Source organism: Columba livia, chromosome 5, assembly GCF_036013475.1.
Source record: "Columba livia isolate bColLiv1 breed racing homer chromosome 5, bColLiv1.pat.W.v2, whole genome shotgun sequence".
Lineage (NCBI taxonomy): Eukaryota > Metazoa > Chordata > Aves > Columbiformes > Columbidae > Columba > Columba livia.
This window is the reverse complement of record NC_088606.1, coordinates 67,423,531-67,538,689: the sequence shown is the minus strand read 5'-3', so window position 1 is coordinate 67,538,689 and position 115,159 is coordinate 67,423,531. Positions and strand designations below refer to the sequence as shown.

Here is a 115,159-nt window from a genome sequence, read left to right as displayed (position 1 = left end):
TCTCTCCCCCCAGCCAGACATGCAGGGCAGTTTTTGGTTTTATGGTGCACCAACACCCTTCTCCTTGCCCATGGTATTGCATCCAGGTGGCCTCTAGAAGCTTCGCTCCTCACCCATAACCCATTTTTGATGGAACAAAAGCAGCATAAACCCAGGCTGGTCCTTCCTAGTGCATCTTTGGGTCAAACCACAGCAGAGGACAAAGCAGGAAGAGATAAACTTAAGCAGCAAGGATGAAGCAGCAGATTTGCTGCATCCCCAGGGGTGCTGGGTTCCTCTGCAGACTCGTTCCAGGGAGCAAAGGCAACACAAGGGAGGGTGAGTCTGAACAGACAACACTAAATGCTGTGTTGGCCGTGCCCAGAACAAAGCAGAGATGCTGAGTGTGTATATTTTGGGAGACGGGGCGCTGGGACCACCCTGAGCCCCAGCTGCGCACATTCCCCTCGGCTGTTGCAGTGTAAGCTATTTCATTCTGCAAGTCCCTTGCTCAGTACCCACACCATCAGCCAGCACATGAACACGTGCCACAGCTCCAAAACTCCAAAGTCCCTTCCCCAAGAATTACTATTTAATCTTCACCCTGCAGGTCGGAGTCCAGATGTGCTGGGGACATAAATAACGTTAATTCCCACCCCCTGTGCAGCCTCAAAAATCACGACACAGGCTGAGGACGCAGCACATGGATCGGGATGAGGGGGAAGGAGAAGGAGCTGGGAAAGATCAGGCTCCAAAGAAATAGCCAGCAGGCAGGCGCAGAAACCAGAGCCCGCCCAGAACGTGAGCAAACATGGAGCCTGTCACAACACAAACGTGTCCCCTGCGTGGGAGGGCAGCATGTTCCCAGGTGAGGAGCCTGTGTGACAGTGACAAGCAAGAGGGATGATCCGGAGAGCCAAATAAAAGGAACATAAGAGAAGGTCTGGCGGTCAGGAGCTGCTTCAGATACTTAATGAAGGAGAAAAGGACGAGCGGTTGCTAAGGGAAGTGGGACAGATGGGCTGGCACACAGAACTTGCTGACTCTTGGAGTCTTAAAACTCTTTTTGGGGGGTGGTGCAGGGGAGAGCGGGCAAATAACGCAGCAGCACAAGTGCTAAGATGACCGCTTGTCCCTTCCCTCCGCCTCCCCATGTCAGGGCAGATCAGCTCAGAATGAAGAAAGGTCACACGAGCGGCAGGAGACAAACGCGCTTGCACATCAGCTCACCCAGAGCAATCCCCGCCATCGGCCCGCTCCTCATCACCAGAGGCCACCAGCGCTGGCCCCACGGGCAAGTGACAGCAGCCCCCGGGGCAGCGAGTGGGCAAAGTCACAGCTCCGAGAGAGGAGAAAGCCAAGGGGATGCTGGCTCTGGAGATCAAGCTGTCTGTGAAATACCATCGCTCCTGGACATGCTGTCTCCGAGATACATTTACACCTCTCCCTGACATTTAAAACCATCTGAGCCTTTTGGCTTCTGCTGCTGTCATCCCTGTGCCAGGTCTTTTTTTCTGGCTCTAAAAAAGAAATAAAGTCTCCAAGTTGATTTCCCTGCACAGACAAACCCTCCCCAGCGGGTCTGGAGGCGCAGGGCACGGGGATGCGGGGAGAGGACGGGAGTTTCTGCCACCACGTCGCTTTGCTGGGGATGGGGGGGGATGCCAAGAGTCTGTCAAATCCTGACGGCCATAAACAAGTCTCTAAAGGAAAAACCTGGGAAAAAAAAGCCTTGGCAGCAAAGGCAGCAGAGCTCACCCACTGAGACATGCCGCTGCGTGATGCCAAAATGCTGGGATTTAGGGGTGCAAGGGCTCACAGGCAGAAATAAGGGTCTGGGGAACCTTGAGCTGGACCAGGTGCTTTCTGTCACTGTGTCCCCAGCAGCTCTCACACACATGGGGAATAAAAATCCTGGGGTCAGTTTTGGGCCCCTCACACCAAGAAAGGCCTTGAGGTGCTGAGCTGAGAGAAGGGAACGGAGCTGGTGAGGGGCTGGAGCACAAGTGTGATGGAGCGGCTGAGGGACCTGGGGGTTCAGCTGGAGAACAGGAGCTGAGGGGAGACCTTCTGATCTCTGAACTGCCTGAAAGGAGCTTGGAGCCAGGGGGGGTCGGGCTCTGCTCCCCAGGAACAAGCGCCAGGAGCAGAGGAAACGGCCTCAAGTTGCGCCGGGGAGGTTGAGGTTGGATCTGGGGAACAATTTCTTGCCCAAAGGGCTGTGGGGCATTGGAACAGGCTGCCCAGGGCAGTGCTGGAGTCACCATCCCTGGAGGGCTGGACAGACGGAGATGAGGTTCTCAGGACATGGGGCAGTGCAACAGTTGGACTCAATCTCAAGAGCCTTTTCCACCCAAAATGCTTCTGCAATTCTACTTCAAGGCAGGCAATGCTCAGCAGGAGGACGATGCCTCAATGACAGGACAGGACATGGAACATTCCACGACATGGGACATGCCACCATCACACTCTGGCTTTGCCGCGAGATAGATTTGGGCCACCACAGATTACCAGGGCCAGCAGCAGGGAGAGGAGAGGATGAGGAGGGGTGTAGGTGCCAGCTCGGAGCCGCTCGCCCATCCCGCTCGGCTGGGCCGTGTAGGCAGCTCCATCTTGGAGCGACGCTCAAAGGCGCCGCGCGCCGCAGCAGCCACCATATTGCGTGCCAAACTGCCGCGGCTGCTGTTCAGATAAACCCACACAAACAAACAGATGCTTAGACAAGCCAAGGAGATATATTATATCAGCATCACTCACATGCCACAGGCTGTACCCAGGCTGGCTGCTCTCCAGCTTGTCCCCTCCTCGGGGAGGACAAGCCACTAGCACATCTTGTCCCTGTACATCAGGGGATTACAGGGGGTTTGCCAGGGGCGCGCACAGCCCCACCAGTCCTTGTCAGCTCCTTTTGTGCTGTGACAGCAGCTCAAATTCATGTTCAGGCATGCAGCAGTGAGCAGGGATGCCTGGGTCTTGAGTGGTAGAACTTGGGGAGGAGCATCTGCAGCCAGACCACAGGGATTGCAGCTCTTCTCCAGCCCTGGACCAGGGGAACGAGCCCCACAAGCACAGCCTCACCCCACCACCCCCTAATCAGTGTGATGTGTGTGAGACCAGACTGATTTACACCACCCGAGCAAGACACGAAGTCCACAGGGACCTAAGGAGCCTGGCAGCTCCTGGGACACGCTGTCACTGAGGGCCACTGACCCTCACCCTGCAACACCAACACAGCACCTCTCACCAGCAAAAATCTGCTCTTAGAGCAAGTAAGTACGTCAGAAGACCCTGGGAGAGCCCATGCGTAGGTGGCTGAGCTTTTAAACACACCTGGAGCTCACTCAAGCACAGGAAGACTCAAGCATATTTTTCCCCAAGTCCTCTCTCCTCACCCAACAACCACTGAAATACCAAAAACATGAACAAAATTAAATAAAGAGGCTAAAAATAAAGGATTCTATCCCAAGCCTTCTGCTTTCCTCTGCCCATGCACCACAGACCCACCCCCCATTGCATCCACAACAACTCCAGTGTCCTCTACCCCTTCTGCTTGTGCCTCAGCCCTCCCAGCTGCTGATGGGGACCCCCCTTCCCCTCCTGCACAGGGCACTGAACCCCGGCTTTGGGGGCAGAGGGGTGGCCAGTTGTGCTCTGTCCACCTCTGTAGGGCACAGAGCCAGGGACACACAGGCTTCGCGGCTGCCTGGGCACCGGCACCGCGGCTCCGGCTGCGACAGGGCTGTCCTGCAATGAGCTTGGCAACACATGAAGAGCTTGATTTCTTGGTTGCTGTTTTTTTTTTTTTTTTCCAAAATTAGGCTGATGTAATTACTCATCCTTAAAAGCACCAGCCTCAGCTGCTGGCGGTGACACCAATTACACACCCGGTGCCACGCAGCTGCTGCCAGCTGTTGCTGACCCGTCACCTGAAGATTCTGGTACTACAACCAGTCACAAGAATCACTGAATCATTTTGGGTGGAAAAGCCCCTCAAGGTCATCGAGTCCAACCGTTCCCCCACCCCTGGCACTGCCCCATGTCCCTGAGAACCTCATCTCCATCTGTCCAACCCTCCAGGGATGGTGACTTGCTCTTGCTGCTGGTTGCACCCCAGATCACCCAGCATCTTCTCACCTCCTCCCAGCTCATGGGGAGCAGCCCTGGCCCTGCCAACCACCTGCTTCTCCTCACCAGAGTCTGGCTGGGTCACCAGTGGTTTGTCCTCACAGGCACAGGCACCCACAGGCAGGGAGGGACACAACTTGTGCGTTACAGTGACGATACAGCAGGACTCAGTCAGCCCATGGCCACAGTTTGGGGTTCAGCCACAAAAAGCGGCATTTGCAACTACCTACAAGGAGGTTGGAGCATGGAGGGGGTTGGTCTCTTCTCCCAGATAACAAGTGACAGGACAAGAGGAAACAGCCTCAAGTTGCGCCAGGGGAGGTTGAGGTTGGATGTGGGGAACAATTTCTCCCCAAAAGGGCTGTGGGGCATTGGAACAGGCTGCCCAGGGCAGTGCTGGAGTCACCAGCCCTGGAGGGCTGGACAGGTGGACATGAGGTTCTCAGGACACGAGGCAGTGCCGGGGTGGGGAACAGTTGGACTTTGATCTTGAAGGGCTTTTCCAAGCAAAATGACTCAGTGACTCTAAGGTTTGATGGCCACACTACTGGGTTTAACACCAAACAACCAGGTTAGGAGCAGCTCAGTGAGAAACAGCACAGGGCTGTGCCATCCCCAAGGCTGGTGTTCCCAGGCAGAGCAAGTCCCAGCCAGGCAGCGCTAAGGGGGTAAAATTATTTGGGAAAAAAAGTGGAGGAAAACCCCTGGTTCATCCCCAGGCTGTAACTCACCCTCCTTGGACACAGCACCAGCAGCTCCAGAGCCCCAGGTCACAGCCATCCCTGCAGACACAGCAGAGCCAGAGACTCATCCTAAAGAAGTTCTCCCTGCTTTGACTGCCCTTTTATCAGGGTACTTTTATCCTTAATCTGCTGCAGCTGGGAGCCTCATGCACAGCACATGGGCTGTGAAGGCAGCTGGGCTCAGCCCTGCCTCCCGTCCAGAAAACATTCCCATCAAGGGCAGGGAAGCTCCGAGCCAAGGCAGATTTGAGGATGCTGGAGCTTGTGCTCAGCCTGTGTGTTCCCGCTGTCCCCCATCTGTCCCCCTGCCAGCCCACCATTAGCTCCCCACCTTCAGTCTTGCATCAGTCACATCGGGGTACGGACCCATCTGTTTTTCCCTCCCACTCAGGGGTTTCCAAATCCCCTTTTCCCCAGGGCAGAGGCCGATTCACACGCCCCATCCCCACGTAGGTGTGATGTGGAGGCAGCTAATGAGGGAGCTCATTTAGTCGCTCATCGGTGACCTAGATACACTGGCATACTCTGCTCTTCTGCCTCAGCACCTCTGTAATCTGGGGGATGCCAGTGGGATTTCTGCAGGCTGGGGGAAGGATCAGCCCCTCTCCATCCTGGAGCTGCATCCCAGGGTCTCCCACCCCTCTCCCCACTTCCCAGGGGCTGCTCCTACTCTCTGGGTGCTCCCTGTTCTGCATCCCTCCCTGAACCCTGAAAAAGGGTGAGCCAGACTCTGCTCCTGCCACACACCCTTATATCCTCTGGAAAATGATCCCAGGGGAAAGAGGGACCAGCGATGCTGGCGGCCACCCCATCCCGCTGCCCAGTCCTGCCCCGGAAGGGGGGCAAAGCCACTGGGGACCAGGGTGACATCCCTGCGAGGGACACAGGCTTGGGGCAGCAAGGAGCAAAGGAAAGAGGTGACTGTGGTGGAATATTCCAGCACATCCCGCCTCACCTCCTCGTCTTTGGCTGCTGCTTTTTAAAGCCCGCTTCCCTCGGGACGACGCAGCTAATTTAGCCAGAGGTCGGTCTCCCTGGGTCAGGGCTGAGGAAGGATGCAAATGGGACAGCTTGCTATAAAAAGCAACTCACAGCTGCTGCCTCTTTTTTTCAGCCAGGTATTGATTTTTCCTTGTGTATCTATAACTGCAGGGTACAGCATGGCGGGGGGGAGCCGGCCACCCCTTCCCGTGCGAGCCGAGCAGCAGAGCCAGGTACAATCTTTTCGGCAGCAAATCCCGGTTGTTATAATCTGGAAAGGGTGATGAGCAGAGGTGTAGCCCCACCACGGGGTCCCAACACCCCAAACCCCACTCTAACCCTCTCTTTTTGCTCCCAGCCGTGGCTGTGACACAGCGAGGGCAGCAGCAGAGAGGGATTCCTGCAGCTGCAGCTGGGAAGATGCACTTTAGGGACATTTCCCATGGAGAAGCAACAGCTTGTGGGGACGGGGACACAATGCATTTGGCACAGCCCGTTTGATGTGGGGACGGGGACACAACGCGCTGGAAATATAACCACACGCTGCCCCGAGGGTCCTGGTTGTTCCTGTTCTTCCTCTCCCCCTTTTATTTTAAATACCTTCGCCAGCAAGTGGGGGGGGCGGAAATAAAACCAGAAATTGCTGCTGGCAGCAGAAATGATTTTCCACTTGCAGCCTCCTGCCCCGCTCCCCGCTCTCCCACCAGCCAGGGACCGCGGCCTGAAATCAGATTTGGTGCATTAACCTAATGCGTTCCTGGAAGTGCGTGGAAACGCAACCCCGGTGTCGCAGCGGGTGCTGGCGGGGTCCCCGTGGGGATCATAGACGCATCCCGGGGGCTGCAGCTCTGTCCCATCGCGGGTCACCCCGCGTGTCCCGCCCGGGGGCTGTGACCTGGGGACAGGAGGGTCGCGCCGTGTGCCGTGGCCCCGTGTCCCGCCGCTGCGGGCCCGTGGCCCCAGGGCGCTGCCGGCGGCCGCTGCCCGGTGGGTGGTTCGGTAGTTCTCCCCGGGTGCCACGAGGAGGAGCTTTCAGACCGCACCGCCGGCTCTGCTCCCGGGCAGCCCGGATCCCGGGGCATCCCGGTACATCCCAGTGCATCCCGGTACATCTCACTGCATCCCAGTGCATCCCGGGTCCCAGTGCATCCCGGATCCTGGTACATCCCGGATCCCAGTGCATCCCGCTGCATCCCGCTGCATCCCGCTTCATCCCAGTACATCCTGGTGCATCCCGGATCCCAGCGCATCCCGGTGCATCCCAGATTCTGGTACATCTCAGTGCATCCTGGATCCCAGTGCATCCCAGTACATCCCGGATCCCAGTGCAACCCGTATTCCAGTACATCCCAGTGCATCCCGGATCCCAGTGGATTCCAGATCCCAGTACATCCTGGTGCATCCTGGATCCCAGTGCATCCCAGTGCAACCCAGATCCCGGTGAATCCCAGTGCATCCTACTGCTCCTGGTGCTTCCCGGTCCTTCCTGGAACCCACTGATTCCCCGATCCCAGTGCTTCCCGGTGCTCCCACTGCATCCCGGCTCCCAGTGCTCCCCGTGCTCCTGGAGCATCTCTGTGCTCTGAGGGATCCTGATGCTCCCAATGCATCCCAGTGCTCCTGTGGCTCCCAGTGCATCCTGGGGTTCCTTGTGTTCCCATGCCAGTGCTCCCAGTTCACCCCAGCCCCTCACGCCCCGCCAGGGCTGCTGGAAGAGCTCCAGGCTGCAGCACCCTGGGGCTGACAGGACCTGAGCTCTGTCCCAGCCCCACATCTCCTTCCGCGCCATCCGCTGGTGCAACTTGAGGCCATTTCCTCTCATCACTTGTTCCTGGGGAGCAGAGCCCGACCCCCCTGGCTCCAAGCTCCTTTCAGGCAGTTCAGAGATCAGAAGGTCTCCCCTTAGCTCTTGTTCTCCAGCTGAACCCCCAGGTCCCTCAGCCGCTCCCATCACACTTGTGCTCCAGCCCCTCACCAGCTCTGTTCCCTTCTCTCAACTCAGCAACTCAAGGCCTTTCTTGGTGTGAGGGGCACAAACCTGACCCCAGGATTTGAGGTGCAGCCTCCCCACAGCACCCCCACCCCACTGGGACCATATCACAACATCAGCCCCTACACCGGCAGCTGAGGGTGTCTGATTCCTCCGTGACATTGCCAATAAAGCCTTTCTAAATGCAGCACCCGGGTTTTGGGGGTGGGAGGATTTGCGTCAGCGGGTGACACTCAGCCATGGAGGGGGACACCGCTGGGGGAAGTGGCAGCAGTTGAGTCACATGCAGAGAAGTTCCCCAGGGTGGGATGGGACCCACAGCAGATCCTGAGGGGTGGGAAATGTGCTGAGAGGATGAGGATGGAAGGAAGGGGTTTATTTCCACCAGGAATAACCTGCCCTGGGGTTTGTTTCTGTTGGCCAGGAGGGAGCAGGGACTCACCCACATTTGGAAGCCCAAAATATTGGTCATGAATGGAGACACCCTGCTTGGGTGCTCCTCAGAGGGGCACTTTAACCATCCCATCCCACCCCATCCCACCCCATCCCATCCCATCCCATCCCATCCCATCCCATCCCATCCCATCCCATCCCATCCCATCCCATCCCATCCCCCTCCCCTCTCTCTTGACAACAAGCTGCCACTAATGAGGGCAAGACCCACCAGACCCCAATTAATGGCTGGTGCCCCCCCAGCTCATGCACAACCCAGCCTGAAGTGCCCCCATCCACAGGGTCAGGAGCCCAGAAATTGGGAAATGGCAAATCCTCGTGCTGCTCTAATCCATCCCCAACCATTCCCCCAGCTCCTGCCTCTGCTTCATCACACAGCCCTAATTGCAATGGTCACAGCCCCTCCTGCTGCTGTGCCCCCATGGGGACATACCCAGAGCCCGAGGGACAGCAGGAACCCCCAAATCCTTCCCCAGGGGGACCCAGGGAAAGCAGCAGGTACTGCTCAAGTGCTACAAATCCACGCTGGGGCAATTTAAATGGCCTGTTTCCCAAACGTGCTCCAGGCTCGCTCATCCAGCTGCAGGCAGCAGGTGCTGGGCAGCGCGGGCATGCGGCTGCTGCCTTTTCAAAGCCTCTTTGGGAATTTGGGCAGGCGGCTGCGCCGTGGAACGGGTCCCACACCGTCCACACCGGGACAAGGGGCTGTGGCGGCCGGAGATGCCGTGAGCATCGCCGCGGTGCTCCCCGCCGTGCCGGGAATTGTTTCCTTGCACTGCGCTGGAGCAGCGGGGCCGCTCGCTGACGGCCCATCTGGCGCTGAGCTGCGGGGACCCATGCGTGACATCTGCTGCCAGCCCTGGGGACCTCAGGGACAGGCGGGGACCAGTGTCAGGCGGCGATGCTGAAACCCGCAGGCTGCTGCGAGTGTGTGGGGTGTTCACAGCCCCAGCATCTGCCGGCAAGCGGCTGGGATGCTGGTGCGGCGCAGGAGCTGCTGTGAGCTCTCCCTGCCCCACACATTGTATTTGGGGAGGGCTGGTGTGTTTTGCAGGTTGCTGAGTGCTGGGGAGCTGGTGCTGAGCAGAACAATCCTATTTTGGGGAGCTTCCTCCAGCATCCCCCTCTCCAGCTACAGGACAAAAATCCTTCCCTGCACAAAATCAGGTGCCAGAGACTCTAGTCATGGTGTTGGGGAGAAATCAGATGGGACGGGGGCCTGTCCCCACCTCTGGTGCTGTCCCCTGAGCAGAGAGGATAAGTATGGGCAGCTGGGGACCTTGGAGGCTGATGGACACGGTGGCACAATTCCATCTGGGGTCTGTCACAGGCAGGACAGCATGTCCATCCCAGGCCAGGTCTGCAGGACTGACGGACACCGGGATGACTGGGGCTGCCAGGAGGTGCGGGGGCTCCCGGTCCCACCAGCCGCCTGGACACCGTCCCCATGGCCCAGCCAGCAGCACAGCTGCGGACAAGAGGTTGTTATTCAGCTCTGAGTGTGGTTAGTACAATTTAATAACTGCTAATCCCCTCATTACCAGTTATCTCCGCTCAGGGACTGCTCAGCTGCCATGCAAAGCCACCATCCCCTCCTCCTTGTCCCCAGGGCCGCTGGCAGGGACTGGTCCCATGCCTGGCACAGAGCTGGTTGCCTCTGCCAGTACCTTCAACCATGGAGGGACGAGGCCACCAGCTCCTCTCTGTGACCACATCCATCCCCTCCAGGTTGTCTCCTCTCCCTGCAGCCACTTCGGATGCCACTGGCAAATTTTGGTGCTGCCAAATCCCCCCAGGGCTGCTGGCATCGCCCTGGCCCTGGGGCACTCTGGTCTGCCGTGCCCTGCGCTCCCCTCTCTCCCCCTTGGCCGAGGATGTTTAATGAGGCTATTAGAGGGGTTTGGCACAACCTGTTCTTAATAAACCCTTTTGCTCACCGGCTATTAGAAACCTTTCTCCTAAGCGCTCGCATTAGCGAGTCTGCCCCTCCACAAATGGGTATTTTTTGCCAGGGCAGGATGGCAAAGCTGATTTCCCGCTTTTTCTCCCTTTGAGCTCCTTGTTCCCCTTTCCCCTGCCCCAGGGGGTCTGGATTTCTGGATCCATCACAGGCAGGGGCTGGAGGATTCTCCTGAGCCGGGACACGCGCCTGGCCTGGCCTTTGCTCCCACACCAGCAGCAGAACAGAGGTGTTTGGTTTAAAGCTCCATCCCCCCTGCCCCGCGCTCCTCTGGCTCTGCCTTGCCAGGAATTTCCCGCACATTTTCCCCACCATGTCCCCACCTCATGGCTTTTCCATGAGTCCTTTTTGCAGCTTTGGGGACAGGCTGGTCCCCGCTCCTGGGTGACTGTTCCCTGGCTCTGCTGAGCCAGACCCTTTGGGGACACCCAACAGCCCCTAATCCAGCATGGGGACTGCAAAGCCAAGACTATCCCACCCTTGCGACTCTGGTCTTGCCAGACAGGGTCTTCTCCAGAGCCTGGTCTTCTTGGTTAGTGGATCCTCGATGATTTTGAGGGTCTCTTCTAAGCAGAATGATTCTAGGATTCTCCAGAGCTCCCTCTTCCCTGCAGCTTTTTCTTCTCCAGGCTGCTTCTGCCCACCCTGCTGCTGCCTTAAGAGGAGTTTTGTTTAATACCGGGGCAAAGCAAGGGCTCGGTGGCACTGCTGGAACATCCCTGAGGCTTTGGAGGGAGGATTCACCCCAAAACATGTCCCAGGGAGGCAGCAAGACCGATGTGGCCACACAGGGACACCCTGCCGTGGGGGGGAGCTGCTGCTAGTCGGGGCAATGAGTGTAACAGCAATTCCTTTCTCCGGCTCTTTGATATCTCCCTCGGGTTTTCAGGCAGATTTTACCTCTCTATCGGATTTTTCCCGGTCCCCCGCGCCCTCGCTCCGGCCCTTGCAGCCGTGCCATGGAAATTGCGCATCGTCACCCCCGGCCGTCCCCAGCGGCTCCGCTCCATCAGCGCCTGCAGTCGCGGGGATGATTGATTCCTAATTGTACGGTTACTCGGCAGAACCCGCCTGCCTTTCTACCCACCGAAAAAAATGAAATAAAAACCCCAGCAATGTACTTTAGGAACTCCTGATGAGACTAATAGCATGCCTAATAGAGGTCAGTGTTCATTACGGAGCCGTGTACCGCATTTTATACGAACACGGGGACGCAGAGAGCTTTTGTTTTGGATGCAGCACGAGCTCTCAGGCCCACGTTGGCATTGCAGGAGCACTTTGGGGCAGGCAGAAAGGGCAGTGGTTGTGGAGCATCTTCTTCCCTGGCCATCGACTGTCAGCGCTTTCCAGTGCTCATGAAAAAAAGATGCCCTGAGACCAGCCCCAAAGGGTTTTGAGGAAGGAAAATGGGGGTTCAGCAGGCTTTGGGGGGGAAAAAGGGAAAAGTGGGCTTGATGATGCTGCAAACCACTCCCAGGCTGTGTTCTGAGCCCGGCACGGCCACCGCAGACACCCCCGCTGTCACCGTTCCCAGCTCCCCTGGGGACAGCATCGGGGTGGCGGGAGCAGATGTCACCCCAAACCCCTCGCAGGGGACCCAGCCGGTGCCAGCCCTGCCGGTGAGCACCTGGAGGCGCCGTGGCCACCCCCAGGGACTCGGGGACACGGCGGTGCTGGCCCAGCCCCGATGGCCACCGGACAGAGGGGACCTGCTGAGTCAGGGCAGTGGGGCCAGAGCGAGCGCTTCTTCATCGATCGAAACCTGATCCCAAACCCAGGGCTGGAAAAACAAACTCCCTCCTCGGGGATGGCTGCTGGCAGCTGCCACATCACTCCCCCGGTTCCCTGCTCCTTGTCCCCTGTCCCCAGGTGGGTGCTGGCGTTGGGCAGGGCTTTCAGCAGCTCCCGGTGCAGAGCTGAGAGGCGATGGGTGACCACACGTCCTTCGTTTCAAGCTGAGTCCTCCAGCAATTGTTTATCCCTTTATTTAATAGCACCTCAACCGAGAGGAGACACTGCCTGACATGAGTGGGGTGCAGCAAAAACAGGGGAAAACCCCAGTTTTCAGTTCTGTGCTGCCAAAAAGGACAAGTGCGGACTCGTGGCAGCTGCCCCAAGCCACCCACCTCATCGCCACCCACCTCATCTGTGGGGCTTTGGGGGGCAGTGCTCATGCATCCCTGGCCGAAACCCACCGCAGAGGTTCCCGGGGTCCTGCTGCATCTTGAGGGTGTCCCTGCACCTCAGGGGTGCTGCGGGCTCATGGAGGAACCCAACCCAGCCCCGTGGTGCAGCCCCGGCACCTGTCTCACTTGTCGAGCAGCTGCTCCTGTGGGCAAAGTCCGAGCTGTGACCTTCAGCCTCCACCTGCCGCCTTTCCCCATCTTCCTCGGGCTTTACACCTCTACACCCCCTCCCGCAGCAGCAGCAGCCGGGCTGCCCATCCCCGAGGCGTCAAACACCATCCCGGCTCCCGCATCACCACACCAGAGCTCCCACCCGCGCTTTTCTCTCTTGCAGATCTTCCCTTATTTACCAAAGGGAATTTGGGGCAGGAATACGGGGTACAGGCTGGGGTAGCGGGGCTCGCCATGGGCTGAGCCAGGGCTCAGCATCTCCAGTGCTGCACGTTAAGTATAACTCATGTTTCTGGTTGTGTTTCTTTTGTTCTTTTAATAATCTTTGCTGAATTCCTCCAGCAGAGAGCTGGATGGGCAATATCCCACCGGAGCCTTCCAGGTCACCATCCGGAGCCTTGACGGCTTCAACCTAAAGCTTGAGGACCATGAAATCACTGACGCATCTTCTGGAAGAGCCACCACACCTTGGGCACCAGTGTCACCACCCGCAGGCAGGGACGCGCTGTGTCTTTGCGCTGGCGTGGCACGGCGTGGCGATGGCTGTGCCCACGGCAAACATGGCACCAAGCAGCTGTGCCACGGGAGGGGCACATGACGGATGCCCCTCCATAATTAAAATGTACACCAGGCCACTCAGTCGCCACCGGGCCAATTATTCACATAGCAAAGGGAATGGTGACCCGTGCCACCTGATGGTCTCAGCTCGGGTGGGTTCCAGCTGTCCTGAGCAGCCACAACCCATGTTTGGGTGCTTTGCTCATATACGACCTGCCGAGCTTGTCTATTTACACATCGGAATAACTCATGGCAGGGATGAGCATCCTCCCGGAGCCACACTGGGGCTCGCGTGAGCTCGGCAGCCGCCGGCCCCGCTCAGCCGCCCGACCGGTTCTGTGTTTGCACAGAAAGACAAACACCGCACCGCATCGCTGGGCTGCGCCTCCGAGGACGAGGAGGACCGGCCGGGGAGGAAGACGGAGCGGTGGGAGAGCCCTGTTGCTGCTGCCGCGTCATTAACATGTTTATTAGCTGGAACAAGTGCCGGGTCACAGCCTGCTCTTGTCAAAGTTGCGAAAGAGTTCGCTTTCTAACCCCCTGTAATTACTCCCGTTAGGCTCTGAAAATTTCATCGTTTTCAGATGAAATTTCCCCAGGCTTGGCCTCAGCCCAGAGATTAATTTGTATAAAAGGCTTGAGCGAGGGGAAAAGAAAAAGAAAAGGTTCTCCCCGTTCAGTGGGAAGGGAGAATAAGAAATACCCATTTTCTCCCCATTGACAAAATAAAAGCGAAAGAGAGAAGAAAGGAGCATAATGACTCTTTTCTGAACAGTGTGAAAGCCAAAGAGGCTGGGAACTGAAAACTACAATTTGGCAGTGGAACCTGCCTTTGCCAGCGCCTCCCGGAGAAATTTGGGTTGAGTTGGTGGAGTTCTGGCCATGTGGGAGCTGTGGTTTGGAGTACGCAGAGGGCTGGGATTCCAGGGGCTCAAATTGTCCAGGAATTTGGGATATCCAGGGATTTGGGATACCCAAGGGGTTCAAGTTGACCAGAGATCTGGAGTACTCAGGGGTCTGGGATGCCAGGGGTCCAGTTGCCCAGGGCTTTGGGTACCCAGGACTTTGGGATGATTGCCCAGGGTATTGTGGTATCCAGGGGTTTGGGATGACAGGGATCCAGTTGCCCAGGGATTTGGGGTATCCAGGAATTTGGGATGCCAGTGGCTCAAGTTGCCAATGGATTTTGGGTATCCAGGACTTCAGGATGGCAAGATCTCAGGTTGCCCAGGGATTTGGGGTACCTAGGGGTTTGGGATGCCAGGGGTCCAGTTGCCCAGGGACTTGGGGTACTCAGGGGCAGGTTGCCCAGGGATTTGGGGTACCCAGTGATGTGGGATGCCAGGAGTCCAGTTGCCAAAAGATTTGCGTACTCAGAACTTCGGGATAACAGGAGCTCAGGTTGCCCAGGGATTTGGGGTTCATGTCCTGGCACGCCCACCTCCTCGACTTTGTGCAAGCTGTGGTTTTGGCCAAGTTTCTCCCTCCGTGGCGGCCCGATGGGCAGGGAAATGCATCCCCAGGTGCCGGCCCCACGGCACGAGCGTGGCCAGCAGTGGAGGCTCAGGGTGGTGCTGAGTGCGGCGCTGAGCCCGGCTCTGCCGTGAGTCAGCAGCGTGTTTTACACCCACTTGGCCCCGGTGGAAGTGACGGCGGGCGGCAGCGGAGTGTGGGTGCAGGAGGTTACGGTGCTGCCGGGATGTCTGTGCGTGCGGGGGGACGGGGATTTTAAAGCTTGCTTGAAGAGTGTGTGGGAAGCGAGCGGAGAAAAGCAAGAGTGAAAGCAAGGGTTTGTGCCAAGGGTTTAATGAGAAGGTTCCCACAAAGGGGAAAAAGAAAAACCAAAACCAAAATAAAGATGCATGTCCCTGTAAAGAGGCTTTGCCACCCCCTGAGCGGAGAGGGGCAGGGGGCTGCTCCCCCTCCCCAGCCCACCTGTGGTCCTGGGGGCCTGGCAGCAGCCTGGCACCTCGCTGGAAGAGCTTCGCCTGGGTGTACGTGCAGAAGTTTGCCTGGCACGTGGCTCCCCAGCGAGCCGCACCGGCTGCCGCCTGCGCACGGGCAACCAGCTTCCCTGGCACCCACCCCGGGCTGGCCCCACGCCGAGAGGCTGCCAGAAGCCCCCGGCCCCATGGCAAGTGCCACGGTGGGCAGTGAGCCAGGATGGGCAACGAGGAGCCTGCAGTGTGAGTCAGGCACACGAGACTGGGTGGTTTATCACCCCCAGTTTTGCCGGAGCAGGCAGTGCCGGGTGCCGGCACCTCGCTGCCGGGAAATCCCCGGTGCTATGGTTGTGCTTGCCCCTCAGACCAGCCCCATCCCTAAATCCAGTCCTTGCTGGTTCAGGGGCTCCTCCACAGGCTTTTCTGTATTATAGTTATTATAAGGAGATATTTTCTGCTTCATTCTCTGCTTGAAACCCAGCCTGGGGGCAAGGAAAGTCGAGGTTTAGTCCATGGAGGTGGTTTTTCTGCCTCTTCCCAGCCCAGTATGACTCCAGGGATCCTCCACCTGATCCCCTCCATCCTGCGAGGAGCCCCTCGAGGTTCCCACAAGCCCTGGACCGTCCAGGTGAGTGTTCCAGGCCCATCACCTGGTGCTGGGGTGGGTCTCTGAGACCCCCCCCCCCAGTAGAAGGAGGAAGCATCCACAGCTCCCAGTCTTCCCAGCAAAGCCCCCCAGCCGCCATCATCCTCCCCTGCCCGATCCCTCCGTCTACGGGCACCTCCTGTACCAGGTGCTGGCATCTCCTCAGCACCGCTCCGTCCCACCCCGGGGACCCCCAGGCCAGCACCCCGGGGACAAGCTGGGGGTGCTGGTGCCTGGCAGGCCCTGCTGTTTGCACACCCCGGCGGAGCAGCTCTCTCGTTTGTTTGCTCTTCGCCTGCGTCTCTGTAACAAATGACAAAGACGCAATAAAAACCGGGGCAGAAATTGCCTTTGCGTGCTGCGGGGAGCGGGAGGGGGAGATAGCGGGAGCGAGTCGCACGCTTCGCACCCGCTCCAGTAATCCGCGCCGGGTTTTCCACCGCCCGCAGCGGTCGCCGCGCCCGCAGTGCCCCGGCAGCGGCCGCCGCGCCCCGGCACCGGCAAAACCCGGCCTGGATTCCGCAGGAGCGGGGCAACCGGGAACCTGCTGGGGTGAATCGGGGCGTGTGTGGTGGCACCGGAGGGGGTGACCCGGGGGTGCGGCACCCCCCACGACTGTGCGGTGCCTCCTGGGGTGCGCGTGGGCCTCCCGGGGATTGTCACCGTGTGCGCGCGTGGTCCCCATTTGGGTCAGCGGGACTGCGGGTGTGTCACCGCGCGTGTCCCCCTCCGGGGCCGTGCGTGTCCCCGCGTGGGGCCGAGCCAGCACCGACCCCCCCCGGCCGCTTCTCTCTCTCCTCCCTCCCCCGTGGCTGCAGTTTCCTTTCCCGCCAGCAGCGAGCAGCAAGTGGATGCGCGATCGGGCGCACAGACACACACACACGCACACACACACACACACCCGGCAGGCAGCAGGCAGGGAGCAGGCAGCAGGCAGGCAGCGGGCGGGCAGCACGGGCTCCGCGGGGCTGCCGGCCCCCGCCGCCGCCGCATGCGGGTCCCCGCCGCCGCCCCGCAGCCCGCGGCCCCCGCGCCCGCCCCGCCGCCGCCGCCCGCCGCCTCCGCCGCCGCCGTCTGATGAGCCACAGCCCCGCCGAACCGGGCAGCCGCCGCCCCGCCGCCAGCCACCATGTACCTGCACCCGGAGGCTGCCAGCGCAGGTGAGCCCGTCGTGCGGCGCCGAGCACCGGGGGGGACACACGGACACCGGGGGACACACGCACACAGCGGGGCGAGCCGCCGCACGGTGTCCCCTGAGCGGCCCCAACGGCGGGACCGGTCCGCGCCGCCGCCCCCCCGGCCCGGGGCCGCTGCCCGGTTCTCCCCGTCGCCTCCCCGGCTGCGGCTGTGGCCGGTCGGGAGTTACGGTAGTTTGGGGAGAAAAAGTCACCGCCGCCGCTTTCAAATGAGTCACCGCCCTGCAGAGCTGCTGGAGCCCCGGTGGCCCCGGCCCGCTGTTCGGGGACAGTTCCTACCCGGGGGCACCCCAGCCCGCGGGCCCAGCACCCCCTCCCGGGGCTGCACCCGGACCCGGACAACCCCCAGCCTCCAGACGAGCCCCCCGCCCCCGAGGTGACCCCCCAGCCCCGCTCGGTGCCAGCACCCAGTCAAGCATCCAGTGGGCAGCGCATCACCCCCCTCCTCATTGCTCCCCCCCTTCATCCTTCCGGGGGTCCCCAAGCCTCGGTCCCCAGCACTGTCCCGCTGCGCCTGCCGGGGTGGGCGACCAGGGAAGGGGCTTTGGCCAGCTCGGATTTGCTGAGCTCATGCTCCGAAGGCATCGCTCGGCCCCGTATCGAGGAATCTGGGACGCTGCCGGCAAGATTTTTGGGTGTAAAGCCTCCCGGTGAGGGCTGGCGGCAGCCGGTGCGGAGGGGAAGGGATGCTGCCGGTGCAACGCGGCTCACCGGGGCCTGGCAACCGTCACCCGCTGTGTCCCGCGGCTCAGGGGACGGTCACCGGCGGGCAGAAGGACAATGTGTCCTGCGGTGGTGTGGGGACGTGCCGGCGGGGACACAGGGAGCACCGCCGCGGTGCATGTCGCTGGGGCAGCGCCAGGCCTGCGGGAGCCGGCAGGTCGGGGCAGCGCTGGGGACCACACACTGTCACCCGCCGCAGGTGACAGCATCAGTGCCACCCCGGGAGTTGGCAGCTCCAGACAAGCTGCCCTCGAGGTGAAGTTTCCGCCTGCCCGGAGACTGCGTGCTCCCGCTGCAGTCCAGGAGCAGCTCGGTCCCATGTCACCCTGTCCCAAGACCCCGCAGGGATGTCCTGCGGGCAGAGGAGCACAGCACGGCACCGCCGACCGCTTGGCCCAAGGTCACCCGGCGGGTTGGCGGCAGAGCGGGGACGCCAGACTGTCCCCACCGGCAGGGCTGCCCTTCCCTCCTCGTGCCTGAGATTTGCCCCTGCATTATTTCCCCTCCAAATTTCGTGTTTGGCCCCTGGTTTTCCCCCTTGTCTCCACCAGCCATCACCATTGGCACTTGGTGGACCACCAACCACATGGCATTGCTCGGTAGGCTGCAAGGTTAAAAGGCAAAGTCTGCTGGGGTTTGGGGGTCAGACACCCTTTCTCCCCCTCCCCAAACCCCTCAGTCCCCAGCTGCTGGGTCTCCGTTACGTGGGAGTTTTCCCATGTCACTGTGCCATGGCACCTGGGCCTGTGGGGTGACACGGCAAGGCCAGGGACACATACGGCCGTGGCGGCAGCTGGTACTGGGACACCATCTGCTGAACTCACCCCTTGCCCCTGCCCCTGCTTCTCCTCCTGTGTCACTGCTGTGCCATGCGGTTGGCAGGTCTGTCACCACCGGTGGTGGCTGGGAGGGTGCTGGTGGCTCACACCCCCACGAGGTTTGGCAAGAGCCGGGTGTTCGCCATGCCACATCCTTGGGGAAGCAGTTCCTGTTCTCCTCTGAACCCCCATTTGTCTCCTTCAGCATCAGCCTCATCCCCTGCTCTGTGTCACCACGCAGGGGACAGTGGCTGTGGCCCCCAGCACCAGCTGCGTTTCATGGGGGGAGACGATACCTTATGGGGAAATTTGGGAAACTTTGGTTCACAGGAAAAGGGGGGGCAAGGTGGAGCTCAGAGGTGATGCTGGGGGTGGGAGGTTTGGTTCTGGGGCTGGGGACGCCCGAGGGAGCCTGTTGGAAATGGGGACCGAGCGCAGGCGCTTCCCAAAGCAGCTCCCTCCCGCTGGGCGGCTTGGCTGGGGGGCCACAGGGGGCTGTGCTGCTGGTGGGGCCACCACCTGTGCGACCCGTGTCCCCGTGACATGTGGGGAGAGCTGTGGCCAAATGCGAAGCAGAGATTGGGTCTGAAGACAAAGGTGCCCTCTGTGCCACAGGGACAATGTCCCCCATGCCACCCATGCTGGTTCCAGGGGGGGACACCAGCATCTCCCTCCTCCCTGCTGCAGCATGAGACCCCCCCATTCATCCCCAGCTGCCCCCACTCCAAAGAGACAGTTGCACCCCAACTGCTTCATCTCCTCAGTGCATCATGCAGCTGTTGGGGATCTCTGGACCCCCTGCCCCACATCCCCATCCTCCCAGACCCTCCTGCCCCACATCCCCATCATCCCAGGCTCCGTCCCTGCCACCTGGCCGGAGGATGCCGAGCGGCCCCGTGCCGCGGCAGCCCCGGTGGATGGAGGGTGGTGAATCAATAACCAGGCGGCTGCTTGTTTTCCCCCAGCGCTGTCTCGGGGCGGGCGATGGAGAGGTCTGCGCGCTGACGCGGTGTTGGGAGCAGATCCTCAAGGGCTGGGACAAAAGCCAAAGAGCTGGGTTCAAAATGAGACAAAATACCCTTGGGGGGCGAGCGGGGGTCCGGGGGTCGGCGGGGAGGATGCGGGGGAAGCGCAACAGCCAGGGATGGCAGACAAAGAGCGGAGGGTTGGCAGCATGCGGGGCTGGCCGGTGTCGCCGGGAGCCAGGCACCTGCTGCAGCCACGCGTCCCGCACGGCACGGGAACCGTGCTGGCAGCTCCCACCCCCCCGGGCACCCCCGCCGTGCTAAGGGTTGGGGTTCACCAGACTCAAGCCCCGGGGATGCTGCCGCTGCATCTCAGAGCATCCCTCATGGCCTCAGCCCGTCCCTTCATCCCCCAGCGCTCCTGTCCCCCCGTGGCAGCTCCGTTCTGTCCCCCGTGGCAGGGCGGTGTCCGTGCAGGTACTGAGCCCTCCCGGGGTCTCTCCTGCTCCCCGACTGGGGTCCAGCCTGCTCTTGCTCTCCCCCCACCACCTCCCAAATTTTCAGCATCCCCGTGCCCAGGGGGACCCCACTTTCAGACGTGTGACACACATGTCCCGCTGGCCCAGGGACAGCTAAGACAGGGCTGGGGGGGACACAGCCAGGCGGGGGGATCTGCCTGATCCCCCTCCCCAAACGCCAAGGAGCAGGAGAGGAGCCGGAGGCGGCTTTTCCCTGCCTGATCTCGCGGCTTTTCAGGCTGTCGGGGAAGGGCGGGGGGGGAGCTGAGAAACGAAGACAGATGCAGATAATATCGCTGCCAGCCCCCCCCGGCCCCTGGGGGCTCGGCTGCAATATCTATTATGGATGGATTCAGCAGGGGAAGGGCTTTCGAAGAGCCGCCGGCGGGGCCGAGGCGCAGGGACGGTGCACAAAGGCAGAACAGCAGCCAAAGCGTCAAGCAGGGGGACGGGCTGTGAATGGGGGGCTGGGGCTGTGTGTGGGGCTGGGGTGGGCTCAGGGGGTGACAGACTGGGTTGTGCCAAGGGACATGTCCTGTGTCGCCGTGGATGCCAGCCCGGTGGTGGTCCAGGGGTGCTGGGTGCCAGCTGGTGAGGTTGGGGGCCCCCCCGAGCACCCTGTCCCCTCCTGATGTCCCCAGGCAGCTCCTGCTGCAGGAGGGAGAGGGTCACCTTGGGGGGAGTTAATGAGGTTTGAAAGGGAAGTGGCCGATGGCGCTGCCGGAGCCGGAGGGATGGCACAGCGCGACAGCCCTTCTCCGGAGCCGGGGGACGTTGTGGGGACAACCCTGCAGCTGCAGTTTGGGGGGCTCCAAGCAGCCTGTGCCCTCCGGATGGGGCTGTGGGACACTGGTGGCTGCAGGGGGGCAGTGGGGGACTGTCCCTGCTCCCCCGTGGGTGACTGTCCCTGCTCCCCTGGGTTCTCAGCGGGTGTCACTGGAGGATGCAGCCTAGGGACCAGGGTCTGCAGGAGGATTCCCACCAGCTCCATGTCCCACCTGTCCCCTGTCCTCCATCTGGGGCCTTACTTAGCCCTTTATTCCCCTCCTCTGCCTCCTCTCTCCTCCCCTCCCAGCTGCCTTTCTCCATCTTCCTCCTCCAGCCCTCCTCTTCCTCCCCCCGCTTTGGGTGCTGATGCTGAGCATCCCCCCAGCACTGAGCTCTCTGTGGGGTTCCTGTCCCCATGGTGGCTTTCCTGGCCACAAAGCTCAATGTCGGCATGGGTCCTGGGTGGCTGTGGCCAGGGGACACTACCCAGGGCAGTGAGGGAGCTGGGGAAGCAATTTGGGGCTCATGGGGCTGAGTACAGCGCAGGGAGCCTGCTGGCTCCTGTCCCCCCGCCCGGAGCATCTGGCTTTCTGCCACCCTCTCTCCCGCTGTCACCCGAAGTGGCCGGGAATGATGGAGGGCCCTGGGGCGAGAGGCTAAGTGGTGGTGGCGGCGCGAGAGCTGGCAATGCCGCTCGGCGTGAGAGCCCGGCCAGCTCCTGCCGCTGCCACCGGGAGAGGCTCCTGCGCCGGGTGACATGGGGCTGGGGCTGCCACCGGCGTGGGGGGCGATACCCGGGGGCTTGAGGGGGCCAGGCGTGACCAGGAGTTGTGTTTTGGGGCAGCAATGACCGGGATCAGAAGCCAGCCTCGCCGGGGGACGAGGGGCGTTACAGCGGCGTCGGGAGCGTGGTTTGGAATGGGGAGCGAAAATGGAAAACCAACAGGATTTGGGTACAGGGGTGTGGGGGCAGAAAGCCCTCGGGGGGTCCGGGTGCTTCTCGGGAGGAGCGATGTGGGGGACGATTAGGCAGAGAAACCACACGCGTCTCTCCGGAAATCCTCAGCCAAAAATAGCCCAGCACCAGGGGAAGGAGCCAAATTCTCCCTCCGCTGCCGGTTCCTGCGTGCGGCCACCCCGGCGCGGGGACGGGCGACGGCCCCGAGGGGTCTGCTCTGCTGCCGGGAGGGTGACAGCCGCGGGTGTGTGTGTCACCCGGGGCCTTGCGGCTTGGCTGAGCGGCACGTGAACGTGTCGTGCATCCCACACGCCGGTTGCATACGGGAGCAGGGCAGCGGCTGCGGCGTGCGGGCAGCTGGGGAGCGCGGGCAGGGGGATGCCGTGGGCTGGGGACTCGGCGAGGCGCCGGGTGCCCTGAGCATTCTCTCGCTGGGATTCAGGGCTGAGAGCTCTGAGGAATCGTGGGCTGAGCCATTCCCGGTGGCTACGGCTCGTGGCAGGAGGGTGAACCAGCCACCGCGGTGCCCACCGGCTGTGGGGAGGGCGGTGTGGTGATGCACAACCCCAGTGCCGTTCCCAAACCGCAAGCAGCAAAGCGAAATGAAACTTGGGTGCACAAGGGACCTGGTGGTTTTAACAGCAAAACGCCCATCGCATCCTCCATCCCGCAGGTTTCTCGCTCTGCCCCTCAGAGGATGTGTCCGTGGATGGTGGTGGTTTGGGACAGGGGATGTCTGGCTGCACCCGCTGCCCCGGTTTTAGGAGGGTGCTGCTGTCCTCGACGTGGTGTTTTTGCTGGGTCTGGGTGTCTTGGCATCACCGTAGCACTGGGCACATGGGTGCTGGGGGACAGGAGCCCGCACAGGGTGCTCCTTGCCCGGTGCCTGCTGACAGTCCGGAGGCAAAGCCCCCGGGGCAGGCGGCTCGGCGTGGGGGAGGCAGAGACAGACAGATTGACAGCTCCGGGGGATGGACAGATGGCTGGATGGAGAAAGCAGATGTGTACGAGGGATGGATGGATGGAAAGATTGATGGATGTGTTGGAGAGGGGGATGCACGGAGAGACAGACAGATGCACAGATGGAGAACAGACGCCCGTTCCCTTCCCTCTCGCCCTGGGCATGCCTGGGGTGCTGAGCTGTGGCTCCTGTCCCCTGAGACGCATCCAGTGGTGGGACGGTGGCCGTGGGGCTCCCCATGTCCCCTGCCAAGACACCCCTGGACAGGTGGCACCAGCAGAACCAGCCGTCTCAGCTCTGCAGCCGCCCCGTTGCACCTCACAGCACACCAAACCCAGCTCAGCGCAGCCCCGAAACGCCCGACAGGTTGTTTGCAGGGATAGCGGCGAGGCCTCAACCCTCTCTCTGAGCTTTTGCATCCTGGTATCCCCCCCATGCCCGGCTCCTGTCCCCCTGCCAGCGCTGGGGACACGGGGACATCGCCGTGCTGCTGCCCCGCTCCCACCCGCGCTGCGCCCCGGGATCCTGCACAGGAGCGCGAGAAGCTGCAAATTCACAGCTTTTCAGCTGCAACCTAAAAATAAGAGGGTTTGGGAAATATCTAGCAAATGAGTGGGAGGACGAGAAGAGGAGGAATTAACGGCCCTGGCGCCAGGCAAACGGCATCTGGGAAGCCCCTGGGGTGGTGACGCGGCCATGTCACAGCACCCCCCTAGGTGAGGGGACGTACCGGTGTCACACGGGGCAGGATCGGGCCCCCACCCACCCTCCAACCCCCTCCCCAGCACCATCATCCCCAATCGGGCTCAGCGTCACCTCCCTCGGCGGCTCGCGGTGACAAAATCTGGTGGTTATGGAGGGGGGAAGCGCCGCTCACTTGGCACCTTCTCCCGCTCCCCCCTCACCGGGCGCAGACGCGTTTCCGCCGGTTTGGCGCGGGTTGGCACGCCGGGCGCTCGGCTCGGCGCCGGCAGGCGGCTTGGCACGGGGAGCAGTTTCCATCGGCGCTTCCAGAGAGCGCGGTGGGCGGCCGGGGCTGGGGGGGCTCTGCAAAGCTTTGATTTCATTCCCCCCCGCCAGGGCATTTTGCATTGATGGGTCTCGCTGCTGCGTAAGGATGCTCAGGGAGGTGAGGCTGGAGGAGCGAGAAGCTTAGGGGAGGTGCTGTACCCACCCCCAGCTGGGCATTTTGGGGCTTTGCACCCAAAAATATGGCCCTGGGACCCCAGTTGAGGCAACTGGGTGGGAAGGGGGTGTAGCTGCCCCCGAGCAGGAGGATCTTGCTGTACCGGGCTCAAGCGATGTCTTAGCTGGAGCGCTGGGTGTGCACAGAGCCACCGAGGAGCACAAAGCCACCCAGATGTGCCCAAAACCACCGAGATGCACAAAGTCACCCAGATGCACAAAGCCACAAAGATGTGCAAAGCCACCAACGTGTGCTCAAAGCCACCAAGATGTGCCCAAAGCCACTGAGATGTGTGAAGCCTCTGAGATGCACAAAGCCACTGAGATGCACAAAGCCACCAAGATGTGCCCAGAGCCACTGAGATGCACAAAGCCACCAAGATGTGCCCAGAGCCACTGAGATGAGCAAAGCCACTAAGAGGCACAAAGCCACCAAGATGAGCAAAGCTACTGAGATGCAGAAAGCCATCAGGATGTGCCCAAAACCACCGAGATGCACAAAGTTGCCAAGACGAACAAGGCCACCAAGATGTGCAAAGCCACCAAGATGTGCCCAGAGCCACTGAGATGAGCGAAGCCACCAGGATGCACAAAGCCACCAAGATACACAAAACCACCGAGGTGAACAAAGCCACTGGGATGCACAGGGCCACCAAGGTGCCCAGAGCCACCAGCATGATGCCAAAGGCCAGGAAGAGGTGGCAACTGGCTGGGGCACCGTGGGGTGTCCCCAGGCTGGGCTGCCCACACAGGGACACCTGGCTCTGCCACGACCCCAGCACCCAGCCCGGCACGGTGCCAGCGCTCCGCCACGTGCCGAATCTGTCAGCATCAGCAGTTCTGGCCGCCAGCTCCTCGCCGTGAGCTCCTCGCTCCGATCCTGCAGGATCTGCGGCTTTTCCTGCTGCTGACAGCAGAATAATCCTCCCGCCCGGATTCCTGTGCCTCACGCTTGTGCTCGGATCAGGTTTTGAAGTGTTTCCCCCACAGCTAATCCCACGGTGGCTTAGGGGTGTCGGGCACACGGTGGCACGCTGCTGTCACCGCCGCTGGCCGCTTTCCCGAAGACTTGGGGGGCTGTTTACACAGGGGGGGCTTGGAAGGATGCAAGGGGTGACTTGGTCCCCCGTGCAAAGGTGCACACTCCAAGGAGGGCGTCTTGCACCAGGACCCTCTCTCCCAGCATGGGGACGCTCTCCCCACCGTCAAACAGCATGGTATACTGGGGACAAGCCAGGAGCTCCGTTCCACTCAGCTTCTCTAATTAACCAGCGCTAATTGCCCGGAAAAAAAGTCATTTAAATCACGCTGAGGGCAGAAGCAACCCCGGGGGTCAGCAGCGTGTCCCTAGCGCTGGGGACACGGCCAGCACGGGCGGAAGGACATGTCCCCGTGCACAGGGACCCTGTGTCACCATCGGGGTCACGGGGTGACATGTCACCGCTGGCATGAGCGTCTCTCGTGCAGGGTACCCTGCTTTTGGTGTGACACTGTGTCCCCAAGTAGGCATCAGGGCTGCGGGGAGCACGGGGGGTGAGGCAGCGTTTGTGGGGGGGCTCACCCTGATTCCCAGCCACACCAGTTTGCCCAGTTAATCTACATGCCGAACTTGAACTGGTTGGGGTCCTACACCAGCCCCCCCTCACGCGGCTGCTTTACACCCCCAGCAGCTTCTCGAGCTGGGCTTTATAAATGTTTGAAATTAAGGGCTGGTCCCAAATTCCCTCCTAGGCAACAGTTGCTACGGGAGGTTTATACACAGTCACGAGGAGCGATGGCTGGAGGGGCCCCCCCTCGCTGGTTTTTGGCTGGAGGGAACACGTGTGCCGCTGCCGGGGGCTGCCGTGGCCCAGGAGCTGCGACCCCCCTGCCCTGTCCCCAAAAAAGCCCTGGGGTGACTTCACCCATCAGCACACCAGGGTGACGGTGACACGAGGGACCCCGCCATGTGCTGGAGGGGACACCTGAGCCCCCAGTTTGGCTGCCTCGGGGCCACTCTGACTCATCCCAGCCTCGGAGCCGCTGGCAAATTTCATTACAATAACAAGGTCTGCGGGTGAATTAATTATTAACGATTATTGTTTAATATTGATACTGCAGTACATTTCCAAGGCAGGCTGGTCTGGCCATGGCACGGATGGTGGCCTGTCCCCAGGGCACGGCTACAGGGTCCCTGCAGGGATGTCACAGCAGGGCACCTGCCAGGGGACAGGGCTGGGTCCCCCACAAGCCACTTCGGGTCCATATTCATCCTCCCAGGGCCACCCCCCTCACTGGCCCCGTCACCATCCCCAGCGCCCGTGGGGATGATGCTGGAGGAGCACAGGGTTGTCCCCCCACTTCTGGGGTCCCCAAGGTTGTCCCTATGACCAGGCTGGGGAGGAGCAGAGGAGGTGACAGCCTGACCCCGTCCCTGGCAACCCTTGTCCCCACCAAGCACCCGCGCTGCCCTTTGGGGTGAATTTGTGGGGTTTTGGCTGAGCCAAAGAGGGAGAAACCCTGTGGTGGGGATGAGGAAAAGGGGAAGAAGGTGGAGAAGGTGAAGGGATGGGAAAGGCAAAGGGGAAGGGAAGAGGAAGAGGTGAGGAAGAAGAAGGAAAAGGAGAAGAGGATGGAGAAGGAGAAGAGGATGAAGGAAGTGAAAGGGTGGGGATTGGGAAGGGAAGGGCATTAGGAAGGCAAAGGGGAAGAGGATGGGATGGGGAAGGAAAAGGGGAAGGGGAGGAGGAAAGAAAGAGGAAGAGGATGAAGCAGGTGAAAGGAGGGGGATGGGATGGGCATTGGGAAGGGAAAGGGGAAGGAAAGAGGAAAGGGAATGGGATGGCAAAGGAAAAGGGGAAGAGGAAGAGGTGGGGAAGAGAAAGGAAAATGGAAGAGGATGGAGAAGGGGAGGAGCATGGAGAAGGTGAAAGGATAGGAAAGGGATGGGGAAGGCATAGACATTAGGAAATGATGGTGAAGGGGAAGGGTAGAGCATTAGGAAGGCAAAGAGGAAAGGGAGAGAGGAAGGGATGAGCAAGGGGAAGCAGCACAAAACGCGCCATGATGGCCAGCGGGAGCAGGGGGAGGCACGTGCCCATGCTGTCCCCGTCCTGTCCCCTCGCCGAGCGGTGGCTCTGCTCTGTGCCCCACCAGGAGCTCCCTCCCGCGACGTCCTCCTCGTCTCAGCCATCATCACCGTCAGCCTTAGCGTCACCATCGTCCTCTGCGGGATCTGCCAGTGGTGCCAGCGCAAACTGGTGAGTGTCCCCATCCCAACCGGGCGCTGGGGTGGGGAATAAGTGTGACACACCGTGTCCTGGCCACCTTGGTGATGGGTGGGGGTCCCACTGGGTGGGGACAGTGCCCCCGTGGAGCGTGTGGCTCCGGCGGAGGCGGTTTGCGGCGGGTGCCGGCTGCCGCATGTATTTTGCTCTTTAGGAGATGCGATAATTAAATGTTTGGGCCAAACTGTTTGTGCAGCATAAAGGAAAGTTTCCAAATACATATATAAGGGTATATATATATATATATTTGCGACAAGCAGTAACGATCTGGCCCCTGGCCTGCTGGGCACACTCCTGCCTGGCAAAGCCCTGCGGGAAGGTGGCCAGGATGTCCCCAGCGGTGCCAGGAGCCACCCGCTGTGTCCCCCAGCACCCCCAGGACATCCAGCATCCCTCTCCAAGCCTCAGAGCCTTCCTCCTCTTCCTGGAATATCCCAGCGCCAGCATCTTTTCCTTCTCCATCAGATTTAAATCTGGGTCAAGTGCTGTGATGGCGACGGCTCTTCCCGCACGGGAGATGCTCACCCCAGTGATGCCGACGGTGGCACCGGTTTAAGCGCTGGGGAGGAGAAGGGCTGGTTGTGCCCAAGGACAGAGCTGGCAGAGGAACAAATCAGTATAAATCGCCTGGGAAAGCGTTCAGGCTGGGAATGGAAAGACACATCCCAGCTGGCCCTCGATGGGGCTGGAACAGCTGCGGGGAACCGCGGCCAAAGGTGGCAGCGCCAGGTCGGCGAGTGCTGCGGGAACGTGGGCCAGCAGCCACTTGCCACCGTGTCCCCATCATTCCTGTGCTGGGGACAGTGCTGGGCTCAGGGCTGAGTCCCTCCAGGCTGGCCAAAGGACATCCAGGGAGGTTGAGCATCCCTGTGCCTGGGGCAGGATCACCCCAGGGGCATCCAGGGAGGTTGAACATCCCTGCAGCTCCCTCCAGGATTAGCCTATAGGCCCCCAAGGAGGTTGAGCATCCCTGTGCATCCCAGCAGGATCAGCCCATGGGCATCCAAATAGATCCAGCATCCCTGCAGCTCCCGGTAGGATCATCCCATGGGCATCCAAGGAGGTTGAGCATCCCTGTGCCTCCTGGCAGGATCATCCCATGGGCATCAGGGAGATCCAACATCCCTGCAGCTCCCTCCGGGATCATCCCATGGGCATCCAAGGAGATCCAGCATCCCTGCAGTTCTTGGCAGGATCATCCCAGGAGCATCCAAGGAGGCTGAGCATCGCTGTGCCTCCTGGCAGGATTAGCCCGTGGGCAGAAATCCCCCGTTCCATGGGGAGGAGGATGCTGCCCAGTGCCGTGGTGCTGGGAGGGCTGGTCCACAACCCCCGCCTGCTCCGGCAGCTGTTCCCATCCCACCTCAGCCTCCCAACACCTGCACGGAGCAGCCTTCGCTCCTGATTGTTCGCTAATTGGCTTTAATTACGCTCTTGTCCGCCCTGGATGGGAGCAGCAGGCTGAACCTGTGTCGGAAATGGCAGCGAAGTGCCCTGATTACAAGCCCCAATTAGGAGCCAGCGCTGGCTTCATTATCATATGGCAGCTCTTCCCGTTCAGTGGGGAAGGTGAACTCAATTAATTCAGGTTCAATTATTCCTAAAATTACCTGCTCCTTCCCCGGTGAGGCGGTGGAAGGGTACACAGGCAGTGGCTGCTGCTCTGTCCTTGGGGTGACACAAGGGCACAAGACCCTCTGGCCCTCCAGCCTCCTGGGGACAGTGCCTGGGAGCCAGGGTGGCCAGGCCAGTGTCTCCCCAGTGCCTTTACTGGTTTTAAGTGCCCAGAGATGAAGCATTGAGAATTTTGCTGCCTGGGTCGGTGGGATGGAGCCCAGTGATCAGGAGGCTGTAAGAGAAAAGGGCAAAATCCAGGTCAAACCCTCCAGCTGATGGAGGGGCAGTGGGGTGTCCCTGCTGTCCCCTGACCCTGACCCTCTCCTCTCCACAGGGTAAGCGGTACAAGACTTCCCTGGAGACAGTGGGAACCCCCGATTCCAGCCGAGGCCGCAGCGAAAAGAAAACCATCAAGTAGGTGCCAGGGTCGGGGGGGAGAGGGGCAGGGGGCTGTGGTGTCCCAGGTCCCTCCTTGGGGACACAGGTGGCCGTCCCTCTGCTCCCAGCGAGGAGGGGCCGTGCCCAGCCCTGGCAGAGGGAGTTTGGGGGACAGCGAGAGGACACTGAGTGATGGATGGTCCCCACCATCGTACCAAAGCATCGCCGAGCCCCCTGCTCAGTGCAGGGGTGTCCCCAGGTCCCCCAGCCCCAGTGGGAGACTGGGAGAGCTGGTGGGTCTCTCCTGGCTCACCTGTCAAGCGGTGACCATGGTGGGATGGAGCTCTGGGGACCTCAATGTGGGTGTCCCCAGGGATGCTGAAGTGATGGAGCCATGGGGACCTCAGCGCCGTGTCCCCAGGGATGCAAAGGTGATGGAGCCATGGGGAGCTCAGCATGGTGTCCCCAAGGATGCTGAGGTGATGGAGCCATGGGGACCTCAATGTGGGTGTCCCTAGGGGTGGAGAGGTGATGGAGCCATGGGGACCTCAGCACAGTGTCCCCAGGGATGCAGGGCTGATGGAGCCGTGGGGACCTCAGCATGGTGTCCCCAAGGATGCTGAGGTGATGGAGCCATGGGAACCTTAGCACAGTGTCCCCAGGGATGCAGAGATGATGGAGTCATGGGGACCTCAATGCAGTGTCCCCAGGGATGCAGAGATGATGGAGCCCCCTCCCAGGTTGCTCCACGGGCACTGGGGATGCAGTGGGGAAAGAAGCACGAACGCCCCATCTCAGGGTGCTGAGCAGGGAGCAAGGTGGGGGTTGGCAGTGGGGGGGCTCTCTTGGCCACCCCCAGCGCCAGGTCTGCCCCCTGCACCCCCTGGCACCCACAGGGCTCTTGGGAGGAGCCAGGACAGCCAGGAGAGAAATAGCCCCTGCCTGGAGTAAGGCTGTTGTAAATCTACCCCTTGAGTGCCACCTTTTTGCCAGGTTGTCATTGGGGTGCAGGCATCTGGGGTGACCTCGGGCACCCTCTGCCTGGGCACAGCTGCTCCTGGCCACACCAGGGGCCGGAGGGGGACACGTCCCCTCCTGACAGCTGACAGGGGACTTCCTGGAGCCGGGGGGCTCAGGCTCGGTGGCAGCACCGGGGCTGGTTCAGTGTGGGGTCTGCAGTGAACGGCAGCATCGTGGTTAACCGAGCAGCCTGCGCTTCCAGGACCCGGCTGCCGAGGAGGCCAGGACACACGGACACATGTGCCGGGGACACACGGACACACATGCCGGGGACGCATGGACACGCGTGCTCGGGACACGGCGCTCGCCGGCACCTTTCTAACCCCCCATCCTTCTCTCCTCCCCAGCCAGCTCCTGTCTCTCCGCAGCTCTGCCCTGCTCCGTCCGTCTGTCCATCTGTCTGTGTGTCGGTGTCACGGGGTGGGCGGCCGCGCTCCCCGTCTTTCTCCGCAGGATCCCGGCGCTCCGGGGGCGGAGGGGCTGGTGTTCTTTTCCCTCCCCTTCTCGCAGGAATTCAGCTTTTCTCTCTTGTATTTTCCCTTTTGTTTTCTTTCTCCCCGGTCTGCGGCCGCTGTAGCGATCTAGACAGAGACTTTTGGAATAACAATGACAACACAGTGCAGCAGAAATGGAGCTCCTACCCTCCCAAGGAGTTTATTCTAAACATTTCACCTTACGCCCCGTACGGTGACCCCCGGCTTTCCCTCAAGTGAGTCTCTCCTTACCTGGTTTGCTCCGTGTAGTGAGTATTTGGGCAGCACCCACTCGCCTTCGTCCTCCTCCTCCTCTTCCTCCTCCCGGGCTCCCCACACCCCCCCCATGGGCAGCCCCATGGAGACGAGCAACCCCTCCTTCCCCATCCCCCCAGGGGCGACAGGTCCCCCCCAAACCCGCGGTGGCACAGGACGGGGTTGCGCGTTGGGGACACCCCCTCGGCGCAGGGACAGGTCCCCCCCTGGGGCCGGGCTGCCGGCGAGCGGGACCCCGACCCCCCATCCTCCTCCCCACTTTTATTTTGGATGGTTCCCCCCCGTCCCCAGCCAGGATCCCCCTTTTTTTTTTTTCTTTTGCAGTGCTGATATCTCTCTTTCTCTCTCTGTCTGTCTGTCCATCTCTTGTCTGTCTGCCCACCCCCACCCCCCCCCAAAACCACCACATCCGTCTGTCCGTCCGGCTGGTTCGTGTCTGTCTGGGGGGGTCCGGCCGCCCACCCGTCCCAGTGGCTCTCTGTTATCAGGGGCCAAGCTGACGGCGTCGGCCGCCGCGGGGTTGGCGGGGGACCACGACGCCGCCCGCCCCGGGGAGAAGCAGCGGCTCGGCGAGGACGGCCTGAGGAGCAGCGTCTCTGCCCACAGCGAGCCCGGCGCGGGGAAGGCGGCGCGAGGCCGCTGGCACACGGTGCAGAGTCACTTGGCCGCAGGGAAACTCAGCCTGTCCAAGTGAGTGAGCACGCACGGCCCGGCAGCGCCATCCCGGCATCGGCGTCCCGGCACGGGCCACCGAGAGATCCCCCCGGGGCCACCGTGCCGAGGGGACGCCCAGGGCTCCGGCGGCGTTTTGGCTTGGGGGGAGCAGAGCTCAAGCCCCCTCTGGGCGGGAGGAGCACCCTTGGGTGCTGTCCCTGGCACTTTGGGTGGCTTTGCTGGGTGCTGCAGGGGACACCATGGTGGTGATGCCCCAAAGGCAGGAGCTGCTGTCCTGTGTCCCCATGTCCCTGGGATGTCCCTCCGTGCTGTCCCCCGACACCTGGCACCGCACTTGCAGCTCCGCCACCTGATGCCAGGGACAGTGGGGAAAATTGTCGGTTTAACAAATTTAGGGGAAAACCAGGGTTTTGGCACATTCTGCAGGGCTTGCGGCTGGGTGGGGGTCTCGGTGAGACCCTCCGCTGCTGGCAGAGACCATAGCTCAGTTGGGGAAGATGGCGATGATTTATTTATCTGGCTGTGGCCTCCATCCTATGGTCCTGGTCTCTGCGCCAGTTTCTCCACCACCATGGTACTGGCTGAGCAGCCAGCGGGTCCCGGCAGTGGCTCCAGTGCCTTTGGAAAGGTCGGTAACAATGGCAAAGCTGCTGGCGCGCCCCATCCCTGCCACTTCTTCCAGCCTTGTCGGTGGGGAGAAAAACCTTCCCAAAGGAGAAAGGCCAGTCCTGCCGCCTCAGTTGAATCCTGGAGCCCCAAAAATGGGCGTTCACCCTCATTTGGAGCCACAGCCACCCGTTTGGCGTGACGCTGGTGTGTGGGGAGGCAAGAGGGAGAGGCGAGGAAGAGGGGGGATCCATGCAGCCTTCATCCCTCCCTAAACCCACCGGGATCCCGCGCTGCTCCGCGGGATGTGCCACGGTTGGGGATGAAAAGGTGTTGCGCAGACGCCCAGAGCCACGGACACGCGCCGTTCGGTGCCTCTGCTGCCACCGGCTCACAGCGGTGCCGGCGTGGGGACAGGCTCTGCCATCCCAGCAGGTGGCTCCAGAGCCTGGCAGGGCTGGGAGAGGGACAGACGGATGCACAGACGTCTGTTGCTGTGCTGATGCAGGCAGTCAGGGCAGGGTTAAGGGGACGAGGATGCTGCTGGTGGAGCATCCTGCCGTGCAGCAGCGATGTGGCGCAGAGCCTTTGGGTTTGGGGGGGGTTCGGCTGCAGGCAGGGCACACGGGCAGGGAACGCAGGCAGGGCACACGGGCAGGGCGCGCTGCCGCCTGGCACGGTGCTGGCAGGAGCCGGCGTCTCCAGCTGGCGCCGGGCCGAGAGGAGCCAGATTTAGTTTCCTGTGACTGAGAGGTTGTAAATGAAACTAATTTCGGATGTGACGGGGAAGTGAAAGGAGGTCGGCGGCAGGCGCGGGGGGGCCGTGCCCCCAGGTGCCTCCAGCCCCGGCTGTGGGGCCAGACCCGTCCCCACTCCTCTCAACCTCCCTCCCTCCTCTCTCTCTTTCTCTCACCTTCTGCTCTTTCTTCACCTCTTTATTTTTTTTTCAAGCTATTTAACCTTCCCCCCCCTCCCTCTCTGTCCCCCCACTGCTGGCAATGCACGACGGCACAGCTTGGCCGCGCGTTTTCAGCCAAGGGTGACATCGGTGGCCGCTGCTGGAGGTGACTCCCCAGCCCGTGGGGACCTTGTCCTTGTCCATTGGGGACCCCCAAGGCTGGCTGGACCCCTGGGCTTGTGGCCAGGAGCTTTGCAGGCAGCATGGGCTGCGCCGCGCATGTCCTGCCGCCCTGGCGCGGGGCTGGTGCATGGGCCACCACCGCGTCCCCTGCCGGCATCTCGCCTGCTCTTCGCTCTCTGCCAGAAATGAAGGAATTTTGGCTTTTCTGTGTCCCCATCCCATGACTGCAGGGGAGACTGGGAGCATGACCAGACCCCCACAGCATTGGGGTCCCTCTCTGCTGGCTTGGCCCTGGGGACACCCAGCTTGGTGGCATGACACAACTGCGGGGTGCTCGGCACCCCCGTGGCTGCGGGACCCCCCGACGGCACCGTCCCGCACGCCGGGGGATGCTGAGACCCAGCGGTGCTGGGCTGGGAGGGACGGGGACGGGCTGGCTGGCAGCACGTGAGCGGGCGCCGGGGGATTCACCGTCACGCAGCAGCCTAATTAGCTGGCAAACGAGGGCGGCCGGCGTGCTGGGAAGGCACCGGCTGCACGGCAGGAGCGGGAGGGCACCCAGCCGGTGCCGAACCCCCCGGCAGCCCCGGCAGCCCCCCAACGAGATGGCGGCGACACGAGACCCCCGTGTTGGCGGCGAGAGCAAAGCGGGCCCGAGAGGCAGAGGAACCGGTCGCTGCACCCGCTGGCCCTTGCCGGAGCGTTCCCTGCGCTGGGGCATCTTCTCTCTAACTCTTTTCTTTTCCTTCCTCCAATTTTCCCCCTTCACCTTCTTCTCCTTTCTCTCCTCTCCTCTGCCCTTCCTCTCCCTAAGTTTCGAGGACTCCACCTTGTCCACAGCCACTACCCTTGAGTATATCCCCACCTCAGCAGGCGACCCCAAATGCCAGAGGCCCCGCACGCTCATGCGCCAGCAAAGTCTCCAGCAACCCCTCAACCAGCGCGCCAACCACAGCCAACCCACCACCAGCCAAAGCTTGGGGCATCTCCAAGCCCACAGCGGCTCCTCCACCGGCACCAGCAACCCGCGGGGCTCCCGCGGTGCTCCGGGGCGGCAGGGCATCGCCGCCGGCTCCAAACAGCGGATGGCTGGCGGCCGGAGCCGTTCCAATCCCGGCAGCTGGGACCACGTGGTGGGGCAGATCCGCAACCGCGGCTTGGACATGAAGTCCTTCTTGTAAGTCTGCGCTCGCTCCTTCTCCATCGCTTGCTCCATCGCTCTCTGCTCTCTCCATCACTCTCTCCATCTCTCTCTCCTTTACTTGCTCCTTCTCTCGTTCCTCTGCTCTCTCCGTCATTCTCTGTTCTCTCCATCGCTCTCTGCTCTCTCCATCTCTCTCTCCTTCACTTGTTCCTTCTCTTGCTCCTTCTCTTGCTCCTCTGCTCTCTCCATCCCTCTCTCCATCACTCTCTGCTCTCTCTGTCTCTCTCTCCATTGCTCTCTGCTCTCTCCATCTTTCTCTCCTTCACTTGCTCCTTTGCTCACTCCTCTGCTCTCTCCATGGCTCTCTGTTCTCTCGATCACTCTCTCCATCTCTCTTTCCTTCACTTGCTCTTTTGCTTACTCCTTTGTTCTCTCCATCACTCTCTCCATCCCTCTCTCTACCTCTCTTTCCTTCACTTGCTCTCTCCATGGCTCCTTTGCTCTCTCCATCGCTCTCTCCATTGTTCACCCCAACACAGCTGCTCAGCTGGCACCACCTCGGGGCAATGTCACCAGGGGAAGAGCCATGTCCCCTCCAGGCCCATCATGGGGCACAGGGGTGGCTCCCAAGCCCCAGAAGGGTCTCCCGTGCTCCCCCCAACTTGCTTTGCCCCACAGCTTTGCTGCAGATCACCAGCTGGTGTGGGTGCTCCCTTTGGTCCCCAAGGAGTGCAGGGATGTCCCAGCCCATGGGATGGCCACTGGCATGGTCCCCAAGGAGTGACATTGTCCCAAGGAGGAGGAGGGGGGGGCAGCTTTGCCAACAGGGTGACTGTCCCCATATCGCTGCCTGTCAGGCTGCTTTCCGCCCGTGTGATCTTTAATCTGGCTTAACCCCATCTCCATATCAGCGCTGCCTTGCAAACCTCAAACGCCGAGGACTGATCCGAGTCCCCTGTCCCCCGGCACATGACATTGTCACTCCTCCGCAGAGCTGCTCCCGTCCTCCCTGGGGTCGTCCTGCTCCCTCCAGCCTCTGTTTGCCACCAGGCACCCAAAGGAAGGGGATGTTCAGTCCCGGCTCTGCAGCTGATGCTCAGGGTGGGGAGGACAGGCCTGATCCTGCCCTTGCTGGGTCAGCACAGCACCTTCTGCATCGGGGTGAGGCAGAAAAAAACCTTGGGGACACAAATTCAGCTGCCCCCCCAGCTCCTGCTGCTGAATTCCCACCGAGTAGCTCCTCACCAGCTCCATTTGCCGCGTCCTCATGTCGCGACGCGGCTCATTACCCGTCCCCAGGGCCACGTTCCTCCGTGTTTACCCAGCGCCAATGCTGGTTCCAGCTTTAATTGTGGGGGGAGCAGCCGCAGAGCCGGGACGTGCCGAGCCGGCGGTGGTTTCCCCACCAAGGAGCCACCGCTGTTCACCACCACCGCTTGCCAAAGCCATTAACTTCGCTTCTGGCTCTTTCCTCTCTTTGCCCTCCCCGGCACCGCGGTGTAAATGTGGTTACGGGCTCCAGTGGAGGCTGCGCCAGCGGCAAAGACCCTTGTCCATGGCACCTTCCTCCAGGGAAGGATGCTGGAACCTTGTTCCCTTCATGCTGTCCCTTGTCCCCAGCCCCTCCAGGCACATTTTCCCCCCTCGGCAGGACCTCAGCATCCTGGACCGGTGGAGAATGGGGTGGTGGTACCCACGGGTCTCCGGCGCTGGCACCTTTGTCCCCACAGCCCTTTGTACCCATCCTGGACATGGTTTCCTGCGCAGGGGTCGGTGGCCAGAGCCGGGGTTCCCTCGCTGTCACAGGGACCGCGGGATGCCACCGCTCCAGCGGGTTCCCTGCCTGATGCTGTGTTCTCCTCTTTCTCTTTTTGTTTTCCTTTCTTTCTTTCTCTCTCCCGCTGCCGGCGGGGCCACCCCGGGCAGGGAAGGCCGGATGGTGGTGTTATCCCTGGTTTTGGGACTCTCAGAACAAGATGACTTTGCCAATATCCCTGACCTGCAACCCGCTGGGACGCAGCCGCCCAACCAGCCGAACGCTCAGGGGGACAAGAGGTATGAGCGAGGGACAAGGACAGTCCCGCAGGAGGAGGAGGAGGATACGAGGGCTTCACCCAGGGTGGAGGAGGAGGAGGAGGAAGAGGAGGTGGAGTGCGAAGGTTGGAGCGGCACAGGGTGGCCCAGCGGGGCACGGTGACATCTGCAGCGCCCCACCGTTCTGCCACCGGAGCGGTGACACCGAGAGGACACCCCCCATCCCTTCCTCCTCCCTCCCCGCCCTCCCTCTCCTGCTATCCCCCCAACCCTGGCTGCATGTTGGGGGGGGACACACGCTCGGGAGCGGGGCACGGGGCAGGGGGACAAGGGGGTGACAGGCTCAGGTACACCCCGCAATGACGCTACCTGAGCCGTGTCCCGTCCCGACGCATGTCACCACTACCCCCAGCCCGGCGGGGCTGTTTGCAGCCCAGGGTGGGGTGAGCAGCTCCTTTGGGGACACAGGGACATCCCTGCGGTGGTATGTCCTCGAGCCCCGACGCTGGTGGGGGTCAGAGCAAGCGTGACAAGCTTGGGAGGACACATCATCCCCCTTCTCCTCCAAGCAAGCCTCCGGCTGCCCCCCACCTTCCTGGGGTGCTGGAGCCTCTGCAGCGCATCCCGCACCGGGGCTGGGGGGCAGAGGGTCCCCCCGCTGCCGGGACGGGGGTGTCAGTCCCCTCCAGAGCAAGGAGGAGGCGTGAAACTCAGCGTGTTAATGAACTGGCGCCGTTCTCAGCTATTTTTACCCCGCTCGGCTTTGGTTTCGCTCCATCTTTTAGCACTTTTCCCGGCGTCGTGCTGCGTGGCTGGTCCCTGCTGGGGACACTGGCCGCTGTGCCGTGGCATGGGGACGCGGGGCATGAGGACATGGGGCATGGGGGTGGGTGGCTATGCCACAGCAAGACCCTGCTCCCCGCTTCCCCCCAGCTCGCTGCCCGAAAAACCCATCCCGGTGCACGCATGGCCCCCCCGCCTCCATGTCCCCCCCTGCTCCCCGTCTCCATGGGGGACACAGGACATTGGGGGTTCAGCCAGCTCTGCCCCCCCCCCACTCCCACCTGCCCACCCTCCCGCTCTTCTTCCTCCACACGTCTCCTCCATCCCCGTTTCTCAGCTTCTTCCTTGCAGCCCGTCCCCGGTGGCTCCAGCCCGGCGCTTCGGTGTGTCTCCCGTCCCGGCGACTTTCTGTCTGTCTGTCCATCCCATTCCTCTCTCGCAGTTCCCTCCCCGCAGGCCGGCGCTGGACGATGCTGCTCCTCTTCCTCTCTCTTCGCTCTCTCCCGCTCTCTCTTTTTCTCGCTGTCTGTGACCTCCGCCAGCACCCACGGCTCCACGGCACCTCCTCACCCAGCGGGTCCCACCGCCACCTGCCTTTGCGCTGGTTTTAACCTGATTTTGCCTCCCCAGCTACCTCGGGCTCTCCGGTCCTCCCCGGTGCCGTCCCACCGGGATGTGTGTGCGTGGGTGTGCTTCTGTCCCCGTCGTCCCCAGGTCCCCCCGACATGTCCCCGTTGGCGTGTGCTTGGCGTGTCAGTGGGTGTCTCGTGGCATGCGTTGTGGCTTTGCTGGGGCTGTGCCACCAACGTGCCACCTGCCGTGGTGTGTGTGTGTCCCCTTGGTCTGCTGGTTTGTCACCGTGTCTCGGCGCGGGGGGTGCATCGTGGGGTGCCTGTCTGTGTGCGCATCCCCTCTGCTCTCGGGTCTCTCTAGAGCCACCCAGGGCTGCCCCCATCGCTGCCACCACCTGTCCCCTGTTGTCCCCTGTGCATGGTGGCAGTGTAGCCCCAGCACGTGCCCATCCGTCTCTGTCTGACTGCCCCCTCCCTGGCACTGTGGCCACCAGTGTGGCTGTTCCCAATCCCTGGCTGTGACAACTGGGGTGTGTGGGGACAGCCAGGGCACTGGGGTCTCGATGGCAGACGAAAAGGGGGGTTTAGCACCAGGGCACCAAAGCCACGCCACGGCACGAAGCACTGGTGGGTCAGCTCTGCGTTGGGGCAGGAAGGAGCTGTGCTGGTGGGGACCAGGTCATCACAGGGCTGGGTGGCTGCCAGTGACATCGCCATGGTCTCTGTGGCCATGGGGAGTGGGACGTGGCCGGGGCATGGGACCCGCTGCCGTGCTCTGGAGTGACATCCCGCGGGGCACCGGCTGGCACTGAACCGGAACCAGCTGTGCCAGGAGGCTGGTGGCTGCAGCCAGTGCCACACATCCCTGGGTGCCCCCGCAGCCCGGCTCTGCCCGTGCCCCAGCCGGGAGAGGATGCTGCCCCTCGCTGTCCCCTCGGCTCTGTCCCCTCTCCCCTAAGGCTCTGCCTCTCTTTCCGCAGGTTGCCGGCCGGCGGCAAGGCGGTGACCACAGCGCCGGTGCCGGGGCAGCCACCGCAAGATGAGTCCGACCGCAAGACAGAGCCACATTCCTCCGTCTCCGACCTGGTCAACTCCCTGACCAGCGAGATGCTGATGGTGGGTGATGGGACGGGGTCCCCAGGGGTGACATCCCACCCTGGGCATCTCCTCGCATCCCCCCGGCTCTTCCCTGTGCCACAAGCGCTCCGGCACGTCCCAGCCTGCTCTGCCGTGTCCCCGTCACAGCCGGGCACCGCGGTGGCACAGCCGGCGTGACGCAGCCGTCCCCCCGCGAGCAAGTGGTGCCAGAGACGTGAGGGACGGGCTGTCAGGAGGAATTTGGCTAATTGGCGCTTCCCCATCCCCGGGACACGTGGCACGGAGCCAGAAGTCATCCGAGGCGATGGCACTGACGGGAAGAGGCTGATGCCTTCTGACAGATGGGGGTTGGGTGCTTTTGTGAACCGAGTTTGGGTTCCAAAACAGGGCGGGGGGAGAGGGGTGTGCAGACCCCACTGGTGGTCCCCTGCACCATGCTCACCCCCTTTGTCCCTTGTCCCCCCGCCACAGCTCTCCCCGGGCTCCGAGGATGACGAGGCCCATGAAGGCATCAGCCGGGAGAACCTGGGCCGCATCCAGTTCAGCGTCGGCTACAACTTCCAGGAGTCCACCTTGACCGTCAAGATCATGAAGGCGCAGGAGCTGCCAGCCAAGGACTTCAGCGGCACCAGCGACCCCTTCGTCAAGATCTACCTGCTCCCTGACAAGAAGCACAAGCTGGAGACCAAGGTGAAGCGGAAGAACCTCAACCCGCACTGGAACGAGACCTTCCTCTTTGAAGGTAGGGGCTGGGATGGACTGGAGTGGACTGGGGTGGGAGTGGAGCTGTTGTGGGATCCTCTGTCCTTCCTCCTGGGCTGGATCAGCTCAGCTTGAGCTGCCAACGTGGTGGCCATTGGCAATGAGACAGCTTAGCTAACGTGATGGCCATTGGAGATGAGAAGGGTTGGCCAGCGTGGTGGCTATCAGTGATTGGACAGGTTGGCAAATGTGGTGGCCATCAGTGATGAGATGGGTTGGCCAACCCATCGGGAATGAGATGGGTTGGCCAACAGTGTGGCCATTGGTGATGAGATGGATTGGCCAATGTGGTGGCCGTTGGTGATGAGATGGGTTGGCCAAGCCATCAAGGCCAGGTTGAAGGATTTTGCTCTGTGTCCCATAAAAGGGACATGAGAGGAGGCTCCTTCTCCCCTCAGCAGGCACCCATGGGCGAGTGCACACAGGGAATTAATCTGCTACCAGCCACCGTGGTGGCCCAAGGCCACAAGAAGCATCCCCTGCTGTCTTCTGCCCATCCGCTGCCTGTCATCAACATACCCCCATCAGCACGGGCACTGGGTGCTGCTCACCATGGCCATGGTGGTGATGATGATGGATCCTCATCACCTTCATCTCCGGCACAGGGTTCCCTTACGAGAAGGTGGTGCAACGGGTGCTGTACCTCCAGGTCCTGGACTACGACCGCTTCAGCCGTAACGACCCCATCGGGGAGGTGTCCATCCCCCTCAACAAGGTGGACCTCACCCAGATGCAAACCTTCTGGAAGGATCTGAAGCCCTGCAGTGATGGCAGTGTAAGGGTCCCCCTGCCACCCCCTTAGGACAGCCCTTGAGATGAGGTCACCCCCTGTCCCTGTGGTGTCCCATCCTCTTGCTGCCCCAACAGGGATGTTTTCTGCTTTGCAAGAAGGTTCGCCACCCAATGGAGAGGCTTCTCTTCCCAAATCTTTATATGAAGGCACTAAGTAGCCCAAAGCAAATGTTTTATTTGGGGTCAAAAAGAACTGGTTCAGGTAGATCTAAAATGAAAAGTTTTCTTTTTCTCCTGCCTCCAGCAAGACCAGAAAATGTCCCACTGGGGATGGCCCCGTGTCCTCCTGCCCTGATTTTCTGTACAGCCCCAAAGTCCCTGCTTGGGACAGCTTGGGAGGGTCTCAGCCCAGCACCCCACTCCTGTGGTGGGACATCAGGGCTTGGGCTGGGTGCTGCAGCACAAGGGGGGTTGGCTTTTTGGGGTCCCCACCTGAGGTCCTCCATGGGTCCCACAGGGAAGCCGTGGGGAGCTGCTGCTGTCGCTGTGCTACAACCCCTCGGCCAACTCCATCGTGGTGAACATCATCAAAGCACGGAACCTCAAAGCCATGGACATCGGGGGCACATCAGGTAGGAGCTGTGACTCCCCCCACACCGGACTTGGCTGTCGGAGGCCCAGCCGGGGCTGAGAGCAGCTCCTCTCCCCACAGACCCCTATGTGAAGGTGTGGCTGATGTACAAGGACAAGCGGGTGGAGAAGAAGAAGACGGTGGTAATGAAGCGGTGCCTGAACCCCGTCTTCAACGAGTCATTTGCCTTCGACATCCCCACGGAGCGGCTGCGCGAGACCACCATTGTCATCACCGTCATGGACAAGGACAGGCTGAGTCGCAACGATGTCATCGGCAAGGTGGGTTCTGTGTGGTGGTGGGACCCAGAGATGTGTCCTGCTGAGGGGTGGCAGCTGGGGGACAGCTGGGTCCCTGGTTGATGGAGACCGGGGCCATCTCAAGCTGGAGATGAAGGTGGAGGATGGTGGGGACCTGGACTGCACTGGAGGGAGCTCCAACGTGCCAAAAATCAAAGTCCCTGATGGCTCCTGTGTGCTGGGGGTCCAGGTGGAGCTGGAGACCCTCCCCGTGGTGGCACCATCCTGGGCGGGACAGCAGGGACAGGCTATGGGGATCAGCTGGGGGTCCCCAGGGTCCACATCCACCACCAGCCTTGTCCCCATGCCGGTGTTACCCACCATCTCCCCATAACAGGAGCGGAGGGATCCATCCCCTCTGGATTTGATTTCCATTAAGTCCATCCCACTCTCTGCTCGTTAGGGTAACGATGACAAACGAGCGCGGTAATCTCCGTTATTAGCGCTCACCGCAGCCAATGAGCCCCAAATGCTGCGCCATAATCACGCAAAACATGTAAATTGGGATAAAACGGGGAGGGGGACAAGGTGTCGGCATCCCAGATGGAACATCGCCAGTGGCACAAGCCCAACGCCAGCCAGGGGTCTGGACAGACGGACAGACTGACGGTGCCCACAATGTCTCCGCTTTGCGTTAGAGCTGCCGGGAGCATCATGGTGCAAAAGCAAAACGGTGTGAGAGCCAAGCGATGCTGCCAGTGGTGGAGCTGGAGGAGAGGAACGTGCCTTTCACACCATGGCCAGCAGCCTCCTAATCACTCTTAATTGCATAATTAGCAGCGATCCGCTAAGCCAGAGCAGTGGCACTGGCTCCCTGAGCCATAGGGAGGGCTGGCACATGTGGTTTTCCCCATCACCATATGGAAAATAGATGGATAAAAGGGCATGGGGATGATGCCACACAGCGGGGGAGTGGGGAGGGAGGAGGTTGGGGACAAAGGTGACAGCTCCAGGGAGCAGGATGGGGCCGGGGGGGCAGGTCCGAGGTGCTGCCGTGTCCCCACAGATTTACCTGTCGTGGAAGAGCGGCCCCGGGGAGGTGAAGCACTGGAAGGACATGATCGCCCGGCCCCGGCAGGCCGTGGCACAGTGGCACCAGCTGAAGGCCTGAGCACCCCAAGACTGTGCGGGGGTCCCCCAATTCCCACCCGGTCCCCGTCACCCCTCTGAGGAGCCAATGGACCGGTGGGACAGTGGCTCATGGGGACCCGGCGGTAGGAGGGGGACGGAGGCCCCCCAGCTCCCTGCTTTCTCCTTTCGCCATCACGGGGATTTGGGGGATGCCCAGCCAGGACCCCCAGCCAAGGAGGGTGACAGAAGCGATGACCCCCCTGTCCCCATCCCCGCCACTGGGCAGGACTTCTGCGAGTGCTTCCAGCCCTGGGAGCCCCTCTGCCCCCCCATTTCAAGGGGACCAGGCTGTGGGTGCAAGAGGGACCCCCGCAACATCCCCCTCTTTTTTCAGCTCAATAAAACCTCTCCGAGCCGTCAGTGTCACCCGAGCGGGGCCACAGACCGCCCCCCCCATGCCCTGTCTTGTCCCCCCCGCCCTCCCCGAGGTGGGGGTCACCTTGAGGGGGGGCAGAGGGTGACACCCCCCTTTCCCTGGGCCCTCTGGGATCGGAAGCCATGACACAGTTCGTTAGCCAAAGCGGGCTCGTTAGTGCACTGCCTTCAGCTGGGTTCGATGCTTTACCTCCATTTTCGGGCTCACTCCCTCCATGGGGACCCTGCCAGCCTGCCACCACTCCAGCTCTTGCCCCGTAACCCCCACCCTGGGCATGTCCCTGCAGGGGACGGTCCCTGAGCCCCTGGGGGGACATTGAGCATCCCCAGGTGACCCAGGCACTGGAGGCTAGTCCGGGACACCCCCATGAGCCCTGTGCCCAGCACTGGGGTCCCTGGGGGATAGGCCCATTTTCCCCATCCTGGGAAGGTGATGTCCCCCTCCTGGGGAGGTGACATCCCCTGGGCCACCCCCTGTATCCCCATCAGCCTCTCCCAGATCTTCCTGCCTGCTCCATAGGGCAGGGGGTCCCTAAAGTGGGGACAGACCCACCTGGGAGCCCCATGGGACACAGGGACTTGGCGGGGTGACAGATGGGGTTGGTTGTCCCCACCGCCCTGCGCTGTGGGGGGGTCAGCGGTGGCTCTGACAGGACCACAGCAGCACTTGGGTGGGATGTGACACATCCCTGCCCATCCCCAGCAGGTGACACTGGTGCCACTTGGTGTCCAGCTACTCCACCAGGACTGGCACAAGGTGAGGACATGGTGGCCAATGTCTGTGTGTCCCCATGGTGGCTCCCGGGGTGTCCCCGTGCCCCTCTGGATGGAGGGACATTGGCCGAGCCCTCCAGGAGGAGGGGACAGGTGGGTGCTGCTACCTCCGCAGCCATCTCAGGTAGGACGCGGCCACCCATGGGGACACCCAGAGTGATTCCAAAGGCAACTGGGTGCCCACCAGCATGGAGCCACCTCCCCTGGCCAAGGGTCCCCCATCCTCAGTCTTCCTGCTGTCCCTGTGGCACTCGCCACCTGTCACCCCTCCCACACCCGTGGGGACGACACCGAGGTCACCAACACCCCACTGCTGGGTGCCACCGAGCCACAGCCCCTGGGTGTCACCGAGACCAGGGGCTGTCCCCTGGGGGGACTGCGTACAGCCCAGTTTTAGCGTGTCACCCTGCAACCATCATCCCTGTGCCACAGCGTGTCCCAGCCGGTGGCACAAGCCCCACGAGCGTTAATGCCACCCCATGGGACTGCATGGGGACATGGGGTGCTGGGGGGGGCACCCACTTGAACCTCCATGGGGTTTTCTCCAAGTCACAGTGGGGGGATCCCGCACCAGAACACCCCAAAAGTCCCCAGGGTGCTAGTCCCTTCTCCCACTGATGGGGACGTCCCCAGTGCCCTGGGGGACGAGCTGCCTGGGGACATTGTGGCAGCGGGACCGTCCCATGGGGGTTTGCCAGCCCTCCCAGTCCCTCTTTAGCCGATTTTGGACAATCTGGAGAGAAGTCATACTACTGCTACTACAGTAATAACTGACGCTTTTAGGGACATTTGTATTTTTATCATTTTCTCTCTTCATTTTTTAACATAAAAGAGATTGACACGTCCTGGGGGGGGGCACACCCCAAAGCCGGGCACTACAGCAGGTTGTGCCAGGGTCCCCCCCGACCTGGGGGGGCTGTGCCAAGGTGGGTGACCCCAAATGGCCCCTCGGTCACCCCCTGTCCCCCGGGAAGGATTTCTTGTCTACAGTTGGCTCCCCCGGGGCCTCGTGTGTTCATTTTTTAACTCTAGAGCTCTTAGCCGTTCTCTTGTTCAGGTATCTTTCTTCTTCATGTGACAGTAACATCCAACTGGTGTGTAAAATACAGCGAAAAAAGACAAAAAAAAATTAAAAATGTAAAAAAATAATAATAAAAACAAAAGACAAAAGCCCAGCCCAGCCGGCGAGGGGGTGCCCGGCCGGCGATGTCACCCCCTGCCGGTGGCTTTGCTGCGTGGGGTGGCTGTGACCAGATCCCCCCTTTTCCATTAACAGCAGCAGAGGCCGGGGGGGCTGTGGGGGCGGCAAGGGTTGGGGCGCCTTCTTTGCAGAATCCTATTTTTGGGGAGCGGGGCCCCTCGTTTTCTGGAGGCAGCCCCTGTTCTCGGTAATAAAGGACAGTCAGTAACTGCCACTGCGCTTCATCTCTGGGCCTGGGGGGGCGCGGGGGACAGATCCTGCAGTCCCCTGACAGCTGTGACTGCAGGGGGTGTGGGCCAGGAGGGTCACAATGTCACCTGCATCTGGCTGAGCATCCCCCAGCACTGAGCATCCCTCAGCACTGAGCATCCCCCCAGCACTGAGCATCCCCCAACACTGAGCATCCCTCAGCACTGAGCATCCCCCCAGCACTGAGCATCCCCCAGCACTGAGCATCCCTCAGCACTGACCATCCCCCAACACTGAGCATCCCCCCAGCACTGAGCATCCCCCAACACTGAGCATCCCCCAACACTGAGCATCCCCCCAGCACTGAGCATCCCCCAGCACTGAGCATCCCCCTCAGCACTGAGCATCCCCCAACACTGAGCATCCCTCAGCACTGAGCATCCCCCCAGCACTGAGCATCCCCCAACACTGAGCATCCCCCAACACTGAGCATCCCTCAGCACTGAGCATCCCCCCAGCACTGAGCATCCCCCCAACACTGAGCATCCCCCAACACTGAGCATCCCCCTCAGCACTGAGCACCCCTCAGCACTGAGCATCCCCCCAGCACTGAGCATCCCCCAACACTGAGCATCCCCCAGCACTGAGCATCCCCCAGCACTGAGCATCCCCCAGCACTGAGCATCCCCCTCAGCACTGAGCATCCCCCAACACTGAGCATCCCCCTCAGCACTGAGCATCCCCCAACACTGAGCATCCCCCAGCACTGAGCATCCCCCCAACACTGAGCATCCCCCCAGCACTGAGCATCCCCCAGCACTGAGCATCCCCCAACACTGAGCATCCCCCAACACTGAGCATCCCCCCAGCACTGAGCATCCCCCCAGCACTGAGCATCCCCCAGCACTGAGCATCCCCCAACACTGAGCATCCCCCAACACTGAGCATCCCCCCAACACTGAGCATCCCCCCAGCACTGAGCATCCCCCCAACACTGAGCATCCCCCCAGCACTGAGCATCCCCCCCACAACATGCACAAGGAGGCGAGACAATGGGACAGATGATGCTCGAGGAGCCCCTGGTGAAGGGGACACATGCTGGGGAGGACAGGGAAGGGAACACTCCCTGCAAAGGGAGGGGACAAGGAAAGACACCTGGGCCTGCTAATTAGGGCAGGTAACAAGGGTAATTAATGAGGGTTCATTAAGAGCAGCCCTAGCAGGTAGTTGGCTCTTGACGTGGCTCCTAGGAGGGGTGTGGGACCTTCCCTTGGGGTCCCTGCAGGGGCTTTGGGGACCCCCAGCCCTGGGGGACAACACTGCCCCAGGTGACACAGCCAGAGAGGGTGACAGAGCGGGGACAGAGGGGTGAGTGTCCATTCCAGCAAGGCTGGGGGTCTGGGCTGGGTCCCTGGGGGTGACATGGGGACAGGGACTGGGATATGGCTCTGTGGGGGGGACAGAGAGGGGGGACAGTGTCCTGGGCAGGCAGGGGACACGTGGCTGGCACCGCAGCGGCTCGAGTGGCTCTTAAATAATTAAACCAATGCTGGTATTGAATAAATAAAAGAAACTCCAAACTTGGGGATGGCAGGAGAGCCGTGTCCTCTGTGCCTGGGATTGTGTCCCTCCGGATCCCCAGCAGCTGGTGGCAGTGGGGGCAGGAGGGGACAAGGTTGTCCCCTGCCTGGCTCCTGTGTCCCAGCAGAGGTCAGGTCGCTGCTTCTCCAACCTGTTCAGGCTCTGGTTTGTGTGCAGCTGAGCCAAATCTGGAGATTTTGGCAGCAACAAGCCACCAACGGCACCGGTGTCACCGCTCCTGGCTGCTGTCCGGGCTGTCACACCAGAGCCGCGTTTCTTTTATCGCGCTGCATGTTGAAAACAGTGAACATAAGAATCCTCTTGGCCCCATGCAGTGACCTGGGGGAACCGGCTGGAGCCACAGTGACCCCCAAGCCTGTCCCTTTGTCCCCACGGCCGGTGGGAGCAGATGGGAATCGCAGCGTGATCCCGGCGAGGCCACAAACGCTGCGACGCGGGGCTGCGCGAGTGGGCAGGGATATATATAGAGACAGACGTATGGATGATGCACGCTGCGCGCACGCCTTGCCAGCTGCCGGGGCTCCGGCAATGCCCCAAAAATACTCGTGCGGAGCAGAAATGTGTGAGGTTTCTGCTGACTGTGGCAGCTCCTGGTCCCCGTGTCACCGTGCCGGTTGTCACCAGTGCCACAGACCCCAACCCAGCTCCTTCCCCCTGCCGGGGCGGGAAACCCAGGGGTGGGAAAAGGCTGCAGGGAGCTGCTTCCCAGGGTGTCGGAGCTTCTGGATCCGGCCCTGGCAGTGGGGACATTGTGGTGACACCCAGGGCCAACTGCACGCCTTGTCCTGGGGGTCTGGCAGGGGTCTGCACTTACTTATCAGCAGGGCTCTCTGCCAGGGCCAGCACCCCACTGGGTGATGGCTAATTACCTGCTAATTGGCAGCAGTGAGTCCCCAGGCAAAGCAGTAGAACCCCAGATCGATGGGGTGCACCCCAAGGTGCCCCATGCCAGGATGCTCTGCTCATTACAAACCACCACAGTGAAGGCTGCCCAGGTGTCAGGAGGGACCAAGAGCCTGTCCCTGTCCCCAAACCCGAGCAGGGACGGCAAGCTGAGCTCCTGCTGAGCTTGGGTGGGTTTGGGACCCACCCTCCGCAAGCGGGAATGGAAACGGCGCCTTGTTACCGCTGGAAAGGCAAAAGCTTCATCAGCCGCTCCGCGCATCCCGCGGACGAGGATGCTCCGGCACGTCTAAAATAGCTGCGGTTCCCGCTGCAGAGCGAGAAGGGGGGGAAAAAGCCTCGTGAGCGTGGGAGAGGATGTGGCGGGAGCGCTGGCTGCCTCCCAGCCCCCAAACCCAAAGCCCTCGCGATGCAAAGCGGATGCGCGGTCTGAAACCTCCGACAAAACCCCAGCGCTGGCAGGGAGCGTTTGGCACCGGGGTGCCTCGGCGGAGGGAGGGAGCTGGCTGGGGGGAAACGGGGCTCCCTGGGGTCTTAAAAATAAGAGGAGCTGGTGTTTTTGCACCAGGACATGTCACCGTGTTGCCAGCAGTTCCCAAACAGCCCCCCTTCCCAGCCGCAGCCCCCCCGGAGAACAGAGCCCATCACCTTTCTCTCACACCAGGTTTTCTTGGGTTTGTGCTTTTTTATTGCTTGAGTTTGGTGCAAACAGAGCTCAGGGAGGGGGAAGAGGAAGGATAAGTGCCCATTTTAGAGCAGGGAGAGCTGCTCCTCTTCCTGTACAGAGGCAAAATCCTTTCCAGGTTTGAGACGGGTTTGTGCCCCGGTGGAGTTTCCTTGGGCTCCTTCCCCAGCCTGGCAGAGCCCTCTCTCTTCCCCAGCCCAATTCCAGCGGCAGGACAGAGATCTCTGGGGTGAGAAGGGATCTGCGTCTTCAATCTCAAGCCTTGCTGCTCTTCAGGGTGACGGGGTCCGTGTGGAACAGATGCAAAAGTTGCTGCTTTTTCCTGTCCTGCCCCACGGAGCCAGGAGCAAAGGATGCGTGTGGAGGCAGTGGTAGGCAGGTCCCTGTGCTCATGGGCTGGCATCTGGGGGACACCGGGCTCTCAGTAGCACCGTGCGGCCTGTCCAGCAGGCAAGGGGGGGTCTGTGGGGTCACTCATCAGGGCAGGGGGCTGTTTCCCCCCATGCAAGGCACCCTGCGGTTACATGGGATGCTCTGAGGTGGGCTTGTGGATCCCAGTGGTGCAGATCCAGGTGGCAGCTCTTTGCTGTCTCAGCTGGGAGATGCTGGTCCTCGTTTTCCTTTGCGTGGAGGCTGTGAGCTCCCTTCTTCCCCAGCTCTAGCTGGGAGTCCTTGGGAGGGCAGTGGGGGATCCTCATCCCTCTGCTGTGCATGCCTGAGGGCGTCTGGCTGCAGCTTGGTGGCTCATGTTTCCTCTGGGGAGCCTGGTAGGGCCGCAAAGCTGCCATCCCCGTTTTCCAGTAGCGGGGAGCTGTCCCCGGGGGCAACCGGTAGGGCTTCGGTGCCTTCCTCCTCCTCCTCCTGTCGCTGCAGACTCTGCAGACGCTCCTGCCGCGCCTCCATGAACTCCTGCGCCCCGTCGCCCACCAGCCGGACGGCGTCCCCCACGCAGGGCGGCTGCCGCGCGGGGTTGTGGTCGTAGGAGAGGAGGCGCAGGGCGGTGAGGCCGCTCAGGTCGGGGAAGCGGGCGATGCGGTTGCGGTCCAGGTCGAGGACGCGGAGGTGACCCATGCGCAGCAGAGCAGGGGGAAACTCCTCGAAGCGGTTCCCGTAGAGCCAGAGCCCTCGCAGGCCGGCCATGCGGGGCAGCGCGGCGGGCAGGCGGGCCAGGCGGTTGTCACCCAGCTGGAGGCTGCGCAGCTCGGGCAGGCCCAGGAGGGCTCGGGGAAAGCGGGCGAGGAAGTTTCCCTCCAGCCAGAGGCAGCGCAAGCTCTGCAGGCGGGCGAAGGCGGGCGGCAGCCCCTGCAGCCCGTTCCGGCCCAGGTAGAGATGCACCAGGCGGGGCAGGCGGCACACGGCCTCGGGCACCTCCAGCAGCTCGTTCCCATCCAGAGCCAAGGTGCAGAGGTGCCGCAGGGCCCCCAGCTCGGCCGGCAGCTCCCGCAGCCCCGCACCGCTCAGGTAAAGCTTCCGTAAACCCCGTTGCGCCCACAGGGCCGGCGGGACCCGGCCTCCCCGCACCTCCAGCCGCTGCTCGGTGCCCTCCGGGCCCTCGGCCACCGCCAGCCCCGCCGAGCCGCCGCTCCCCATCCCCGCCGCGGGGCCCACGCCGTTGCCGCGGCAACCGCCCGCAGCCAATGGGAACGCGGGGGCGGGGCCTGGCAGCGGGAGACATGCCCCCCTCTCGACACCTGAGCGGTTGCCACGCCCCCGTCCCGCCTAGCCACGCCCCCATGCCCCACCCTGGTCCGTTATCGCCCCGCCCTGCCCCATCCACCCACCATCAGCATCTCCCCCAGCGCTGGGTGGGCCCGGAGGTCCCTCCGTAATCTCCCGTGGGACTCTCCACGAGATGCTGCAGGGTGTGTCCCCCCCAACACAGCCACCCCCCCAGTGCCATATCACACCCCATGGCCAAGGAGGGACCTTGTCACCCTGTCACCCCACGTGATCCCACCCTACAGGCAGCCTGGGGGGCTCCTTCCTCCTCTCCCCTCCTTGTTGTCCCCCCCGCCCCGGTTTGTCCCCTGCCACAAACCAGCTGTGTCATCCCACGGCTGGTGACACAAAGCCAGGCTCGTACAGCCCCCCAGTGGCTGCCGGCCAGGTGGCACCACCCCCCAAAATCCTCCTGCCAGCTTCGGGGTGCAGGTATCGCCCAAAATGAGGGACCTGGGTGACAGAGGTGACAATGACTTTGTGCCCAGGAAAATCATTCTCAGTCTTTATTTCTCTGTGTGCTTCCAGGGATTGGGGAGGTCCCCAAAGAACAGGGGTTCCCCAAAGAACGGGGGGCTACTAGTGAGAGTGTGGCCCCTGGGGTGCCACTGGTGTCACCCGGGGGGCTGGCCACCAGCGTCCCCAACCCCAGTGGGGTGGTTGTTGGTGCTGAAGCCGCTGGGGCGCAGGGGCTGGATCCCCCCCATGGGTCTGGCCATCAGGTTTGGGTCCCGCCAGCACCGGGCTGGAAAATCCGGGAGAAACGGGGTGAGGGCGCTGGACCCGCCCCGCCCAGGGCAATGACAACCCCAGTCCCAGAGTCACCCCAAACTCACCTGGCGCTGTGGGGGACATGGTGGCGCGGGGGGGCACATACTGGCCATTGTTGGTGGTGAAACCCGATGGCTCCTGGGGGATGGAGAGGGGTTGTGGGGACGGGGATGGAGACAAGGACAGGGATGGGGATGGCCCTGCTGGGTAAGGGGACAGGGTTGGGGACAGAGCCACATTTGCACCCACCATCCTGCCAGCCTTCTGCCGTCCCAGCAGCCTGTCCTGTGTCCCTCGTGGTACCCGCAGCCCTCGGGACACGAATCGGACGGCGTGACCCACCACGGGCAAATCCTGCATTGGGGACAGCGAGTGAGGATGGGGAGAGGACACAGGGACAACGCAGCGGGACAGGGGGGGTCCTGCTCACCACCGTGCCCAGCACGCTCGGCACCTCCCGGGTGAAGCCGCTGCCTCGCTCGGAGCCCCCTGACAGCTCTGGGAGCGTCTCATCACCCTGCAAGGGGACACAGATGTGATGGGGTGTCCCCTGCCTGTCCCCCAGCCCTGCCTGGTGTCCCCACCCCTGTCCTGCTTACGCGGCTGCGCACAGATGGCAGATAATCCGTTTTGGTGACACTGACACCGAGCTATGGGAGGAAAAAAGTGTCCCCTGGGGTGTAGAAAGGATTTGGGGGGCTGGCGGGGGGTGACAAGGGACATGGCGGGGTGGGGACTCACGGGCTGGGTTGACAGGGCTGGCAGGACATTGTCACCCCGCAGAAGGGCCTTGGTGAAGCCTGATGGCTCCGTGGCACCGATGCTTGTTTTCTGCAGGATGTCTGTGGGGAAAAAATGGGGAGGGAGACCCCCTGTCCCCCAGCCTTGCCCCCAACCCCACAGCCAGCCATGGCCTTTCCTGGTGTCACTGCACTGGGGACAGCCTGTACCCCTGTGTTTGGGGGTTCACAAGGATGAGTGACACAGAGGAGGACACCCCCGCTGGAGCTGTCCCTGGGGCCACCGACACCCCTAACCCTCCTGGGGACAGAGCTGTCCCCAGGGCCACCAACCCTGTCCAAACCTTCCTGGGGACAGAGCTGGCCCTGGGGCCACCAATCTCCCTCTAAAGCCTCCTGGGGCTGGAGTTGGCATTGAGACCCCCCAAAACCCTCCTGGGGACACAGCTGTCCCCAGGGCCACCAACCCCCCCAAACCCTTACCTGGCTTGGTGCAGCCACCGCCACACTCCCCAAGTGACTTGGGGACGTCCTGGTGATGCCACCTGTGCTGGGGACTCACCCCCCCGGCGCAGAGGCAGCAGGGGAGAGACTCCTGGTGGTACCCGCTCGGCGGCTGGTGCAGGTGTCGCGGCAGGAGGCCGCGGCCGTCGGGGTGCCAGTGGGGCTGGAAGTGCTCGGTGGCGGCCGAGATGCTGTCCTGGCTGTGACAAGGCCAACGCAGCTGTGACAAAGGGGCTCTAAAAGTTGTCCCCCAGCCCGGCGTGGGGGTACGTACCACTCTGCGGTGCCGCACGAGCGGAGGAGGGAGGGGACATCCGAGCGGTAGTTGGACACGAAGCCAGCGCCCGTGTGGTGGCCGAGGCGGGGACGGAAACACGGCTGGCCTGGGGGACAGTGGGAACAAGGCGGGTTCAGCCCTGAAAGTGAGCCCCCCCCTGTTTTTGGGGAGTCATTCGGGATCCCCATACCGTAAGCCAGCCCGTAGGTCGTGGCGTAGAAGTTCATGATGTCGGTGCTGCCCCCGGCTTGTCCCCTCGCTGAGGACCGCAGCTTAACACGGGGACGGGGACTGACAAAGGGACAGACGGACGCCATGGTGGGGCTGTCCCCAAGCAGCTCCCTGAGACTGCGGAACGTCCCCGCAGGCACCGTCTCCTGGTAACCAGCACGGTGACGTGTCACCGGAGAGCAGGAAATGCGGTGACGTGTCATGGGGGAGCAGGGTGTCCCACTCTAACCTCCTGTGGGGGGATCACAGCCCCCCCCAAGTGTGGGGCCACCTCCTGTGGGTCCCCAGAAAAAGGATTTCAAAGGGATAGGTAGGAGCTGGGGACAGGGGCGAGCTGGCATGTGCCAGTGTCCCCTGAGCGCCTCAATCCCGATGTGACAAAGAGCAAAATACTGAAAACGCAGCAGGAGCAGCAGCCACGGCTTTATTCGCCGTGTCCTGAGTCCGAGGGAGGAGAGTCACTGGGAGGGTGGCAGCGTCTGTGTTTCTGTCCCTCCTCTGTACCAGGGGACGGGGGGAGCAGGAGACCCCCAGAATCAGCGGGGCGGCTCAAAGAGATACTCTAGGTCCGGCTGCCGCAGCCGCTGCTCCCTCTTCTCGTTCCTGGCGAAGTCCCTCAGCATGGCCATCACGTCCGTCTCGAACTCGGCCGGTGTGGGCTTGGCTTCTGCAGGGAAAAACGGCAGAAAAAGGGCAAAAAATACAGCTCTGTCGCGTCCTGACGCGCCGGTGCCCTGCGCAGGACAAGGAGCGGCTGCTCTGTACCTGTGGCCCAGTAATAAATGTCCCAGTCGTTACTGGGCTCGTTGATGAGCCGGTCGTAGCGGTTGAGCTGCTGCTCGCTCATGCGGTTCAGGTTCTCCTTGGCGAAGAGGCTGGACAGAGGACGGAGGAGGGGGAGGGTGGGTGAGCAGAGGAAGAACCGGGCTGGCGTCCCGCTCTCCATTAACCCTCCCGGTCCTAAAACCTGACGGGCTTTGCCTCCTCCAGACACCCCAGAAATTACAGGTAATTCCCAAAAGATCTCGGCTCAGCCACCAGCAGCTCCCAGAGCTCCCCGCACCTCTGGCTCTGCCCGGCGGCAGCGCTGGTCTCTGCAAAGCTTTTTTGGGGATTTATTCAATAATTCAGCCTTCCATACTCTAACCAACACCGAATCGCCTCCCATTTTGGATTACGGCTGCGCACAACCCCACCAAACTCTCTCCTGTGACGCTCGAGGGCTTTTCCTTGTTAATTAAAAACCTGTAGCGTCATTAGGGAGCGAAACCACCCTCACATCGATCGGCCTTTCTCCCTTAGCTGATGTTATCGCTCCTGGAGAGTACAGCCCTGTGTGCAGGGGATGAGCTGGCAGGGGCAGAGTGGCCCTGACAGTGAGGAAGAGAAGGAAGGCTGGGCCCCTCACCTGAGCAGGATGCAGTTCTCCAGCATCCCTCTCTTGCGGCTCTCGTACAGCAGCCGCGCGCGCTTGGTCTCCAGCGGCTCGTGGGGCCGTTCCTGCCAGGGGGGCAGCGGGATCTCCAGTACGTCCTTCCCCGAGTCCCCGGGGGATGTCCCGCGGTAGCCGCGCTGCGGGGACACCCCCCCGAAAAGACGCCAGCACAGCGCCCGCCCAGGCAGGGAGCGCAGCTGGGAAAGGGACAGCGCAGGTGACATCAGGCCTGGCTGTGGCGGCACAGCAGGGACATCCCCAGCACCTGCAGCGCCCCCAAAATTGCTGGCCATGATCCCCCATCCCACAGCCCCCCCAGACCCTGCTGCCTTTTATTCTCCCCTTACGATCCCCCCAGACACTGCTGCCCCCAAACCCCATCCCATAACCCCCCCAGATCCTGCCGCACCCCATCCCATAGCCCCCCTGGGCCCTGCTCCACGTGCTCCCCCCATCCCACATCCCCAAAAAGCCCTATAGCCCCCCCAAACCCCATCCTACACCCTCCAGACCCTCAAACCCCCATTCTACAGCCCCGCAGACCCTGACCCCCCCCAATTCCCCATCCCACACCCTGCTGTACCCCATCCCTAAGCCCCCCGGGCCTTATTCCCCTCGATCCCCCCATTCCACACCCCCCAAACCCTGCAAGCCCCCAACCTCCCTTCTACAACCCCCCAGATCCTGAAACCCCCCAATTCTCCATCCCACCCCCCCCAGACCCTGCAGCCCCCCGGGCCTCCCTCACCTCCGCCCTCCTCGCCTCTCCCAGGCCTCTGGCTCCTCCCCACATCCCCCCACCGCCCCAAATAACCCCCATTCACCCCCCGTAACCCACATTCACTCCCAATAATCTCCATTCACCCCCAGTAACTCCCATTCACTCCCAATAACCTCCATTCACCCCCGGCAACCCCCTCACCGCGACCGCCGCCATGTTTCCCCCGCGGCCGCTCTACCCTTCACTCGGGCCGCTCTGTGACGGGAGAACGGGCCAACTCTATGGTGCCGCACGGGCGGAGACCGGAAGGGGCGTGGCGTGTGACGGAAGGGGCGTGGCGCGGCGCTGGCGGTGAGCGCGGTTGGCGGGCGCACTCGGGGCCTGCAGGCGGTAACGGGCCGGGCCGGGGGGACCGCGACCCCGCGTCCTGTCCCGGGGCCCGCGGGGCCCCACCGGGCACACACGGCGGGCACGGCCCCGGCGGAGGGCGCTGGGTCGGGGGGCGGCGCGGTTCGGGGTGTGGGGAGCGCTGGGCCCCCCCCCGGGGATCTCTGTGCTGGGGAGGGTCTGTCTGAGGGGGGGCACCGGGTTTGGGGCAGGGGGGTCGGGGGGCAGGTTGTGGTTGCCACTTGAGGAGTGTTTGTTTACCCTTGAGGGGTTTTTTGCTATTTGAGGGGGTTTGTTGCCCCCTGAGGGGGTTTATTGTCCTCCAAGGGAGTTTGTTGCCCCCTGAGGGATTTTGTTGTCCTCTGAATGGTTTGTTGTCCCCTGGCTGTATTTGTTGCCCTCTGAGGGGTTTATTGTCCCCCAAGTGTGTTCGTTGTCCCCCAAGGGTGTTTGTCACCCCGTGAAGTGCTTTGTTGCTTCCCAAGCATGTTCATTGTCTCCCTGAGGGATTTTGGTGCCCTGTGAAGGGTTTGTTGTCCCCCGGCTGTATTTGTTGCCCCCTGAGGGGTTTGTTGCCCCTTGAAGGATTTTGTTGCCCTGTGAATGGTTTCTTACCCCCAAGAGGGGTTTGTTGTCCCCCGGGTGTATTTGTTACTCCCTGAAGGACTTTGTTATACCCTGAGGGGGTTTGTTGCCCCGCAAGGGAGTTTGTCTCCCCCTGAAGTGGTTTGTTGCCCCCCAAGGGGGTTTGTTGGCCCCCCTGGATCAGTCAGGTCTGGGGAAACGGGGCCATGTTGTCCCCCAGGTGTCCCTCAGCAAGGGGGCGATTGTTCCTGTGCTGTGTCCCAGGGTGAGGGGCTGCTGGGGGTGGCGCCCGCAGGGAAACTGGGGACTGGGGGGACATAGGAGACTTGGGGGGACATGCAGCAGGTCCCCAGTGCTTCACTGACCCCCGCTTCCCCCCTCAGTGCACCCCGTCTCGCCGCTTCGCCCTGGTCCCGTCTCTGGAACTATGTCCGAGGGGGTGGATCTGATCGACATCTACGCCGAGGAGGAGTTCAACCAGGTGAGGGGCTGTGTCCCGCCAGGGGGAGCAGATCCCCCTTTCTGGGGGGCAAAGCAGCGTCACCGGCGTCAGCCAACCCATTAGCGAGGTGCCAGAGTGATCAGCAGGGTTGGACATGACCAGTGTGCCCGGGCAGGGGGAACCCAGGACTGGGGCTGTCCCTAAATTCATCATGAGTCAGGAGTCAAGGGTCTTGCTGCAGATGTGTGAAGGTGGATGTTTGAAGATCAAAAAGGGCTGTGGAAAAGAAAAGTTGGTCTGTGCTGGAGGGCAAGAGGCCCATGGCAACAAAACCCATGGAGTAGACACCTGGGAGACCTTCTGGGAAAAGCAAAATGCTGGAAATGGTGTGAAGCGCCTCAGGGGACCGAGGAGCTGGAATTTCCCTGCTGAGAGGAGTTGCCCCGGAGCAGGGCAGGGTCTGATCTGGCTGTATCGTGTCCAAAAATAACGGGAATCTCGCTAGAAAGGTGATTTGCAAAGCAAATGGTGTTGCCTGTAGCAGCGGATGCCCTCTGGCTCTGCCATGCCTGTGACCTTCCTGAAAAACACCCAGAATAAACCCAGTTCCTGGTGTGTTAAACAGTCCTGGGACCAAACAGGACCGCTCAGTCTTCGGGGTGGCCTAACAGGGATGTTTTTATGTAATTTGCTTTTAATAGAAGCGGGGAAATGGGCGTGAGTGGAAGGGAGAGCTGCGAGGATGAGGACGGATTGAGAAAACGCCTGGAGGTCGCTGGGCTGGAGCTTAGAAACGTGCAGAATAACGAGCAAACTTACAGCAATTTCCCTGAACGCTAAAGGGAAGTAGTGGAAGTGGACGTAGTGTCTGCTCTCTGGAGAAGAACTGTGCCGTTGGAAAGTCGGGAACATCTCGGAGGAAAACGAGCAGCAAAGTTAGCGGGGGGGTTCTGCGGGGTCGGTGCTGTGCCCACGGGAAGGTTTTGCTGCAAAGGTTCGGTCACCAGGAGGCCTGGAGCGGGACGGGTGACAAAAGCGGCGGCTTGGATTGATGTAGAAATGTCCTTTGGGGAGCTGAGAGGCTCTGGGAGGGGTCAGGTCTGCCCTCGGGGCTCTTTGGGAGTAAAGAAGTGAAGCAGCGTTGAGAAGATGAGAGGACGTTGAGAGGACGGAGCTGCAGAGCATGGAACGATTTCACCGGAGGCTTTGGAGACCAGGCACAGAAGATCTTTGACACGGCTGAGCAGACGGAGGCTTTATAAAGCACAGAAGATCCCCCAAAACTTCAAGGCGAAGCCTCCCCGAAGTCTCTTTCCTCCTGCAGCCCCTTATTTATTTTCATTCTCGACTTCCTGAGACTTTTCAGGCCAAAATTCCCGCAGCCTCAGGCTGTGGTGGGGGCGGGTTAAACAAACGCTGGTGCTGCTTGGAGAACAGCACAAAAACATCGCTGAAACCCCTGTAACCTTTTCATCGGCTCTGCGGCTGAAACAGGAGTTACAACTTGCCTTAGAAACAGACGGTGCTGTCAGGAAGGGTGTTTTGCGGGAACATGGGTGGATTTTTTGTATTTCCCGGAGCTCACCAGGGGCTGTGTTGTGTCTGTGCGGTTGCCTGGGCGTCGCAGCGCAGGGGATTTAATCACCTCGTGCTGTCTCTAACAGAAAACGTGGTCCCAAGTGCATTCACAGTCCTAAAATTAAAAATTAGTAGAATTTTTGTGCTGCACGGGGCCTCCGGAGTCATTTGTAGGATGAAACGCTGCTCAGCACGCACTGAACCCGGGTGAGCAACGAGTCTGGACAGTCTGTAGTGAACACAGCGCCAGCTGCGCGCTCCAAATTAAATACAGCTGGGGAGAGGGGGGATCGCCAGGCGGATCTGGGGGACACGAATTCGCGGCTCAGGGGCTTCCTCGGCGGCTGGTTCGTGCCGGGAACGGCTGCGCTGCCAAGGGGGTTTGCTTTGCTTTGCTTTGCTTTGCTTTGCTTTTCCACCACTTGTAGGTGAAGTTGGGAGGAGGAAGATCAAACCGGCATGGGGTAAAAGCTTGTGGTTCTATTTTCCTGGAGTTTTGCTCCCTTCTGGAGCACAAGTGTGATGGGAGCGGCTGAGGGACCTGGGGGTTCAGATGGAGAACAGGAGCTGAGGGGAGACCTTCTGATCTCTGAACTGCCTGAAAGGAGCTTGGAGCCGGGGGGGTCGGGCTCTGCTCCCCAGGAACAAGCGCCAGGAGCAGAGGAAACGGCCTCAAGTTGCGCCAGGGGAGGTTGAGGTTGGATGTGGGGAACAATTTCTTCCCCAAAGGGCTGTGGGTCATTGGAACAGGCTGCCCAGGGCAGTGCTGGAGTCACCATCCCTGGAGGGCTGGACAGACGGACATGAGGTTCTCAGGACATGGGGCAGGGACAGGGGTGGGGGAACGTTTGGACTTGATGATCTCAAGGGGTTTTTCCACCAAAATGATTCTGTGACTGGGTGGGATTTCCACGTTGCACAGCAGGAAAAGCTGTTGTGGTGGATCCCACAGGCAGGGGGTGGTTGTAGGGCCCCTGCCGTGGTTCTCACCCTCTCTCCCCTCGCAGGATTCAGAGTTCAGTAATGCCGATCAGATGGATCTGTACGACGATGTGTTAGCCGCCAGCTCGCAGCCCCCCGAAAACCGCACCAGCAGCTCGGAGCCCCCCCCAGAGATCCGCCAAGAAACCTCTCCCAAAGCCAACAACAAAGCTCCCGCCATCCTGTACACATACAGCGGGCTGCGCAACAAGAGAGCTGCCGTCTATGTGGGCAGCTTCTCCTGGGTGAGTGGGGGGCTCCAGCACACCTGCCTGGGATTTTTGGGGTCTCCTGGGGCACGTACAGAGGTGGGGATCCCCCTGAGAATCCCCCAGGGGACTGCAGCACCCCTGGTTTGGGCTGTTGTTCCTCCTTAATCTGCGCCAATCTGGTGTCCTGGGCTGGGGATGACCCTGTGATCCTCAGGGGAAAGGAATTTGTAGCCTTGAGGGGTTTTAGATCCAGCCTGGGTGAGAGAAAAACCTGTCTGGTTCTGCCTTCGTGGGGACTGAGTCCCCTTCTGGTGACAGACACAGGGACTGTTCTGGGAAAGCTCTGTCTTGTCCAGAGACACTGAGACCTGCACCCAGGGCCTGTTTTAAACTCAAGGCTGATTTTTAAACTCCCTTTATGGGCTGTGAGGGTGGTTTTGCTTCCAGTGCTCCCTGAGTGCTAAGCCTGGCTTAAGTGGGGAGCACCAGGGCCTTGTGAAGGGCTTGGTGAGGTGACACTGACCTCTTGTCCCCTCAGTGGACGACGGACCAGCAGCTGATCCAGACCATCCGCTCGGTCGGTGTTTACGATGTGGTGGAGCTGAAATTCGCAGAGAACCGAGTGAATGGCCAGTCCAAAGGGTGAGAACTGAGCCGGGGGGCGGGGAGAAATGAGAGGTTAGACCCTCAGAACCAGGTTTGGTGTGTTTTGGGGAGCGAGGGGGCTTGTCCTGAGGGGTACAAGCCCTGCCTGGAGCTGCGGTGGCAAAGCAGAGACCCCCAAATATCACGGGAAAAGGGTTTGGGGAGGTTGTTAACCCCAGGCTGGGCTCAGCGGGAGGTGGGGGCTCTGCCCGCGAGGACAGGTGGAGCCCCGGGGGTGTCCCCGTCCCCAGGCAGGGGGTGACAGGCTTCCCTGCAGGTATGCGGAGGTGGTGGTCGCCTCAGAGAACTCGGTCCACAAACTCTTGGAGCTTTTACCTGGCAAAATCCTGAACGGGGAGAAGGTGGAGGTGAGGCTGGCGACCCGGCAGAACCTCTCGCAGTTCGAGGCGCAGGCTCGCAAACGTGAGTGGAGGCGACGTGGCGGGCACGGGGGGGTCTCCACGCTGCCCGTGGGCACCCCCAGATCCTCAGCAGAGCTCGGCGAGACCTCAGGGTTTTCGGGGGGAGCAGGAGGAGCCTTTGCGGGTTGTTTTCCTTTTGCTGCTGAGTCTGATTTTTTTAGATCCTGACCCGAGTCTTTATGATCCCCTTTTTTTAGGTGCTTCCCACACTGCGAAGATCCCTCGTAGCCTCCTCCTCCTCCTCTCCAAACTGAATGGGCTTAAGCTCTTCAGCCTCTCAACATAGCTAAGACCCTCCAAATATCTCTTAGTAGCTTCTTCTCTGGATCTCCCTCCAGAATTTGTCCATCCCTGCGGAGGTAAGGTGCCCAAAACTGGACGCAGGATTCCAGCTGGGGCCTGCCTGGGGGCGATAAGGTGGTCCTGGCCTCACTCCGCAGCGATGGGACACCCCGGCCTCATGCCGGGGGGTCTCTGCCGAGCCGCAGGGAATCTCTTGCTCATTGTAGATCCTGTGACCCCATTTCACGCAAGAACAATTTTTTCAGTGCTCTGGCTGAGTTGTAGCGGGGCAGCTGTGATTTTCACATCTTCCCTTCAACTCCAGCACCCGCCGGGCGCTGTGAGACCCCGTCCCATCCTCCCTGCATGTTTTGGGGGAGCAGGACGTGTTTCTTCTCCGGCCCCTCATCCCACAGAGGCTGAATTTCAGCCGGGGCTTTGCCACCGGCACAGCTGAGCTCATGTGAACCCTTGTCCCCGGTTCGGTGCTCTGCTTGATGGCTCAGGCAGCGTCCCCCATCATCCCCTCTCCTCGCTCATCTTCTTTGGACACAGCAAAGGTTTCTCATCCCTCTCTTCAGCACTGGGTTTTCCTTCCTCCAGCAGCGCCGTGGCTGTCAGCACTTGGGTTCTGTCCCCTCATGTTCTTCACCTTCAGGCCTTTCTGAATCCGTGCGCGGATCTCGGGCTCTCTGGGGCGTTTAATGTCTTTTGGGGACCCAGTGACCTCTTTGCTGGGGACTTCCCCCTGTTCCTTGTGGCTTTTCGCTCTCTCCCTGTGACCTCCTTGCTCGGCAGCTGGAGAACCGGTCCCTGCTTCGAGGCAGGAGGAAGCGGAGCCTGGATCTTTCTCCAGGCACCTCAAGCTCTCCCGGGGTCAGATCTCACGGGGAAGGGGAGGAAGAGGAGGAGGAGGAGGTCTCCGAGGCCCGGCCCCCCCGGCAGCGGCTGAGGGCTCTTTCCCGCTGCTGTTCACAGGTGTGCCGCCGCGGGCCCACTCCCGGGACTCGGTGGATTCGGTGGACGGCTGCGCCGTGCCCACGGGGAACGCTTTGCCGCCCGCCCGCCTGGAGAAACCCCGCTCCGTCCTGCCCTTCTTCAGCCGCCCCCCCGCCGCCCTCCCCCTCATGGGGCTCCCCCCGCCACCCATGCCGCCTCCGCCCCCCCTTTCCTCCAGTTTCGGAGTCCCCCCGCCCCCCCCAGGCATCCACTACCAGCATCTCATGCCCCCGCCGCCCCGACTGCCCCCACATTTGGCTGTGCCCCCGCCGGGGGCTGTGCCCCCTGCCCTGCACCTCAATCCTGCCTTCTTCCCTCCCCCAAACACGGCGCTGGCTCCTCCACCGGACACCTACGGCAAAGCCATGGCCCCCTACAACCACAGCAGGTGATGCAGGGTGATAAGGGGGGCTGGGTACCAGATTTTTGGGGGGGCTGACCCCCGTTTGTGCCTCCGCGCAGCCGGGAGCTCAGCCTGCCCCCTCCCCCTGCGAGCGACCTGGAGTTTGAGGAGATCATGAACAGGAACCGGGCGATTTCCAGCAGCGCCATCTCCAAGGCAGTGTCTGGTGCCAGCGAAGGTACCGCTCACCACGTCCCCCGTGTGTCCCCCGTGTCCCCAGCCCGGGACAGACCCGCGTCCCTCACCCCTTCTCCCGCCCCCAGGTGATTACAGCGACGCCATCGAGACCCTCCTGACGGCCATCGCTGTCATCAAACAGTCCCGCGTCGCCAGCGACGAGCGGTGCCGCGTCCTCCTCTCGTCCCTCAAGGACTGTCTGCACGGCATCGAGGCCAAGTCCTACAGCACCGGCAGCAGCTCCTCCCGGTACTGGTGGCTCGGGGGGGCCCCTCTGCACCCCTTCTTGGGGCTCTGCATCCCGGTGACATCCCTAGAGGTGACTAAACCTTTTTTTGTTGTTTTTTTCCTCAGGAAAAGACACCGATCTCGGGAGCGCTCTCCCAGCCGGTCGCGCGAGAGCAGCCGGCGGCACCGAGATTTGCTCCATGGTGACGATCGGCACGAGGATTATTTCTCAGAGCGGAACCGAGAGCACGAGCGACATCGCGACAGGGACAGAGACAGGGACCGGCACCACTGAGACAGGTGAGGTGGGGGCAGGGGGGCTGCAGGTGTCCCCCCCTCGAGGATTTGGGTGCCCCCTCACCGCTCCACTCTCCCCACAGGAGTTTTGACAGTTTAGGTGGTTTTTAACGGACTTGTATCTCACCTCGACCAGGACGACGTGACCGAGGCCGCTGCGCTCCCCCTGTCCCTTCCCCGCCACCCCAGCTCTCTCCGGGTGCCCAGGGGGGCTCCCACCCCCACCTCGTGGCCTTGCCCGCACCCACTGCTCCAGGGAACGCCTGCTCCGCTCCGTGGACACTTGGACCCAAAGAGAAATGGTGCTTTTTTTGCCACGGAGGGGGGTTCGTCACCTGTTTTTGGGGTGGCTGGAGGGGATGGAGCCCCCCCGGTGCCATGCAGCACTGGGGCTTGGAGGGTGGACAGCTCCCGACTCTGCTACGGGGATTTTGGCCACACTCCTGTCCCCGTGACAAGCCCTGTGAGTTGCCACGCTCCTGTTTTCTCCCCCCTCTAAAAGGGGAAGTGTGGCCAGGGGCGTCTCTGCCCCGATGTCACTTCCCGCAGTGGCTTTGGCACCCCTATGCTCATCTCCTGCAACAGCCGCTCCGGAGCCACCTCTCCCGCAGCATCTTCCTTGTTTTAGAGGAAGAGGAGGAGGCGGAGGCAGAGCCCCCCCAAACCCCACACCCCTCTGGGGTCCCTGCGGCAGGAGAGGGAGCTGAGGGGACACAAGGTGACGTCCAGGGCGGGTGGCATCACCCTCTGAACTGTGGACAGGAGAAGCCCGGCTCCAGAGGTCTTTTTTTTAGGGTAAAATCACATTAACTAACTGAAAAAAAAGTCTTGTAAAGTACCGCGAGGGGCCGGGGCGGGGAGGGGAGCGCAGGGGGGAGCGCTCAGTGGGACAGTTCTGGTTATTTTTTTTTACTTAACGACACAAATTTTTAGGTTTTTTTCTTTCCAAATAGTGGGGGGCGACAGCGCAGAGCAGCCCCCGATTAACCCCCAGCGAGGCGCTGCCCCCCTGCTCGCAGCCACTAGATTTGTTTGTCTTTTTCCGATAGGTTGGAAATTGTGTAATAAACTTGATGACGTTGTCGATCTTTTAGACGGCGCCGTCAGGGTCTTCTGTTGCGTTTCCTCCTTATGATTATTATTATTTTTTAGGTAATAAGTGGGGTTGGGAGCGTTTTAGGGCAACTGTGTGGGAGGGATGAGTGGTGTTTGGGGACTGTTAGTGCTGCTGTGCCCTGTCCCCAATTGTCACCATCCTGTGACACTTTTGAGGGGCTCCCCAAACCGGCGTAGGGCTGTGGTGCTGGCAGCTCACGGGGGGAACCCACATGCCCAAGCAGCAGGTAAAAATAAATATTTATTGGAAAATAGTGACTCATTCTGAGAAGGCAGTAGAAAACCAAAAAATAATAACAATTCTCTGTACCTCAAACTGAGCCGCGTGTCACAAGCCCTGGGGGGCGAGTCCCGGGTTGGTGCCACCCGGCAGGTCACTCGTGAGCACAGGCGGGGGGAACTGCTGCCCGGCGCTGCCTGCGGGCGCTCGAGCTGGAAATGGAGCTGCCGGCTCCTGCACCCCATCCTTTGGCGTGGCGCGGGGCCTCAGTACGAATCCGTGCTGCCGAGAAGGAAAGAAAGGTTTGTCAGCGCCAAACCTCAGAGCTCAGCGTGTTGGTTCCTCTGGGCACAAAGGGCGGTACCTGGAGAAGGAGAACAGCGCCAGGACACCCAGCAGCACCTCCGCGGCATAGAAGAGGAGGAGGATGGCGCTGAGGATGGCTTCCAGGCGCAGGGCGTAGGTCTGCAGCAGCAGGTAATACACGGCCATCACGGCTGCGGGCCCGGTCAGGGCCAGGCTGATGGAGAGCAGCACCTTGCGCTGGCACAGGTTGCCCTTGGAGCCTGCGGGGTGTGTGGTTATGGGGGGGTGACACGCACAGGGGACTCTGTGGTGTGGGGGACATGGTGAACGGCACCGCTGGGGTCCTAGCAGTTCCTGGGAGGGCTCTGGAGTCTGGTGTCATAGAATCACAGAATCGTTTTGGGTCAAAGAAACCCTTGAGATCATCGAGTCCAACTGTTCCCCCACCCTGGCCCGGCCCCATGTCCTGAGAACCTCATGTCCGTCTGTCCAGCCCTCCAGGGCTGGTGACTCCAGCACTGCCCTGGGCAGCCTGTTCCAATGCCCCACAGCCCTTTGGGGAAGAAATTGTTCCTAAAATCAACCTCAACCTCCCCTGGCGCAACTTGAGGCCGTTTCCTCTGCTCCTGGCGTTTGTTCCTGGGGAGCAGAGCCCGACCCCCCTGGCTCCAAGCTCCTTTCAGGCAGTTCAGAGATCAGGTCTCCTCTCAGCTCCTGTTCTCCAGCTGGACCCCCCAGGTCCCTCAGCCGCTCCATCACACTTGTGCTCCAGCCCCTCACCAGCTCCGTTCCCTTCTCTCCACTCGCTCCAGCACCGGTGTCACCCCGGGGGACGCTGCCCCAGCCCCGCCGTCCCCAAGACTCACCGAAGAAGATGCGTGTGGCCTCAGTGCCGAGGTAGATCAGGAGCAGCGCCACGTCCAGCACCAGGTTGGTGAAGGGATATGGCAGCAGCAGTACTGTGGGCAGAGCCGCTGCCATCAGCCCATGCCCGGCGTGGGGGCTGCAGCCTGCGGGGAGCCGGGAGGGATCTGGGGTGGGGGTCTCACCCTTGTAGACGAAAATTAAAGCTTCCAGGACGAAGTAGGTCGCACTGTACCAGCCGTTGAGGAACAGCAGGACCTGCAGCGGTGCCGAGGAGCGCTGGCGGCCTGGCGGGGACACGGCGGCCGTGGGTGGGGGCGGCACGGGCCGGTCCCCCGCCCCGCGGAACCCCGATCCCAGCCCACAACCCGTTGCCCGTCCTGGTCTCGTTGCTCCCCTCGGTCCTGGCCCGGTTCCGCCCCCATCCCCAGGTCCCGGCCCCGCTTCTGGCCGCGGACCCGCACTCACTTGTGGGCGCCATCTTCCATCCCCATGGCAACGGCCGCAACCGCCGCAACCACCCTCGCTGGGCGGGAAAGGAGCCGGCCGCTCTCTCCGACTTCTCTATGGTTCAGGAGGACTCAGCCGCTGAGCCGCGGGTTCGAGTCCCGCGTCCGCAGACGGGGCTGGGGGGAACCCCGGTTCCTCCCTCCGGTTCTGCCTCCCTTGGGCCGAGGGTCCCACACTGCGAGGTGGGAACAGCCGCGTTCTGCGGCTGCCGTGAGCAGGATAAGGCTGTGGGGATGGCAGCTGCCATCCCTGGGAGGAAGGGAACCACCGGGGGGCACAGGGCGCACAGAAATTACAAAACGCAGCCTATTTATTTGTTTATTTTTTACTAAAACACTCCAATCCCAACAGGCGCTGTGGCACTGGGATGGAGCCTCCCACCACGCAGCTGGGACATTGCAATGTGAGCCTCCCACCAACCCCCAGCACCCGCACGAGCTGCGCTGGTGCTCCCTGAGAGGAAAGTGACACGGCTGGAGCTGTTCCAAAAGGGACCGCAGAGGTGCAGAGGGACGGCAGGGGTTGCCGAGGAGCTCGGGGGACAGATGGTGGGTCCCCCAGAACCCCAGCGGAGCCATCAGCCGCGGAAATGGGCAAATTCTTTGCGCAGCCAGAGCGAGTCTTGGTAGAAGAGAGGGTCGCCCAGGTGCACCGCCGTCCGCTTGTAGAAGTAACAGTAGAGCACGGCCGCTGCGGGGGGGACAAAGTGAGGGGGGACCCCAGCTGCACCCCCACGGGCTCCCTGAAAGGGGCAAGAGCCCAGCAGGGACCCCACGACCAGGAGTCCTTACCCAGCCGCTGGAAAACAAACAGGGTCTGCAGCCCTTCGGTCCAGACGAAGCGGCTGGAGTCCCGCCAGCGCAGGTTCTGAGCCAGACGGACGGGAGGCAGGAATAACCCTGCGTTACTTTGGGGGCAGCACCGACTGGGGGAGCAGCCCCTCACCCCAAAGATTAAGCAGCTCAGGGGATTTAGCAGGACCTATTTGAGCTTCAGACTCCAGATCCTGGCAAATCCCCAGCAATCCCCTGCCCGCGTGGTGTGGGCAGCCCCGGCACCACCACCTGCTCCAGCACCCTGGTGTGGTGCAGCCCCCCCCAGCCCAAAGTGATTCCCCAGAGCAGTAGGGGGACAGACCCTCACCCAGAACCCCATGGAGGGTGCCCAGTGTGGGGCACAGTGTGTGGGTGGCTCCTGTAGGGGCTGGTGGCTGGGGCAGGGGACAGAAGGGACTTTATTTAGGAGGAGAGAAGGGGACGATGCTGTCTGGACAGAGGCAGGACCCCCAAGAGCCCCTCGGTGCTGGGGACGGGGCTGTCCCAGCCGCTGACGTTTGCTGGGGATTAATCCCGGGTAAAGCAGGAGCTGCTGTCACGGCCCCAGGCGGGGATTAGCCCAGCGCCGGCTCCTGTGCGGCTCTGAGCTGGAGCCGCTGGGCTTCCCCAAGGAGAAAAGGAGGATTTTTGGAGACGGGGCGGCTCCCTTCCAGCCCGGTATTTGTGCAGGAGTCACAGGGGGACACTAAATTGTCCCTGCCTGTCCCTACCATCACCCAGACATGGAAGGAGATGCTGAGTGCCAGGTAAGCCGCTGACAGCAGGATGGTCCCCTTGAACTTGTGGAAGAGAAGGTTGACCAAGCCAGCCTGGAAGACGAAGGTGTTGAAGAACATGAGGAAGATGATGATGATGTTGAAGAGGATGGCGATGTCCTGGATGCTGCGGGAGGAGAGAGAGATGCGGTGAGACTCCCCCCCAGCCGTCTTGCACTGCCCGCCCGCCCGGCGCTCACATGAAGAGGACAAGCTGGACAGCGGGGGCCGTGCGGAGCAGCTCTGAGAAGGAGTTGATGAAAAGGTCGTAGAAAAGCAGGAGGAACTGCAGGAACAGCACCAGGCTGTAGTTGCTGGTCTGGAGCATCTTCCTTCCCCGGGGGTTGGAGCTCTCAGCCCCGGCATCCCCAAGCGCAGAGCCAGCTGCTCATGGCGCGGAGCCGAGGGGTTCAGCCGGGACCTGCAGAGTGGCAGAGGTTTATTTTGGTGGCGGGGATGCACGCCCGGCGCCTCACAAACCTCCTCAAAGTTGGGTCAAAGCAGCAGCAGCTGCAGAGCCGCACTCACAAATAAACCATCTCCCCTCTCTTCTCACCGCCCTCAGGTTCAGTGTCCCCCTTCTGCCTTCCAGCCTCAGAGTCGCCCTGATCTCAGGAAACAGAGGTGGTGGGATACTAGGAAAAAATTCTTCCCAGAAAGGCCTGTCAGGCATTGGAACAGGCTGCCCAGGGCAGTGGCAGAGTCACCATCCCTGGGGGGGTTTAAAAGGCGTTTAGACAAGGTTCTTGGGGACACGGTTTAGTGCTAGAGTGAGGTTATGGTTGGACTCAATGATTCTTAGGGTCTCGTCCAACTGAAAAGATTCTCTGACTCAATGAAATTCGGAGACGTGCAAGACTCAGAGCTCCGGACAAAGCCCGGGGCTCCGCGGGCAGTGCTGAGCTGGCCACGCTGCGGGGACAGGTTTGGACATGCCGTGACCCGGCGTCACCCTCCTCACCCCAGCACCGCGCACCCGCCTGGCAGGGAGGGGACGGGGACACCGGGAGGGACACGCGAGGAGCCGCACGGCCCGGGGACTGCGGCACTAGAGCACTGGGGAAGGAGGAACAGGGCGCGGAGGGAGGTGAGGTGCTGCTGGGGGGCCCGAGAGAACGGGGATCCCCCGTGTCCTGGCCAGAGGCCTGCGCTGGGGCTGCCTCCTCTGCAAGGGAGCACGGGGCTGGAAACAGGGGAAAAGGGGTGACAATGCCACCTCCTGCCTTCGCACAGCCACCTCACCGTCCCCAGGTCCCCCCTGTGTCACCACACAGTCGCCAGGTCCCCCCTGTGGCTCCACGCAGCCCCTTGTCCCCCCGCCACGCCTCCCCTCCCTGGACCCTCAGAAGCCGCGGGGCCACCGGGGCTTCCCCAGACCCGCCGCCCCGGGAGGCCGCCGTGCCCCCCGCCCCGCCGGTGCACACGCGGTGCCCGGGGCGGTGGGTGCCGGTGAGTACCAGCGGGTCCCCGCTCCGCACCCGGGCCCGGCCCAGCGCTGACCTGCGGCCGCCATCTCCGGTCTCCACGGCAACGGCGCAGCCACCGAGGCGGGGGCCGGAAGCGCGGGGCTTGGAGGAACCGCGCCGGTGCCGCTCTGGCCTCTCCTCTCTCTGGTTCGCTGGGCGGCCTTGGGCAGGAGCCACCACAGAGGCGAGCGGCCAGAGCGGCGCCGTCCAACATGGAGGCGCCCGGGGAGGCGGCGGGGGCGGCGGGGCTGAGGTACGGCCCCGGGACCGGCCCCGTGTTCCCGGCGCCGGGAGGAGCCGCCGGTCCCTGTGTGCCGGCTTCGGGGAAGCCTCGGGGCCGGGCCCCATGTCCCTGGGCCCAGGGGAGCTGTGAGGCCCAAGATTTGGGGAGCAATGGGGCCAGGCCCCACATTCCCAGGCCCAGGGGAGCTGTGGGGCCCCAACTATGGGGGAATTGTGGGGCTGGGCTCTGTGTCCCCAGAGCCGTGGGGCCCAGGATTTGGTTGAGCCATGGGGCGAAGTCCCCAGGCCCAGGGGAGTTGTGGGGCTGGGCGTGAGGAAGCTGTGGGGCCAGGCCCCGTGTCCCTGGACCCGGGGGAGCTGTGAGGCCCTGGCTGTGGGTAAGCCATAGGGCCAGGCACTGTGTCCCCAGAGCCATGTGGCCCAGGATTTGGGGGAGCTGTGGGGCTGGTCACAAGTCCCTGGGCCCAGGGAATCTGTGGGGCTCAGGGTTTTGGGGAGCTGTAGGGTCAGGCCCAGGGGAACCATGTGGCCCAGGATTTGGGGAAGCTGTGGGGCCGGTCACAAGTCCCTGGGCCCAGGGGAGCCGTGGTGCCGCTCACCACTGATGAGCGTTACGAGGCCTCAGAGCGAGTGGGTGTTTGAGCTTGTGACCCGTGTGCTGGGCCATGGCCGCGTCCCACCCACCTCCTGCCTCACGGTCCCGTGGGGGGAACATAAATATCTCTTTCTGGAGGCAGATGCAAATCACTGGGCAAACAGGCGCAGACTCGCTCCTGCTAGGCTCTTACACAAGGGCTGTGGTGGCACCAGGGCAGGGATTGGGGGGCTGTTGCCAGCAGGTCCCCCAAAATCCTGGTGGGGTGAGGGCTGGTGCAGGAGGGAGTGGGGGTGCTGAGGCTGCCAGGATCCAGGTTTGGGGGGTATGAGGGGTGTTCCTCGCACCCCACCAGGGTGAGCCCTCGGCTGGGGGTGTGCAAGGTGCTGCAGGGGTTGAGAGGGAGTGTGGGTGCCAGTGGGGAGGTACAAGGGGCTGAGGTGCAGGTTTGGGGGTGTTGGTGAGATGGAAAAAGTGTGTGTGAGAGGGAGGAAGGGGTTTGGATCAGTGAGTTCTTGGGGACAGTGAAGGGAGCTGGGGGTGCGGACACCCAGAGGCCCCCGTGGGACCCCAGCTGCTGTCACTGGTGCAGTGCAGCGCGTCAGGGCGGGTCTTGCGCAGGGACCCAGCTCTGCAGGGACCAGTTTCACCCCAGGATCCTTCCCCGTGCGGGCAGCAGCTGAGCCAGAGCCACCCCCCTCGGGGTGCCGGTTCCCCTTTCAATCTGGCTCCTCCCCGGGGGTGTCTGCACACAGCAAGAGCCCTGTTGGAGCCTCACTGTGCATTTTATTCCTCCCCAGGTGCCACCATCCTGTGGCGAAGATGCCGGATCTGCCTTTCCTTCCCTTCTGCGTCCTCCTGGGCGGCCTGGGCTTGCTCTGCGTCGCCTTCGTGGGCGCCTGGTGCCAGCACTGGCGCGGAGGCTTCTCCCTGGACGGCAGCGCCCGCACCTTCAACTGGCACCCGGTGCTGATGGTGACGGGCATGGTGGTGCTGTATGGCGCAGGTGAGGGTGGTGCGCGGCGCGGCACGGCCCCGGCGTGGCTCTGCCCTGACCCTCTCGCCCCGCAGCCGCCCTGATTTACCGCCTGCCGCCCGCCCGGCGCGGCCCCAAGCTCCCCTGGAAGGTTGTGCACGGCGCGCTGGCCCTGGCCGCGTTCATCCTGGCCGTGCTGGGGCTGGCAGCTGTTTTTCGCTTCCACAACGCCCACGGCACGCCAAACATGTACTCGCTGCACAGCTGGCTGGGGCTGGTCACTGTGCTGCTCTTCTCCTGCCAGGTGGGTACTGCCCCGGACCCCCCTGCACCCCATTTGTCTCTTTTCCCTCGCCCTCACCCCCTCTTTCTGCAGTGGGCGGCCGGTTTCAGCGCCTTCCTGCTGCCCTGGGCTCCCAACTGGCTCCGCGCCTTCTACAAACCCATCCACGTATTCTTTGGTGCCACCGTCCTCATGCTGTCGGTGGCCTCGTGCGTGTCGGGGATCAACGAGAAGCTGTTTTTCAGCCTGTGAGCATCGCGGCGGGTTTGGAGTTGGGGCTGGGCAGCGTTTCTCTATGGCAGAAGTGGCATCGAGCAAAACTGAGCGCAGGGAAGTGAGCGATTCCCCGCTCAGGTGTGGGGGTGTGAGCGTTTAGGGGGAGGTTTGGCACCTCCAGGAGAGCTCTCGGTCCCTTTTTTTTCCCCAGGAAGAACGGGACGACAGAATACAAGCTCCTGCCGGCCGAGGCTGTGTTTGCCAACACGCTGGGGCTCCTCATCATCCTTTTCGGGGTGCTGGTGCTGGGCGCCCTGGCCCGGCCCAGCTGGAAACGCCCCGACACCGACTCCCCGGAGTCTCACCAGGTACCAGATCAGCTCTCGAGGTTCACAGGGGGTGTTTGGGGGGCCAAGCTGGGGGTCCTGCCCCCCACCACAGCCCTGGGGTGGGGAGGGAAGGGGGGCTGAGCAGGGGGCACAGGCAACGGGGTCACTGCGCCTCTCCCCCAGCCCCTGCTGACCGCCGAGCGCTGACACCCGAGGACGCTGCTGACCGCTGCGGTGAGGACCTTTTTTTGCCTCTTTTTGGGCCAGTTTTGGCCCCCTGCCTGCTGGAGGATGCGGGCAGCCGCAGCACGATGCTCCTGCCCGTGTCCTTGGGCCCTCGCTTGCCCGTTCCTGACGGGTCCAGCTGGTTTTGGGTGCCTGCAGCTCGGCGGGTGCCAAACCGGCTGCCCTGGAGCTGTCCCAGCCTCGCTGGGTCAGAAGCCACCCAAGGAGTGTCCCTGTGCCTGTCAGCACTGCTGTCCCCCTCGCTGGGACCATCTCAGGGCAGTGGCAGCTTCCCGGGACCCTTACGGACATGTAATAAACTGATGGCTTCTGCAGCGTCCCTGTGCCTGCGTCCTTGGGGACAAAGGGGACACCAGGAGCTGCGGTGGGTGCCCAGGAGCAGGTCCCGGTGCCTGCGGGCCCTGTCCCCTCCCAGCACCTTGCTTGTCCCCACCATCTGGTCCCGTGCTCCCCCCAGGCCCTTGTCCCAGCTCAGGGTCTCCCTGTGCTGTGGGGACAGCTCCGTCATGTCCCCTGTTGTCCCCTTCCCAGCGTCCCCTCCCAGCCCCGTGCCCGGGGACATGTGAGCCCTGCGGTTTCCCCTCCCAGCACCCACTGGGGAGAGCTCGTGGCTGCCCCAGCTGCTTCCTTCCTCTTCCTCACGCTGGAGCACAGGATCAGCTGGATCTCTGCTCCTGTCCCCTGCACCTGGGGACACATCCTGGGCAAACTGGTGACATCCTGGATGAACCATTTCCATCCCCACCAGCCAATTTCCACGTCGCCCCATCCCTCACGTGGTGACAGATGCTCTGGGGTAGCTCAGGGGACCACAGAGGTTTATTGGGGGTACACTGGAGCCACAGGGGGGTGACAGATGGCTTGTCACCCCTGCAGCCCCTCCAGCACGGCCCGCAGCACGGCCGCCACCGCCACAGCCCCCGGGTCGGGCTGCAGCAGCCGCGCCGAGCCGATGTAGCTGGCTCTGCCCGCCCCGGCCTCCATCTCCTTGGTGGCCTCGGCTGCCGCCTCCCCGCTCTGCAGGGGACAAAATCAGGCTGTCGGTCATTGTCCCCCGCCATTTCCCCGGCTTCCCCCTGCCCTGTTACCTGCACAGCGGCTGCCAGCACCGGCAGCAGTTGGGCACCGGGGCTGCGCAGGGCGCCCAGAGCCTGCGCCACGGCCCACAGTGGGTCCAGCTGGGAGAAATTGGGGACAGCAGCTGAGAATTGGAGACGCGGTGACACTGCCACCACCCCTGGCTCTGCCCTGTGTCCCCAACGCTCACCATCGTCCTGTCCCCTGGTGCAGCTCCACCGTACCTGTGCAGGGGGTGTCAGGGTAATGTGGAGGGGATGGGGATCCTAGGGAGGGGACGGGGTTCTGGGGAGGGTTCAGGGGATCCTGGGGAGGGGACGGGGAGGTCACATGGCACTCACTGCTGCATCGCCTCGACACCGGCATCCACGGCGTCAGCCCACGCCGGGAGGTCATCACGGTTGAGCAGGGACCGAGCGGCCGCTGTCAGGAACAGCCCGTAGAGCTGCCAGGACACCGTCCCTCGTCACTGCCTGTGGTGGTGGCACAGTGGGGGTCCCAGCGGGTGACGAGGCAGCCCCACGCCCCCTGTACCCATGCTCACCACGCCGGAGGAGCCCCCCATCTTCTCCAGTAGCAGGTCAGCCAGGGCAGAGAGCAGCGGGGCTGGGGCTGCCGGGGGGGGCCCAGCATGCACCCACTCCTGGATGGCTGCAGGGACAGAGGCAGGAAGGAACTGGGGACCCCAAAGTGTCCCAGGGGTCCCCTGTCCCTTGGGGACAAGCAGGGACTCTCCCCCAATGCTTTGGGGCAGCTGCCACTGGACAGAGACGTGTCAGGACTGTGGCTTTGGTGTGGGGACCCTGTCCCCCAGAAAGGGATGGCTGGGGGTCCCCTGTCCCCTAAGAAGGGACAACTGAGGGGACCCTGTGCCCCAGAAAGGGACGGCTGGGGGTCCTCTAGGAAGGGACAGCTGAGGGGACCCTGTACCCTGGGAAGGGACAACTTGGGGGGAGCCTGTCCCACAGGAAGGGATGTCGGGGGGAACCCTGACCCCCAGGAAGGGTCAGATCCTGCACCCTGTTGGAAAGAACAACCTGGGGTACCCCGCTCCCCAAGAAGGGTACAATCCAGGGAGGACCTCGCTTCTGGGAGGGGGTGGCTGGTATCCCCTGTCCCCCCCAGTCCCCATCCCATGTCACCCTGCGGTGCCAGCCCCACCTCGGGCAGCCCGGGCATGTGTGTGGCCACAGTCCCCGTCCCCTGCCGCCCGGTCCAGCTCGTTCAGCTTGTCCTGCATGTCGAGCAGGGTCCCGCACACCCGCTCCAGCACCCGCTGCACCCGCGCTGCGCCGGGCCCTGTGGGACGGGGAAACTGAGGCACGGGGAGGTGACAGCCCCCCGGGGGACTCAAGCACCCTGGGGACACCCGTACCTGTGCTGGCCTCGTGCTGCACGGTCCCTTGTTCCTCCGTCGGTGCCGGTATCTCCTGTCTCTGGCTCGTCACTGGTGCCGCGGCCAGGTTGGGCCAAGCCACGGCCGTGGTGGGGGCGTCTGGAGTGTCAGGAGGTGACAGGCATGTCCTGGCTGTCCCAGGAGCTGGGGACCCTCCTGTCCCCCCGTTCCCGCTCACCGATCAGCCCCACGAGCTCTTCATCCACCAGCATGAGGGTGAGGGAGACTCCGGCCATCTCCAGCGCCGTCATGAAGGAACCCACCAAAGCCCGGGCGATGCGGATGCCTCGGCTCTCTGTGGGCGCAGGGGGGGTCTGTCAGCGAGGTGGGGGGGTCCCCAGGAGCAGAAGGGCCAAACCCAGGGAAATGTGCCCCAAAAATCCCCCCAAACACTCACCCAGGCGCCGCACGGCTGCACCAGCCATGATGTTGAGCTCCAGGCAGGACAAACCGCCCAGGTTGTTCACCACCAGCACCACTGAGGCTCCTGCGGGGGGGAACAGGGTGAGACACCCCCGGGGGGCACCAGAGCTCAGGAGTGGGATGAGATCCCTGCCTGGGGGGTCACGGCGGGTTTTGGGGCTCACCGGGGCGCAGGGGCAGGTGGGAGGCGCTGGAGGGGTCCGTCATGTGCGCCAGCATCGTCTCCACTGCCTCATCCGCCGGCAGCACCTGGAGGGGACAAGGGGGAGTGTGAGGGCAGAGTGGGGGGGCCCGGGGAGCTGGGGGGTGGGTGCTGAACCCCCCCCTCACCTTCATCCTGCGCACACCAGCCTCGCCGTGGATCCCTGCAGACATGGGGGGGTGTCACCTCACTGCCCTGCGGGGCACAGGGGACACTCGGCCCCCATTGGGGACACTGAGGGGACACGGAAGGGGCGCAGCTCCTCACCCAGCCCCAGCTCCATCTCATCCTCAGCCAGGTGGAAGGTCGGCTTGGACCCGGGAACGCTGCACGGGGACAGGCTGAGCCCCAGGGTACCTGTGCGGGGAGGGAAAATGGGGTGAAACTGCTGGGATTTGGGGCTGGGGGTCGCTCTGATTTGTGCCGAGGATGCGAGGGATGGGGGGGGACACGGCACAGCACCCCCGGGGTCCCACACACGTACCCATGGCTTTGGCAACTGCCGACACCTTCTCCACGATCTCATCCAAGGTGGCCCCCGCCTCGGCCATGGCCCCCGCCACCTACCATGGGGCAGCGTCGGGTGATGAGGGGACTGTTCACCCCCAAAATCCCCCCCTCCCTGGGCACCCACAGCCCCCACAGACCTTGTGCAGGAGGACGATGCCGCACAGCCCCCGGCGCCCCGCTTTTTTGGGGGCGGCGAAGGCGCTGTCATCCCCCACCACCAGCATGCGCACATCGGCCCCCCCGGCCCGTGCCCGCTCCAGCGCCAGCCCGAAGTTCAGCCGGTCCCCGGTGTAGTTCTTCACCAGCAGCAGCGTCCCGGCTGCGGGACAGGGACAGCGGGGAACGGGTGACAGTGTGGCCAGGGGGGTGACACCATGGCAGGGGGTGATGCTGGGATTTTGGCATGACACTGTGGCAGGGGGTGTGACGCCATGCCGGGGGGTTGACACCATGGCAAGGGGTAAAGCTATGGGAGGGGATGTTGCTGTGGTTTGGGGTGACACCGTAGCAGGGGGGTGATTCCGTGGTGGGGGGGTGACACTGTGGCTGGGGGTGACACTGTGGCTGGGGAGGTGAAGCCACGGGAAGGGGTGACACCACGGGAGGGGGTGACGCCGTGTCAGGAGGCGAAGCCACATCAAGGGGTGAAGCCGCGGCGGGGGGTGAAGCCCCTGTCCCCCCCCGTGCCACCCTACCTGCGCCAGCCTGTGTCACCGCCCGGATGGCCGCCAGGATGCTGCCCACGGCCGGAGAGGTGAAGACGGCACCGGCCACCACACCGGTCAGCATCCCCTTCCCGATGTACCCTGCGGAGGGGACACGGGGACTTGGGGACCTGCCGGGGGCCACCAGCACACGGCGGCAGTGACGGGGGCTCACCTGCGTGGGCGGGCTCGTGGCCAGAGCCCCCCCCGGAGATCAGGGCCACACGCCCTCGGATGGCGGCCAAGTCAGCGCGAAGGACCACGCGGTGTCCCTGCAGCAGCCGCAGCCCGGGGTGACAGGCCACCAGCCCCGCCAGCGCATCATCCACACAGCCGGACACCGAGTTCACCAGCTTCTTGGGGACCTGGGGGCACAGGGGGTGGCGGTGGCGGGGGGCAGGGGTGGCACCCCGATCCCAGAGGGGTGCCAAGGGGGTCCCTGCCGCCCCGTCTCACCTCCATGCGGGCGACGCGGTGGGACAGCGGAGGATCCCAGCCCTGGGCGCCGAGTCCGAAGTCTGTCAGGAGCGGAGGGGGCCGGGGGGACAAGGTTCGCCATGGGCAGGGACAGGCCGGTGTCCCACTGGGGCGCCCCGTGGGGACAGCGTGGCCTGGCACGGGACGGCGGGGCGTGGGGCGGGATGTGGGGTGCGTGATCAGAGAGGGGCAGCTGGGGTCAGTGCCGCCTCCAAAAGGGGTTGGGGGAGGGACACAAACCCCACAGCAGGGACCCCCTCGAGGCGACGGTGGCCAAGATGGAAGAATCGCCCTGAGCAAGGAGCCCATCCTGGGGTGGGGGGGTGGCTAGGGTGGGAGCACCCCGAAAAGCAGGGACCCCCTCCTGGGGCAGAGGGAAAGGGGGGCAGCCCCCATCAGGGACCCCCTTTTTGGGATGTGGAGGGGACCAAGGTGGATGCGTTCCACCTGCCAGCGTGGGACCTGGGTGGATGCACCCCCTCCCCAGAGAGGACCCCCCGTGGGGTGTGGTGGGGGACCAGGGGGTGCACCCCCCTTCCCTGGGGGCAGTGGAAGGAGTAGACGGGCTGCTCCCCTCAAGTAGGGGGTACGGGGTGGGAGCAGAGTGGGAGCATCCTCTCCCCAGCAGGGATCCCCGGGGTTTGGGGGGGATCAGGGGGTGCACCCCTAAGTGGGGATCCCCCAAAGCACAGACCCCCGGAGGATCCCTCATCCCCACCTGCCCTCTCGTCTGCTCCTCCAGGTCCTCCAAGCCGCCTAGAGCGGCCCCCGCGTGGCTCCTTCCGGCGGCGGGCGGAAGAGGCGGGGGTGGCGGCGGAGAGGCCGCGGTCCCGCTGTGCGCCCTGTCCTGTCCGGGCCCCGTCCCGGTTCTGTTCCGCTTTACCGGCCCCCGCCCGCCGCCGCCATGTCCTACAACTACGTGGTGACGGCGCAGAAGCCGACGGCCGTGAACGGCTGTGTCACCGGTACTGGCGGCGGGGCGGCGCCGGGATCCCGGGGCCTAACGGTGGCGGCGAGGCCTGAGCGGGAGTGGGAGTGATGGGGGCTGAGGGACACCGGGGGGCTGGGGGGACAGTGAAGAGGTCCGTGGGCGGCACCGGAGGGACATTGAAGTGCCTGGGGTTCAGCGAGGCACTGGGGCCCGTGGCGGGGTTGTGGGGCATTGGGGGAGTTTTGGGGCACTGGGGTGATTTGGGGGCACTCAGGGGGCGGTTGGGGCACTGGGGGGAGCCGAGGGGTTCACTGAGTCCATTGTGGGAGGGCTGTGAGTGCACCGCGGTATTTTGGGGAGTGCTGAGATATGGCAGAGGCTGTGGTTCATAGGCGTGTAAAGGGGCAGCTGGGGGTCTCTAAGGTTTTTGGGGTGCTGTGGGGCGTTGCGGGAGCTGGGGGCGTCTTGAGTTTCTTTGGGGGGCACGCTGAGGTTCATGGCGGTGATGTGGGGCACTGGGGTTGTGCTGAGGTTCCTGGGGGTGCAGGGGGTTTCTCTGGGCCAGGCTTGAGGTTTCTGAGAGCTGGGTGGGATTTTGGGGTGTGGGGGTGAAGAGGCGCTCCTGGGGAGCTTAGAGAGCAGCAGGGGGTTGGTTTGGTGACATCTGTCTCTGTGTCCCGTTGCGAGGTGTTTTGGGGTGTTGCAGGGAGGGGGTGTGGGGGAAAAGAAGTCGGAGCTCAGGGAAGGCAGTTGCTGAGGGGTCTGGGTGTTGTGGGAGAAAGGTGCTGGAGTTTTGGGGTGCAACAGCCGAGGGGGTGCTGGTTCTGAGTCTGTGGCTGTGGGGGTGCAGGCCAGCCCCCCCGATATCAGGAGACTCTGGCACATTTTATGGTGACAGCATCCCAAGGTGCTGCCTCATCTCTTTGTACGACTCAATGGCAATTTTTCCTCTCCATTTTCCAGGCCACTTCACCTCGGCAGAGGATCTGAACCTGCTGATCGCCAAGAACACGCGCCTGGAGATCTACGTGGTGACGGCGGAGGGGCTGCGGCCCGTCAAGGAGGTGGGGATGTATGGCAAGATCGCCGTCATGGAGCTGTTCCGCCCCAAGGTGGGTGCTCTGTGGGGCGGGGAGTGGGGTACGGGTGTGCGGGTGGCGCTGCTGGCTCTTGTTGCCCTCCCAAACTTCATGACGCTGCTTTGCTTTGGCAGGGGGAGAGCAAGGATTTGTTGTTCATCCTGACGGCCAAGTACAACGCCTGCATCCTGGAGTACAAGCAGAACGGCGACAGCATCGACATCATCACCCGCGCCCACGGCAACGTGCAGGTGGGTGAAACTGTGGCACCGCCAAGGGGCCAGTTCCTGTCCTCGGGGGCGGTTTTACCTTCCTGGTGAGGAGGGTGGGGGGTTTCTGCCTTGTTATTTGTGATTATTTGCCCACCGCTGACTCCGGTGTGGTTCACCTGCTGCCACTGGAATTTCCAGAGGGTTTTTTTTTTGCGGGGAGTCAGTCTCGGGCTCAGGGACTGGGGACACGGCTACAACTCTGTTCGCAGGGTAGTTTGCAGAATAATAAGGTTAATTTGAGATATTCCTACTGTAAAAAGAATAATCCTCAAAACTCAGTGTAAGGTAGGACTTTCCCTGGGAGATGACTTCTGCAATATTTTGTGGCTGGTCTTTACACCAGAAAAGTAACTTCTGAAGTTACCATCATGGCTGTACAACGTTGTTAATAACTACAGATGTCCTCTGTTGTTTTGGTGTATGTGGATTAGAATCACTCCTTGTGAGCAGGTCAGAAATTCACGTCTCTTTGGATTTAATCAGTCATTAGCCAAATGATTTCCATCTAGAACATCTTCCCTTTGTTTCAAGGTGCTGAGCTTCCACCAAATGTTGGTGGAGCTGGGCAGGAGACGTAGGTGGGCAAGTTCAGTAACACGTTAATGTTTTGGGGGGAAAAGGGCTTAATCTTCCCGTGCCACAGTTCTGCCCTGTGCCATATGGCAGGTGCTGATATCAGACCCTGTCTGTGGGGGCCGATAATGGTGCTGGATTTTCAGAGGGTGATTTTTGGCCGTGAGGCTCAAAGCACTTCACAGCAGCGGGAGAACGTCGCTCTCCATTTGCGATAGAAAGCGGAGACGGCAATGTGGCTGTGGCTTCTCTGAGGTCATTCAGCAGAGAGCTGGCATTAGAAAACCCGTTTCAGGGTGGCTGGGAGGGAGGAATTGTGCACTGTGGGAGCTCTGCCTGCCTCTCGGGTGGAAAAGCTGCTGCTGAGGTGCCTGAATCACCATTTCCTTGCCAGGCGGTTTAAACGTGCTGGGAGAGAGTCCTTCCTCACCCAAGGGGCAGTAACTCACATCTCCTATTCTCAAATCTTTTTCTGACGCTCTTTGCCCTTTCTCTGTTCCCTCTCTGCTGATCTCTCGCTCAGGATCGCATCGGTCGTCCCTCGGAGACCGGCATCATCGGCATCATCGACCCCGAGTGCCGGATGATTGGCCTGCGGCTCTACGACGGCCTCTTCAAGGTCATTCCCCTGGACCGGGAGAACAAGGAGTTAAAAGCTTTTAACATCCGCCTGGAGGAGCTCCAAGTCATCGACGTCAAGTTCCTCTACGGCTGTCAGGCTCCCACCATCTGCTTCGTCTACCAGGTACCTTGTTCTGAGGCACCAGCCAGGGTCCCTAAAGGTTTTCCAAAGGCCTTGGAGCAGCAGGAGCGTGTTGCAACCAATGGAAAAAAGTGATTTGGGCCGAGCGAGAGACGGTTCTGGCTCCTGCAGGCTCGTTGTGCGGCTGAGGAAAGTCTGTTTTCCTTAGCGCTGCTTTTTTGTCTGTTTCTGGGAGAGGGGAGCAATGCTTTCCCACTGGAGAGCTGGGCAGCCGGTGCTTTGGATGGGACCCTTCCCTTGTAGAATGCCCGGGAGGAGAGTGTGGATCTCTCCAGCAAGCACTGAGCAGGTGGATTGGAGCCAGAGCCAGGCATTGCTCTGAGATTTGAGCCTTCCTCTTAAAAAAAACCAACAGTATGTCTTTATTTGGGATTTTATTTGGGATTTGAAAGGCCCGTCAGGAGTGTGAAGAGGGGCTGGAACCTCTCCGATCGCCCGGGTGCTCTGTCCCAGACGCAGCGTTTCTCTGAACGCTTGTTTTGAACCGAAGAGCCTTTGCTGTGCTGGCTGAGCGAGGGATTATCTTTGCTTTGTCAAAGTCAAGCTTAGCCTGGGCCGAGTGGGGATGGCAGCGCAGGCCCTGGTGTGAATTTAGTTCAGTTTTAATGTAGTTCGTAGCTCTCACGGTGTGAATTTGCTGCTACAAACCACACAGCTGCAGCAACTTGATTGTTCCCTGTCTATATCGAGTTCACTATTATTATTTTCAGGAGGGGTGCGTGCTGCTGACCCCCCTGACAGTGAGAGGAGGCAAAAAATCACTTTGTCACCAGGTGACCAGGGGTTGGGACAGTGCTTGTCCCCTGTCCTGTGGGTGGCAGGTGCTCTCCCTTGTCACCTCAACAAACCTCAGCGTGCTGAGATGTGTCCTCACCTGTCACGTGTCCTCCCCACCTCGCAGACACTTAACGGTCTGACAGTGTGCGTAAAAAATAAGAAAATAAGGAGGGGTTTGGTTACCTGGAAAAAACAAAGGAGTTTTTCTTGTTTTTAGAGCAAATTTGCTGATAGTTTATTTGTTATAAACATGAGCGTGCTGCTCCGGAAGGTGCTGAGCGTACCCCTGAGTTTGCTTAGTGCCGCTGCTGTTACGTGCTGGGGAAACTGAGGCAGAGAGGGATGGTAATTTGGACAAACTCTTGAGTTCGGTGTCAGGGTGGGGATGGGAGCACAGCGGTTTCCACTCAGTGCTCAGGAGCGTAATAAAGAAAGGTCTTATCTCAACATCTGACATCTTTACAGATTAAATCAGAGCAAATCTATTAAGAGCTCATTGACTATAAACATGTATTATACAAATAAAGAGTAAATTAACAGCTTGCTTTGCATCTAACACTCGATATGAACTTGATCCTTGTAGCAGGAGCGAGATCTATGTTCTGACTCATTAGGCTCTACATAAGTCTCGCTTTGTTTTGGTCCCTGGGTGTGTGTGGAGAGGGGAACGTTTCCAAGCTGCTGCTTTGATTCCTTTTCAATTTATTACTCATTATCACACGATTTGGACTCAATTGAATATCAGTGTCTGAGATAATTTTGGTGTAGGTCTGAAACCAAAGGAAGACACCACAAAAAGGGGAAGCGCTTAAAAAAGAAATATTCTTGAAAGCTGCTGTGGTGCGGAGTAAAAAGGTCCAGAAACATCCAAAGCTTCATTAATGACTCCGCTGCCATTTTAATTTCAACTTTCTCCTCCCGGCAGAGCTGTTTCTCCTCCTGCCGTCCCCTTCTCTCTCAGCTCTTCGCTTCCCTCGCGGCTGCACCGCTGGGCTTTGCCACAATTCCAGGCTCCGGAGCTCTGCTGGGGAGGAGGTTTGTTTGCCAAGCGGCAGAGGCTGCGAGGCGTGAGCCAGGAGGTGCAAAAAAACGACACTTTTCCTCCGATCTGGAAAGCGGAGAGGCATAGTAAATAAAAAACTGAACAGCTCTTTTGAAGTAGTGCCTAAGAAAACCCAGCTCGCTGTGATTTAGAGCCTCATCTCAGCTTTTGAGACATAAAAGGACTGGAAGGCGAGAGGAGTGCTGAGGCAGGAGCTCAGCTGCTCTGCCACCCCAATCCCTGAACGTGGAGCTGGAGGTGGTGGCGATGCCTAAAAATGCAATAAAATAGTTTCCAGCCTTTTTTTTTTTGGCACAGGGGTTTCTTCAGAGGTTGTTCAAGATGCAGATCAACCTGGGCAGAGCGTTGTGGTGGGTGTTGAGCCCCGTGTGCGGTTTGGGGAAGGCTGAAGAGGGGTGGGCAGGGTGGAACAGCGGCAGCTCGCTGGTGTTTCTGCAGCGGACGAGATGTCGTTAGCGCACGTCACCGTCTGTGGCTTCTCTTTCAGGACCCTCAGGGTCGACACGTCAAGACGTACGAGGTGTCTCTGCGCGAGAAGGAGTTTAACAAGGGGCCTTGGAAACAGGAGAACGTAGAGGCCGAAGCCTCCATGGTCATCGCAGGTTAGTCTTTTAGAAAAGATCTTCCTTCTCATCGTGCTGTACAGGTTCCCTGATAAATTAAATGTTTGTCTTCCCCCTTGCGCAGTGCCGGAGCCTTTTGGAGGCGCGATCATCATCGGGCAGGAGTCCATCACCTATCACAACGGAGATAAATATCTCGCCATAGCTCCACCCATCATCAAGGTGAGTGACTGATGGGTTCTAAAAGTGCATCTTGTGGAATTTCTCCATGAATTTAAACCACGCATGTCTCCAGGTGTAGCCCAATAGGGCCACTTACTCCCAAAACTCACAGAGGTTTGGTGAGTATGATGTTTTTTGGGGACTGAGGGATGTGTGTGATGCTTGTACGCGTGTTTGTGCCGCAGCGTGTGGCTCTGCTCTGCGTGGAGTGCTCAGAAATGCCACAATAACAGTAAAATCTCATTTGGGCCCCAGAAAATGGGATTAATTAGGAGGCAGCACGCAGCTTGGGCATGTGGCCAGGCCATAGCCGGGTTTTATTTCAGGCAGCAGACTCGAGTCCACCGGTGTATGATTGGGACACGTGTTCAGAAGCAAAAAAAAGACTCAGAGAGTTTGTGTCAGAAGCTGAGCTTGTGGTTTCTGTAAGAGGAACGGGACGGTGCCCACATTTAAATGCCACAGGAAGCACAAATGGTGCGGCCGGCAGAGACCTGACCTGGGACCAGAAGGTCCTTTAAAAATGGAAATAATGCCAGATTAGAAAAGAGCTATAAATCTTTGGTAAAGAAATACAAATATTGTTGTGAATGGTGGTGCTCTGTGATGGAAAGTCTTATTTTGGAGCAGGCAGAGCTGACATACGGATCTGAGCCTTGACCTGTGAGCAGAGCACAAGCCCGTCTGTACTCGAGGTCAGGAATAAAGATCTGCGAAAATCAGGATTTTAAAGCAAATACATTGACAGGAGGCCGGGCAGCATCTAGTGCACAGAGCAAAACGTCTGCAGGGCTGGGGGCTGGAGATGCAGCTCCCAAATAACATCCCTGCATCTGTGGAAAGCCCAGCATGGGGAAAACAGGCTTTCTGATAGTGTGATTCATGGGCTGTGAACATGCTAATGATGTGGAATTTAATTTAGGCGCATGAGGCAGTTCCTAGTGACCAAACTGAGAATGTTTAACCCCACATTCTGGTTGTGTTCACCGATAGAGTTTATTGAAGCAGCCTGGGATGTGGTTGTTCTTGTATGATGTGCACACAGATGGTCCTTGCTGGATGAGACGCCCTTTTGGGGTGATTTCAACAGATTCCTAATAAAAATTCCCTCCTCCTTTCCGTGCAGCAAAGCACGATCGTGTGCCACAACCGCGTGGATCCCAACGGGTCCCGTTACCTGCTGGGGGACATGGAAGGGCGGCTCTTCATGCTGCTGCTGGAGAAGGAGGAGCAGATGGACGGCACCGTCACCTTGAAGGACCTGCGCGTGGAGCTGCTCGGCGAGGTGGGACGCGTCCCTGTCACTTCTCCCGGGTGGCAGGAACGGTGACACTTTTGGAGTGCGGAGTGGGGGGATGCGTCATGTTGTCACGTCTCTGAACTCTCGGTCGCTGGGAAATTCTTTATCTGGGCATTTGGAAGTCTGCACCGCGTGCCTGGGGCTTTGCCTGGAGCTCGTGCGCTGTCCCTGGGAGACGCTTGGACTCTCTGTGGGTTTTGTGAAGGGATGAAATTCCCCTCGTGAGCCTTCCCGCTGGGCTGCAGCTGAGCTGTGGTGTGTGCGGGGTGCCACCGGGTCCTTGTTGTGCCCACGGTGCTTCATCCGCATCTCCTCAATCCCCAGACATCCATTGCAGAGTGCTTGACCTACCTGGACAACGGAGTTGTGTTTGTTGGCTCTCGCCTTGGCGATTCGCAGCTTGTGAAGGTACGTGACAACTGTCTTCTGCCTTAGTTGTGTGTCCAGACAGGGTTTTGTACATATTTATTTTCACCACAGCCTTGAGATGTGTATGTGGGTACATTTCGCTTTCTTTCTGCCCTATGCCCTTTCCACTTGTTCGGTTTTGCTTGTCAAAAGCCGACGATTGCATTTATTCGTAGCTCAACGTGGACAGCAACGAGCAAGGCTCCTACGTGGTGGCCATGGAGACCTTCACCAACCTGGGGCCCATCGTCGACATGTGTGTGGTAGACCTGGAAAGACAAGGCCAAGGGCAGGTAATGTGCATTCTGCTTTTTTCTCAGCACTGGGGATGTTTGGGGCAGCCGGATGTGCACGGGGGTTGTCCACGGGAGGAAAAGGAGAGTCTCAAAGTCTCATCCAGGTGCAGGGATGGTTTTGAGGTTTTGCGCTGAAGAGCGGTGTGAGCAGGGAGGCTGCGGTTGCCTTTACGCAGTGGGGAAAGATCAGCTGCCAAAAAACTGCTTTTGAGAGCACATCCCTCTGAGGAGTGGGGAACCCTCCCAGTAACGGCTGGCAAAGATCATCTGCTTTTCCTCCAGCTGGTCACGTGCTCAGGCGCATTTAAAGAGGGTTCCCTGCGGATCATCCGGAACGGCATCGGGATCCACGAACACGCCAGCATCGACCTGCCGGGAATTAAAGGTGCGTGAGCTGTTCCGTGCTCTCAAAAACAACTCACAGCCCAAGGAGGCCCAGCTGGGGACGCATTGTGTGAGGTTGGGGTGTGTGACAGGGGACTTGCCACCACCCACTTGCTTTTACAGTATTCACAGTGGGCAAACGTGGCTGCTCTTTGTCGCAGGTTTATGGCCCCTGAGGTCAGATGCTCACCGTGAGACAGACAACATGCTGGTGCTGTCCTTTGTGGGTCAGACCAGGTAAGCTGGGCTTAATGCTGAGCCAGGCTCTCGGCCACATGTGGGAGCATGATATAACAGGAGCTGCCTTTCCTTTTCAGGGTTTTGATGTTAAATGGAGAGGAGGTGGAAGAAACGGAGCTCACAGGGTTTGTGGATGATCAGCAGACTTTCTTCTGCGGCAACGTGGCGCATCAGCAATTGATCCAGGTAATGCAAATTCTAGGGAAATGCAGATATGTCACCTTGTGGTGACCCTACAACCTGTATTGATTGTGGCGCTGACATAGATCTGTGCTGTTTATCCGGAGGAGGGTTTGCAGTGCTTTCCGGGGCTGATGTCAGGAGTGATGTGGCATTCTGGCGCTGAACAAAGGTGTTTTCTCTCTCCCCAGATCACCTCTGCCTCTGTCAGACTCGTTAGCCAAGAACCCAAAGCCCTGGTGAGTGAGTGGAAAGAGCCCAATGGCAAGAACATCAGCGTGGCCTCCTGTAACAGCAGCCAGGTGGTGGTGGCTGTGGGACGAGCGCTCTACTACCTGGAGATCCGGCCTCAGGAGCTCCGGCAGATCAGGTGGGTGCACGTTGTTCATCGTGACCTGAGAGCTTTCAGATTTGGCCATTTGTGCTCAAGACTGACACCTCTGTCTGCTTCCTCCTCCTTGCCAGCTGCACAGAAATGGAGCACGAAGTGGCCTGCCTGGACATCACCCCTCTGGGGGACACAAACGGCATGTCCCCGCTCTGCGCCATCGGGCTCTGGACCGACATCTCCGCCCGCATCCTCAGGCTGCCTTCGTTTGAGCTGCTGCACAAAGAGATGCTGGGAGGAGGTAGGGGTGTCCCGGGGGGTGGCAGCGGTCCCTGACCTGTGTTGTGAGGGACATCAACCTTCTCATCTCCTCCTCCCTGCAGAAATTATCCCTCGCTCCATCCTGATGACGACCTTTGAGAGCAGCCACTACCTCCTGTGTGCCCTGGGGGACGGAGCTCTCTTCTACTTCGGCCTCAGCCTCGAGACAGGTGACTGGCCCGGCTGATCTCCTGCTCTCGTACTCTCTTGACGGATTTTCTTTCATCCTTCTGGAGATATTGCTCTTTTTCTTGACTTTTTCACTGTGACGGGTTTGTGGGACTGGCCGTGGCCACTGGGAGTTGCTGGATTTCTCCAGTGGGCTCCTTTGCCGACAGCACAATGATTTCCCCACCCTCATTCCTTCCCAAGGTCTTGCAGCTGCATTGCACTCGGCCATCCTGCTCTTCCGAGCTCTGTTGTGGCATCTCCCAACACCAGTGCTCCTTTTCTGCAGGTTTGCTGAGTGACCGAAAGAAGGTGACCCTTGGGACCCAGCCCACTGTCCTGAGGACATTCCGCTCTCTCTCCACCACCAACGTCTTCGCCTGTTCTGACCGGCCCACCGTCATCTACAGCAGCAACCACAAGCTGGTCTTCTCCAACGTCAACCTGAAGGAAGTGAACTACATGTGTCCCCTCAACTCCGATGGGTATCCTGACAGGTCAGCCTGCGCCTCACCATGCGTGACGTGGGGCGGGAGAGGTTTGGACACTGCAAAGGGCGTCCTGGGATCACAGAAGCGTAGAATCACAGAATCATTTTAGTTAGAAAAGGCCTTCAAGATCATTGAGTCCAACTGTTCCTCCACCCCTGGCACTGCCCCATGTCCTGAGAACCTCATGTCCATCTGTCCAACCCCTCCAGGGATGGTGACTCCAGCGCTGCCCTGGGCAGCCTGTTCCAATGCCCCACAGCCCTTTGGGGAAGAAATTGTTCCCCAGTTCCAACCTCAACCTCCCCTGGCGCAACTTGAGGCCGTTTCTTTGTATTCCTGTCTCCCCTCAGCTCCTGTTCTCCAGCTGAACCCCCAGGTCCCTCAGCCGCTCCCATCACACTTGTGCTTCAGTCCCTTCCCCAGCTCTGTTCCCTTCTCTGAACTCTCTCCAGCGCCTCAAGCAAGGGGATCCAGGATCAGCAGTTTGCAGAGGACAGGGAGGTCTTGCTGTGTCACCCACCTTACAAGTGTCATTGCTCATTGATTTAATTTTTCTCCCCCCTGTACAGCTTGGCACTGGCCAACAACAGCACCCTGACAATCGGCACCATTGATGAGATCCAGAAGCTGCACATCCGCACGGTTCCCCTCTACGAATCGCCCAGGTGAGCTGAGCCGGGGGAGGAGGGAGCCTGGTTTGAGGAGCCCGCACGTGGAACAGGGCTGAGGACAGATTTTTGCAGTCAGCGTCCCTGCTGTATGCTCAACACACAGGCTGAATTGAACAGCTCTGTCTCTTGTCTCCAGAGCCTCTGTGATCTCCTCAAGGTGACCTCTCCTGGCTCTCCCACTCACACAGCTGCTTTTTCCGCAGGAAAATCTGCTACCAAGAGGTCTCGCAGTGTTTCGGCGTGCTCTCCAGCCGCATCGAGGTGCAGGATGCCAGCGGGGGCACCACAGCGCTCCGGCCCAGCGCCAGCACCCAGGTGAGAGGCAGCTGCTCTGTTTCCTATTCCTCAGGCCAAACCGTGATGCGGATTTTTCCTTTTATCTGAGTGCAAACGCTCCCCTTGGCAGCCTGGGAGGAGATGGGGTGGTGAGATCTGTCCGTGGGGGTGAGGAGGGCTCTGTGCTGCTCGCTGTTCTGTCAGATCACTTTTGGTTTTGGGTACTGCTCCATCGGTCTTCCTGTACAGGCATCTGTTGGGTCTCAAGTGGTTTCTTTCTCCCAGGGATCCAGGCACAAGACTTTATAAACTCTTGTTAATGCTTTGCCAGCCCTGCCACGCATGTCACCTGCCGCTGTTGGCGCAGGGAGTGTATCCCTTCACTCAGGCCCAGACAGCTCCTTGTTCCACCTCCTCTCCTGTTCATTCTCCCCTCCCCAGTTGCCTCAGCCCACATGGAACGGCGTGAGGGTGTTTATTTTTGTTCTGTTCCGTTCCCTGTGTCCTAGGCCCTGTCCAGCAGCGTGAGCACCAGCAAGCTGTTCTCCAGCAGCACGGCGCCACATGAGACGTCCTTCGGCGAGGAGGTGGAGGTGCACAACCTGCTCATCATAGACCAGCACACCTTCGAAGGTACCAGTCCCAAATGCCAGCCCTACCCTAGGCCAGTGTTCTCCTCCAGCACAAGCCCGTCAGCGTGTGGCTGAGACTTGGGATCTGCACTGGGACCAGGGTGAGGATTGTCCCCCTGTACTGGCACTGGGGAGGCCAAACCTCGAATCCTGGGCGTCAGTTCTGGGCCCCTCACGCCAAGAAAGCCCTTGAGGTGCTGGAGTGAGTTGAGAGAAGGGAACGGAGCTGGTGAGGGGCTGGAGCACAAGTGTGATGGAGCGGCTGAGGGACCTGGGGGTTCAGCTGGAGAACAGGAGCTGAGGGGAGACCTTCTGATCTCTGAACTGCCTGAAAGGAGCTTGGAGCCAGGGGGGGTCGGGCTCTGCTCCCCAGGAACAAGCGCCAGGAGCAGAGGAAACGGCCTCAAGTTGCACCAGGGGAGGTTGAGGTTGGATGTGGGGAACAATTTCTTCCCCAAAGGGCTGTGGGGCATTGGAACAGGCTGCCCAGGGCAGTGCTGGAGTCACCAGCCCTGGAGGGTTGGACAGATGGACATGAGGTTCTCAGGGACATGGGGCAGTGCCAGAGGTGGGGCAACGGTTGGACTTGATGATCTTGAAGGGCTTTTCCAACCAAAATTCTATGACTCCATGATTCATAGACTCACAGACATCTCTGATCTTGCAGGTTTCCTTCAGTCAAAGCATTTTTTCTAGAGGAGTATCCACCATAGGACATAGTTTTAAGACAAAGTGTGGTTTTTTTTGATGGCACAAGGTGTTGGGGAACAGGAGAGGGGATCTCCAGGCAGGCATCTTGGCTACGTCTTAAGACCCTGTTTTTCTCCCTTCTCCCTCTGTGCGCAGTGCTTCACGCTCACCAGTTTCTGCAGAACGAATATGCCCTCAGCCTGGTCTCCTGCAAGCTTGGCAAGGACCCCAACACCTACTTCATCGTGGGCACTGCCATGGTCTATCCAGAGGAGGCAGAGCCCAAGCAGGGCCGCATCGTCGTCTTCCACTACTCTGACGGTAAGAACAAGGTGTTCTCACGTGGCGACGATCGAAGATGAGCTTCTCAGACCCCACAGAACTCACGTCCCATTTCCTACAGATGCCCAAGAATCCCTCGCCAGAGTGGGATTTTGGGATTTGTTTTGCATGTCTGCCCCTCTGGTCACGACAGGACCCCAGGGAATGGCAGAAGATGTGCCAGGGGAGGGTCAGTTGAACATGAGGAAGAGTTTCTTCACGCAGAGGGTGCTGGAACAGGCTCCCCAGGGAGCTGTCACAGCCCTAAGCCTGACACTGTTCAGGAAACATTTGGGCAACACCCTCAGACACATGGTGTGAATTTTGGGGTTGTCTTGTGCAGGGACAGGAGTTGGACTCGATGATCCTTGATCCTTCCATCTCAGGACATTCTATGATTTATGTCACTCCTGCGTTACCTGCCCACAGATCCTCCGAGACATTTCTAGGGAGAGTGATTTTGTTTTGAACCTCCTGGGCTTACACTTTTGGGTGAGCAGGACAAATAATGGGGCGATAACGGGTTTGTTCCAGGGAAGCTGCAGAGCCTGGCCGAGAAGGAGGTGAAGGGCGCTGTGTACTCCATGGTGGAGTTCAACGGGAAGCTCTTAGCCAGCATCAACAGCACGGTAGGGCTCTCGTAACACCCTCATTTATTTTTTGGGTGCGTTTCCAAGCTGGAAGCTGCTCCATGTCCCCGATCTCTGTTGGGGAGCGCATTTTGGCTGGCTCAGAGCTCTGTCCTTCCCCTCAGGTGCGCCTGTACGAGTGGACGGCGGAGAAGGAGCTGCGCACGGAGTGCAACCATTACAACAACATCATGGCGCTCTACCTGAAGACCAAGGGCGACTTCATCCTCGTGGGAGACCTGATGCGTTCCGTCCTCCTCCTGGCCTACAAGCCCATGGAAGGAAACTTTGAGGAGGTATCGATGCTGTTAAATAGTCTTGCTCGAAGGCATGCTGGGAGCTCGTGAGGCCCCTTGCGAGAGGCTGTGGGGAGGGAAAACGGTGTTTAAGGTGATAAAAGACTGAGCCTGGCTCACCCCACCTTTGAAGACCAGGCTGTAGGGCTGTGCAGCGTCACCTGGATGTGTTTTTAGGCAGATCCCTGTGGTTACTGGGGGGACAGATCCCCGGGCTTCCAGGAATCAGGCAATGAATCAGGAACCTGGGGACGAGCGGGTGCTGGTGCGCGGTTGCTGCCTGCCAGGGTGGAGCTGCCATCTGGGCAGCTGGAACGGCTCAGTGCTGCTGTCGCTGCCTCTCTGTCAGCAAACGCGGCGTAGCTGGAGGCACCGAGACAATCTGTGCGCTTTAAATCACTCGAGTGGCTCTGGGCATGGCTTTGGCACGGGCTGCGTTTGCCCAGGGAGTGTCTTGGCATTGTCCCACGTGCCACTCAGGTCAGGGCCACCTCCCAAAGGTCCTCGGTGCCTTTTTCACTTCATCTGGAGCAGAGAGGGACAGACCGGATCCCACCTGGACATTGGGGGTGGGATGAAGATCCATCTGGGCACTTTTCCACTTCTCTTGTCCCCTTCCAGATTGCCCGGGACTTCAATCCAAACTGGATGAGCGCCGTGGAAATCCTGGACGACGACAACTTCTTGGGAGCAGAGAACGCTTTCAACTTGTTCGTGTGCCAGAAGGACAGGTGAGCTGGCTGCCGGGGGGTTGTGACAGCGCGTGACGGGAGGGACGCAGTGACGGGAGCTTCTGGTCTCCTCCACACTCCGTGGAGATGTGTGTCAGCTTGGGAGGAGCGTCCCTAGCTCCAAAAGCAGCGAGGGGAGAACTGGGGGAGCTTTTCCGTCTCCCAAGCACATCCCGAGCCGGGCACTTTGTGTTTCAGCGCGGCCACCACCGACGAGGAGCGTCAGCACTTGCAGGAGGTGGGACTGTCCCACCTGGGAGAGTTCGTCAACGTTTTCTGTCATGGCTCCCTGGTCATGCAGAACCTGGGCGAGACGTCCACGCCAACACAGGGCTCGGTTCTCTTCGGCACGGTTAACGGCATGATCGGTAAGGGTGAGGGTTCCCCGGGTTGGGGGTGGCAGGTCCCTGTCCCCACTGATGGGGTTCCCTCGTGCCCCCGTGTTCCCCACTCTGTGCCGTGCTCCCCTCAGAAACCTCCTTTTCTCCCCAAATTGCTTCCAGGAAAGGAAAACGCGCTGGTTATTCCTTATCCCAGCTCTCTGAGCTCAACTCCAGTCCCAGCAACCTACTGGGAGCTACTGGGATGAGCCCAGCACCTTCATCTCTGTTCTCCCCCTTTGCAGGGCTGGTGACCTCGCTGTCGGAGAGCTGGTACAACCTCCTGCTGGACATGCAGAACAGGTTGAACAAAGTCATCAAGAGCGTGGGCAAGATTGAACACTCCTTATATCCTTCTGTAGTCCAGCTGAGAGCCTGGGCCAGTCAGTTCCGGGGTTTGGCTCGTGAATTCGGCCTGAACCGGGTGTGGGCTGGGGTGTTGGGTTTGTCTCTGGTGGGAGCACGTTTGCAGTGTGCCCAGGGCTTTGAGCTCAAAGAGAAGGTGCCTGTGGCAGAGAGTTTATCTCGCAGCGTTTGAGGTTAAACCTGGCTAAAACCAGCCCTAAAACGTGGCTTAAATCCTGCGACAGCACTGTCAGGCTGTTGGTGTGCCTGTCAGCTGTTCCTCCCCATGGGTTTGGCTCCTTGACGGCAACACCTGGAGATCATTTCACACCGAACGCAAGACAGAACCGGCGACGGGCTTCATCGACGGCGACCTGATCGAAAGCTTCCTGGACATCAGCAGGCCCAAGATGCAGGAGGTGGTGGCGAATTTGCAGGTGAGATGGGTGGCGTGAGCTTTAACCCTTTCCAGACGACCCCGCGCAGGCATCCAGGCTGAGCTAAACCAGTAAACCCTAAACTCCCGCCTTCCCACCAGGCAATAATTCGAGAATGTTCTTCAGCCCGTGCTCTGATACCTTTTTCTCCTCGCAGATCGACGACGGCAGCGGCATGAAGAGAGAAGCCACCGTGGACGACCTGATAAAGATCGTGGAGGAGCTGACCCGCATCCATTAGCAAGATCTGGGGATCCTTTCCCCCGCCTCGAGCAAGAGAATCTTGTCCCACCCGCAGCTCGGGGACCGAGGGGACGCAGGGAACGGGTCTGGCAGGGGATATTCGGGGGTGTCACCCAGGCACCGTGGCGTTGCCTGCGTCAATTCCCGAATCCCGTGGACTCGGCTGCTGCCCCTAGACTGGGCTTTACTGGGTGACCCAGCAGTAGCGCTGCCCTGGATCCACTCTTCACCGTTGTCTTCAGTACCTTTATTTTTGCTTTCGGTTTTGTTTTTTGGTTCTTTTCGATTCGCTGTGGTTTTGGAAGCGGAGGGCGATGGCAGGAGGACCTTTCTGGGGTGACACGTGTGGGCGCGGAGTCGGGGAGGATTTTATCGGGGTGCCGGAGCCCAGCGGGACAGCGCGCTCCTCAGGGAGGGGAGTCCTGGGGGAGCTCCAGCCATGGGGGGTTTTTGGAGTTTTACCAAATAAAGTAGTCCAAGAGGGACGGTGCGTCTGTGGTGCTCGCGTGGAGGTGGCGGAGGAGCCACTGCCGGTGTCGGGTGAGGCTGATAGATGCGGAGTCTCGGGTTTATCCTCCTCAAGCATTAATTAGCGCTAATGAGGGCGGCGTGCACCTCTGCAGCCCCATGTTGGCCAACACACCCCTGACGAGTGCAGCGTGGGGGCGATTTGCTCCCTGCCAGGCTGCAGCTCTGGCACTCACATTAATAATTATCCTCCTGCTCTCCGTTTGTGTATTTATGGTGGAAATGGTGTGAGCCAGGGGCTGGCCCGGGCTGGGGACGGGGACTTCCCCGGGTCACTGCCATCAGAATGCACGGGAGGGTGGCAGAGGAGTCCCTGCCTGCCCTTCTTTCTCCTCCTTTCTCCTTCTCTTCTCCTCCTTTCTCCTTCTCTTCTCCTCCTTTCTCCTTCTCTTCTCCTCCTTTCCTTCCTTCTCTTCTCCTCCTTTCTCCTTCTCTTCTCCTCCTTTCTCCTTCTCTTCTCCTCCTTTCTCCTTCTCTTCTCCTCCTTTCTCCTTCTCTTCTCCTCCTTTCTCCTCCTCTTCTCCATGGCTCTGTCCCCACCTGAGCCACCCCACATCTCACACACTGTTTTAAGACCCCACATCCCATTCCGGGCAGGTCGGTATCAGCACAGGGTTGCAGCAGTGCGGGCGGGTGCAGCCTCCTGACGGCATCCTGGGGCTCCATTACCATCCCTGAACTGGTGCTGGGAGGTGACAGGGCCAGGGCTGTGTTTGGACAGGCTGCTGGGGACAGGGGGACACGGACTGTGACCCTTTTGCAACCAGCCTGGGCTGGGTGTTGGTGCTGCCCGGGGTTTATGAGCTCGGAGGGTTTATGAGCAGGGATGTTTGGGCTCCGTGTCCCCTGCCCTGAGTTGCTCAGTTCTCTGGCTTCTCCCCAAAATGTTGGGGTCACAGGGAGCACCCCAGCCCAGTAAAACTGGGGGTACTGGTGCTGATGTGATGCTGGCAGCCCCCTCCCCGTTTTTTTTAATGCAAAAAGCCTCTTGCGTCTGCATTAGAAATGGGTGTTGGTCATGGGCCACTGACTACACTCCAGCACTGGTGGTCACGTCCTCCCCAGACGGGTGTCCTGGTGTCCACCCGCAGGGCTGCACCGGGGGTCCTGCACCCCTGGAATTGGCTGTGCCCACCCCAGCACCCCGTAACACTGACTTTCTAAGTGTGTGTGGGGGGGGTGACAGTGCTGGGGGTGATGCCGGGTCCTGCCTGGAGGGGACTTTGTGGGGGGACCCCAACCCTTGGTCTGGGGTGTATTTTGGGAAGGGAAATTCCCCCTGGGGTGTGAGCAGGAGGCTGCAGGGATCCCCCCAGCCCTGCGCCAGCCCTTTGCTCCCTGGGATCAATCATTTACCCACTGTGATCTTCGCTTTGGCCCCCGGCCCGGGGGGGCGGTTTGAGGTGTGGAGGGGGGGGGGGTTGGCTTTGGAGGGGGCGGTTTGGCTTGGGGGGATGACATTGCACCTCGCAGCGGGGTGACACTGTGGTGTGGGTGCCCTGGAGCATCCTGCACCCCTCTCCTTGCTGGGTGCCCCCCACCATCCTGGGTGCGCCCCACCATCCTGGGTGTGCCACCCCCCCATCCGGGCTCCACTTTGGCCCCTTTATCTGGGGGGGGCCCTGTGCAGGGCTGGGAAGGCGGCCCGGAGGAGGAGGAGGAGGAGGAGGGGAGAGGCCATGCCGGAGCTTTGCCAGATGTGGGAAAGGAGAGAAGGGGGGGGACACACACGCTTTCCGTCACATTGGGACCCCCCCCATCATCCTAAAGCCCCCGCCCCCCCGAGATGCAGCCCCTCGTCTGCCAGAGCCCCCCAGCTTTGGGGGAGCGTCCCCGGGCAGGGTGTCCCCGCGACGGGGGGGTGGAGAGCGAGTGTCCCCCGCAGCTCCCCCTCTGCACCCCCCGCGTTGTTCTGGGCGGGAGGAGGAGGAGCGGGGCCAAGGGCCGGCGGGCAGGGAGCGGGCAGGAGAGCAGGCAGGGGCTGGAACCATCTGTCATGCTGGCGGAGCTGCTCTTCCAGGCTGCCTGTGTGTCCCTGTTGCTCTCGGGGGGCCAGGGCAGGGTGTACCCCGGGAGGAAGAAGCCGCCCAGCTTTGCCGTGGAGAGGTAGCCCGAGTTTCCTCCCCCCTTCCCTTTTCCTTCTCCCCGACTACACGTGGGGACGGTGCCGAGCTCTGGCCATCTGTCCCCTCGGCTGCCTTCGGGGCTCCGGCCGCACCCCCCATCCCGGCGGGAGGGGCTGGTACCCCGTGTGTCCCCCCTCTGCCCTGGGTGGCCGGGATGAGCAGAGTGACCCTCGCAGGAGTCCCGCCCCCGCACCCCCGTCCTGCTCCCCGCATCCACATCCTGCTCCCCGCATCCTTGTCCCGCTCCCCACATCCCTGTCCTGCTCCCCGCATCCTTGTCCTGCTCCCCGTGTGCTGCTGGGGACGTTTACCCCTGTCCCCATGTACTGGGGTGTCCGGGCTGGCTGGGACACGGTTCTGTCCCACCTTGTTTTGGGGTCACACCGCACCCCGGTTTGCCCTCCACCTGCATCCCCATTCTGCCACCCGGCTGCGAACACGTCGTGTGTCCCCCTGTCCCCGTGGTTCCCGGGGCGGAGGCTCCCCCGGGACCTTTGCTCCCTGCCCGGGGAGCTGGGGACGCGGTGGCCTCAGTCCCTTGTCCGTCCGTCTGTCCCGCAGGCGCCGCGTGGGGCCCCACGTCTGCTTCTCGGGCTTCGGCAGCGGATGTTGCCCGGGGTGGATGCTGTCCCCGGGCAGCGGGCAGTGCACCCTGCGTGAGTACGGGCTCTGGGGACACGGGGACAAGCAGGGGGCCCTGTCCCCCTGACGGCCGCCTGTCCCCGCTCCCCGCAGCGCTTTGCTCCTTCGGCTGCGGCAGCGGCTTGTGCATCGCCCCCAACCTCTGCTCCTGCCCGGATGGGGAGCAGGGCATCACCTGCCCAGGTACCCCCCCGCCCCGAGACCCCCGGGCTGTCCTGGCAGGGGCCATCGCTCCTTGTCACCTCGCCCTGCGGCATCGCCCGGTGCCATCCCCTTCCCTGGCAGGGACGCCCTCAGGGGAGGGCGCATCCTTGAGGATGCAGGGAGGGGTGAGTGGGCCCTGGGGTGACATCGGTGTCCCTGCGGATCCCCTGTCCCTCTTCCAGAGCCACCGGGGACGTGCGGGGAGTACGGCTGCGACCTGTCCTGTAACCACGGCGGCTGCCAGGAGGTGGCCCGCGTCTGTCCCCTCGGCTTCTCCATGGTGGAGACACCCAACGGCATCCGCTGCACCGGTGAGCCGGGCTGGGGAGGTCCCGCTGGGCCGGCAGGGGGGTGTCCCGGTGGCGGTGACCCCCCCATTTCCAGCTGTCCCCTCTCTCCCCCAGACATCAACGAGTGCCTGAGCGCTGCCTGCGAGGGTCTGTGTGTCAACACCGAGGGCGGCTTCGTCTGCGAGTGCGGCCCTGGGATGCAGCTCTCCGCCGACCGCCACAGCTGCCAGGGTGCGGGGGCCGGGGGTGGCGGGGGGACAAGCGGGGGCCACTGATGCTCAGCCTGTGTCCCCCCGCTCAGATACAGACGAGTGCCTGGCCACGCCGTGCCAGCACCGCTGCAAGAACAGCATCGGCAGCTACCGCTGCTCCTGCCGGCCCGGCTACCACCTCCACGGGAACCGGCACTCCTGCGTGGGTGAGCACCGCGACCCCCCTTAGCCCCCCTCGCGCCACGAAAGCCAGGGGACAGAGGTGACGGTTGAGCCCATCCGGAGGGTGCTGTCACCTTGTCCTCATCCTGGAGGGGGTGGCTCGGTGCCGCTTCCCGGGGTGGCGGCACCTCCTGCCCGGCCGCTGACAAGTCCCCGTGTCCCCCCCCGAGATGTCAACGAATGCCGGTGGGCGGGCGAGCGCCGAGCCTGCCAGCACTCCTGCCACAACACCCCGGGCAGCTTCCTCTGCTCCTGCCGCCCCGGGTACCGCCTCAGCGGCGACAGGGTCTCCTGCGAAGGTACCGGGGTCCCCCTGCGGGCAGGGACGCCCCGAATCCCCGCCTGCCCTCGGTGACGTCTGTTCCTTCCCTTCCAGGTTACCCCAAATCCATCCTGGCCCCGTCGCCCATCCTGCAGTCCCTGCAGCATCCACCCACCCTCCTCCTGCTTCCTCCCGGCTCGGGGGGTCCCCTCCTTGTCCCCAGGGGGTCCCCTTCACCCCACTTCCCTGCTGCAGCTCCTGGGACCCAAATCCCCCCCTCCTCCCCGGCCACCCCGCGGGCGGTAGGACCCCCCGGTACCGCCACCCCATCGTCCCCCCACTGCTGGCACCGGGGGGCTCCGCGGGAGGCCGGCACTCGCTGGACAGAACCGGGATGCCGGAGCTGCACCTGCCAGGTGAGCCCCCCCATGTCCCCCCCACGGCTCCAGTACGACGTGGGGCTGAACTGGTGTGTGCCCTTCGCAGGGGGGGCGAGTTCTGTGCGAAGCCGTGAGCTGCCCCGTCCGCTGCTCCCACCCGCTGCCCCCCCCGGCCGGGGGCTGCTGCCCCAGCTGCGCAGGTGAGCCCTGGACCCCCCCCAATCCCCGCTGCCCGGATGGCCCCCCCTGACCCCCCTGCTTTGCAGGCTGCCTGTACGAGGGGGTGTCCCGGGCCGAGGGCGATGTTTTCAGCCCATCCGATGAGAATTGCACTGTCTGCGTCTGTCTGGTGAGCCCCCATCGTCCCGGGGGGGGCAGCAGCATCCCGCGGGGGGAGCATCCCCCTGCATCCCTGCTCAGCCATGAGCTCCGGGGTGATGGCGCGGGACGTGCTGGGGTGGGTGATACCCCAGTGTCACCCCCCGGCCGCCCCGTGACCCCCCCGCTCTGCTCGCAGTCTGGGAACATCTCCTGCATCTCCCCCGAGTGCCCCCCCGGCTCCTGCCCCAGCCCCTCGCCCACGGACTGCTGCTCCTGCCAGCCAGGTGCGTCCCCGGGACCCCCAAATCTGAGGTGGGGGGAGCCCAGGGGATGGGTTTTGGGGATGGGGGTCTTGCCTCCAGCCCCACTGTCTTTCTTCTCCCCAGCAAAATGCAGTTTTCGGGGCCGCACGTATGCGCATGGTGCCCGGTTCAGCCTGGACGGGGATGATTGCACCACCTGCATCTGCCGGGTTGGTCCCGGGGGGCTGGGGGGGTCCCCAGTGATGCTCCAGGCCCCCACATGCCATCCTGCTGCTGCGGGGAGCCAGGCTTTGCTGGGAGCTGAGGCAGGAGCTGACGTGTCCCCGTGTCCCCAGGGCGGTGAGGTGGAGTGCTCCTTCGCCCCCTGTCCCATGCTGGACTGTCCCCAGCACCAGCGTCACCTGGGCCCCGGGCAGTGCTGTGTCACCTGCCGGGACCCTCCTGCCCCCACTGGTGAGCCCGCGCTGGGGGACAGCTGGGGACAGGGAAAGTGGGATGGGGGGACAGCTGGGGGTCAGGAGTCATGGGACTTGGGGGACACTTGGGGGATGGGGAGAGAAAGATGTTGGAGAAGCCTGGGGACAGGTAGAGGGGGACGTGGGGGACAGTGAGGATGGAGCAGGGGACACCTGGGGACGGGCAGGGCGGGATGGGGGGGACAGCTGGGGATGGGGAGGTCGGGAATATGTGGGCACAAGGAGAGTGGGGTGTGTGTGACAGCTGGGGACAAGGAGGATGGGATGCAGGGGACACTTGGGGACGAGCAGGGGACGTGGGGAGCTGGATGTGGGTGCATGGGGACTGGCAGGGGACTGGGAGGGCTGCACAGGGGTTTGGAGGTGGGGAGGGGGCACAGGATGGCACCTGAAGGGCTTGGGGTCCCCATGTCCCCTTCTGTCCCCACAGGTTGCTCCGTGGATGACAACGGGGTGGCGTTTCCCGTGGGACAGATCTGGTCTCCGGGCGATCCCTGTGAGTTGTGCATCTGCCAGGTGAATGAGAACCTGCTCTGCTTCACCCCCTGCCTGCCCCCAGCCCCAGCTCCTGTCCCCTGTCCCTTGGGCTGCTGGTGGCCGTGGTCCCCGGCAGCTCCCCGGCTCCGTGAGCTCCGAACACGGTGGTTCGGGGCAGCCCGAGGTCTCTGGCAAGTGTTTCCCCGCAGGCGGACGGGTCGGTGAGCTGCCAGCGCACGGACTGCGTGGAGACCTGTCCCTATCCCATCCGCACCCCCGGGCAGTGCTGCCCCGACTGCTCCGCAGGTGACAAGTGCTGGGGGCACTGTGTCCCCGCTCTGTCCCCTCTGTGTCCCCTCTGCATCGCTCCTGCACCCCCTGCGTCCCCCAGGCATCCCCTCTGTGTCCCTCTGCGTCCCCTCTGCATCCCCTGCATCCCTCTTGCATCCCTTCTGTCCCCTCTGAATCCCTCCTGCATCCCCTTCCTGCAATCCCAGGCAGGATCAGACCCAGCAAGTCTGGGCTTAAGCAGAGAGCAATCCTGAGGGGTCCCCAAGCCACCTGGTGACCCACGTTGCGCCAGAGGAGGTTGAGGTTGGATCTGGGGAACAATTTCTTCCCCAAAGGGCTGTGGGGCATTGGAACAGGCTGCCCAGGGCAGTGCTGGAGTCACCATCTCCGGAGAGTTGGACAGACAGACATGAGGTTCTCAGGACATGGGGCAGTGCCAGGGGTGGGGGAATGGGTGGACTCAATGGTCTTGAGGGGCTTTTCCACCCACAATGATTGTGTGATTCTGTGATTCTCAGGCTGCACCTATATGGGCCGGATCTTCTACAACAACGAGACCTTCCCCTCCGTGCTCGACCCCTGTCTCAGCTGCATCTGCCTGGTGAGGGCTGCACCGGGCACCGCCAGATGTTTCCATCTCCTGCCCCGTGAGATGAACCCCAGTTTGTTCCTCCCTTGCAGGAAAAAGCTCTTGGGAATTTCGGGGCTGCCCCCCTCACCTTTTCCCCACCCCGGCGGGGCTCTGACGCCCTTGTGTCTCTCTCGCAGCTGGGCTCGGTGGCCTGCTCGCCCGTGGACTGTGCCATCTTCTGCACCTACCCCTTCCACCCCGAGGGCGAGTGCTGCCCCGTCTGTAACGGTAGGAGCCGAGGGGGGAACCATGGGACCCTGTCCCGGCACCCTGTGATCCCCCCGCCCCAGGCTGAGTTGTGCTTTGCACCCCCCAGACTGCAACTACCAGGGTCGGAAGGTGGTGAATGGGCAGAGCTTCACCCCCGAGGGACAGCCCTGTACCCGCTGCACCTGCCAGGTGACGGGGGGACCTGTGGGGTGACAGAGGGGACCGGGAGGGGGTGGCTGACCCCGCCTTTGCCCCCCAGCTCGGGGAGGTGAGCTGTGAGAAGAGGCTTTGTCCCCAGTCCTGCGCGGAGCCCCCCGCGCTGCCCGCTGCCTGCTGCCCCCCCTGCCCAGGTAACGGGGACACCAGGGACACTTGCAGACATCCCTGCCCTGGGGGACATGGCCACACTGTGGCCCCCACACAGGGTGGGGGGGTCCTGGGGGTGGGTGTTAACCAAAAACTTCTCTCATTAGCTGCAGATGTCCAGAGCAGCAACGTGTCCCTGTCCCCATCCCATGGGGACTCACACGGTGACACCCCACACCCCAGCCACCCGACATCCACCCGGCCCCCCCACTACCGCCTGGCCCAGCTCCTGCTCCCCAACACAACCCCCCACGCTCCCTCTATGAGGAGTGAAGGGGCTGGGGAGCCCCCCCTGACCACCCTGAGCCCCCCCAGAGACCCTCTGACCACCCTGAGCCCCCCCAATACCCCCTCTGAGGCCACGGCACCCCCAGGTCCCCGCAGCTCCAGCCCCAAGGATCAGGGACCCCCTGGGGACACAGAACCCTCTGCTGTGTCACCGGCTCCCTAGGACCCAGGTGACACAGGAGGAGGATGAGGATGGGGAGTGCAGGACCAGCAGGTCTGGCCAAGCAGGTCCCTCCGGGGGGGTGGGTGGCTGGGGAGGGGGTGCCAAGGAGACAAGGTGGGGTGGGGGATGCTCCTGGCCGGGCTGGGGTGTCCCAAGCCAGCCCCAAACTGCAGCATGTGCCCCTGGGAGGGGACAAAGTGCCACTCTGTCACCAATAAAGTCGCCCTGTTATTTATGTCCCGTCCCTCCTGTTCCATGAGCTGAACCCAGAACCCAGCTACAGGACTTTCCCTTGGGGTGGAAATTGGGATGAGTGGGCCCATGGGATGGGGCATCCACCACCTCTCTGGGCAACCTGGGCAGGCTCTCACCACCCTCCTGGGGAAGAATTTCTTCCTTATATCTCCTCTAAATCCACCACTTTTTTCAATTTAAAACCATCACTCCTTGTCCTATCACTACATTTTCCCTGGAGCCTTCTCCAGGCTGAACAACCCCAAGTCTCTCATCCCTTCCCCATGGGGAAGGTGCTCCAGCCCCATCACGGCTCTTCCCCGCAGAACTGGGACCAGCTGGGGGGTCAAACAGGGACTAGTCAAGGGGAAAGAGCAGCTCAGGATGGTTGAATGACGCCAAGGTCGCCCGTGCTGAGCTGCGTCAGAGGCACCCACGGGCTGGACCCGCGTCCCCGTCACAGCCCCACGTGCGGTTGATGCGGCTGCCGGCGCGGTCACCTTGTCCCAGCGCTCGCAGGAAAACAAAGCCGGACCCTGCGGTGACAACCTGGGGAGCGGTCTGCCCAGGGGCACCGTGCCGGCTGGGAAACCCTCCAGGCTAGTTTCACCCCAGGTGTAAATAATTAAAATATCAGGATAGGAGCTAAATTGCACCCAAGGAATGAATTTCAGATGAATGTGGTGGGATCTGATGGGAGAAAATGGATGAAACATTGAATTCTCTGGAGCAATAGGAAGGTTTGATGCATTCAGGTCAGGGTCTGGAAAGGACAAGGTCTTGGCTGACCCTCAATAATGGAAAATCTGGACCTGGCAGGAGGTCACAGCCTGAAAACCCCACATGGAGACTTGGCACTGCGGTCCCTCCAGCCTCGGGAGCCGGTCTGTGCCCCGGGAGCAGAGCCCGACCCCCCCTGGCTCCAAGCTCCTTTCAGGCAGTTCAGAGATCAGAAGGTTCTCAGCTCCTGTTCTCCAGCCGAACCCCCAGGTCCCTCAGCTGCTCCCATCGCACTTGGTCCCCAGTACTTCAATGTCCTTATGATGAGGGGCCCAAAACTGAACACAGGATTCAAGGGGGGACCTCACCAGTGCCCACTACAATGTCACAATCACTTCTCTAGTCCTGCTGGCCACACTATCCCTGATACAAGCCAGGATGCTGGTGGCCTTTTTGGCCACCTGGGCACACTGCTGGCTCGTGTTCAGCTTTCCAGCCGCTCTTCCCTGAGCCTGTAGAGTTCATGGCGTTGTTGCAACCTGAGTGCAGGACCTGGCACTTGGCCTTGTTAAACCTCATAAAATTGAGCTCAGCCCATCGATCCAGCTGATCCAGATCCCTCTGTATGGCCATCCCACCCTCCAGCAGATCAACACTCCCACCCAATTTGGTGTCATCTGCAAACTCACTGGGGGTGCACTCTGTCCCCTCATCCAGATCATTGGTAAAGAGATTAAACAGAACTGGCCCTCGTACTGAGCCCTGGGGACACCACTCGTGACCGGCCAACAGCTGGTTTGGCTCCGTTCACCACAACTCTTTGGGCCCGGCCATCCAGACAGTTCTTTACCCAACGAAGAGGATCCATCCAGGAGGTGCTGTGGAATACGGTGTCCAAGGCTTTGCTGAAGTCCAAGTACACAACGTCCACAGCCTTTCCCTCATCTACTAGACGGGTCACCTTGTCGTAGAAGGAGAAGGGGTTGGTCAAACAAGACCTGCCTGCTTCACTCCTGTGCAAGGCAGTGACACGTTGCGTTGAACATGAGTTCGGATAAGGAGCAGCCCTGAAAAGGGGACGATTCACTGCAAACACACAGAAAACATTTGTATGTTATCGGAGCTGAATGCTTGAGGATGGATCCGACAGCAGGGAAGCTGCCGTAGCCAGCTGCCTTGGGACCGCTCTGACAGGCTGTTAAATTGCATCTTTTCCTCCAAAAAGTGTGTGTGTGCACACAGGGAAAAGGCTTGTTCTTCTGTTTCCGCCAGCACACGCAGGTGTCACTGCCCCACAGGGACAGGTGACAGGGGGTGATCTGCTGGGGCTGCTGCAGAAATCTGGAACAGCTGCTGCAGAGCCCAGTGGTTTATAAGGGAGATTCAGAACTGGGGTTTACTGGGTTTGCCCAAATCTTGCTTGATTGCCTTGTGCTGGGAGCCCTTTGCATTTCAGGTGCTGAATTCTTCCTGAGAGCAAGAGCTGGGCTTTGGGGACTGAAGTCTGGGCTCTTGTTTTTGAGTCTGATAAATTTTGTTTGCTTGGTTGTTTTCCAGAATATTAGACGAGATGAAAATGACAGGTTTTTTGAGAGCTGTTTGGCAATTTCAGGTGGTGGGTGTTTTGCTTGGTTTGTTTGTTTGTTTGGTTGGGTTTTTTTGTCTCTGCTGTGTCCCCTCTGCATCTCTGTGTCCTCTATGTATCTCTTGTGCCCCCTCTGTGTCCCATTCCTCTTGCATCCCATGCCTGCAACCCCAGGCAGGACCAGACCCAGTAAGTCTGGGCTTAAGCAGAGAGCTCTCCCAGGGGCTCCCCAAACCAGCTGGGGACCCCAAGGGTAGTACAAGCATGATGGGGACTGGTTGAGGGACCTGGGGGTTCAGCTGGAGAACAGGAGCTGAGGGGAGACCTTCTGATCTCTGAACTGCCTGGAAGGAGCTTGGAGCCAGGGGGGTCGGGCTCTGCTCCCCAGGAACAAGCGCCAGGAGCAGAGGAAACGGCCTCAAGTTGCGCCAGGGGAGGTTGAGGTTGGATCTGGGGAACAATTTCTTCCCCAAAGGGCTGTGGGGCATTGGAACAGGCTGCCCAGGGCAGTGCTGGAGTCACCATCCCTGGAGGGCTGAACAGACGGACATGATGTTCTCAGGACACGGGGCAGGGACAGGGGTGGGGGAATGGGTGGGCTCGATGATCTTGAAGGGCTTTTCCACCCAAAATGACTCTGTGATTCTCAGGCTGCACCTACATGGGCCAGATCCTCTATAACAGGGATGCCAACTCATTTTCACCAGTGGCCACATCAGCCTCGTTGTTGCCTTCAAAGGGCCAGATGTAATTTCAGGTTTCAGCCCACAGGCCTTGTGTTTACCACTCGCTTGTGTGCATTGCACTTCTTTTTCACCAACACTGTCTCATAACACAAAAGACATACTGGTTTTTCTCCTTGAAACACAAACATATATTCAGTTTCCCATCTACCCCTACCTTGCCTTCCTTGTGCGTCAGTCCTTCCCTTACTGGACATTTTGGGATTCAGATTGTTCTACCAAAGATGGATTGATGTGTCATCTAAGTAATAGACCAAGATGAACTTTAGGACCAGGTTAAATAACACTCAGCCCTCTCACACAGGCTCAGCTCTCCTTCAAAACCCTTTCCCGTACGGCAGAGCCGTGTCCATGGAGAACGGTGGAGAGTTCGAGTGGGGCCCTGGCTGCGGTTACAAAATGCAGTTTTTACTGGTACTTTTTAAAAATAACATGGAATTGCTAAAGATCCTGCATCTGGCCAATTTATCAAAAATTCGAATGAAGCGTTTGCCCAGTTAAGAGTACCCATTTAAGAGCAGCCCAACCCTGCGTAATTCTTGTCTGTCTTGTCTTGCAGTGCCCCAAAGCAGTCACTAGTGTCCCCATCAGTCTCACCTATTGCTCTTCTTGCACAGGCTCATCACTCTCTTGTACCTATGACCGCAGCTCCTGCAGCACAGTGTGTGTCACACACGCTGCACAGTGACCAGCGCTGGCAGGACCCGGGGACAAGGACCGGGGACAAGGAGCTCAGCATTGCCACCAGGTGGAAACAAAGTGCTGGGCTGGATGAAACGATGGCAGGCCAGGTGTGTGACAGTGTGATCCACACCAAGGAGACCTTCCCCCCCGTGCTCGACCCCTGTCTCAGCTGCATCTGCCTGGCGAGGGCTGCGCCGGGCACCGCCAGAGGTTTCCATCTCCTGCCCCGTGAGCTGAACCCCAGTTTGTTCCTCCCTTGCAGGGAGGAAAGCCATAGGGCTTTGTCTTAGGGGGGATCTGAGGTGAGTGGCCCAATGGGATGACAAGGAGGGAGTTTGTCCCCCCTGAGCAGAGTTTTGGGACAGGAGGGACATCCCCAGGGACGTGGTGGCAGCGCCACCCCTGTGCAAAGACACACAATGCTCATATGCTTTTTTACAGCTTTATTGTGGTTGGTGGCAGCAGCAAGAGGGGCCAGGGCCAGGGCCAGCTCTGCCAGCCACCAGGCTGGGGACAGCGGGTACAGCTGCCTGTCCCTGTCCCCAGCGCCGTGGTGTGCGCTCAGAGTAGGCGGGACAGCCCCACTTGGTTGGTGGCCCTGTTGAAGATGACGTAGTACTCGCGGATGAAGACGTCCCCGAGGATCCAGAGCTCGCCCGACTCGGTGGGGACACCCATGGATTGGAATCCAAGGCTGCAGGACCCTTGGCTCTGCACCAAAAAATACGCTGGGTACCAGTTCTGGACCCCCCGAGTCCCCCCAAGTCCCCTCCCCGGTGTGATGCTCACCTCGATCACGTAGGCGCGGGGCGGCACGGGGAATCTGTGGCCGTTGATGTGGAAGACGATGTCAGGCAGCGAAGAGACAGAGTCACAGCTGATCTGGAGGGGGACAGTGGCAGGTGGGGTCAGTGGCCACCCCGAGAGGCACCATGTGTCCCCAGGAGCAATGGGGACCATTGCACCATGTCCCAGGGATTGATGGTGACCAGTGCCCCATGGAGCAGTCCCAGGGTCCAGCGGGTCACCCCACAAAGCCACAGATGTCCCCAAATCCCTCTGTGCCCCCTCAGAGCCTCACATATCCCTCAGAGTCGGCGCCCAGGTCGGACATGGTAGCTTCGAAGGCTTTGTTGGACATGACCAGCAGTGAGGTGCCCGTGTCCACAATGGCCTGGCAGGTGTGGTCACAGCCGACCACATTGTCACCAAGGGAGACCCTGGGGAGAGGAGGACAGGGTGAGGGGCTGCATCCCCAAAAAACAGCATGTGGGGGTAAGGGGAGCCGCTGGGGCTGGGGGTTGTGCTGGGTCTACCTGTCCATGGTGATCTGCCAGTAGGTTTCGGCAGAGAGAGGGATCCATTTGATGCCAGTGAGGGTGTAGAGCGGGTCGATGCCACCAAAGAGGACAAAGCTGCCGCTCCTCCCATCCCTGTAAAGGGGGAGACATCAGGTGGGGGTCCCATCGCTTTGCTGCCATCATCCCCCACCAGGGCTGATGTTCCCAGGAGCCACTGGGCATCGCAGTGGCCAGAGCCCCGGTGGGAGGAGAACGGGAGGAAATCCTCCACTCTGGCCAGGACTTACCTGCTCAGGTAGACGGAGAAGAGGTCCATGGCCACCAGATGTTCTGCCATCATGTTGTCAAAGACGGGGGTGGCTCCGGCGGAGGCGAGGCTGGGGAAAGCCAGCCCCAGGATGCCATCGTAGGGGCAGTAGTAAAAGAAATCACCGGGTTCAGTCTCAGACAGCCCAAAGATCTGGTTGTGGACCTGAATGCCTGCAACCTGGTCGGGGAGATGAGGAGAGAGGGGGATGGTTGCATTTAAGTGGGTGGTTCCCTGCTCCTGTGGAATAGGGGGGTTGGTTTTCCCCCCGCCTTACGGTGACGGTGTCGTAGCCCAGGACGCCGGTCATGCTGCCAGTGCCATAGTAGATGGAGAGGCTTTCGTTGGTGCTGACAAAGGTGGAGGACTTTGTGGGGTTGAAATGGTTGTGGTCACCTGCGGGTATGGGAAGTATATGGTGACAGTCCATCCTGTCCTCGGAGACCAAGGATGACCCCCCCAGTGTTCCCACATCAACCCATGTCCCTTGAGAGAGACAGGGCAGAGCTGTCCTCCTCTCCCTGGCCTGCCATGGGCTTCCCCAGCATCGGCCCAGGTGGCCACGGGGCTACCAGACACCTACTGCAGGCCAGGCTTTTGCAGTAGATCGAGGGCACCCAGAGGTTGGAGGAGCCGGTGTCGAAGATGACGGTGAACTCCTGGGCTGGGGTGCCGATGGAGATGGTGCCGTAGTACTCGTTCTGGCAAAGCGAGGTGGGGAAGGCATTAGCCAGATGGGTAAGTGACTAGCGGGATGGATAGTGGGCTGGTGGATGGGGAAAGGGACTGATGGGATGGATAATGGGCTAGTAGGATCGTTAAGGGGCTGACAGGATGGATGCTGGGCTAGTGGGATGGGTGATGGGTTACAGGAATGGATAGAGGTCTGGTGGGTCAGGTAAGGGACTAGTGGATCAGGTAAGGGACTGGTGGGATGGATAATGGACTAGCAGGATGGGTAATGGGCCAGTGGCCCTGCGGGATGCATGGCGTGCTCACATCCAGGTAGTTGACCATGGGCTCGGAGGAGCCAAAGATGTTGAAGAACTTGGAGGCCGGGTTGTAGGGGTGCCGCTCCAGGAACTGCTCCAGCAAGCCGTTCTCCCGCAGCACCTGCCGCAGGGACTTCCCCCTCCTCAGAGGGATCCTGGGGACAGGGGACACCAGCTGTCACTGGGAACCGGCCAGGGGATGTGCCCTGGGGGGCCACCTTGTCCCCCAACCCTTCCTGTGGGACATGGGGACCATTCTTGCTGTATGGAGCTGCGCCCATGGCTGGGGGCTGCTGGTTGTCCCCATGTCCCTTCCTCATCACTCTCCCAGCGTGGCTGTCCCCATGGTCACCCTGATACCCTCGAACTCACCTGGTGACATGACAGTGGGCCAGGGCCACCAACGTGAGGAGCAGGAGCAGCTTCATGGTTGCCTTGTGCAAGCCAAGTGATGAAGTGAAGCAGCAGTTGTGCCACCGGCCCCTTATATACCAAACCCAGCTTGTTTGGCCAGCGGCCCCGATAAGAAAGGCAAACGGCTCTGGAGAGGTTATCACAACGTCCTTACGGGGGACAGGACAGGGGCCAGGACATCCAGCTCGTTGCTCTCCATCTCCCCCTGTGGTCAGAGCAGAGATGCTGGTGACAGCCTGGGGGAGAACCATAGAGAAAAATATTTAGTTTCTAGGGAATAATATTTATTTTCCCAACAGAAATATTTTCCAGTTGGATTTATCCTACCGGGGTGGCCACCACCGCTGCAGGGGGTGACATTTTTGCAAGCACCCTGGGGCACTTTGAACCATTCTTGTCGCACGGGGAGCCCCTTCCTGCAGCCCCGGGCTTGGTTTTGGGTCACAAAGGACCTTAAAGCTCATCCAGTCACCCCGTGCCATGAGCAGGGACATCTTCACCCAGACCACATTGCTCAATGCCCCATCCAACATGACCTTGAACCCTTCCAGGGATGGGGCATCCACCACCTCTCTGGGCAACCTGGGCAGGCTCTCACCACCCTCCTGGGGAAGAATTTCTTCCTTATATCTCATCTAAATGCATCACTTTTTTTCAATTTAAAACCATCACTCTTTGTCCTATCACTACATTTTCCCTGGAGCCTTCTCCAGGCTGAACAACCCCAAGTCTCTCATCCCTTCCCCATGGGGAAGGTGCTCCAGCCCCATCACGGCTCTTCCCCGCAGAACTGGGACCAGCTGGGGGGTCAAACAGGGACTAGTCAAGGGGAAAGAGCAGCTCAGGATGGTTGAATGACGCCAAGGTCGCCCGTGCTGAGCTGCGTCAGAGGCACCCACGGGCTGGACCCGCGTCCCCGTCACAGCCCCACGTGCGGTTGATGCGGCTGCCGGCGCGGTCACCTTGTCCCAGCGCTCGCAGGAAAACAAAGCCGGACCCTGCGGTGACAACCTGGGGAGCGGTCTGCCCAGGGGCACCGTGCCGGCTGGGAAACCCTCCAGGCTAGTTTCACCCCAGGTGTAAATAATTAAAATATCAGGATAGGAGCTAAATTGCACCCAAGGAATGAAATTCAGATGAACGTGGTGGGATCTGATGGGAGAAAATGGATGAAACATTGAATTCTCTGGAGCAAAAGGAAGGTTTGATGCATTCAGGTCGTGGTCTGGAAAGGACAAGGTCTTGGCTGACCCTCAATAATGGAAAATCTGGACCTGGCAGGAGGTCACAGCCTGAAAACCCCACATGGAGACTTGGCACTGCGGTCCCTCCAGCCTCGGGAGCCGGTCTGTGCCCCGGGAGCTGTGAACTGCCAAAAATCAGACATTAGACAATGGCAGTGACTTGCCATAGAATCCCAGAGTCATTTCGGTTGGAAGAGACCCTCAAGATCACCGAGTCCAGCCGTTATCCCACCCCTGAGAACCTCATGTCCGTCTGTCCAGCCCTCCAGGGCTGGTGACTCCAGCACTGCCCTGGGCAGCCTGTTCCAATGCCCCACAGCCATTTGGGGAAGAAATTGTTCCCCACATCCAACCTCAACCTCCCCTGGTGCAACTTGAGGCCGTTTCCTCTGCTCCTGGCGCTTGTTCCTGGGGAGCAGAGCCCGACCCCCCTGGCTCCAAGCTCCTTTCAGGCAGTTCAGAGATCAGAAGGTCTCTCCTCAGCTCCTGTTCTCCAGCTGAACTCCCAGGTCCATCAACCAGTCCCCATCATGCTTGGGCTCCACTTGGGGTCCCCAGGTGGTTTGGGGATCCCCTGGGAGAGCTCTCTGCTTAAGCCCAGACTTACTGGGTCTGGTCCTGCCCGGGGTTGCAGGCAGGGGATGCAAGTTCTGAATCTCCCTTATAAACCACTGGGCTCTGCAGCAGCTGTTCCAGATTTCTGCAGCAGCCCCAGCAGATCACCCCCTGTCACCTGTCCCTGTGGAGCAGTGACACCTGCGTGTGCTGGGGGAAACAGCAGAACAAGCCTTTTCCCTGTGTGCACACACACACTTTTTGGAGAAGAAATGCAATTTAACAGCCTGTCAGAGCAGTCCCAAGGCAGCTGGCTACGGCAGCTTCCCTGCTGTCGGATCCATCCTCAAGCATTCAGCTCCGATAACATACAAATGTTTTCTGTGTGTTTGCAGTGAATCGTCCCCTTTTCAGGGCTGCTCCTTATCCGAACTCATGTTCAACGCAACGTGTCACTGCCTTGCACAGGAGTGAAGCAGGCAGGTCTTGTTTGACCAACCCCTTCTCCTTCTACGACAAGGTGACCCGTCTAGTAGATGAGGGAAAGGCTGTGGACGTTGTGTACTTGGACTTCAGCAAAGCCTTGGACACCGTATCCCACAGCACCTCCTGGATGGATCCTCTTCGTTGGGTAAAGAACTGTCTGGATGGCCGGGCCCAAAGAGTTGTGGTGAACGGAGCCAAACCAGCTGTTGGCCGGTCACGAGTGGTGTCCCCAGGGCTCAGTACGGGGGCCAGTTCTGTTTAATCTCTTTACCAATGATCTGGATGAGGGGACAGAGTGCACCCCCAGTGAGTTTGCAGATGACACCAAATTGGGTGGGAGTGTTGATCTGCTGGAGGGTGGGATGGCCATACAGAGGGATCTGGATCAGCTGGATCGATGGGCTGAGCTCAATTTTATGAGGTTTAACAAGGCCAAGTGCCAGGTCCTGCACTCAGGTTGCAACAATGCCATGAACTCTACAGGCTCAGGGAAGAGCGGCTGGAAAGCTGAACACGAGCCAGCAGTGTGCCCAGGTGGCCAAAAAGGCCACCAGCATCCTGGCTTGTATCAGGGATAGTGTGGCCAGCAGGACTAGAGAAGTGATTGTGACATTGTAGTCGGCACTGGTGAGGTCCCCCCTTGAATCCTGTGTTCAGTTTTGGGACCCTCATCATAAGGACATTGAAGTACTGGGGACCAAGTGCGATGGGAGCAGCTGAGGGACCTGGGGGTTCGGCTGGAGAACAGGAGCTGAGAACCTTCTGATCTCTGAACTGCCTGAAAGGAGCTTGGAGCCAGGGGGGGTCGGGCTCTGCTCCCGGGGCACAGACCGGCTCCCGAGGCTGGAGGGACCGCAGTGCCAAGTCTCCATGTGGGGTTTTCAGGCTGTGACCTCCTGCCAGGTCCAGATTTTCCATTATTGAGGGTCAGCCAAGACCTTGTCCTTTCCAGACCACGACCTGAATGCATCAAACCTTCCTTTTGCTCCAGAGAATTCAATGTTTCATCCATTTTCTCCCATCAGATCCCACCACGTTCATCTGAATTTCATTCCTTGGGTGCAATTTAGCTCCTATCCTGATATTTTAATTATTTACACCTGGGGTGAAACTAGCCTGGAGGGTTTCCCAGCCGGCACGGTGCCCCTGGGCAGACCGCTCCCCAGGTTGTCACCGCAGGGTCCGGCTTTGTTTTCCTGCGAGCGCTGGGACAAGGTGACCGCGCCGGCAGCCGCATCAACCGCACGTGGGGCTGTGACGGGGACGCGGGTCCAGCCCGTGGGTGCCTCTGACGCAGCTCAGCACGGGCGACCTTGGCGTCATTCAACCATCCTGAGCTGCTCTTTCCCCTTGACTAGTCCCTGTTTGACCCCCCAGCTGGTCCCAGTTCTGCGGGGAAGAGCCGTGATGGGGCTGGAGCACCTTCCCCATGGGGAAGGGATGAGAGACTTGGGGTTGTTCAGCCTGGAGAAGGCTCCAGGGAAAATGTAGTGATAGGACAAGGAGTGATGGTTTTAAATTGAAAAAAGTTGTGGATTTAGAGGAGATATAAGGAAGAAATTCTTCCCCAGGAGGGTGGTGAGAGCCTGCCCAGGTTGCCCAGAGAGGTGGTGGATGCCCCATCCCTGGAAGGGTTCAAGGTCATGTTGGATGGGGCATTGAGCAATGTGGTCTGGGTGAAGATGTCCCTGCTCATGGCAGGGGGTGACTGGATGAGCTTTAAGGTCCTTTGTGACCCAAAACCAAGCCCGGGGCTGCAGGAAGGGGTTCCCCGTGCGACAAGAACGGTTCAAAGTGCCCCAGGGTGCTTGCAAAAATGTCACCCCCTGCAGCGGTGGTGGCCACCCCCGTAGGATAAAGCCAACTGGAAAATATTTCTGTCGGGAAAATAAATATTATTCCCTGGAAACTAAATATTTTTCTCTATGGTTCTCCCCCAGGCTGTCACCAGCATCTCTGCTCTGACCCTGGGGAAGATGGAGAGCCCCGAGCTGGATGTCCTGGCCCCTGTCCTGTCCCCCGTAAGGACATTGTGATAACCTCTCCAGAGCCGTTTGCCTTTCTTATCGGGGCCGCTGGCCAAACAAGCTGGGTTTGGTATATAAGGGGCCGGTGGCACAACTGCTGCTTCACTTCATCACTTGGCTTGCACAAGGCAACCATGAAGCTGCTCCTGCTCCTCACGTTGGTGGCCCTGGCCCACTGTCATGTCACCAGGTGAGTTCGAGGGTATCAGGGTGACCATGGGGACAGCCACGCTGGGAGAGTGATGAGGAAGGGACATGGGGACAACCAGCAGCCCCCAGCCGTGGGCGCAGCTCCATACAGCAAGAATGGTCCCCATGTCCCACAGGAAGGGTTGGGGGACAAGGTGGCCCCCCAGGGCACATCCCCTGGCCAGTTCCCAGTGACAGCTGGTGTCCCCTGTCCCCAGGATCCCTCTGAGGAGGGGGAAGTCCCTGCGGCAGGTGCTGCGGGAGAACGGCTTGCTGGAGCAGTTCCTGGAGCAGCACCCCTACAACCCGGCCGCCAAGTTCCTCAACATATTTGGTTCCTCTGAGCCCATGGTCAACTACCTGGATGTGAGCACGCCAGGCATCCCGCAGGGCCACTGGCCCATTACCCATCATGCTAGCCCCTTGCCTGACCCACCGGCCCCTTGCTGATCCTGCTTGCCCCTTATGTGACTCACTAGCCCCATAATTGTCTGCCTAGTCCCTTACCTGATCCAGTAGACCCTTACTGATCCCACTTGCCCCTTACCTGACTCAGCAGCCCCTTACCCATTCCTCTAACCCATCACCCATCCTGCTAGCCACTTACCCTTCCTGCTCGCTCCTTACCTGACCCGCTAGCTTCTTCTCCATCCTGCTAGCCTCTTACCCATCTGGCTAATACCTTCCCCACCTCGCTTTGCCAGAACGAGTACTACGGCACCATCTCCATTGGCACCCCCATCCAGGAGTTCACCGTCATCTTCGACACCGGCTCCTCCAACCTCTGGGTGCCCTCGATCTACTGCAAAAGCCTGGCCTGCAGTAGGTGTCTGGTAGCCCCGTGGCCACCTGGGCTGATGCTGGGGAAGCCCATGGCAGGGCAGGGAGAGGAGGACAGCTCTGCCCTGTCTCTCTCAAGGGACACGGGTTGATGTGGGAACACTGGGGGGGTCACCCTTGGTCCCCGAGGACAGGATGGACTGTCACCATATACTTCCCATACCCGCAGGTGACCACAACCGTTTCAACCCCACAAAGTCCTCCACCTTTGTCAGCACCAACGAAAGCCTCTCCATCTTCTATGGCACTGGCAGCATGACCGGCGTCCTGGGCTACGACACCGTCACCGTAAGGCGGGGGAAAACCAACCCCCCTATTCCACAGGAGCAGGGATATCATGGAACCACCCACTCAAATGCAACCATGCCCCTCTCTCCTCATCTCCCCGACCAGGTTGCAGACATTCAGGTCCACAACCAGATCTTCGGGCTGTCTGAGACTGAACCCGGCTTTTCCTTTTACTACTCCCCCTTCGATGGCATCCTGGGGCTGGCTTTCCCCAGCCTCGCCTCCTCCGGAGCCACCCCCGTCTTTGACAACATGATGGCAGAACATCTGGTGGCCAGGGACCTCTTCTCCGTCTACCTGAGCAGGTAAGTCCTGGCCAGAGTGGAGGATTTCCTCCCGTTCTCCTCCCACCGGGGCTCTGGCCACTGCAATGCCCAGTGGCTCCTGGGAACATCAGCCCTGGTGGGGGATGATGGCAGCAAAGCGATGGGACCCCCACCTGATGTCTCCCCCTTTACAGGGATGGGAGGAGCGGCAGCTTTGTCCTCTTTGGTGGCATCGACCCGCTCTACACCCTCACTGGCATCAAATGGATCCCTCTCTCTGCCGAAACCTACTGGCAGATCACCATGGACAGGTAGACCCAGCACAACCCCCAGCCCCAGCGGCTCTCCTTGCCCCCACACGTTGTTTTTTGGGGATGCAGCCCCTTACCCTGTCCTCCTCTCCCCAGGGTCTCCCTTGATGACAATGTGGTCGCCTGTGACCACACCTGCCAGGCCATTGTGGACACGGGCACCTCGCTGATCGCCATGCCGAACAAAGCCTTCGAAGCCACCATGTCCAACCTGGGCGCCAACTCTGAGGGATATGTGAGGCTCTGAGGGGGCACAGAGGGCTTTGGGGACATCTGTGGCTTTGTGGGGTGACCAGCTGGACCCTGGGACTGCTCCATGGGGCACTGGTCACCATCAATCCCTGGGACATGGTGCAATGGTCCCCATTGCTCCTGGGGACACATGGTGCCTCTCAGGGTGGCCACTGACCCCACCTGCCACTGTCCCCCTCCAGATCAGCTGTGACTCTGTCTCTTCGCTGCCTGACATCGTCTTCCACATCAACGGCCACAGATTCCCCGTGCCGCCCCGCGCCTACGTGATCGAGGTGAGCATCACACCGGGGAGGGGACTTGGGGGGACTCGGGGGGTCCAGAACTGGTACCCAGCGTATTTTTTGGTGCAGAGCCAAGGGTCCTGCAGCCTTGGATTCCAATCCATGGGTGTCCCCACCGAGTCGGGCGAGCTCTGGATCCTCGGGGACGTCTTCATCCGCGAGTACTACGTCATCTTCAACAGGGCCACCAACCAAGTGGGGCTGTCCCGCCTGCTCTGAGCGCACACCACGGCGCTGGGGACAGGGACAGGCAGCTGTTCCCTCTGTCCACGCTGTCCCCAGCCTGGTGGCTGGCAGAGCTGGCCCTGTCCCTGGCCCCTCTTGCTGCTGCCACCAACCACAATAAAGCTGTAAAAAAGCATATGAGCATTGTGTGTCTTTGCACAGGGCTGGCGCTGCCACCACGTCCCTGGGGATGTCCCTCCTGTCCCAAAACCCTGCTCAGGGGGGACAAACTCCCTCCTTGTCATCCCATTGGGCCACTCACCTCAGATCCCCCCTAAGACAAAGCCCTATGGCTTTCCTCCCTGCAAGGGAGGAACAAACTGGGGTTCGGCTCACGGGGCAGGAGATGGAAACCTCTGGCGGTGCCCGGCGCAGCCCTCGCCAGGCAGATGCAGCTGAGACAGGGGTCGAGCACGGGGGGGAAGGTCTCCTTGGTGTGGATCACACTGTCACACACCTGGCCTGCCATCGTTTCATCCAGCCCAGCACTTTGTTTCCACCTGGTGGCAATGCTGAGCTCCTTGTCCCCGGTCCTTGTCCCCGGGTCCTGCCAGCGCTGGTCACTGTGCAGCGTGTGTGACACACACTGTGCTGCAGGAGCTGCGGTCATAGGTACAAGAGAGTGATGAGCCTGTGCAAGAAGAGCAATAGGTGAGACTGATGGGGACACTAGTGACTGCTTTGGGGCACTGCAAGACAAGACAGACAAGAATTACGCAGGGTTGGGCTGCTCTTAAATGGGTACTCCCAACTGGGCAAACACTTCATTCGATTTTTTGATAAATTGGCCAGATGCAGGATCTTTAGCAATTCCATGTTATTTTTAAAAAGTACCAGTAAAAACTACATTTTGTAACCGCAGCCAGGGCCCCACTCGAACTCTCCACCGTTCTCCATGGACACGGCTCTGCCGTACGGGAAAGGGTTTTG

General features: G+C 60.9%; 13 protein-coding genes across 28 annotated transcripts; 6 read left to right on the top strand and 7 right to left on the bottom strand.

Moving 5' to 3' along the window:
* Positions 1-16,615: 16,615 nt before the first annotated feature.
* On the top strand, positions 16,616-44,967 carry SYT7 (synaptotagmin 7). 3 transcript variants are annotated; one of them, XM_065066393.1, is made up of 13 exons: positions 16,616-16,895; positions 26,963-27,066; positions 29,045-29,124; positions 30,686-30,817; positions 31,329-31,547; positions 34,034-34,396; positions 36,290-36,418; positions 38,733-38,868; positions 39,322-39,592; positions 40,218-40,387; positions 40,862-40,976; positions 41,057-41,256; positions 42,281-44,967. In XM_065066393.1, the coding sequence occupies exons 1-13, from the start codon at positions 16,865-16,867 to the stop codon at positions 42,383-42,385; spliced, it is 2,055 nt and encodes a 684-aa protein (XP_064922465.1). In that variant the 5' UTR covers positions 16,616-16,864; the 3' UTR covers positions 42,386-44,967. The 3 variants fall into 3 exon arrangements, with proteins under 3 accessions (XP_064922465.1, XP_064922466.1, XP_064922467.1); XM_065066394.1 differs by lacking the exons at positions 34,034-34,396; positions 36,290-36,418; XM_065066395.1 differs by lacking the exons at positions 30,686-30,817; positions 31,329-31,547; positions 34,034-34,396; positions 36,290-36,418 and having other exon boundaries at positions 16,619-16,895.
* Positions 44,968-48,115: 3,148 nt separating this feature from the next.
* Positions 48,116-50,176, bottom strand: LRRC10B (leucine rich repeat containing 10B). Its single transcript, XM_005514857.3, has one exon. It carries the CDS (start codon positions 49,722-49,724, stop codon positions 48,879-48,881), a length of 846 nt encoding a protein of 281 aa, XP_005514914.3. The 5' UTR covers positions 49,725-50,176; the 3' UTR covers positions 48,116-48,878.
* Positions 50,177-50,330: 154 nt separating this feature from the next.
* SAXO4 (stabilizer of axonemal microtubules 4) lies at positions 50,331-52,579 on the bottom strand. Of its 3 annotated transcripts, XM_021282523.2 has the most exons (9): positions 52,336-52,579; positions 52,143-52,251; positions 51,848-52,068; positions 51,366-51,466; positions 51,224-51,274; positions 51,055-51,141; positions 50,874-50,978; positions 50,690-50,762; positions 50,331-50,598 (listed from the first exon to the last, which is right to left on the bottom strand). In XM_021282523.2, the coding sequence occupies exons 1-9, from the start codon at positions 52,577-52,579 to the stop codon at positions 50,468-50,470; spliced, it is 1,122 nt and encodes a 373-aa protein (XP_021138198.2). In that variant the 3' UTR covers positions 50,331-50,467. The 3 variants fall into 3 exon arrangements, with proteins under 3 accessions (XP_021138198.2, XP_064922503.1, XP_064922504.1); XM_065066431.1 differs by having other exon boundaries at positions 52,143-52,579; XM_065066432.1 differs by lacking the exon at positions 51,224-51,274 and having other exon boundaries at positions 52,143-52,579.
* A 204-nt stretch (positions 52,580-52,783) lies between these two features.
* Positions 52,784-54,864, bottom strand: SDHAF2 (succinate dehydrogenase complex assembly factor 2). Of its 2 annotated transcripts, none has more exons than XM_065066484.1 (4): positions 54,734-54,864; positions 53,785-54,008; positions 53,142-53,251; positions 52,784-53,043 (listed from the first exon to the last, which is right to left on the bottom strand). In XM_065066484.1, the coding sequence occupies exons 1-4, from the start codon at positions 54,746-54,748 to the stop codon at positions 52,913-52,915; spliced, it is 480 nt and encodes a 159-aa protein (XP_064922556.1). In that variant the 5' UTR covers positions 54,749-54,864; the 3' UTR covers positions 52,784-52,912. The 2 variants fall into 2 exon arrangements, with proteins under 2 accessions (XP_064922556.1, XP_064922557.1); XM_065066485.1 differs by lacking the exon at positions 54,734-54,864 and adding an exon at positions 54,706-54,726.
* Positions 54,838-63,263, top strand: CPSF7 (cleavage and polyadenylation specific factor 7). Of its 4 annotated transcripts, none has more exons than XM_065066417.1 (10): positions 54,838-54,883; positions 55,888-55,985; positions 58,532-58,750; positions 59,256-59,359; positions 59,640-59,785; positions 61,045-61,453; positions 61,528-61,646; positions 61,732-61,894; positions 62,000-62,173; positions 62,307-63,263. In XM_065066417.1, exons 2-9 carry the CDS (start codon positions 55,932-55,934, stop codon positions 62,166-62,168), a joined length of 1,383 nt encoding a protein of 460 aa, XP_064922489.1. In that variant the 5' UTR covers positions 54,838-54,883; positions 55,888-55,931; the 3' UTR covers positions 62,169-62,173; positions 62,307-63,263. The 4 variants fall into 4 exon arrangements, with proteins under 4 accessions (XP_064922489.1, XP_064922488.1, XP_064922491.1 ...); XM_065066416.1 differs by having other exon boundaries at positions 62,254-63,263; XM_065066419.1 differs by having other exon boundaries at positions 54,874-54,922.
* Positions 63,264-63,514: 251 nt separating this feature from the next.
* Positions 63,515-65,212, bottom strand: TMEM216 (transmembrane protein 216). Its single transcript, XM_021282526.2, has 5 exons — positions 65,145-65,212; positions 64,862-64,963; positions 64,679-64,771; positions 63,871-64,072; positions 63,515-63,788 (listed from the first exon to the last, which is right to left on the bottom strand). Exons 1-5 carry the CDS (start codon positions 65,155-65,157, stop codon positions 63,773-63,775), a joined length of 426 nt encoding a protein of 141 aa, XP_021138201.2. The 5' UTR covers positions 65,158-65,212; the 3' UTR covers positions 63,515-63,772.
* Positions 65,213-65,494: 282 nt separating this feature from the next.
* TMEM138 (transmembrane protein 138) lies at positions 65,495-68,415 on the bottom strand. 3 transcript variants are annotated; one of them, XM_065066483.1, is made up of 6 exons: positions 68,278-68,304; positions 67,306-67,489; positions 66,978-67,198; positions 66,733-66,904; positions 65,978-66,053; positions 65,495-65,876 (listed from the first exon to the last, which is right to left on the bottom strand). In XM_065066483.1, exons 3-6 carry the CDS (start codon positions 67,103-67,105, stop codon positions 65,764-65,766), a joined length of 489 nt encoding a protein of 162 aa, XP_064922555.1. In that variant the 5' UTR covers positions 67,106-67,198; positions 67,306-67,489; positions 68,278-68,304; the 3' UTR covers positions 65,495-65,763. The 3 variants fall into 3 exon arrangements, with proteins under 3 accessions (XP_064922555.1, XP_064922554.1, XP_064922553.1); XM_065066482.1 differs by having other exon boundaries at positions 67,334-67,489; positions 68,278-68,301; XM_065066481.1 differs by lacking the exon at positions 67,306-67,489 and having other exon boundaries at positions 68,278-68,415.
* Positions 67,577-71,448, top strand: LOC102093537 (lysosomal membrane ascorbate-dependent ferrireductase CYB561A3). 6 transcript variants are annotated; one of them, XM_065066463.1, is made up of 6 exons: positions 67,577-67,864; positions 69,882-70,087; positions 70,153-70,361; positions 70,434-70,588; positions 70,768-70,924; positions 71,069-71,325. In XM_065066463.1, the coding sequence occupies exons 2-6, from the start codon at positions 69,904-69,906 to the stop codon at positions 71,090-71,092; spliced, it is 729 nt and encodes a 242-aa protein (XP_064922535.1). In that variant the 5' UTR covers positions 67,577-67,864; positions 69,882-69,903; the 3' UTR covers positions 71,093-71,325. The 6 variants fall into 6 exon arrangements, with proteins under 6 accessions (XP_064922535.1, XP_064922532.1, XP_064922533.1 ...); XM_065066461.1 differs by lacking the exon at positions 67,577-67,864 and adding an exon at positions 68,365-68,496 and having other exon boundaries at positions 71,069-71,448; XM_065066466.1 differs by lacking the exon at positions 67,577-67,864 and adding an exon at positions 68,548-68,863 and having other exon boundaries at positions 71,069-71,448.
* A 484-nt stretch (positions 71,449-71,932) lies between these two features.
* Positions 71,933-76,707, bottom strand: TKFC (triokinase and FMN cyclase). The gene is made up of 18 exons (XM_065066415.1): positions 76,639-76,707; positions 75,900-75,961; positions 75,619-75,808; positions 75,435-75,545; positions 74,877-75,058; positions 74,714-74,792; positions 74,497-74,586; positions 74,358-74,392; positions 74,192-74,276; positions 74,002-74,091; positions 73,783-73,899; positions 73,584-73,703; positions 73,370-73,507; positions 72,753-72,859; positions 72,550-72,653; positions 72,399-72,432; positions 72,220-72,309; positions 71,933-72,148 (listed from the first exon to the last, which is right to left on the bottom strand). The coding sequence occupies exons 2-18, from the start codon at positions 75,903-75,905 to the stop codon at positions 71,996-71,998; spliced, it is 1,731 nt and encodes a 576-aa protein (XP_064922487.1). The 5' UTR covers positions 75,906-75,961; positions 76,639-76,707; the 3' UTR covers positions 71,933-71,995.
* Positions 76,708-76,718: 11 nt separating this feature from the next.
* On the top strand, positions 76,719-92,415 carry DDB1 (damage specific DNA binding protein 1). Its single transcript, XM_065066350.1, has 27 exons — positions 76,719-76,885; positions 77,815-77,963; positions 78,065-78,181; positions 79,299-79,520; positions 81,866-81,980; positions 82,066-82,163; positions 83,290-83,448; positions 83,788-83,871; positions 84,048-84,164; positions 84,450-84,552; positions 84,713-84,788; positions 84,869-84,977; positions 85,163-85,341; positions 85,437-85,600; positions 85,683-85,790; positions 86,078-86,285; positions 86,849-86,944; positions 87,154-87,265; positions 87,736-87,859; positions 88,705-88,869; positions 89,404-89,498; positions 89,624-89,794; positions 90,416-90,525; positions 90,724-90,893; positions 91,151-91,253; positions 91,564-91,687; positions 91,845-92,415. Exons 1-27 carry the CDS (start codon positions 76,825-76,827, stop codon positions 91,926-91,928), a joined length of 3,423 nt encoding a protein of 1,140 aa, XP_064922422.1. The 5' UTR covers positions 76,719-76,824; the 3' UTR covers positions 91,929-92,415.
* A 1,814-nt stretch (positions 92,416-94,229) lies between these two features.
* VWCE (von Willebrand factor C and EGF domains) lies at positions 94,230-100,517 on the top strand. The gene is made up of 20 exons (XM_065066388.1): positions 94,230-94,564; positions 95,146-95,240; positions 95,320-95,409; positions 95,613-95,741; positions 95,835-95,951; positions 96,022-96,138; positions 96,325-96,453; positions 96,531-96,832; positions 96,903-96,996; positions 97,063-97,145; positions 97,314-97,401; positions 97,504-97,589; positions 97,716-97,833; positions 98,287-98,372; positions 98,543-98,639; positions 99,143-99,225; positions 99,393-99,483; positions 99,572-99,654; positions 99,725-99,815; positions 99,939-100,517. The coding sequence occupies exons 1-20, from the start codon at positions 94,245-94,247 to the stop codon at positions 100,280-100,282; spliced, it is 2,643 nt and encodes an 880-aa protein (XP_064922460.1). The 5' UTR covers positions 94,230-94,244; the 3' UTR covers positions 100,283-100,517.
* Positions 100,518-104,682: 4,165 nt separating this feature from the next.
* On the bottom strand, positions 104,683-107,473 carry LOC102093714 (pepsinogen A5). The gene is made up of 9 exons (XM_065066422.1): positions 107,221-107,473; positions 106,856-107,003; positions 106,440-106,557; positions 106,134-106,252; positions 105,837-106,036; positions 105,565-105,681; positions 105,330-105,468; positions 105,038-105,130; positions 104,683-104,959 (listed from the first exon to the last, which is right to left on the bottom strand). Exons 1-9 carry the CDS (start codon positions 107,274-107,276, stop codon positions 104,810-104,812), a joined length of 1,140 nt encoding a protein of 379 aa, XP_064922494.1. The 5' UTR covers positions 107,277-107,473; the 3' UTR covers positions 104,683-104,809.
* Positions 107,474-111,623: 4,150 nt separating this feature from the next.
* Positions 111,624-114,381, top strand: LOC135579675 (pepsin A-like). Its single transcript, XM_065066437.1, has 9 exons — positions 111,624-111,764; positions 111,982-112,129; positions 112,468-112,585; positions 112,773-112,891; positions 112,997-113,196; positions 113,352-113,468; positions 113,565-113,703; positions 113,903-113,995; positions 114,074-114,381. Exons 1-9 carry the CDS (start codon positions 111,709-111,711, stop codon positions 114,221-114,223), a joined length of 1,140 nt encoding a protein of 379 aa, XP_064922509.1. The 5' UTR covers positions 111,624-111,708; the 3' UTR covers positions 114,224-114,381.
* The last annotated feature ends 778 nt before the right edge of the window (positions 114,382-115,159 follow it).

Excerpts from the sequence above, each read along its gene's own strand:
- SAXO4 (XM_065066431.1), bottom strand. The coding sequence starts at position 52,579 with ATGACACGTCACCGCATTTCCTGCTCTCCGGTGACACGTCACCGTGCT. Across the intron at positions 51,142-51,223 it reads TGCCATCTGTGCGCAGCCGC|GGTGATGAGACGCTCCCAGA; the intron begins GTAAGCAGGACA and ends GTCCCCTTGCAG. Across the intron at positions 50,979-51,054 it reads CGAGCGTGCTGGGCACGGTG|GATTTGCCCGTGGTGGGTCA; the intron begins GTGAGCAGGACC and ends TCCCCAATGCAG.
- VWCE (XM_065066388.1), top strand. The coding sequence starts at position 94,245 with ATGCAGCCCCTCGTCTGCCAGAGCCCCCCAGCTTTGGGGGAGCGTCCC. Across the intron at positions 94,565-95,145 it reads CCCAGCTTTGCCGTGGAGAG|GCGCCGCGTGGGGCCCCACG; the intron begins GTAGCCCGAGTT and ends TCTGTCCCGCAG. Across the intron at positions 99,484-99,571 it reads GTGCTGCCCCGTCTGTAACG|ACTGCAACTACCAGGGTCGG; the intron begins GTAGGAGCCGAG and ends TGCACCCCCCAG.
- LOC135579675 (XM_065066437.1), top strand. The coding sequence starts at position 111,709 with ATGAAGCTGCTCCTGCTCCTCACGTTGGTGGCCCTGGCCCACTGTCAT. Across the intron at positions 112,892-112,996 it reads TGGGCTACGACACCGTCACC|GTTGCAGACATTCAGGTCCA; the intron begins GTAAGGCGGGGG and ends CTCCCCGACCAG. Across the intron at positions 113,469-113,564 it reads TGGCAGATCACCATGGACAG|GGTCTCCCTTGATGACAATG; the intron begins GTAGACCCAGCA and ends TCCTCTCCCCAG.
- TMEM138 (XM_065066481.1), bottom strand. The coding sequence starts at position 67,105 with ATGCTCCAGACCAGCAACTACAGCCTGGTGCTGTTCCTGCAGTTCCTC. Across the intron at positions 66,905-66,977 it reads GTCCAGCTTGTCCTCTTCAT|CATCCAGGACATCGCCATCC; the intron begins GTGAGCGCCGGG and ends CTCCTCCCGCAG. Across the intron at positions 65,877-65,977 it reads GTTTGTTTTCCAGCGGCTGG|CGGCCGTGCTCTACTGTTAC; the intron begins GTAAGGACTCCT and ends TCCCCCCCGCAG.
- LRRC10B (XM_005514857.3), bottom strand. The coding sequence starts at position 49,724 with ATGGGGAGCGGCGGCTCGGCGGGGCTGGCGGTGGCCGAGGGCCCGGAG.
- SDHAF2 (XM_065066484.1), bottom strand. Across the intron at positions 53,252-53,784 it reads GAGAACTGCATCCTGCTCAG|CCTCTTCGCCAAGGAGAACC; the intron begins GTGAGGGGCCCA and ends TCCTCTGTCCAG. Across the intron at positions 53,044-53,141 it reads CATTTATTACTGGGCCACAG|AAGCCAAGCCCACACCGGCC; the intron begins GTACAGAGCAGC and ends TTTTCCCTGCAG.
- TMEM216 (XM_021282526.2), bottom strand. Across the intron at positions 64,772-64,861 it reads TTTAATTTTCGTCTACAAGG|TACTGCTGCTGCCATATCCC; the intron begins GTGAGACCCCCA and ends CTCTGCCCACAG. Across the intron at positions 64,073-64,678 it reads GGCCACACGCATCTTCTTCG|GCTCCAAGGGCAACCTGTGC; the intron begins GTGAGTCTTGGG and ends CACACCCCGCAG.
- TKFC (XM_065066415.1), bottom strand. Across the intron at positions 75,546-75,618 it reads CCACGAGCCCGCCCACGCAG|GGTACATCGGGAAGGGGATG; the intron begins GTGAGCCCCCGT and ends TCCCCTCCGCAG. Across the intron at positions 73,900-74,001 it reads TGCAGCCGTGCGGCGCCTGG|AGAGCCGAGGCATCCGCATC; the intron begins GTGAGTGTTTGG and ends CTGCGCCCACAG.
- CPSF7 (XM_065066417.1), top strand. The coding sequence starts at position 55,932 with ATGTCCGAGGGGGTGGATCTGATCGACATCTACGCCGAGGAGGAGTTC. Across the intron at positions 55,986-58,531 it reads CCGAGGAGGAGTTCAACCAG|GATTCAGAGTTCAGTAATGC; the intron begins GTGAGGGGCTGT and ends CTCCCCTCGCAG. Across the intron at positions 61,454-61,527 it reads GCCCCCTACAACCACAGCAG|CCGGGAGCTCAGCCTGCCCC; the intron begins GTGATGCAGGGT and ends GCCTCCGCGCAG.
- LOC102093714 (XM_065066422.1), bottom strand. The coding sequence starts at position 107,276 with ATGAAGCTGCTCCTGCTCCTCACGTTGGTGGCCCTGGCCCACTGTCAT. Across the intron at positions 105,682-105,836 it reads TTCTCCGTCTACCTGAGCAG|GGATGGGAGGAGCGGCAGCT; the intron begins GTAAGTCCTGGC and ends CCCCCTTTACAG. Across the intron at positions 105,469-105,564 it reads TGGCAGATCACCATGGACAG|GGTCTCCCTTGGTGACAATG; the intron begins GTAGACCCAGCA and ends TCCTCTCCCCAG.
- SYT7 (XM_065066393.1), top strand. The coding sequence starts at position 16,865 with ATGTACCTGCACCCGGAGGCTGCCAGCGCAG. Across the intron at positions 34,397-36,289 it reads TTGGACATGAAGTCCTTCTT|GGAAGGCCGGATGGTGGTGT; the intron begins GTAAGTCTGCGC and ends CACCCCGGGCAG. Across the intron at positions 39,593-40,217 it reads CGAGACCTTCCTCTTTGAAG|GGTTCCCTTACGAGAAGGTG; the intron begins GTAGGGGCTGGG and ends TCTCCGGCACAG.
- LOC102093537 (XM_065066460.1), top strand. The coding sequence starts at position 67,987 with ATGCCACCTCCTGCCTTCGCACAGCCACCTCACCGTCCCCAGGTCCCC. Across the intron at positions 70,088-70,767 it reads GGTGGTGCTGTATGGCGCAG|GAAGAACGGGACGACAGAAT; the intron begins GTGAGGGTGGTG and ends TTTTTTCCCCAG. Across the intron at positions 70,925-71,068 it reads ACTCCCCGGAGTCTCACCAG|CCCCTGCTGACCGCCGAGCG; the intron begins GTACCAGATCAG and ends CCTCTCCCCCAG.
- DDB1 (XM_065066350.1), top strand. The coding sequence starts at position 76,825 with ATGTCCTACAACTACGTGGTGACGGCGCAGAAGCCGACGGCCGTGAAC. Across the intron at positions 85,791-86,077 it reads CGGCCTCAGCCTCGAGACAG|GTTTGCTGAGTGACCGAAAG; the intron begins GTGACTGGCCCG and ends CCTTTTCTGCAG. Across the intron at positions 89,795-90,415 it reads TGGAAGGAAACTTTGAGGAG|ATTGCCCGGGACTTCAATCC; the intron begins GTATCGATGCTG and ends GTCCCCTTCCAG.